General features: G+C 32.8%; 1 protein-coding gene across 1 annotated transcript; it reads left to right on the plus strand.

Moving 5' to 3' along the window:
• Positions 1-25984: 25984 nt before the first annotated feature.
• On the plus strand, positions 25985-114957 carry LOC127737263 (CD109 antigen-like). The gene is made up of 36 exons (XM_052247819.1): positions 25985-26060; positions 29987-30150; positions 30778-30803; positions 33786-33945; positions 34532-34602; positions 37324-37449; positions 41805-41844; positions 42415-42499; positions 44129-44225; positions 45385-45597; positions 47608-47871; positions 48552-48653; positions 49821-49883; positions 50595-50789; positions 53392-53541; positions 55267-55377; positions 55898-55958; positions 65303-65423; positions 75708-75825; positions 76247-76360; positions 80301-80390; positions 81436-81573; positions 82341-82479; positions 89422-89598; positions 91553-91634; positions 92707-92863; positions 94526-94615; positions 95077-95254; positions 96270-96490; positions 97272-97427; positions 110204-110266; positions 110686-110795; positions 113183-113339; positions 113956-114058; positions 114380-114471; positions 114850-114957. Exons 1-36 carry the CDS (start codon positions 26005-26007, stop codon positions 114856-114858), a joined length of 4299 nt encoding a protein of 1432 aa, XP_052103779.1. The 5' UTR covers positions 25985-26004; the 3' UTR covers positions 114859-114957.
• The last annotated feature ends 2326 nt before the right edge of the window (positions 114958-117283 follow it).

The raw sequence follows: 117283 nt of genomic DNA on the forward strand, positions 1-117283 counted from the left end.
AAAAAAGTATAATAACAAAAAATACTGAACTCCAAGGAAAATTCAAATCGAAAAGTCATTTATAAAATGGCAAAATCAAAACCTCAATCACATCAAACGCATGGAAAACAACTGTCATAATCCTGACATAAATATTGCTGATTTACTATGCGGCTAAATAGATTTACATAATAAAGTGCAAATATGGTTTATACGATTTAAAGAATTTGATATGTATTGAAATATATATTCAATGCATTGTAACAAAATACAGTGCAAATATGGTCAGTTTCGGATGATGCGGTCAAATAATTTTGTTATAGAGTCAGCCTGAGGTATCAAAACTACTGAAATTTTGTTGCGAGACAATATTTTGAATAAAAAGAGGATATGCTGGCAATCTATATTGATACGGATAAAATTTTGTATTCACATTGTGTTCCAATATTTGTATTATACAATACATGCTGACATAAAGTATTACTGAATTATTATGCGGCTTTGTAGATTTACAAAATAAAGTGCAAATATGGTCAGTTTCGGTTGATGCGGTCAAAAAATTTTGCTATACGAGTCAGCCTAAGGTATCAAAACTACTTTAATTTTGTTACGTATCAATATATTGAACAAAAGGAGGACATAATGGCACTCAAATTTATGCGGACAAAATTGTGTAGTCATTGTGTTCCAATATTGCTGTCATTTTTATTATACATTATATCCTGACATAAAAATATTGCTGATTTACTATGCGGCTATATAGATATACACAATAAAGTGCAAATATGGTTTATACGATTTAAAGAATTTGATATGTATTGGAATATATATTCAATCCCCGATAAGTTTTATGCGTACTTTATTTAAAAATACATTTATTTAATCGTGTTTATATCACGGATGTATTAAATTGACTTTATTTTTCTGTGTTTATACAAAGAAACAAAAATATTAAAAAATATTTAAAAAAAATCGATGTAGAGCGGTCCTGGTTACAAGTTAACTTAGTGTTGAGCAGACCAGCCAAACGTTAACTTGAGATCAGGTCTGGTTCAATCGGAGTTGTCAAAAGCAAAGTAAACTTATGTTAACTTATGGCAGGACTGGTTTCGAAGTTAACTTATATCAGTAGCGGACCTGTTTCCAAGTTAACGTTTTCGGCAGACATAAAAACAGTCCAAGGACCAAGTCCGCTTTTCAAGTTAACTAGATTGTGATCATAGGACTGGTTAGAGCAGTCCTAAATCCTGTCACAGGTTAACTTTGACCAGTCCAAATGACTGGTTATCAAGTTAACTTGCTGAACAGGCTAGGACTGCACCCATCTGTAGCTAGCTAAACCTCTCACTTGTATGATAGTCGCATAAAAATTCCATTATATTGTCAACAGACCAACAAACCAACAAACCAACAGATGTAAATATAGCGATTCGATATACATGTAGAAAATCATTATCACTGAACTAGTATATATATTTGTTTAGGGGCCAGCTGAAAGACGCCTCCGGGTGCGGGAATTTCTCGCTGCATTGAAGACCTGTTGGTGACCTTCTGCTGTCGTCTGTTCTATGGTCGGGTTGTTGTCCCTTTGACACATTCCCCATTTCCATTCTCAATTTTATAAAGATAACCAAAATTCATTGAAATCGTAATATTTTAAACAATTCCAGTTAATCCTCATTATAAAAAAAAAGAATTGTAAGACAAACTATCCAATAATCAAAATAAAAAACAGCAAATTGAAAGTTTGAATTTTGGCATTTTTTTGTCATGCATTTATTAGGACAGTTCAACATGTTCAATAATATGAATAGGCCAACGAATTTGCATTCATCTACAATGTTTCATAAATGTCCAAGATGAAAACGCCAAAGGACAACCAGCATATGTTCTCAAAATGGCAATTGGGCTACCAACTCCAAGTGGGATAAAGTCAGCTAAATGCTAGTAAACATCGTTAGATAGCATCGCCAAACAAAATTTATCAATCCATTACAAAACATTTATCACACAAAACAAATTCTAAAACTAAATAGGTTTTCAACTCAACCATATCAGTTCAACGGAGTTTATCATCTATACTAAACATCAGTACAACTACGAACAACGTGTACAAGTCAACATTTATTCAACTATCCATTTACAACTCAACAATTAATTTGTTCTATATTCAACAGAATTTTTCACCTAAATGCACGTGTTTAACAATTAAATAACTTACAATATCAGCTAAAATTACAACTAATGAATTCAACGTTATGAGCTTAGAGTAACCAAGTTTATCCAGACCCAGATCAAAAGTTGCCCTAGTTTATGTGTGTTCAGATGCCTTTTGTACGAAAGATGAACCAATAATCCAAATATCCGTTTTTTGCTGAAACCTAAATTAAATATTAGGAATTCAAATGTACCTCTAGAATGAGCACGACAAACAGCTACCCATGGTTTTGGACGATGCCACTGCTGGTGTACGTTTCACCCCCGAGGGTATCACCAGCCAATAGTCAGCACTTCGGTGTTGACATGAATATCAATTATATGGTCATTTTATATACATTAACTGTTTGCAACATTTCTTTTTGAATTTTGAATCATCAATGCTCTTCAACTTTATACTTGTTTGGCTTTTTAACTTTTTTGATCGGAGCGTCACTGATGAGTCTTATGTAGACGAAACGCGCGTCTGGCGTATCAAAATTATAAACCTGGTACCTTTGATCACAAATTTACACCACTGGGTCGATGCCACTGCTGGTGGACGTTTCGTTCCCGAGGGTATCACCAGCCCAGTAGTCATCACTTCGGTGTTGACATGAATATCAATTATATGGTCATTTTATATAAATTAACTGTTTGCAAAAGTAAAAATTATTCGAAATACTAAGGATTTTTTTATCCCAGGCATAGATTACCTTAGCCGTATTTGGCACAACTTTTTTTTGGAATTTTTGATCCTCAATGCTCTTCAACTTTATACTTGTTTGGCTTTTTAACTGTTTTGATCGGAGCGTCACTTATGAGTCTTATGCAGACGAAAGACGCGTCTGGCGTATCAAAATTACAAGCCTTGTACCTTTGATAACTATTTGATCTGATTTTCAGATTTACTACACTTAAAGGCTGATGTCACTGCTACTGTTCGAAACGAGTGCGTATTAGATTTTGATACGTTTAAACTCAAAAACTGGAGTCCCTTGTTTAAAACAGTCCGAAACTGATATATTGTAAATGGTTTTCCATTAATATGGCATAAAAAAAGACAATCATGTTCAGGGCAAATTTGTAAAAAAAGCTTTCGAACTATGTAGAGGAAAAATCTCATTTGATACCTTTTTCCTATGTAAATCATGCTCGTGTATAACATTTGATGTAATAGCAAGTTCACTTACACGTATAAATGCAGCAAAAGCTAAGTTAAATGATGTTTGAAACATTACAGTTCCATATCGAGAAGAGCACATGTGCTTCAAAGCCGCATTTAGTCTGAATAAAATATCAATAGAAATTAGTTCCCTAAGATCTTTACACTTGTTAAGTCTATCACAACCACCTAAAAAATAAAAGATTCTGAACGATTAAAGATTTAGTTAAATCTTCATTCCCTTGAAGTTTTATCTAAAAGCTTATCCCAGATATGATCCAATTGTTGATAGTAAATAACGATTAAGTGACAAAAAAACACAATAGCGAATAATGTGTGGCCAAATAAGGGGAATAGATAAAGGCAACAGTAGTATACCGCTATTCGAAATTCAAAAATCGATTTAGAAAAAAAAAAAACAAAACAAATCCGGGTTACAAACTAAAACTGAGGGAAACATGTCATATATAAGAGGAGAACAACGACACAACAGAAACTCAACTCTAAAATGCAACACACACAGACACGAACTGTAATAGAACAATGGCCATTTTCCTGACTTGCTACAGGACATTTTAAGAAAAAATGGTGGGTTGAACCTGGTTTTGTGGCTAGTCAAACCTCCCGCTTTTATCGCAATGTTAAATATAACATTAAAATGACAAGATTACATGACAGGACTACAATACAAATAAATGGGAGAACATACAGGACAGAGACACACACACAAAATAGCTATCAAAAGGTACCAGGCTTATGATTTAATACGATAGACGCGCGTTTCGTCTACATAAGACCCATCAGTGACGCTCAGATAAAAAAAGTTCGAAAGCCAAAATATGTACAAAGTTGAAGAGCATTGAGGACGAAAAGTTCCAAAATGTTGTGCCAAATACGGCTAAGGTTATATGCCTGGAATAAGAAAATCCTTAGTATTTAGAATAATTCATACTTATGCAAACAGTAAATTTATAAAAAATGACTATATAATAGATATACATGTTAACTCCGATGTGGTCACTAACTACATAATAAAAACAAATACATAAAACAACCTAAATCAGCTTATAAGAAAGGCACAGCCGAATAGTCCATTCTGAACTTATTGAACAAATGCACTACCTTTCCATGAACGTTCTTCGAGAAATTGAATAATTTAACAATGTTGAAGCTGTTACATCAACAGATCTAATAATTCTTGTGGAGTAGTCTCTGGCTTTGGGTCGGCATTGCTTGTTACTTCTCTGAATTTTTTCATCTGTCCACGATATAAAGCATCAGTAATAAAATGGTCTTTTTAAAGAATGCAACGCTTTTAATAATTGAATATTAACGTCTACAGAACTATTTTTCTCAACGAAAAGATAACCCTGTAATTAATGAGGATTTTGTATTTAGAATCGTAACAACAGCCATATTGTCACAATGAAAAATCATCTCCTTATTTGTAATTGTTTATCTTTCCATAAATAAATAGCCAAAACAATGGGTATTATTTTCAAATAAGAAATGCAACTAAAAGAAACTTTTACTAATTATACGACCATTGTAGAATTGCCCATGATCCGTTTAAATAAGCTGCACAACTCAATGAATGACCTCATGCACTGTCAATATATAAATGTAATTTCAGAACTTGAAACCCAGTCTACATCTTGCATATATGTATAGCCATTAAATTCTTCAAGAAAATACTGCCAACATTCAAGTTTGCAGATCATCTCGAATATCTTTGGTCAATCTTATAAAATGGTGAGGTTTTTTAGCATATTTAAAAGAGCCATATAGACGCCACATAAAAGCTCTGCCTGTAGGAAGAACCCTTACAAAAAAAGCCAATGAACCTGTTCAAGATTGCATTTTTAAGAGTAACTTCTCATTTTTCCAATACCCCATTTATTTTAGTTTTTTCAATTTTATCATCTGGTATTTTAACCAACATCTCATCTGAATCAATTATCAAACCTAAATATCAAGTTTTGTGCGAGGACCCCTCTGTATTTTCATTTGCTATAGGAACCCCAAGCGTGAGAAAACATTTGAAAATGCACTCATAGCAAAGAGACAGTCATTTTTATGAGCTTCTCCAACAAATAGAAAATCATCCAGAAAATGGTCTAAATATTCAAAATGCGTTTTATATTTAACTGACCAATGCAGAAAGATTGAAAATTTCTCAAACGTAGTACAACTTATAGAACATCCAATGGGCATTGATTTTTGTATATGGTAATTGCCAATCAGCTTGAAGACAAGAAAATCAAAAATTACCCGGGTAACATTTTGATAAAGGAAATGCTGATTTTATATCCATTTTGCCATTTAAGCTGATTTTCACCATCAGTCGGCGAAAAGAGTTGGATGCATATCATTAAAATCAACATGCTTGATTTCCTTGCCCCCAATTTTGTGTATGTAAAATCTAAACCCAATTAAAATGGGTTCTAGACCATTCTATTGCCTTTTTATTCATTGCATTCCTCCAAACTAGCTTTTGCAAAATGAAGGACCAAATAAATGTTGTATTTGGTAACGTTGACATCAAATAATGTAAAGTGTCCTTTATATTGAATAAAAATTCGCCATTTTGTATGTTACACAAATCATTACCATCGCAATGAATAAGAATACTTGAAGGTTGTCCTCTCAAATAATGTGGAAATAATTGAAAGAACCATATGCCATAAGAGTCCTGAATGACCTATCCAAACAATAGCGTATCCAAGTTTATTCAGACCCAGATCAATAGTTGCTCTAGTTTATGTGTTTTCAGATGCCTATTTTGCAAAAGATGAACCAAGAATTCAAATATCAGGTTTTTGCTGAAACCAGCTTGACGACAAGTAAACCGAAATCCATTCAGTAACATTTTAGTAAATGTTTATATCTATTTTGCCATTAACGCTGACTTTCACTTTTTTTCCTAACAATTTTGACTGCATTGTCAAATGATGAATAAGACACCTTGGTAAACTGAGTATCAATGAAATCATTGATAAAATTGAAAATGTAAATTGGGAATGTGTCAAAAAGACATCAACCCAACCAAAGAGCAGAAAAAAGTCGAAGGCCACCAACACAGCGAGAAAATCCCACACCCGGAGGTGAACTCAAGCTGGCCCTTAAACAAAAATTCTTTCATTCGGAGGGTAAGATAAGTTAGTTATCAATCTGAGTCCATCAGTTTTCTAAGGAACTAAATCAATAGTTGAGCACTGAAGATTTGAAATAGGCTTATGTTTGAATGGGCCTGCCATTCGACCTAATTTTGAATTTTTATAGGGGTTTGTAAAACAGACAGCAAATTCTTATATTTAAATAAACGTCTAGAACCCTCATAATGAATTTTATGTTGTACTGTTGCACCACTGTCCCAGGTTCGGGGAGGGTTGGAATCCCGCTGGCATGTTTAACCTTGCCACATTATGTATGTATGTGCCTGTCCCAAGTCAGGAGCCTGTAATTCAGTGGTTGTCGTTTGTTTATGCGTTACATATTTGTTTTTTTTTGTTTATTTTTTGTACATAAATTAGGCCGTTAGTTTTCTCGTTTGAATTGTTTTACATTGTCATTTCGGGGCCTTTTATAGCTGACTGTGCGGTATGGGCTTTACTAATTGTTGAAGGTCGTACGGTAACCTATAGTTATTAAAGTCTGTGTCATTTGGTATCTTGTGGAGAGGTGTCTCATTGGCAATCATACCACATCTTCTTTTTTATATTTAATACCATATTTCAATCCATTCGAAAGTTCCACAACACTTTGATTATCAGGATATAATTCCAGAAGCTTCGGGAGTTCGTTTACATTAAGACGAGTCCTTCTTAGAGCCCAATTAAACTGGTGTGGATATAGGTCTGAAAATATGTAAATTATTTTCTGTTCAAACCTCCTTTTTGGGTTTGTCTTTTAGCAGAGTTATATATCACAGTTGCAGTGTTTTTCCTCTTAAACCTAAATGTTCCCGTATTAACTTCATTGTCCATAAATCTTCGAAATTTTAGAGCAGAGAATGATAAAAACTACATTTAAGACATTCATGTCTGTATTGGCCAAAGCGCTTATTACAAAAACCATTGAAATCAAAATCGTAACCTTAGATTGTTGTTTTTGAGTTTTTTATTGGTTAAAATACGTAACCACAAAAAAAAACCGTCTATGGATGACCATTTCTTTGTATGATTCATTGATACCCTCAAACAAAATTGTTGGTCATAAGTTTACTATTTCAACAGTTTGACCAGTCGCTGCATCCCTTTTTATGGACATATATACAAAAAGTCTCACGTACCTTACCAGGGTACCTTTCAATAAGAACTTGGACATAAGTAACAACAGAAATAGCCGAATAAGCAACAGAATTTATAGTACGAGTTTTTTTTAACTTTGTTTTGTATAACCAACTAACATTCATTAATGCAATGCCAATTGTGTTTTCATTATTTGTTTGACTGATAGAATTGTTACTATGAGACAATAAATATACTCAAAATTTCAAATTGTATCCTTAAGCTTTTGACTAAAAATTTCATTAACCTACCTAAGTTAGCTTATTGTGGCTCATTCACGTCAACGTTAACGTCAGGGTGCAGGACAGCTAATTGTGGTTCATCCATCTGATTGTTAAATTCTGGGCTCTGGAATTCATGGTCAACCCGCCATCTCCTTTCTAAAGGTGCTTTATCTACATCGATAAGAGGACGCCTTTTCAAATTTCTTGAAACTGGTGGTGGTTGTTGTGCTGCTTCCCGAAAAGCCTTCCTAATAACCCGTTGTGTTAATTGTTCCAGACTTCATACCTGGTCCTATGGGCGACGCCTTCCTCTACCTTTTGGTATATTATAAACAAAAAACAGATTAGATAAATACAACAAAGCTTTAAAGCCGGTTCATATTCAAAATATAAATTCAACTTAAGTAAATTGAAATACCAATATATTTTACACACAACGTACTGTATAAATAACGTTAACACTTAATAATGCATTAAAACAATTGAAATTGAATATAAAAACATAACTAAATCCGCTAAACTGTATGCATTTCATTCAAAATCAAACATGATTTTAACGATTTACTCTCTTCTATTACCCAACTTAAAGATATAAAGTGTAATTAAATTGATTGTATCCGCGCATGTAAAAGGTTAAACAACAAAAATACCAAACTCCAAGGAAAATTCAAGAAAAGTCACAAATGGCAAAATCTAAAGCTCAAACACATCAAACGATTTGAAAACAACTATCATATTCCTGACTTGGTAAAGACATTTCCTTATGTAGAAAATGGCGGATTATACCTGGTTTTAAAGCTAGTTAAACGTCTCACTTGTATGACAGTCGCATAAAATTCCATTATATTGACAACAATGTTTGAACAAAACAAACAGACATACTAGATAAAAATGCCAAAATTAAGGGTACAGCAGTCAACATTGTGTTATAATCTCAATCACTATAAAAACAAACAAACATGTCAACAAGGGAAAACAAAACTGCATATAGACAAAACGCACACGCAAAAATGAATCACAAGAATATAAAAATGACCACAGCACAACAACACAATGGCGGGATGTACATGTACCGAGCCACGCCTAAAGGATGTTACGGTAAACGATAATAAATCATACACTACGTACATTGTTATAACCTGTTAAAAATGTATAATTTCACCTGTAGTAAAGCATTTAATTTGATACTAATCAAAGATTAATATATGTCTGCACAATGTGACTTGATTATTAAATTATAGTTTGTTCAATACAATATGTTATACAAGTGAACAATCATATTGCATTAAAGATTCGAACCATTTGCAAATAGCCTTTCATTAAAATTAAATCTGTTTTCTTTTACAAACTACAAAAATAAAATCGTCCAGAGAATATGACTGCAGTAAATATATTTAACTTGTACTTATCTTATGTCTGAATCAGCCTGTCATTTTGTGTTCCTTAAGTTCAAAGCACGCTTTAAACAAATCACAAAAAGCATGAAATTTTATATCAAATAAAAATGGGAAGCCGCTTATGAATATATGTTAATAAAATTAAGACGCTCATGTCTTTAAAAATTTAAGAAAAGTTACCTCTTGTTTAGCAGACGGTACGCTCAATCTATAAATTCGATTTAATGCTTTTTGATTTAATCTAATTAACTACCTTTAAAGGAGTAAAGCCACTTGGAAATAAAACAAAATATACAGAAAAGTGCATTGTGAGCGCTCTCAAACCATTTTTTTGTATATTTTTTTCGAGATCGGAAATCATAGCTGATCAATTATATTTACTGAATGCATGTCCCTGGAAATGTAGCTTCTTAGGAAACTGTTTTTGAAGAACCTTCAATCTTACATTTGTTGTCAGTTATGTATTAAAGATATATAGCAGCAAGGTCTTAGATAATCGGCGCCGATCAATTATTTTTAACGGAGAAAGGGCCCTTGGAAGTAGAAAATGTATGTAAAATAATGTTGTTAGCGATATCATGCCTACATTTCTAGTGGAAAATTTTAAAGAACCACACAACTAATGGGTATGTTTTGCCCCTGCAGATCTGTGGATCGGGCGGGAACATTTGAAAATGTTAACATATTTTCTACAATTATCATAATTTTGTGTAGGTGCACATATTTACAGACTCATTTGACAGTATATAATTACCTTTATCAATGACTAATGAAATTGATTATTACTACACATCATAATCTTGTAAAGTCAGACTAACAACACTGTATACTGTTGAAGTATAAAGAATTCAACCTGCAGGTTATTTGATTTTGTTCAATATTGATATATAGTTTATGGATTTGTTACTAAATATGTACCAATTTCACTATCAGCACGGCAAGGCTTTCCAATAGCACCTCTGCTTTAGGTTATTCAAGTTGAGACAATGGCTTGTGCAATAAGGACTAATAAAGACATTGAAGGCATTAAGCTATCTTCTAATACATACACTTATGAATCAAAAACCAGTCTCTTTGCAGATGACACTCAATTATTGATTAAAAACGAAAAATCTGACCTTCACCGGCAAAACTCTTATTGTAAAAAGTATGATCTTGTCCTTAATAGGGTTTTAAATTGACAGTCGTGTGATTCCAAACCAATATTTAAACGGAATAAACAAACTCATTACGGCGTTTATTTGGAATGATAAAGTTAACCAAATAGATAGGAATGTTTGTTGCTTAGACACCAAAAAGGGAGGGATTGGTATGATTAACATTATTTCTTTTGTAAAGAGTAGACGATGTTTATACAAGATCATTCATTCAGATGAAGAAACTTGGAATATTTTGGGTAAAAATTGGTTAAAAAAATTTCATGTAATATTTGATGAAGAGTATTTATTATGTGGAAGCACAGATCTATCTAATTTTAGTCTATCACCAATCCCACCGTTCTATATAAATACCCTTAACTCTTTATCAGAATTAAGAAAAATATATGCACCTTATACGAAGAAAGAAATACTGAAAACTCGACTTTTTTGTAACTATGATATTAAATTCAAAAGAAAATCTCTATATCTTAAATCGTTTATCAAGAGTAAAATAACAACTATTAGTAACATATGGAATCTTGAAACGAATACTTTCCAGAACTGTAATTCTATATATAATCGACTTATTGATAAAAGAAATTGCATAGCCGAATAGTCAAAAATAAAAAAAAAATTATAAACCTAAAATGTACATAAACATACTAAGGGGTATACACGTTTTACCGAATCAGCAAGTCAATTTGTTAATTAAATGAGACAACTTAGATCTGTACACAATTTCAGGTATTAAAAAAACTCCCAAAATTTTAAAACCGAAATATATTCAACACGTACTTAATAAAAATACCATACCTAAGGCACAATTAAAATGGGAAACTGAGTTTGCTATAAGTATCGACTGGAAATCGGTTTTGGGAAATTTAAGAAATCTCTGTATAAAAAATAAAATTTGAGAATTCCATTGGAAGTCCATTGATAACATTACTTACACCGAATCTAGACTACATCGATTACAGCATTCTTTGGTTCAAGGTAACTGCCATTTTTGCAAACATCCCATTGAAACACAAAATCATCTTTTTTATAATTGTAAAAAGATCTACCCTTTGATATTAGAATTAAAAACTATATTCACAAAAGTACGCTTGACACATGAATTAATTCTTCAAGAGAGAAATATGATCCTAGGTATTTATGACAGGCCTTTAAAGGAATTTTATTTGGCAATAATCCTTATATGCATAGCAACATAGACAATATTAAAACTTCGAAATCTAATAAAGTTTCAAAACATCACTTGCAATAATAATAGAATTATTAGACAATTTTATTGTGAACAAAAAGAAAATATAGTTTTACGTTTAAATCATTTACAAAATAAAGAACCAGATATCAATAATGATCTGGTACACTTATTAGACAAGATATGTAATAATTAGGTCAAGTATGTACTTTTACTTTTTTAAGTTAACGTAACGATACATTCAATTGAAAAAAAGGTGATTATGTCTACCTTCTTACTACTTTTACATGGTTTATATAATAAATAACAGAGCAATGTATATAAACTGATTAAAAACTTTCCTTGTTGTAGACAGGTATCACTGTTTATAGATCTGGTGTGATCGATTTAATGTTTTATGTTGGGTGTGTTTGACTTTGTGTTAATTTCATACAAGAAAACTGCAATATGTAACTTTATAAGTAAAGTGGACATTTATCTAGACAGAAGTGAGAATGTAATACAGGGACCATAAGTATGCTCTCCTGGGCTACTAAGGTAATTGTAACAGGATATTGGAAATACATTGTAATTGAATTTAGAAAAAAAAAAGAAAAACAAAAACATTGATATATTTTTTAAAACAAAACTTAAGATGTACTGTATATAGTATATAAATACTAATGGTCATGCATGCTGTCAATACTTATATTTTGGTATTGTACATGGTCATGTTTATGGTGTCTTAACAATAAATCTATTAATGTGTACTGATTAATATTTCAGACTTGTGAAAAATAATTTCTTCATAAGTTCAGTTGGTTTCTGTCCCGGGTTGGGGAACGATGCGCGTATGGAACTTTTGACCAAGCCATATTATGTATGTGCCCGTTTTAAGTCAGGAGCCTGTGATTCGTTGGGTCTTGTGTATCATATTTGTTTTTCGTTAATAGTTTCGTACACACATCAGATCGTTGATTTTTTAATTTTAAATGTTTTGCATTTTGTCATGGTGGGACTATTTATAGCATACTGAACGGCATTGTTTTTGCTCTTTGTTTAGTCCGTACTGTGAGCTTTGGTCACTAATCCCTACGTCATTTGGTCTCGTGTGGAAAGCTGTCTCATACCATCATACCATAATGTTTTATTGTTATTTCGATCTTACTTTCAGTAACTGCTTATTTTAGTATTTTGGGCATTTTTGATTTTTGTTCTTTCGTTTGTGCTTTATCTTAATTGATTTTGTACTGGTAGTTAGTCAAGCTGGGCAGAATATGTTTCCGGATTTTCATCCTGAATATGAATATCGCTTCTAGCCAATCGTACTTTTGGTATTTTGGTGATATGAATAATATTGCCTTGAAGTAAAGTTTTATAAATATGAAGGTTCAAATAATCTTAAATTCATCTTTCTCAAGTGTGCAGTCCAAAGAAGTTTGTAAGGCCAATTTTTTTTTAATGTTCTAGGAATTGATTAATTTTAAACCTGATCGAAGTCTGTCACAGATATATGGTTCTTGCATACGCATTAAATTCTGTATTTACATATTTATTATATTCTGATTATCCCTTTTAAAGGTAAGTGCACATGAATGATTAAGATGAACACCTTTCAAAATTACATTATTTTGAATCTCGGATACAATCATATTTTAATTGTTAATGTAAATTGATAAAATGATTACAAATACAACAGTGCAGATAATAATATACCATATGTTTATATCAATACAAAATTATCCTGGAAAAGTACATTTAAAGTAGAATATACATAAATCGTTTTCAACAGTAAAGCAATGTCGCATTTTTGTCACCGACAGATTTTCAGTTACTTCAATCATTTTTAATCAACATTTTTAATCATGTGTAGTTTCATTAGGCCGAAAAAATATTATATGGAGCTTTACGAATAAGACATAAGGTAAAAGCAATCATAATGTTGACAAAAAGCAAATAATTCATCAATATTGACACGTATTACCTACATTTTATTAACACATGATTGGCCAATATCTTCCAAATAGACTGATAATATTTAGAGTATATGATTCGTCTTAAAATGTATGGAGGATTGAAATGATCCATTTCTGCAATGAGATATTTCAATTGGAAAATCAAATTATTTCCAATCTATACAGTAACATTTCTGATACTTTCATGACACATTAGTCTTTCAGACATTTCAGTATTTATGATTTTAAAATTTGTCTAACATATTTTGAATTAGGGTTTCGAACTTCTTGCATTTGGTGAAAACTACCACAACAGCCTCATTTTGAGAATTAGGTCATTAATATTTAGATAGGAGATAAGAACTTTTTTTGCTAGAAGATGTGTTTCACAACTCCGTTAAAAATATATCCAGAAAAGCGTTTCGAACTCACGAAATTTATAAAGTGTTATTATCATTTAATTTCTTTTAAAGAAGAAAAATTACAAACAAAGCTTGGTGAAACTTAAAAGGTCTGTAGATGAAACGTCTTCAACAAATCAATGATTATGTTGAAGAATTTGACTGTAAGAAATGGTATATGAATGGAACTTTGAACATGCCAGGGTATTCCCAGACACAACAGAATATCTACTTAACTTATTTCAAATACTGTTGAAGATGGGTCTAATTTTTTTTCATTTTATGATATTATTTTTACACATACTCTCTCGTTTAGTGAATATTTTCTAACATTCAGGGTATATTTTTTTTTAAATAGGTAGCCCGTTTCAACTGATTTTTATAGTTTGTTCTTATGTTATACTGTAACACCACAGTCCCAAGTTAGGGTGACTGTTTTGCGTTAACAAACTAGTTTAACCCCGCCATATTCTGTATGTGCCTGTCCCAAATCAGGAACCTGCATATTAATAGTTGTCGTTTGTTGCTGTATATCATATTTGCTTTTCGTTCATTGTTTTGTACATAAACCAGGCCGTTAGTTTTCTCGTTTGAATTGTTATAGATTTTTCATTTCGGGGCCTATTAGTTGACTATGCGGTATGGGTTTTGTTCATTGTTGAAGGTCATACGGTGACCTATAGTTTTAAACTTCTTTGTAATTTAGTCTCTGGTAGAGAGTTGTCTCATTGGCAATCATATCACATCTCCCTTTTTTTTTTATATAGTAAATCATTGTTAATACCGAAATACTTTCGTGTTTAAGAGACACATAATGTAGGCAACTCCGTCTAGTTATGCGTCCCGATATTAATTCATTTTTTCTTTTATGAAAATTGAAAATTACTTTTGAATATGCAACAGTAGTATCTATAAAGTCCTGGGTACCTTTCTATCCCAAATTCATGTATTTAATTTTGATGTTATATTTGTTGTTCTCGTCGGATTTTGTCAAATGTCTTAACGTATTTTCTGTTATATTCGTGTGTTATGGTATAGATAATTAATCACCCCCTTCATTTATTACATTTTAGTTTGGTTCAACGAAATTTATACGATATATTTGGTTTACAGTTTGATTCAGAAGAAACACCGACATAGCTAGATAATACAATTAATTATCTAATTACTACCACAATTTGATATTAATAAGTATTGTAATTTTCATTGTTATTAATAAATGTAATGGCAGTATTACAAATCTATCTTGAATCAATCCTAATCCTATCTTATTTTTTGGAAATATGTTTACAAATTCATTTGTGACGTCACTTTGTGTGTTTTTTTAGAATTTCAAATGTGACGTCACTTTGTGCGTTGAGGCTTTAGCTAACTCGGCTGTGTATTTTTATATGTTGGATTAAGTTGTTTTATGTAATGTATCCGTTTTTATTCTGTAGTTAGTCCCCACTATGGTTTTATCATGTATATCTATTATATAGTCATTTTATAATATTTACTGTTTGCAAAATTATAAATTATTCTAAATAATAAGGATGTTCTTGTCCCAGGCAGACAATCCTGGCCGTGTTAGGCGCAACTTTTTGGAAGTTTTGGTCCTCGGTGCTCTTCAGCTATGTACTTGTTTTGGCTTTCAAACTTTTTTTATCTGAGCGTCACTGGTTAGTCTTGTGTGGACGAGACGCACGTCTGGCGTATTGAATTTTAAGCCTAGTACCTTCTGCTAGCTATTATTCGTGTGTTTCTTTGTCCTATATGTTCTCCCATTTATTTGTATTGTGGTCCTGTCATGTGATGTTGTCGTTTTGGTGATGTGTTAGACGTTGCCATAAAAGCGGGAGGTTTGGCATGCCACAAAACCAGGTTCAACCCACCATTTTTTTCTTAAAATGTCCTGTACCAAGTCAGGAAAATGGCCATTGTTATATTATAGTTCGTTTCTGTGTGTGTTACATTTTAATGTTGTGTTTTTGTTGTGTCGTTGTTCTCCTCTTATATTTGATGCATTTCCCTCAGTTTTAGTTTGTAACCCGGATTTGTTTTTATCTCTATCGATTTATGAGTTTCGAACAGCGGTATACTACTGTTGCCTTTATTCATTCATAAATTACCTTGTCAATTATCTTACCTATGCAGTCTGGTTATGCAGTCAAAATATTTATGCACGCGCTAGATAAAAGCCACAGTTATTTTTTTTTAATACAGCGAACGATTTAGAAAGTTAAAAGAAAAAAAAAAAACGGGTTTGAATGGAATGGTTTTAACATTTTTCGTTTTACATAAAAGATATTATCATAAAAGGGAACATTGATGCAGCAAACAACACTCACATTAAAGACCAAAGAAAATTATTATGTATCCTTTTGTTTTGTATTGTCTTAAATTAGGAGGGTTAATTAACTCTAACATTATTTTAATTCAACATATCAATGAACCTGTTCACGAAAAGAACCTCGGCCTTGGTTGTTTTTGATTTAATTAACATTAGATTTAATTAACTGTTGTCCTTTTGCCTTTTTATTTATGTAAATTATGTTGCCGATCTGATAAGATAAGCCCTTCTAACTGATTTGTCCAGTTTGTCTTTATTATGTAGTGCTGTAACACCACTATACAAGGTAACGATAGGATTGAGCGCTCGCAAACGTGTTTTTGACCAGTCTCAATTCAGGTTAACCAGTGGTAGTCGTTTGTTGCTGTCTATCTTATTTGTTTTTTGTTTATTGTTTTATTATAAATCATACCTCATTTTTTCACGAACAGTTTTGTATTTGTGGGGGCATTTTATTGCTAGCGATATAGTATGGATTTTGCTCATTGTTGAAGAGCTGTACGGTGACCAACAATTGCTCACTTTCACTTCTTTGTTCTCTGGTGAAAAGTAGTCTTGTATGTAATCAAACCACATATCTTTATTTTTTATGTAATGCATTTGACTGGATTTTCTTCTGTTTGATGCGGGTAACTTTGGAATATTATACTTGCTTATCATAATTTTGTATTATAAAAGTAGTCCGTACGAAAAGAAATACGCACGATACCATTAAGTATTTATAATTTGTTCACCTGAGATCACCCCCAGTTTTTGGTGGGGTTCGTGTTGCTTAGTCTTTAGTTTTCTATGTTGTGTCATCTGTACTATTATTTGTCTGTTTGTCTTTATATTTTTGGCCATGGCGTTGTCAGTTTGTTTTCGATCTATGAGTTTGACTGTCCCTCTGGTATCTTTCGTCCCTCTTTCACGCATCGTTGTCAATATAATGCAATTTGATGCGACTGTCATACAAGTGAGAGGTATAGCTAGCTATAAAACCAGGTTTAATCCACCATTTTCTACATAAGAAAATGCCTGTACCAAGTCAGAAATATGACAGTTGTTATCCATTTGTTTGATGTGTTTGAGCTTTTGATTTTGCCATTTGATTAGGGACTTTCCTTTTTGAATTTTCCTCGGAGTTCAGTATTTTTGTGATTTTACTTTTTACTACAGTATACTACTGTTTGCATTATATATTATACTACAGTTAACTATCTTTCACATGTATCTTTATTCGTTGGTCGATTGTTTTTATCTGGCTTTTGAATATTAAAAAGAAGATGATTCAATTTTTTTGTGGTGAACAAAGGGGGGAGGGGGGACGTTGCACTCTCTACCACTTTGATCAATTCATATATCCGTTTCCAACCCCTTGAAATAACAAAATAACAGTTTCTCATTCAAACTATCTTGACCCAGGTGTCGCATTTATTAGGATTTGAGGAGGAGGTTTTCTGTTCTTAATTCTTGAATTACAGTCTTTGTGAGAAAAAAATACCTGTCCCCATGTTAGCATACAAAAAAACTGTTCTCTTTCATATCTATCCCGTGCGTGTTCACGTCTACGAAGAGTGTGTGCTTGTTCTTCCTAGTGACCGACTGTCGACTATCCAACAGACCAAAATTACCTTTAAGTTAACAACTATAGCAAACAGTAAAAGTTTCATAATGTGACAACTGTCTTCTACTTCAAATATAAATCTCTAACTTCGAATACCAAAATTGGAATGAACAATATGGCATGTGGTCTTTTGTAAAATTATATGCTGCTACATACTTGAAATATACTTTAATAGGCCATAATTAGGCGATATTTTTGTCAAAGAAGAACTCTAACTGTGTCATCTGCCAGGTAAAACATTTCGATGAAGACCTTAGGTAAAGCATAATATATATAAGTCTAATATTTTTACGACGCAGTTAGTAATGTTTTCGGTTTGTGACCTTTTTATAAAGGACGCTTCACTATGGAACGGCATGCATGATGTCACAAATCTTTCAGGAAATAACGGAATTGAACAAAAACCAACAAAAAAGGTATATGCTACAATAAAATGATAACATTACGGACATAAATCAAACTTAAAAATGAAATTATCCAGATAAATGAAAATAAATTCAGGTAAAGAATCTGTCATTATCGCCACTGTCCAATTGTCTGGATTTGCAGACTTATCCTTTAAAACATGAGTAGGTAAATATCATTGACAGATTCATTAGATCTTTCAGATCAATTATGCTATCAATAGCTCGTGTGCTATCGAAAGCTCTTGCAAATGCCATAGCTAGATATATCAATATTTTGGACTTAAAGAAAAAGACAAATTTATGTCGAGATGTCCTTTAGTGAAAATATAGCTAGATATATCAATATTTAAATATATCTAATCGACTAAAACTTCCAAGGCGTGATAATAATCTAAAAGAGTACAACATATTATACTTGAAATAAAGAATGTCAAAATACATATATCGCAGATGTAATTACTTGTCAAAAGTTGTATTATATAGAAAAAAGAAAAAATAACAAAAAATACCAAACTCGATGGAAAATTCAAAACGAAAAGTCCCTTATCAAATGGCAAAATCAAAACCTCAAACACGCAAGATCATCTCCCTTTGGCGTCCGTCCATCCACGATATACACACCGAAATAGGTTGTATCTATAATTGTTATAGTTGTTCTTGACATATAATTTCTTCGTGGATCTAAACTGTTTCAAGTTTGTAATTCATTACAGATGGTAACATACTAATATCTTATGTTTATGTTTATAGCACAGCTATAGATACTTCTTTATATATTCTTTTAGTTAAGAACCATGCAGTATATATTCTAATTCTTTAGAGAAAGCACATATACTCAACTTTCAGAATCGACAGCCTTTTGCCGTCAAATGCTGTGCAATTTGTTTTATTTTAACTATGATGAAAAAACCTGATAAAGATTCACGGTTTGTTTTAAACTCTATGCTCACATCTGAATGCGTCAGATATCTTTTTTTAAGATAATACTTGTTGAATTTAAATCGTATGATTTTGTAAAAGCTTCAGTTTTTCAACAAACGGACTGAACGGTATAGAATCCATTTCCTTGTTTTGTAAACGTAGATATGTCTTTTTCAGTCAAAATTTTGTTCAAAATGATTTTGTTTTTACTATTACCAATATGTCTTAATATATGAAACATACATGATGTTGTATGAAATGAGTATGTAATTTATAAAAGTGAAATAACAAAAATACCGAACTCCAAGCAAAATTATAAATGGATAGTCCTTTATCAAAAGGCAAAATCAAAAGCTCGAACAAATCAAAGGAATAGAAAACAACTGTCATATTCCTAACTTGGTGCAAACATTGTAAATATCTTTATAAAGTTTAATATATTGTACTGCAAACTATTTTATAATTAAGTAAAGCAATAATTTTGCTCATATTAACAGTCAGGATTCTACTTTGTCAAAATTATCTCCCCATTACGCCACCTAATTTTTATAATCGTAAAAATGGAAGCAACATCATTACGATCATTATATGCCAGGTGTATTTTAAAAGAAAACAATATATCTACTAGCTATTGAGCATCATATAATGTACTTTTATGCATTTAGTCAACTTAAAACGATTGTCTGATCGGTTGTCGGGGAATTTTCGAAAGTTCAAAAATATTTAAATAAATCTTTTATGGAAGGGCAGATTCAAAATTATCAGAGGTTGAGGACTACTTACCATATAGGGATCTCAATATCATCTAAAACAGAGAGGTTATAAACTTTCTGAAAAAGGACCAAAATATCGTTCATCGTCAAAAATAAATTGGGAAGAGTGTCGTCAGGTTATTTAAGATGCTCTTTCAGCCTATTGTAAAAAAAAGTCACTTGATTTCTATTTGAATAAATGTCTGAATATTGTTGATATTCGCATATCACATTTCGAAAATAATTTAGAAATAATTAAAAGAATAAGTAATACGCCCATTTCTAGGATTAAAAAACAAAATTCAATTACTCGCAAAGCGTTTTGTGTTCGTACCGGCCGACAAAGCAGCCAAAATATGGTGGTGGTATGACGTAGATACTACAGGGAAGTCCTTAAAAATGAAATTATACAATCAACTACATTCCAGGCAGTACGCTCCACAGAGAGTCATATAGTAAATAATTATGTCATAACCACAGCTCAGCTTAAGGCCTCTTCTAAACATTTGAAGGACCCCACTATGAATTGGTTACCTAATCTACACAAAAACTGTAAAATATCGTTTCATCTCGGCCTCTAGTAAGTGTTCTACTACTAGAATTTCAGTGCTTTTAACGAGTTCCTTAACTTCTATCGAAGAACTAATAATTAATTTTTGTAATAAAACATGAAAATTGTGGAATCAACCATTTTTGGAGTTAAAAAATTCTTTGGATGTTTTAGATAAATTACGTGCTTGTTATGGTCCTTTTAATTCGGTTGACAGTTTTGACTTTTTCACTCTTTACACTAAACTTCCTCGCAATTTTATCAAACAACAGTTTTCGTATTTATTTAAATGGTCGTTCGATAAATTTGATTGCAAATTTATTTGCTGCAACTCATATAAAGCCTTTTTCTCAAACGAGAAAGGTAAATATGCTAGATATAATTACTGAAGTTGTGATGAGATGAATACAGCCATAAATTTTCTCCTTGACAACATTTATGTACGTTTCGGCAATAAAGATTGTAGGTATTCCTATGGGCACCAAATGTGCCCCTTTAATAGCAGACTTGTTCCTGTACTGTTATGAATCACAGTTTATGGCCAAAATCAGCAAAGACCCGTCTAAATTCCATTTAATTGATAAATTCAACAATACTTACCGTTATCTTGATGATATTTTTTCCATTCAATAATCAAGAATTGTCTAAATATGTTGCCGAAATTTACCCACAGCAACTTACTTGAAATAAATCAAATATTAACAGCAATAAGTGTCCTTTTATTATACTTAGATATTTCAGTTTTACACCAGAAACTCTACATAAAACGTTACGACAAAAGGGATGATTTTTCTCTCCCTATTGATAATTTTCCTTTTTTTGGACCGTGATGTTCCTCTTGCACCATCTTACGGTGTTAATACCGTCGTTACATTAAATCCATTGGATGTTGGATGTGTACTGATTAATATTTTAGTCTTAGATACATGATTTATTTATTAATTGTTATTGGCTTTGAACTAGCTGTCGGTATCAGCGAGTACTCTCAGATCTGTACATCGTGTTCTTTTTGTTGTTAGGGATGAGGGATGGATAATTCCCTACCACGTCCGGTCTGTGTTTATGTTTTATGTTTCTCGTCTTTGTATCGATCTGATGAGTTAAGCCTTTTTCAACTGATTTTTATAGTTTGTTCTTATGTTGTGCTGTTACACCACTGTCCCAGGTTAGGGAAGGGTTGAGCGCTCACAAACATGTTTAACCCACCACATTTTGTATGTGCCTGTCCCTAGTCAGGAGCCTGTAATTCAGAGGTTGTCTTTGGTTCATGTCTGTCATATTTGTTTTGTTATAAATTAGGCCGTAAGTTTTCTCAATTGAATTGTTTCATTATTTTCATGTCGAGGCCCTTTATAGCCGACTACACGGTATGGGTTTCTCATTGTTGAAGGCTATACGGTTGCCTATAATTGCTTACATCCACTTTATTTGAACTTTGGTGGATAGTTGTCTCATTTGCAATCATAACTCATCTCCCTATTTTTATCTAGATAACACACACAAAAAATGAAGTTTTATTGATGTTATGCATTTTTAAGATCCACTTGTAAAGTCTATCGTCAAGCACTTTTAGGAAAAATTTATTATTCGAACACATCTACTCTGTTGTTATGACTTATTAGAAAGGTATTTCACTTGACCCATATATTTCATTTTTTTTACTACTGTAAATGTTTAATGTTATTATATCAACCTGTATCCTAAATTTATAAAAATAATAGAATCTGAAGCGAGATGATGTATCAAATATGTTTCTTTTTTACGTTTTCAAGACAGAATAGTCAACTCAAACACGCCTGAACATAAAAGGTGTACTCGACTTTCCTTTTTCGATGAAATTATTGCCCATTTCTGGGATTTTTTCTCAAAAATCTCTCGCCGGGGGCAGAGATGCAAATTAATGCTTTAAAAAGACCAATCTATTACCTTTCTTTGGAAATGATTTTGCGGAATTTGTGCTTATGCACAAAAAAGATCCACATGTTCTTGCACCTACCACAATCGACTGTTTCGTGAAAATTTGTTTATAATTTAAAAGTTTACAAATATCTCGAAGCTCCATGCCATAATTTAAGTAAAAACACATAAATATAAGATGCATAAAATCCTAAATTATGCATATTCATTAAACTTTTAAAGTTCGCGTAATGTTTAAATGTAAGGAGCTATAGATCACGTATCGATGCAACTTCATCAGCGAGTATATCTTGGACATAAAAAGAATCAACAATTTTGAAAGTACAATGACATATTGAGAAAAGTTTATTGTTACAAGTTTTACTGGTTCTATATCACTGGTATATCCACCGTACAGTTGATTTCGGACGTTGCTGTGTCGCGACGCGAAGTTGGTAGATAGAACGTTCAAATATTTTTTCTTCAAAGTCTTATGGCCGTAACATTAGGTATAACATGATTAGGAAAACAAAGTTTACTGCTTCCTGACAGCATTGTTTATTTTCTATAAAACATGAACACCCATTATTAATTTAAACAACAACAATAATCACTTAACACACAGTCACATTTAGTTTCCGAATCAACATACCATGCTTTTATTTATAGTTAATTCAAGTTTGTGTTACACAGAATCTTTGTATCGCGATTTTTAAAAGTAATCTATACACACGTCTATTTAAAATAGTCACAATGATTGAGAAACCGCTGTTATATTTCATTTATACATGTTTTAAGACCAAACTCCGAATTTCGTCATGTTTCGTTGTGTTTTTGTTTACTACAGTTCATTACAAAGCCTTGTAATGTTTGTTGTGCATTTTGACAACTCAAAGCCGATCAATATGGTAAAAATATGTATATTACCTAATAATTCTGCTTGACAACTTTTAAAAGCTTGTTTAATAAAGTACTACAACTTTTCAGGAAAATACGCCGTAAAAATACGTTGAACTCATGGGTTTTCAACTCCCTAAAATTTTCGAATCCCTGACACACTAGTAGCAAACTCTTGACGATGTGTCGCATATCATCATGACCTTCGTGTGACCTTTACCTCAAAATCAAAATACTAGATGTTTTGAGTGACTTTTGCGAAAGGAGTAGGTCCGGTAAGGGCCCATTTTGGCCTCAAAATTCAGGTTCATCTGATGAAATATTTTGGACACTTTTTAAACATTTAAGTGTCTACTTAAGTCGATTTAATTAGTTTATGTGAAAGATTTGAACTGATTTAGTCATTAAAGACGCTCAAATTCAAGCTTAAATATAAAAAATCTATCAAATATGTCATAATATGTCACTTTTCAGATGATTTTTGTCAAAACTGAAAGTGGCCGCATCCGTGTTCATTCTCAACCTTTATATAGGCTATGTATTATCATAAAATACAACTTACATTTAAATATTTAGAATGAACACAAATGCAGCCACTTCCATTTCAGACGGAAACCGTCTAAAAACTAACCAAAATGCTAAAATTTCGAAGATTTCAGTAATTTAGCATAACTTAATGATGCTAGTACCCGATACATGTGCATTGTATTGTCAAAAACAACCCATAATTATGTAACAGAAGTATTCTTCTTTCCAATAAATGGCTAAAAATTTACATTTTAATTATTTTTGTAAAACTGCTATATTTTGGGGCCAAAAAGGGGTCTTACTGGGTCTACTTCTTTGTCAAAAACTGGATTGCAATCAGGTGCTCCCGATGAGTGGGCTCCTCTTGGTCCCACATGAAACATTAAATAAATTCAGCGCAGATGCTTTAATTTACAATATGAAATGTTAGAAATGTCCAATAGTTAAGTCGTTACAAAAAATATAAGATAGGTATTTCAAAAGAGACAACATATTTTCTTCTAGATATTTTTAGCAACGAAGGATACTGTTACGAAAACGCGCATCGAACGGTACCGAATAAACAATTTTATAAACTGATGATTTTGTTTAGAAAATCAAATTAATTACAATGAATCAGGTATGTGGGGTATATTCTGTAGGAGAACACGCTAACTAATCTGTACATATATCAGTTGTTATTTAAAGTTATTTAATGTTTGCATTTTTGAGGCATTTTTAAGCGAGTTTTTGTTACCAAGGTTTGTAAACATACGTGCGTTTATCATTCAGTAATTTCAGTTCGCGTAAAAATTCGAATTCTTTAATTAATATTGATGACTTAACATGCATACGACGTGTATACTATATTTTTGTATACAAACTATGTACATAACTCAAATATTTTTGATTTCATATATCGGCTTCTCTCAGCTTGTTCTTAATCGCGTAAAAAATCCACAACATCTACTATTAATTGTACGGTGGTTAAGCATGTACGATAAGTTTAGATTTTTAAATTGTAAATATCATCAATATTTAATTCATCAAATGAATATTGTCAGTTTCTGCATGTCAAATTACCACATAAAAACACAATGAAAATCCATCGCACCTAAAAAAAATCCTCATCAGAAATATCGCACTTACAGTGATAATGCATTGCACCAAATGTCAAAATGAATCGCTTTCAATAACTTTTTTCTAGATTCTGTTGGTTTAATAATATATTTTCGGACTTTAATCATATTATTGTACATTGTAAAGTCCTATTCTAATGAAATTGCATTCGTTTTCTGGTAAAACTATTTAAATCAAGTCATGGTTTCTTTTAATAAAGCTGTATTATTACCATAATACAAACAATAATGTCCGAATGACATTGTTATATTAGGATTATATAGCTTGTGAATACAAGCACAAAGAGATTAGTTATACAGCATTGCACCACAGAATTGCATTCTTACCACAAATACTATTACAACTTAATCGCATTACAGGATGCACTTTAGTCACGTATGAAATGATGTATTTCCGGCATTGCTTATTTTACGGGACTTTTTTTTGCGTTTTATAAATGATTATTTTTGTCCTGGACGAAAGCGGGTTTTCCTTACGATATATAAAACATGTTACCAAAATACAATATAATCACTGAATTTGAATATAAAATTAGGTGAAAAGATATATAAAATACAATATGTTGTTAATATAATCATTCTTTAGATTGTTTAATAAATAATATTTATTAACGATTAAGAAGATCTTTGATTGAGTTAAAGCTTAACATATGCAACCAGTGTCAAAGGTCTTTACATATAACGTATGTATAGATATTTGTTCCACACAGTTCTTTGATTAAATAAAACTGTTTCTCCTCTACATAAGACGGCATTTTGACAACAAAGAAAAAAAAGTGAAACTTTATTGGATATTTTAACAACATACCCCAAAAATTTAAAAGGTAAGCTTTATTAGATTTGTTTTATTTCCGTTGTTAAATTTTTCCTTAACTCTTCTATTTTCCACCAAAAAAAATCGTCAAGTTTCGCTTTCATAAGTCTGTATTAGTCCTTATGATAACTGTAACATTGGCAATACTTTCAGAAACTGTCTAAACTATAAGCGCACATTAACCTATTTTTTTTATAAAAAAAACAATGTGCTGTATTTTTTCTGTTATAGTTCCTAGATACACAAGGAGTAACCATGAGACTTGTGTTTAGTCTGCTATTGTCATTCTTTGGGCTCGTATTGACCAAAAAGTAAGTAGCAACACATTTTTGTCTTCAAAACCCTAATCAATACCCGTAATTTTACGATACCTAAAAATAAGATAAAATTGTGCAATACAAGGCCTTATAGGGGCCAGTATATGGGAATGGAAGTAGTTAAGTGAGATATAAAACCAGGTTTAACGCATCATTTTCTTTAGTAAATGTCCGTACCAAGTCAGGATGATGAGAGTTGTTTTCTGTTTGTTCCGTTGGTTGGTTTTATCTGGTTTTATGAACTTCTACCTTTTTGAATTTACCTTAGAGTTCGTTATTTTTTTTTTAATACTTTTTCCATTATATTAAACATACTGTTAATCTTTTTAAAATTATATTGATAAAAAAGTACATATGAAACTATTACTATTACAAAACGTAAACTATTAATATTACAAAACGTAAGTGAACGCGGAGTATGCATTTTCTGCATCGCTTATGTAACCCGCCATGTTGTTTATGATACGAACACAATCGGTTGGAATTACATTTATGTGATAAACGCCAAAGTATGATGGCAATGTGGTAACTAACGACAAATGAAACATATCCCTCGTCATCTGTGATACAGATATTCCAGATATTACATTGATGATAATGTGGTAACTAACGACAAATGAAACATATCCCTCGTCATCTGTGATACAGATATTCCAGATATTACATTAACTGTAATGTGGTAACGACAAATGAAACATATCCCTAGTCATCTATGATACAGATATTCCAGATATTGCATTGATGGTAATGTAGTATCGACAAATGAAATATATCCCTCGTCATATTTGATACAGATATTACAGATATTACATTGATAGTAATGTGGAAACGACAAATGAAACATATCCCTCATCATCTTTGATACAGATATTCCAGATATTATATAACGACCAACCAAACAATGAAGGCCTCCGTAAACCTTTGGAAGGAATGTCACTAACTTTACTATTTAGAACCCTTGGTTAATAGCTTCTTTGAACGCAGTAACCATCTCTCAAGGACACCCTGAAGAGATCACATCTGTAAAATATCATTTGACAAGGATGAGATTTTGGCAAATCATAAATCCTTCAATGGCTTCAATAAACATTACATTGAACAGCAAATCTGAGGACTTATCTTGTTTGTATTGGATACCTAAGCTTCACAAAGTTCCATTCAAACAACGGTACATTGCCGGCTCATCTGCATGTTCTACAAATGAATTGTCCATTGGATTGACAAAAAAATCTGGCCGCAGTGAAAGAGGGTCTTCAGAAATACTGTGAAACTGTTTACTCGCGTAGTGGTATTAACCATATGTGGATTCTAAAAATCTCTAAAAAACTTCTTGATAATTTCGGATCTCGATCTTTCTCTGAGACTGATTCTATCAAAACTTTTGATTTTTCAACCCTGTATACCACCATTCCCAATGTGAAATTAAAAAATCGTCTATAAGAAATAATCCACAATGCTTGTTAAGAAATGGAGGCATACGCTATAAATTTATTGCTTTGGGATACCGTGCGGCATATTTTGTTAATAGTGAACCAGTTGCATTCAGATATATTGATGATGCTCTTTCCATTAACAATCCAAACTTATCTGATTGGGTTCCATTAATATATCCTCCAGAACTAGAAATTAAAGAAACAACAGACACGGCTTCCTCCGCCTTATTCTTAGACTTATACCTCGAATTTGACATAAGTGGTAATCTCAATACCAGAATCGATGACAAGCGAGACGATTTTTATTTTTCCAACCTTAGCAGCAGTATACCAACTTCACCTGCATATGGGATATACATTTCCCAACTCATTCGGTATTCAAGAGCTTGCAGCTGCTGTTAATCACTTTATAAAACGTTTAATGTGTCTGAGCAGAAAGTTGATGAGCCAAGGTTATGTCAAAAACGTCTCGTCCTGTTTCTAAAAAAGTTCATTGGAAGATACCAAGACCTTGTTGATTAATATTCCGTATCAACTTGACGGTCATGAAGTATGGATTCTAGGTACTGACGTTGTATATTATCTTAATTACGTGTTAAAGGTCCCCTTTGTTGTCCTTGTATATTTTTAACCTTTACTGTTTATACATACATCTTCTTATATCTGTATTATGACGTGGATCGGTACTTATACAACCCGCCATTGTGCTATGGTCAATTTTGAGTTCTCGTCTTTCATTTTTGTCGAGCCTGCAACTTTTGTCGCTAAAGCGAGACATAGCGATCCTACATTCCGTCGTCGTCGTAGTCGTCGTCGGCGGCGTCCACAAATATTCACTCTGTGGTTAAAGTTGTTGAAATTTGAAAATTTTCTTAAACTATCCTGGATTTCTACCAAACTTGGACAGAACCTTGTTTAAGATCATAAGATGGTATCCAGAAGCAAATTTTGAAAAAAAAAAAAATCTTGTTTATCCGTATTTTACTTATAAATGGACTTAGTTTTTTTGTCAGTTAACATGAGATTCACTCTGTGGTTAAAGTTTTTAAAATTTTAATTACTTTCTTAAAATATCCTTGATTTGTACCAAACTTGGACAGAAGCTTGTTTATGATCATAAGATAGTATCCAGAAGTAAATTTTGTAAAAAAAAGAAAAATCCCGTTTATCCGTATTTTACTTATAAATGGACATAGTTTTTTCTGTCAGTTAATATTACATTCACTTTGGTTAACGTTTTAAAAATTTTAATAACTTTCTTAAACTATCCTTGATTTGTACCAAACTTGGACAGAAGCTTATGATCAAAAGCTAGTATCTAGAAGGACATTTTGTAAAAATGTATTTCCTGTTTTCCCGTATATTACTTATAAATGGACTGATTTTTTCTTCCAGTTAACATTACATACAGTTTGCAGTTAAAGTTTTTAAAACATTTATTAGATTCATAAACCATCCTTGATTTTTACCAAACTTGGACAGATGCTTCTTACAATCAAAACATAGTATCTAGAAGAAAATTTAAAAATTTTCTTCTTTATCATTTGTTCATTCAATGAATTTATGTTTCAACTCTTTTAAAAATCTATAGATTTGATTACATACTGCATTCATTTTTTACAAGCATAACTTTTTGCATACATTTCAAACGTTATGTTTCATTAACTGTAAATCTAATATGTGCATTCCCCTATGAATAATAGATTTTGGAATTATGTTTGTTATTATTTATAAAATAACGTTACAAACAACGAAGATATTCTATTTTCCTGCGCATTTGCAGACAATTAATAACTGTCAATCATCACCCAAGCTTCTGTTCTTCTTACACTTTTTAATGTGAAATTTCTGAGAGAAATAAAAGATGAGCGCAATCAACTCCACTTAAAATGAAGAACATTTTTGAATTGAAAAAGATATGTATTGGTATATTGATTTCATAACTTCAACCGGAATGTTGTTCGTATATCCTATTTGAGCCGATCAGCATTAAGTACATTGTACCAGCTTAAAACTATAACTGCTAAATCAGACCAATTAACCTTACAGAAAATGTCAAATAACTAAAATACCGAACTCCAAAGAAAATTTAAAACGGAAAGTCCTCTATCAAATGACAAAATCAAAAGCTCAAACACATCAAGTGCATGTATATGGTGTTGGAAACGATATGGTTTGGACCTCAAATTTTAATTTTTCCATTAGGTTTAATGAAAAATAAAACAACAAAAATACCGAACTCCAAGGAAAATTCAAAACTAATAGGCCCTTAAAAGTTGGCAAAATCAAAAGCTCTAATACATCAAATGAATGGAAAACAACTGTCATATTCCTGACTTGGTACAGGCATTTCGTTATGAAGAAAAGGAATCGTATTGAAATCATGATTAAAAATGAATAAGGATTTAGAAAATCAGAAGATCTAAATTAATGAAATTTGTAATGAATAATGTCCTTTTTGATTATTGCATTGTACTTTTGTTTCAGTACATACATTGCAACTGTACCAAAGCAGATTAGAGCTGGATCATCGGCTAGAATTTGTTTATCAGCTTTAAAAAGAGGCGACAGACAAGTAACAATCTTTGTAACAATACTAGACAAACAAAACGGTACAATAGCTACAGCCCAGGCACAACGAAATTTACGTCGTGAGTTAAAATATATATAACATTGTTGTTCATGAAATATATTATGATCAAATTGATAAAATGGACCAAGCGAGACAAATTTTGAATAAATTATGACTATAATTTAATAAGCAGAATAACAAAGTTATCTTTAACACAAGGAACTGTTGGAATCACGTCATGGTAGAATGAATAAATTATTCTTTACACAAAGAACTGTTAGATATAAGTCATGGCAAAATTTAACAAATTGACCACAAAGAGGTTTGAAGCCGATAACTTAGCACTCCGACAAAAAAAATGGGAAAAAAAGGAAACGACAAATATAGCGCAGCATGTGGTCTCTAGCAAAAAAAATACAGCAATGTTAGTTTAATTATTTTTAAATTACGTAAATAAATAAAAGAGAGATACATCAAGACAACGAACAAAAGCTGGGTGAATCGTATGAACCTCAGAAGTATAAAAGTGATCATGCATAATGTCAAAATCAGTTGAAAATCTTTGATATTATCATAGATGACCAATCATACTTTAAATTTAAATATTGTAACTGTACAGGACAATTCTAGTTTTACCAGTTATATATTTCATACATTAATGTACTTGTCGCTCTACAATTAAATGTATTATTTCTTTTTCTTTAAGGGGGATATGGAGTTGTTAATATAAGAGTAAGTATTTGAATTGAAGGATATGTAGGGAGAAATTGGTAAAATTAAAATAAGTTAAACATACAAGTATACCAAAACAATGTAGACATACAGGGGTAATGAAATAAAACTTAGTTACACATGCATGTTTCAAAATAATATAGACACAAAGAGGTGATGAACTAAATTAATGCGACAGTAGTTTCCCTATGTTCAAACCTCTTGAATCGTTTAAAAGATACAAATCAAGGTAACAAACAGAATGGCATGAACTTCAAGGAGAGAGGATGGACAGGGGAGGTGCGGGAACCCAAGAGTAAGGGGGATGATCAGAAGATAAAAACCAAGGATACAAACAGAATGGCATGAACTCCAAGGAGAGAGGATAGACAAGGGGCGGAAACCCGGAAGTATGGGGACGATTAGAAGATACAAACCAAGGTAACACACAGAATGACATGAACTCCAAGGAGAGGGGATGGACAAGGGGTGTTCGGGAACCCGGGAGTAAGGGGGACGATTAGAAGATACAAACCAAGGTAACAAACAAAATGGCATGAACTCCATGGAGGGGGGATGGACAGGGGAGACGGGGGCGAAAATCCCGGTAGTAAGGGGGACTATTAGAAGATACAAACCAAGGTAACAAACAGAATGACATTAACTCCAAGGAGAGGGGATGGACAGGAGGGTGGGAACCCGGGAGTAAGGGGGACGATTAGAAGATACAAACCAAGGTAACAAACAGAATGGCAAGAAGTCCAGGGAAAGGGGATGGATAGTGGGGCAGGATCGGGGAGGGGGGGGGAGGGGTGGTGGCAAAAAACCCGGTAGTAAGGGGGACGATTAGAAGATGCAAACCAAGGAAACAAATAGAATGGCATAAACTCTAAGGAGAGGGGATTGACAGGGGGTACGGGAAGCCAGGAGTAAGAGGGACGATTAGAAGATACAAACCAAGGTAACAAACAGAATGGCATTAACTCGAATGAAAGGGGATGGATAGGGGGCGGGATCGAGGGTGGGGAAACCCGGTAGTAACGGGGATGATTAGAAGATACAAACCAAGGTAACACACAGAATGGCATTAACTCCAAGGAGAGGGAATGAACAGGAGGGCGGGAACCCGGGAGTTAGGGGGACGATTAGAAATACAAACCAGGGTAACAAACAAAATGGCATTTACTCAAAGGAGAGGGGATGGACAGGGTTGAGGGGGCGGGAACCCGGGAGTAAGGGGGACTATTAGAAGTTACAAACCAAGGTAACAAACAGAATGTCATTAATTTCAAGGAGAGGGGATCGACAGGGGGGAACCCGAGAGAAAGTGGGACGATAAGAAGATACAAACCAAGGTAACAAACAGAATGGCATTAATTCCAAGGAGAGGGGATTGTCAGGGAAAGGAGGGGGGGGGGGGGGGGGCGGAAACCCGGAATGAGGGGGGCGATAAGAAGATACAAAACGAAGGTAACAAACAGAATGGCATGATCTCCAAGGAGAGGGGATGGACGGGAGCGGAAACCCGGGAGTAAGGAGGACGATTAGAAGATACAAATCAAGGTAACAAACAAAATGGCATGAGCTCCAAGGAAAGAGGATGGACAGGGGGGAACCCGGTAGTAAGGGGGACGATTAGCAGATAAAAACCAAGGTAACTAACAGAATGGCATTTACTCCAAGGCGAGGGGATGGTGAGGGGGTGGGCGGGAACCCAGGAATAAGAGGGACGATTAGAAGATACTAACCAAGCTAACCAACAGAATGGCATTAACTCCAAGGAAAGGGGAAGTACAGGGGGCAGGAACCGGAGGGGGTGGGGTGGGGGTTTTGAGGGGGACGATAGAAGATACAAACCAGGTAACAAACAGAATGGCATTTACTCCAAGGAGAGGGGAAGGACAGGAGTAGGCGGTAACCCGGGAGTAAGGGGGACGATTAGAAGATACAAACCAAGGTAACAAACAGAATGGCATTAATTCTAAGGAGAGGGGATAGACAGGGGGTGGCAACCGGACGGGAAGGGGAGGATAAGAAGAAAGAAACCAAAGTAACAAACAGAATGGCATTAACTCCAAGGACAGGGGATGGACAATGGGTGGGGGAACCCAGGAATAAGGGGGACGATGAGAAGATACAAACCAATGTAACAAACAGAATGGCATTAACTCCAAAGAGAGGGGATGGACCAGGGGGGGGGGGGGGGTAACCCGGGAGTAAGGGGGAGATGAGAAGATACAAACCAATGTAACAAACAAAATGGCATTAACTCTAAGGAGAGGGGATGGACAGGGGGGGGGGCGGGAACCCGGGAGTAAGGGGGACGATTAGAAGATACAAACAAAGGTAACAAACAGAATGAACTTTAAGGAGCGATATAGGGTGCAATTGTAAAACCTAGTCACATATTCAATTAACTCATTATAGATACAAGTGTAACAAAACAATGTAGACAAACAGCGGTGATAAAATAAAACCTCGTAACACATTCAAGTGTATCAAAATAATGTAGACTTACAATGGTGATAATGAAACGAATGCAAATGAACAAAACAATATACGCAAAGAAAGGAGATAAAATAAATCCTAGTGACCCAAAACGACGTAGACTTACAGGGTTGATGAAACAAAACCTAGTAACATATGCAAGTGCACCAAAAAGAATGCAGATATACATGGGTCATATAATGAATAAAAACCTCTGACATAAATCTTTTTTTCAGTTACAATAACAGCTTCTCGAAAGTACCCGATTAAAATGATTCTAAAACGATTTTACTATAGTGTTCACTATCATTGGTACGATGCTACCCGTCTAGTTATTGATATTAAAGAAATATGGCCCAAATGACAATAAATGCTTAAACAGAACTAACAATAAACTCATCATAGATACGGCAAAGTGTTTTTATAAGAAAAATAAATAAAACAAATTTGATATTCTTTATATTCAATATGTTTTTAAAATGTTGAATTTAAATATCTGTATGTTATTCCTTTTAGGTACCAGGAAATACCCCTGCAGGATATGAATACAAGATGAGAGTGAGCGTTATCGGTGATTTTACATTTGACAAAACTGCTATAAGAATCCAAGTCACAAGCAAAGCGTCATCCATTTTTATTCAAACTGACAAAGCCGTTTACAAACCAGGAGATTTAGGTAAATATGACGTTCTACTTTAAGTAGTTACAACAGTAATAAGTAACAATGGAACGGGCAGCTAATGAGTATAAAGTAAAAGCATGGTATAATTATATTGTTTTTTACTTTGTCATAAGTGTTGCAGAATTTTTAAACTATATTATGGCATGGACTTTTGGATAATTTTTTTTAACAATCAAAAGTAAATGACAGAATTTCGTTCGATATAAAACATGAATTAGTCCAGTAATAACAGAAAGGTTGGTTAACTTATAGCAAAAACACTTTGTACAAACTATCCGTTGCAGATCTCTCAGTGAATTGACACCTGTATCGGAAAATATTGAATTACTATGGATAAAGATTGACATATTGTTTCTACATAACTGTCATGTTAGGAATCAACTTTAAAAATTTGTTGCTTTAAAGGAAATTGGCAAAAAATCAGCATTTTAATATCCGTTTGACGGCAAATATATGAAATCTTTTTAGTTGTTTTTGAGAAGCATTGATGACTAGGTTAGTTTATTGTAACATGTTTTAAACTGACAACTGAAATCGTTAAATTCTATAAAATGCATCAACTGTATTTATTCTTCAACAGTTCAGTTTAGAGTGGTTGGTACTAATTCAAGATTAAAAGTTCTCAGAGATCCTTTGACAATTTATATACAGGTCAGTTCATTCGTGTATTTTTCGTTAAGATAACTTTTTGTATAGGATGTATTCAACTTGATTAGCAAAATTTACAGCTGAAATTAATAAAAAAAGAGTCGTTTATTGGAAACCGAAAAACAGAATAGAAAAACATTATTGATAACGGGAGATTTGACGAAACGACTAGATAAAAACATTACTGACTTAATACAAAAAGTGCAGACATTTTTAAGAAAAAAATTAAATGAAGTCGATATAATTTGTAATGTTCAAGTTTGAGTCAAATTCTTGAAGAACGAAAAGAACATATCATTAATTTTGTGCGACCGAAGTGCTTTTCTTGATTTGAATTAAAATCAGGATAGACAAAACCCCAATATATGAAAGTCAAAGATGTACTAATACCTGACACCATGGGGAGCTATATGACAAAAGAGGACATGAAAGTCAAGGATGTATAAATACCTAATACAATGAGAACCTACATAACAAATGTGGATCTGATAAGAATAGCCACGGTCATCTTGGTATGAAGGAGTTAGAATCAGTATTTTGAATAATTTCTAAATTCATCAATGGGGAGTTTAAGAAAATTATATTATAAATCATGTCGTCAGTACCGAAGCACTAACTATTAAGCTAATGATACCATCGGATACTCACAGTTTAAATGTAGTAGTATCGACAAAGTACAAGAAAATTTTATAAAAAATATTTAAAAAATTTCGTGCGTGCTAATCGTTTTTGCTGGATTTGCCTTCTCTAGGAACACTCAAACCCTAAAATATAAAATTTAAGTATCTGTAAATACATAAAACCCCATTGAGCATTTTGACTTAAAAGGACATACAAAGAAAAGTAAAGTTCAGCTACGGTCAATTTTATCTGAGGGAATTGGAACATTAGTTAAAAAAAATCAACTAAAAAAAGTGTGTTATAAATCATGTTAGTACCGAAGCACTGACTACGGAGCAGTGGATACCCTCGTTGATTAAGAGTCCACCAGCAGTGGTTTTGATCCTGTGATAGTTAACTAAAATATCACTTTATATATAAAGGAAACAGTAGTATACCGCTGTTCAAAAGTCATAAATCGATTAAGAGAAAACAAATCCGGGTTACAAACCAAAACCGAGAGAAACACATCAACTATAAGAGGAAATCAACGGAACAATAGAAACACGGAACTGCAACAAAACAAACGCCAACATACATAGAAACGGACTATTTGATAACAACTGCCATATTCCTGACTTGGTATAGAACATTTTAAGAATAAATGGTGGGTTGAACCTGGTTTTATAGCTAGCCAAACCTCCCGCTCATATGGCAATGTTAAAAAATATCGCTAAAATGACAACACTTCGTGACAGGAATACAGTACAAACAAACGCAAGAACACTCAGCACAGAGAAATGAATGAATAAATAATATAATAGTACATTATAACATGTAAACCGCAGAATAACAACGGACATCTCGCATTAAGGACAGCACAGGACACCACAAACTGTATGTCACATGAATGGATCAACGCCAAAAAAAGTGACGTATTTTTGTGACGTATATATAATCTTGAAATTTATACAATTATATGGAACGAGATCTAAAAATGAAAAAATTATTTTCACAAAACTAGTCCAAATAATTATCATGATTATGATGGGCTTGAAAGGCTTTTTTAAATTAATGCTGTGACGACGTCATAACTATTTGGACTAACACAATACTCTATCCATGGAAAATGGAAATTAACTCGACTATACTGACAAATAAGACATATGTGAAATTTACCATAAACGATAAAACATAACATAATATCCAACAGTACTTTTAAAGAAACGTCATAACTAAATACATGAATGTTGGATGTATAAATACCGAGACACGTCGCATAGCAATGCAAATTCACACTCGGCAAAACAGTCATATTCGGGATTAGGTCACGTTTGGTACTTAGCAGACAGACGACGTAGATGGTAAACCACAATCTAGGACGTGGTAAAAATGTCGTTAGGTATTGATGTATCTGCAGCAAGTGGTATCCATTGACAGGTAAGAACAAAGGAGAGATAAACAGTAAATATTGGTCCGTCTATTTACATTAAAAAACAGTAGTCTCAAATAACAAATTTGCTGAAATAAAACACTTGTGATTCTTATTTAAAACAAAATCAATAGACAATACTCAGATTAGGTCCAATTTAACCAATCATTTTAGAAATATTTGAGAAAACAAAATGAAAACAACACGTCAGGAGCGCTTTTCAGGATTAACCGTCATTAGGAAAGCTCAAATCCGAACATTTGAAAGCCAAGGATGTATACCCACACAGTTTGAAGAGCTATATGACTAAAAAGGACATAACAAAATAACCTAATCCATCTAAGTTCAACTTTGCCTGAGGGAGTTGAAATATTCGTTTCTTTATGATTTCAAAATCTACTGACGTGGAATTTTAGAAAGGTTTGTTATAAATCAGATCAGTACGAAAGTACTGACTACTAAGCTGATGATACCCTCGGGGACTGATAGTCTATCAGCAGAGGTATTGACCCAGTTCTGTAATATTGAAAACAACACGTTGAAATATATAATCAGTTTCAATCTGATTGACGAGCATTTAAACTACTGAGGATAATTTTTTCATCATTCAATGGATAGTCAAACATTCTTAACCTACATTATCTTATAATTAAGACCATTAAGCGTAATATCAGTTCAAGTGTTTATTTCAGGATCCCAAAAATAATAGAGTAAAACAATTTCTGAATGTTCGCCCAGCGTTTGGTGTATTTGCCGGGACATTCCAGTTATCGACCTTGACAAATCTGGGAGGCTGGACAATCAGAGTGGAGCAAAAGGTCAGTTGCTTTTATAAGATCTTGCAATTATCAAATCTCAAAAATAAATCAGACTTTTGTTTAATAAAATTGAGAATGGAAATGGTGAATGTGTCAAAAAGACAACAACCCGACCAAAGAGCAGAAAACAGCCCAAGGCCACCAAAGGGTCTTACAGCGAGAAAATTCCGCACCCGAAGGCGGGCTTCAACTGGCCACTAAAAAAAATGTGTACTAGTTCAGTGAAAATGGACGTCACACTCAACTCCGAAACATATAATAAAACTAAAATTAAAAAAAAACATACAAGACTAACAAAGGCTAAAGGCTCCTCACTTGGGACAGGCGCAAAAATGCCTCCCCTATATCTCTAGCCAATGTAGAATAAACAAACACACAGCAATATGCACAGTAAAACTCAGTTAAAAAGAAGTCCGAGTCCGATGTCAGAATAGGTAACAAAAGTAACTAAGCAAAATGACAATGATACATAAATTAACAAAGGACTACTAGCAATTACTGACATGCCAGCTCCAGACCTCAATTAAACCGATTGAAAGATTATGTCTTCATCATATGAAAATAAAACACAATCCCTCCTGTTAGGGGTTTAATATCATACCATCATAAAATATATGAGAAGAACATAACCCGTATCATGCCACCAACTGGTTTTAGAATAAATGTGTTTATTTCCAATGCAAAGACACTATGAGTGAATCAATATTAATTCCAAAATATGCCATATTTAATGACCTTACAACAGTATCGTAACTATATCCCTTCTGAATAAGTCTGTTTAAAGGTTTGGTTAGCTTTTGAGGTGAATGACGACATTTTTGTGCTTTGTATAGAATATTACCATAAAAGATTGGATGTGAAATACCCGAACGTATAAGATGTCTGCATGCTGATTTATATTTACGAATGATGTCCTTTGTACCGATGATAACATTTAGTAAATGTATTGACTAGTTTGTGATATCGAAAACCTTGGTGTAATAATTCTTCAGTAATACAGAGATTTATTTCGTTAAAATCAAATACATTGTTACATACACGAGTGATTCGAACACAGTTGAGTTATATGAACACCATAAGATGGTGACAAGGGAACGTCACCATCTACAAATGGATAATTAACAATAGGAAATGAAAAATCATCTCTTTTATCGTAAATTTTAAGGCAATTTAGATTCAGATATCATTCATGAGAATCTATATTATCATGACTTTAAGAATAACAGAAATATAAACAAGAAAAAACAAATATACTTCTATTTTATCAAAATTGTTTTTGGTTCGGAATTTTAACTCAAAAGGTTGATATTTGAGTAACGTGGATGAATGACAGGGGAAGTTATTATCAAATTATCTAAAGTTAGAAAATGTATGGTACACTGGCAGGGGTCTAAACAGTTTTTGACCTAATCAAATTATTGCTTAAAGGGAAAAAGTAAGAAATAACTGCAGAAAATATGTATGTTTCTGTCAAATGGTAGATAGACAAATATATATATGTTTAAGAGTGAGTATTTAAAAAGTAGAATCACAAAAATACTGAATTCCGAGGAAAATTCAAAAGGAAAGTCCCTAATCAAATGGCAAAATCAAATGATAAAACACATCAAACGAATGGATAACAACTGTCATATTCCTGACTTGGTACAGGCATTTTCAAATGTAGAAAATGGTGGATTGGACCTGGTTTTATAGCGCTAAACCTCTCACTCGTATGACAGTCGCATCAAATTCCATTATATTTACAACGATGCATGAACAAAACAGACATAATAGGTAACATTGTTAAAATACAGCAGTCATCACTGTGTCACAATCTCAAAACACATTTTCCAAAAATAAAAAAAAAATGGCAAGTATAAAAAGTGAGGGTATATTCAACTCATAAGTGGATGATAAACTAACAAAGCCATAACAAAAAAGCGTAAAACGACTTAAAGACAAAGAATAGTATACAATCCAAAAGAAATAATCCAATCTTATCAAATTTCACTTCAAAACAATATCTGAACTAGAAATCGTCACTCAAAAATTATATCTAGTAAAAATCGTTACTTAAAACTTGGATTGATAAGTTACACTTTTCTATTAGAAAGCACGAGTCCAAGTACTGGTCTAGAAGTATTTGTCATATTCAGTAGACATCGTCATTCAAAATTCAATTTCAGTATAGATCGTAATAAAAAACTCCCGTCCAGCAGTCAATGCATTTCAAAACTTGTTTCCAATAATAACTTTCACACCAAATTTGTGTCAAGTAGAAATTAGCATTGCAAACATATGTCCAGTAGAAATAATTGTCATTTCAAACTAAAACCCATTTTAAATTGTCTTTCCTAACGTATGTTTTTATCTATTTGTAATCTTCACTCTAAATTGATGAAAAAGAGTAATGGTCACTTACAACTGGTGTCCAGTAATAATGGTAAAACCGAATTCAGGTCCATTAAAAATCGTCATTTCAAACTAGTGTTCCGAAGTAATTGTCATACCAAACTCATGTAAAAGAAAAATTATTTTTCCATCTTTCAAAGATACAATTACAACGCCATGGCTAAAAACTTTAAAGGATCAAAATTCAAACAAAAGTCTACAAAACACAACAAAAACGGACGTCATTACGAGTAGGTTGACCGTTATTGAAAATCTGTTTCATAGATGAAGACGGATATGTTTCAATTGTCGTAACCATAATTCCGCTCTCTTTTCCTCGAACATGACTAACCGATTTAGACTTATCACTGAGTTTGTACTGACACTAACAACACGACGGGTGCCACATGTGGATCAGGAGCACCTTAGATAATACCCAGTTTTTGGTAGGGCTTGTGGTGCTCAGTCTTTTAGTTTTTCTATTTTATGTTTTGTATAATGTTTGTCTTTTGGTTTGTTTTTTTCCATGGCATTATCAATTTGTTTTCGCCTTATGAATATAAATCACCCTTTGCATCGTTTATGTCCAATGAATAAATAAGTTATCAAAATTATGTCAAAGTAGTATTTTTCATTCCAAACTCATGTCGATTAGTAATTATATACCCAGACTTATAACTACTAGAAAATAACATTCGAAACACATGAAAAAATCTGCACGGAAGGAAGTCTTCAATTGAAAAAGATTTCAGGCTTAAAACTGAAATACACCACGCGCTGCTTTCGCCTACTCAAGACTCATCAGTGCCGTTCGAATCAAACAGTTGTAAGGATAAATCAATTACAAATTTAACGTTGGAAAGATGATTAAAAGTTAAAAATTATCAAGCGGAGGCCATCAATGTGTTTGTACAGAAAAACTTTTATGTCAAATATTTGTTTATCCGAACCATAAGTTAATATTATGGTTGAAATATTTAACGGCCATACAAGTTCATTGTTAAAAATGAAAACAACACGTTATAAATTTCATGCGCCTGACGCGCTTTTCTGGATTTAGCTTCATCAGGAACGATCAAAGCCGAATATTTAACAGCCAAGGATGTTTAAGAACCGGAACAGTTGAAGAGCTATATGACCACAAATGACCTCGTCCCAAATTCCTTCCCCCATAAAAAAACAAAACAAAATTCAGCTTTGCCTGAGGGAGTTAAATTTAAAATTTATAAACGAAAAATTTAGAAAGGTTTGTTATAGATGATGTCAGTACTGACTACTAAACTAATGATACCATAGGTGACTGATAGTCAAGCAGCAGAAGTATTAACCCAGTGCTCTAAAAATATCACGTTATAAATTTGATTCATCCAAAGCACTTTTCTTAATTTCAAAGTTAAATATCTGAAAGCAAAGAATGCATTAGAAACGAAAAAAGTTGAAAAAACTATATGACTTAAAGGGACCTGAAGGTCCACTTTGCCTGAGGGAGCTGAAACCTTAGTTTTTTTATATTTCACAATTAAATGAACAATTATAGAAAAAACAATGCTATAGATCACGTCAGTACAAGAGTAATGGCTACTGAGCTGATGATACTGAGCTGATGATATTGAGCTAATGCAAGAGAGCAACAGATCCATTACTTATTGCTTACCCTTCCGGAGCACCTGAGATCACCCCCAGTTTTTGGTGGGGTTCGTGTTGCTTAGTCTTTAGTTTTCTATGTTGTATTTTGTGTCCCTCTGATATCTTCCGCCCCTCTTTTATAAATGCCTCATGGAAACTTAAAAAATAGTATAAATACTGAGCTTATTTTGTAAATGTCATTTAGCTACAAGTCGATATCAAGTAATATAAAAATTGCGCCTAGTGTCAGAACCTAAAAATTTGTTATACAAATATAAAGTCAAAATATATATATGAAGCAGGTTTCACTTATTTTGGTCAGTTTTGTAATGTTACTTACTGTGTATTTGCTTTAGAGAGAAAAGAACTATAAAGGTTTTGATGTTGAACGGGTTGGTGAGTATTTGTTAAGTGTTTGTAAGACCTCATTTCCCACTGATAAAACTTAAACAAACAAAAATGTATACCAGGTCAAGCCTATATGGGAATTTCGTCATTGACATTATAAAAAACACTATCAATCTTACATTTGATATTAACTTGTATTAATAATCAGATGTGTTTTAAAAATGTATTTAATTACCCCCCCCCCCCTCTCTCTCTCTCTCTCTCTCTCTCTCTCTCTCTCTCTCTCTCTCTCTCTCTCTCTCTCTCAATGTCCGTAAAGTTTCCTGAATAATGTCATTATGACAATACAATAATTATTGTATCCAACTAATACTCAGTGCTGTGTCCGTACATTCAATAGACATCAGTTAATTATCTTTTCCTTATACATTGGTAGATGGATAACTAGTTTAATAACTGATAGGTAACTTATATGACAATTTGACGATGAATATGCAAATTGATATCGATTCGTTAAGCTGATTGTCAGCAGTTATATTCAAACTTCTTTTTAACATGCATTCCTGTTTTAAAATTACAAATTTAAATACAACTGATTTCTTATGTTTTTATACGTAGTTCTACCTAAATTTGAAGTGAACGTTGTATTGCCTTCATTTGAACTGAAAACAGACAGATTTTTCAAAGTTACTATCAATGCACTGTAAGTATGCAGCACGAGCTGAGTATTAAATAGTATGTACTCTTGTGATAGAGATCATTCCAAATATGTAATAACTGTCAAAGATGAGAAAAATATGGACGATTTCACACTCAATACTCGAAATTTAATATCTCAAGTGAAATACCTGATTCGAAATTTCATATCCGAAACTCAGAAGAAATCTTTATAGTGCACTTTGTTTTTTTAAAAGTAAAATAACAAAAATACCGAACTCCAAGGAAAATTAAAAACGGAAAGTCCCTTATCAAATGGCAAAATAAAAAGCTCAAACACATGAAACGAATGGTAAACAACTGCCATGTTTCTGACATATTTTTGTGCACCAGCTGTAGGCATCGGGGGCAGTAAGTGTTACCCTTGTCCGTCCAAATTTCGTTTCCGCACTCTAACATAAGTTAGACTCATGCAAATTTTATGAACTCATACACAATGATAAGAACCAAAACTTGCACACAAAGCTCGAATTTGTGCAGTGAATCACTTACCGTTCTAGAGCTATGCTCCTTTATAACTTGAAAAATTTCAAATTGTTTCGTTTCCGCACTCTAACTTAAGTTTTCCCCATCCAAATTTTATGAAACTCATACACAATGCTAAGAACCTCAACACGCAGACAGAGTTTGAATTTGATTGGTAGATTGTAAAGCTTGAATGGGGACATTCGTGTCTATAGACACATTCTTCTTTTATTATAGAAAGACATGTTCTAATTAATCATCAAGTAATAGATGATAAAGACACATCATTGCATCAAATCTCGGTTGTTTTTCACTTGGTCCGTTGATTGATAGGTCTTGATTTTATCAGTTTTTATGGACTTTCCCTTTTTGCCTGGAGCTCGATATTTTTGTACACTTTATTCCAAAAGTGATTGTTATGTCAGGAAACCAGATTTTTACTAATATCAGAAGTTTTCCAGGTATTTGTCCGCTTCAGAATGGATTCAGTTTCACCAAAATAATATAGTCAGGTTAAATATTTGAAAAAAAGTTTTAACGAAAAACCTAACTTCAAGGTAAATTCAAAACGAGGACGTCCATATAACTGACAAAATCAAACGTTAGACTTGATAAACCAACGGAACCAATGGAAAACAACTGTCACTTGGGGAAATGTGACATTGGAAAGTTATTATTGACCTTAAAAAACGCCAATGGAAATGTCGCAATTTTATGTCTCTTCATGCTGAAAATACATAATAGGTCTCAAGATGATCTAATTTATCGTTGACGGTAATTATAAAATAAAGTAAGAGCGTGTTTATTAACACTTTTGAATTTCTAAAAACAACAAGGATGTTCTAATTATGCAATTCAACATATGTCAGCACCATTTGCTTTCCAAACTTATCCATATAGTCATGATCCAATCTGTTAAAGAACATTCCAGGCAAATATGCTGTACGAACAGAAATCATTTCAAACATGTATGTTTCACATTTTAGTTTTTTGTTACATCCGTTTTACCATTGATTTGATAATGTTTACAAGACCTGGTAGAAAACCAGGTCTTGTAAAAATTATCAAATTAATTGCCAAAACTTCTCCTAAACTGTATAAAATTACATGAAATATAGCAGTAACTCTGACTCGTATCAATGATCTTCAGGTACACTTTTGGAAAGCCAGTACAAGGTGAAGCAGAATTGACTATTAAACGTCGATGGACAAGAAATACTGAAGATCAGATTGTAAAGAAATTCAAGGTATATCTGAGAACATATGATAGAATTATTAAAATATTTTTACTTCCAGACATTTTATTGTTATACATATGTTCCTACACAATGTAAGGACAATTTATGTTGGGTCATCATTATGTTCCTAAAATGCATTTTGTGGACAATTTTCGTATTCATATGCAGTAAAGTTCAAATATGAAAGCTGTTTTGGAAGTTGCAACTATAGTCTATACAAATGATACAAAAGTGTATGGCAAACATTTTGTCAAAAGGTTTATCAAAGGAACTAATACCATTGCCTACTGAATAGTAAATGCAATTAAATCACTTGAGAGGTGTTATGATTCTTGGTATAAAGATGGCATATAACTTATGTGAAAAAGTTTGTATGTAATAATAAAAACTATTAGTTGACAGCTCTCTCATAAGCAAAAAACCCATAACTGTAAAATATAATGGTATACACTACAAGCACGGGAACATATTCTACAGCATCCCCACAGCACGAGTAACAAGCCCTGCAATCAATAAAAAATAACTAGTATGTTTTAATGGTTAAGTTTTAAAATCACCATTAGTTTGAAAGGTTCCCTTAACAAAACTTAATTTTGATGTTATTACTTATACCAAAACGTCTGTTTTCTACTACAGTAATATTGCACCAATAAAAAGAAATATAGTCCCGATCAAAATATCGTAAAGCACCTGTTGCATTTACCGAATGTCATACAAGTGAGAGGTTTAGCTACCTATAAAACCAGGTTTAATCTACCATTTTCTTCCTAAGAAAATGCCTGTGCCAAGTCAGGAATATGACAGTTGTTTTCCATTCGTTTGATGTGTTTGAGCTGTTTGATTTTGCCATTTGATAAGGGACTTTCCGTTTTGAATTTTCCTTGGAGTTCGGTATTTTTGTTGTTGTAATTTTTAAAGTATAGTACCAAAAATTTAATACGATACTTAAACATTATAATTTGATTGAATAACAAGCATAGCTGATTTGCACAATTTTTATATTGCTTTGCATAAACAGCGATTTTAGAATTACTTTTACTAGATCATGCCTTTCAGTCATTAAGATACCCATGCTATATTGATGCTAATGGACAACATTTTATTTTTTAGAAGATGATACATCGTAGATATTTTCATGTTGACTTTAATTATGTATTATATAATATAGATAAATGGAAAAGCTACAATTCGAGTTTTGATGAGTGAAATTGTACCAAAACTAGGAACTTACATAGAGGTTATAGCTAAAGTAACAGAAGCAATTACAGGCATCTCAGCGAATGATACGGGAAATGTTATAATTTATGACACACCAGAAACACTTACGTTTTCCTCAAGTATGCCAAGCGTATTCAAACCTGGATTGGACTATACAATAATAGTGAGTACATGATTAACCGTCACCATCAACAATTGATTGTACATGAGAAAATGCCTGTACCAAGTCAGGAATATGACAGTTGTTATCCCTTCGTTTGATGTGTTTGAACTTTTGATTTTGCCATTTGATTAGGGACTTTCCTTTTTGAATTTTCCTCGGAGTTTAGTATTTTTGTGATTTTACTTTTGACTGATACAATGTGTCGGTGTCTCAACTCACTAGTGGCATGTTTTCACGGTCTAAGATTATTAGATACCAGTAAGTTGACTGGTATGTTACTTTATCGAAGGTCTCCTTTTCGTATTTGTGACATTTTATCTCGGTCAGGTTTTGTATTGCGTGTGATGCATACATAGCAGGTAACGCTTACCATGTCGAAGCACCCTGTCGCGCTCCATGTAGAGTCGTAGCACCCTGTCGCGCTCCATGTAGAGTCGAAGCACCCTGTCGCGCTCCGTGTAGAGTCGTAGCACCCTGTCGCGCTCCGTGGAGAGTCGTAGCACCCTGTCTCGCTCCATGTAGAGTCGTAGCACCCTGTCGCGCTCCGTGTAGAGTCGTAGCACCCTGTCGCGCTCCGTTTAGAGTCGTAGCACCCTATCGCGCTCTGTGTAGAGTCGAAGCACCCTGTCGTGCTCCATGTAGAGTTGTAGCGATTCCCGATGTTTTGTTTTCGACCTTGATTTGTCTCTTCCTAATCCACTTGCGAGATTTAAACTACTGTCGTCAAAATTTAGATAAATTTAGTAACAGTATTAACATGCTTCACCACATGTCGCTATTAACGGTTCACATAATGTTCATCTAACATACAATAATGACCAGGCGACATATAGAATTATAGTACATAACATTTGATAAGAATCGGTTAAAGAAAGGTCGGAAAGCAAAAGACTTTAGAAAATACCGTTGTCTTAGGGAATTGGAATATTTTAATATCTAATCAAGCAAACGTATTAAGTGGAAAACACTTTAAAAAGTAATAAATCATGCTCATCAGTGATGGAAGAACTAATAAGCACATACAATAACAACTGCATTCGAGAACAGTTTGAGTATTAAAAAGAAGTTTGACCTATTGATAATATAGGCACTCGACAATCGTTGACCTAAATATATCGACTATTTTGTTTTCCGATTTGCAGCCGCATTGACGTATAACTGCATGTGCGTTCATGCCTATGAAGTAACTTGTTAAAAACCAAACGTTTTATAACGCAAATAATATGAACGAAACGATAAAAACAAAAGAAAATATGTAAGGAATAATACATACCTCAAAAGTTAACTAACGGTTTGTACTTACATGAGCAAAACGATAGATGACACATGTTCAGCAGGATCTACTATCTCTTCTGAAACAACTAAGATAACCCCTTGTTTTTGGTCAGGTTCTTGTTGAGTTTTCTGTGTTGTGTTTTGTAGACTGTTGTTTGTCTTTTGGTTTTTATTTTTTTATTATGTCCATTTGTTTTCGACTTTTGAGTTTGACTATCCCTTTGGTATCGTCAGTATCACTTTTTTTCAAGACTTTGATTGACAGAGATGGAGCTGATATGTTATAATTATAATCAAGGAATGTAAGGTATAACCATTAGAATATTGACGGCACGAAAAAAAATGAGTTATGCAAATTTGTTTCAGCTTTTTTGTTACCAATATAGATTTGCACAGTAGTCTTCTCATTTCAAAGTTGATAGTGTTCTTAAAGGATTGCCATAAAGGCTTGATGATACAAGGAATAAATTTTAAAAACATTATTCACTCAATACGTTAATATTTAATGATATAAATTGACTTGTAACTGGCCTGTAGATATTTACATCCACACAATTTGGTCACTGGTGGAGAGTTGTCAAATTGACAATCATTCTGCATATCCTTACTTGTCATTGTTATTTGAGGGGTAGTCAATTCCAATACAGGGTGTTTTCATTGAAAAGTATAACCATTTTACCTTTAAATGTTTAAGCAGTCATATATACATTTTTGTCTATCAATGGTACATTTTAGTTGAGAGCTACACAGCGAGATGATAGTCCTTTAAACCCACCATTGGGCTTTGTAAACATTACGGTAACGTATACAGTGCCTGGTGAAAAGAAACCACAAATTGGGCCACCTGATGGTGATCAGATTATGCCTTTTCGGCCATTTCCACAACCAGTCAACAGAGACACAAAGGTTTTGTGGACACGTTTGGAACAGATCCCTAAATCAGGAATAATTAATCTTTCAGCTAGATTCCCTAAAGCAGCACAGTCTGGTAGCATAGAGGTATCTAAAAAAATATAAAAATGAACGATGATATTTTTTGATCAAATAATCACCAACATACTTAGTCTAGTTATAGAAAATTCGTAAGGGGTTACGCAGAACTTTATGTCTAACCTGCTATTACTGCTGTCAGTATAAAATTGTAATGTTGACTGTAAAAAGTGAATTCATTTATCAGTAAAATACAGAATTTAATAAAAAATCAAACATTTTATTTTGGATGCTATCTATTGATTTTGAAGATTAGCTTCGGTCCAAGAAGTAAAATACTGTATCTAAAATAAATATATTTTGAAAATTTTGTAACTGTGAAAAAAAAACTATGTCTATTTATCAATAAAATACGGAAAGAAAAAACAAAACATATTTTTAAAATTTTACTTCCAGACAGTATCTCATTATCATAAACAAACTCCTGCCAAAATTTCATAAAATGGTATGAAAGTTTGACAAAGTAATTGATTTGAAAACATTAACCCTAGACTTGTATCTACTTGTTGACTGTTAAAACAAATTCAGTCCATTTACCAGTAAAGTACAAAAAAAAAAAAAAAAGAATTTGGTCATATACAATCATCGACCTCAAGTATAAAGAATATTTTTTTTTCATAATCTAAGTTGAAATATTAGGTGTTCATGTACTACTATACATGTAATACTATTTTCATTTTTACCTACAGGCTTTTTATCGCAATTCGAGAGTATCCAAATTTTTGTCCCGAGCAGAATCCCCAAGCAGAAACTACATACAAGTGGAAGTTAAAAATAACAGAAAAGCTCAGGTATAGTTCAAAAAGAGCAAGCATTATCTATAGCCAAGTCAGCCCTGAATATTGAAATGAGCCTTAAAACACAATTCAGCACAAGAAATCTTATATATTAAATAAAAGGGGGACGAAAGATACCAGAGGGACAGTCAAACTTATAGATCGAAAACAAACTGACAATGCCATGGCCAAAGATAAAAAGACAAACAGACAAATAATAGTACAGATGACACAACATAGAAAACTAAAGACTAAGCAATACGAACCCCACCAAAAACTGGGGGTGATCTCAGGTGCTCCGGAAGGGAAAGCAGATCCTGCTCCACATGTGGCACCCGTCGTGTTGCTTATGTTATTACAAATCCGGCAAATAGTCTAATTCGGTAAGTCACATTCGTGAAAAAGGAAGGGTATTGTAGTTACGACATAAGGAACATATCCGATATCATCTGTGAAACGGTTATTCCATAACGGTCAACCAATTCGTGATGGCGTCCGTAAAATTTACGAAGGGATGATTTCAACTTCACCATTTGGAACTCTTGGCTTAATAGCTTCCTTTTGAGCAGCAATCCTCTATCAAGGAAATCATGATAGGAAACACAAGCCCGGGAATATCGTATCAATTGGGAGATATATACTCCGTATGCAGGCGCTGCTGGAATGTTGCTACATAGAAATGGAAGGTCCACAATTGGGAAGCTGAAATCATCTTTTTTTGTCGTCAACCGACCCTCATTTTCAATCTCTAGATGTAAGTCAAGATATGAGGCAGACTTAACTGTATCTGTAGTATCCTTTATCTCTAGTTCGATGGGATAGATTCGTTCAACATAGTCACCAAATTTTGTATTATTTAGTGAGAGAACATCATCTATATAGCGGAACGTAGAGTTAAAGGATATTGCTAACTTCTTATCTTTCTTCCTAAGAAGTTCCAGTATGAAGTCAGCCTCATAATAATAAAGAAACAAGTCGGCAAAATTAAATAAATTCATCATAGATACCAGGATTGAAATTTTGTACTTGCGCCAGACGCGCGTTTCGTCTACAAAAGACTCATCAGTGACGCTCGAATCAAAAAAATTAAAATAAAGTAGGAAAATGGAAAAAATGTTATCTCAGTATCAATCACATTGTATTTATTTGTAATAAGAATATTTGTTTTCTATTTATGTTTAGCCTGGTCAAAGATTAGCATTGGTTATAAAAGTTACAGAAATGATTCGTTTCTGCAATTACAAAGTATGTTATTGTTCTTGTCACTTTGCGAACGCTTAAAAATAATTATCAGAAATAATAAAATAGAGAGATGGGCATGCGTCAACTACTAAAATTCTGTCAAATCATAATTATTTTTTAGATGTTTTTTATAAAGGGTATACTCGGTTTTATCCTTATGTTGAACCAAACGAAATACTGATAAACTTCAGAGTGATAAATTATACGCATACGCATATTATAACAAGTAGTTTCTACACCTCCGTGAAATCTGCAATACTAGGACATATAATTGGCTTTTTAAATGATTACAAGGGGTAGGTATTTTACCTAAATAAAAAAGGCAACCTCATGTCTTTATAGCTATTTAATTATGAAAGTTACGAGATTTCAATTTAATACCAGGGGATTCTCTAAGAAAATGGAATATACAATATAATCATTTTCCGATAGAGAGACAAACATATTCGTGCACGCCCTAAAAGAAATAACACTTTTGGGGTTATTGTTAAAAGTTTAATCCCAGCGAACATTCTCCAGGTTACCAGACATCAATACTCAACTTTCGTTTGTGCGTGCGTTTTTTTTACCACACATATTGTTTACCAGATATGCTATTCATCATGATACAAAAAAAAAGGGAGATCACATAAAATGTTAATATTCGTTTATTCTTCGTGACAACTTATATCAATATCTTTTATGCAAATTAAAAAATCCCCATATCACTCATAGGTTTTTTCAAAAGGATCACTTATAACACAAGGACGATTTAGAATGAGAAATAGAAAACAGCAAGACCAGAATCTAAGTATCACATATGCAATGATTCCTCAAGCAAAGTTACTGATTTACTATGTTAGACGACAAAACGGTGAGGTTTTAGCTGATGCCATTACATTTCCTATTGAGGACATATTTAATAATAAAGTAAGCATTTATTATAGTGGATTAATAATCATTTATTGCATACAATGCTTTCAAAAGTAATTATAATGAAGTAAAAACAGCAGAATTCAAATTTACTGCAGAATCTTATATTTTATAAAATAGATTAATTCCTACGATTGTTATTGTGATTGGTGAATTTGTCCTGTCAAAACTCAGTTGTATTGATTTCTGGCAAGTCTTTTTAATTCTCACAGATGGAAGTTGTTGCGATACAAAATGTCAAAATAATATATCTCCGTGTCGTTTCAGTTTCAATATTAATGTACACAAAGTTTGTCGATACTGAAATTCAAATAGATGTTTAATCAAAACACAGATATGAACTTTAACACAATACCAAGCTAACAGTGTGCAGCAGTTCAATTTCTATTAATCAAATTCCTATAAAAAAAATCAGGAAACTTTATGATAGAAGCTTAACATTATTAATTACATCCGAGTAATCGTCAAATTAGAGTAATACTGATTAAAACATGTAATTGGTTTTGATTGTATTGTTGCTGACACTAACCAATTGAGGGACTAAATTTAATACAAATAGAGTTAAACACTACATCTTTACATGATTTCCTTGATAGAGGGTTGCTGCTCACAAGGAAGCTATTAAACCAAGAGTTCTAAATGGTGAAGTTGCTATCATCCCTTCGTAAATTTTACGGACGCTTTCACGAGTTGGTTAACCGTTATGGAATAACCGTTTCACAGAGGATATCGGATATGTTCCTTATGTCGTAACTACAATACCCTTCCCTTTTCACGATTGTCACCTACCGAATTAGACTATTTACCGGATTTGTAATAACATAAGTAACACGACGGGTGCCACATGTGGAACAGGATCTGCTTACCCTTCCGGAGCACCTGAGATCACCCCCGGTTTTTGGTGGGGTTCGTGTTGCTTAGTCTTTAGTTTTCTATGTTGTGTCTTGTGTACTATTATTTTTCTGTTTGTGGTTTTATTTTTTAGCCATGGCGTTGTCAGTTTATTTTCAATCTATGAGTTTGACTGTCCCTCTGGTATCTTTCGTCCCTCTTAAAGGAAATGTTTGAAGCAGATTCAGTGTCACTTTGGAAAGAATCATCCGTATTCGTATGGATAATGTAAATTGTTGCATTAGAAAGTTTACATCTAATGAAAAAATAAATGTTCAGTTTCCTTACAAGCATTCAACGGCTAAATGTGTCTGTTATAAATTTTTGTTTTGTTGAAAGCACTTTGGTATACAACATTAAAAAATAAAACTGTACGTGTAATTTATATTATACGTTTAATGTTAAATAAGCATTAAGATGAAAACAAAGAAAAAAGCTCCCATAATCAAACTGACTTAGATACTTATTACTCCTACTCGTTTAAAAGGGGAATCACAGTTGTCTCTATATTACTGAATGACCAATTTTTACACAAAGACGTTGAGGAGACATTAGTGTCAAAATTTGGGCCTCAACAGTCAGATCTCAGACAAAGGTCGACAAACAGCTAAATGGTTTCGTATGCAGATGAAAATTCTTCTCTTATATACCGTTGTGTAGTTTGCAAGTTGCATATTTTCAGGTCCATGTATTTTGAAATTGTTACATATAAATCAAGATTAAATCATATTAACTGATGCTAGATTGCCGCAGTGTTAACGTCTCCTTAACAAGTCACTGTCTTCCATCTCGATTCTCATTCGTTTGTTTTAAGTTTGAAACATATCAATTCAATATATTTTAATCTTTGCTAATGCATTGTTCAACTAAAGAAAAAGGTATTTTATAGTGTGTCTTTCTATGTTGTGATGTTACACTATTGTTTTAGAAAAAGGGTGAAGGTTTGGTACCATTCAAACGTTTAAACCCGCTGCATTTGTTTGCATTTGTCCTAAGTCAGGAATCTGATGTTCAGTAGTTGTCGTTTGTTGATGTGGTTCATAAGTGTTTCTCGTTTCTCGTTTTTTATATAGATTGGACCGTTGGTTTTCCCGTTTGAATGGTTTTACACTAGTAATTTTTGGTGCCCTTTATAGCTTACTGTTCGGTGTGAGCCAAGGCTCCGTGTTGAAGACCGTACTGTGACCTATAATGGTTTACTTTTATAAATTTTGACTTGGATGGAGAGTTGTCTCATTGGCACTCATACCAATTCTTCTTATATCTATGACAATATTTGGAATTCATTGATATATCATGGGTTTGAATAAGTGGCAATATGTAATGTATTAAAATGAGATTTGGGCAGGTTTATGAGCAAACAGATTAGGTGGTTGGGGTTTGGGGAAAAAGGAGCCTGTTGATATAACCAACTCAAATACCGTTAAGTAAGCTATTAAAAAAACACTGTATGACAAAAGAAATATTAAAAAGTAAAAAATTTCAGTAATTAAATAAGGAAGATCATTATCACCACTGATTAGCAGGCTTGTGGCTTGGGGCAGGAACAATAAAAGTATGCAGGGATTAGATATGTTGGGACATTTTTTTATATTTGAGTATAGTATAGTATAACTGGGATTTTTTTGGTTATAATTCAAAATGTGATATATTCTATAATGATAATGTGATGTGAAATTGCATAAAGTAATGATTTTGTTACATGTAGGTGTCTATTAACTTCAACACAAAACGAGCTAAGCCAGGTGATGAAGTTCAAGTTGAATTGACTGCTGATCCAAACTCATTTGTCAATGTTCTGGCAGTCGATAAAAGTGTCCTATTACTGAAATCAGGAAATGATATAACTACACAAAATGTAAGTTGTCTCACTTTCTTCCTCTCTCTATTATTCTTAATTCTCTACAGACACAACCATGAAGAGACTAAAAATTAGACAACCTTTTCTGATAAAGCTTCTCAGTCTGACGTTGATAGGCACACAATAGGACCGAATAGAACCAGGAATGCCAACTGGACTTGTTTTGTCATCGTTTCAATTGTAATCATGTTTGCATTGATTTGTTTATCTGTAAATGTTGATCGACTGTAAAAAATCAGGACCATAACATAGTGTCTCAGTTAAAAAAAACCATTTGTTTTCTTTACTCTATTTTTTAAATTAAAGAACAATTGTACTGCAGTGATTAAGCTACATTAAAGATATAATCAAATTCAACATCTCAACATAATGTATAAAATATCATAACAGAGCAAATACTTTTAATAGATTTATGATTTGATGCAGCTGAGGAAACACGATGCATTGATGAAATTCCTTTATGGCTGATGTTTGTACGAAATATAATTGAAAAAGGAAACGCTAAATGTTTCAAAGAGACAACAACCCGGGCAAAGAACAGAAAACAGCCCAAGGCCACCAATGGGTCTTCAACACTGCGAGAAAATCCCGCAGCCAGAGGCGGTCTTCAGCTGACCCCTAAACCATAAAGTATACTAGTTCGGCGCAAATGGATGCCACATTAAACTAATTAACATATAAATGAACCAAAATTAAAGACAAGTTGGGACATTACATTTTTTGAATTTCTCACTTCCAAGTTGACATTTTTCACTTCCAGTTTTTGGTAGGGTTCGTGTTGCTCAGTCTTAAGTTTTCTTTGTTGTGTTTTGTGTACTTTTGTTTGTCTGTTGGTCTTTTCTTTTTTAACCATGGCGTTGTCAGTTTATTTCGACTTGTGAGTTTGAATGTCCCTTTGATATCTTCCGCCTCTCTTTTCCAAGTTGAAATTTCTGTGTTCCAATATAAGCATAAGAAGATGTGGTATGATTGCCAAGAGACAACTCCCCACTATAAACCAAATGACGTAGAAGCTAGCAACTATAGGTCACCGTACGACCCAAACATATGCAAGGCATATGGTACATTTAAAGTCAAGTTGTGTTATAGTAATATATACTTGTTAACACGTCTTGTTGACATATTAAGTTTGCTTTCCATGTTGTTTCCATTTTTGTTCACTTCTTTTTCTTACTTTCGGACCGGATTTGAATATATTCATATCCAGTGATACTTCAACTTGTATATTTCTTGATGTGGAAGTTGGCTTAGTTTGGAACAACGTTGCCGTGTCGAGGTTTAATTTGGCAACCATGAGCAAAATCCATACCGCATATCAAGCTATAAAATATCCCGAAATGACAGAGTTTAAGCAAAATTCCAAGTTGACTTTATCAGTTGAAAGTTTAAATTTCTGTGTTTTATATTGACATTTCTTCCTTCAAAACTGACATTTCCAATTTCCAAGTTTATACCTTCTACTTCCAAGTTGGAACTGAAGTATGTCAACATGGAAGTGAAAAATGTCAAATTTAGACAGAAAATTTCAAATTTTATAACTGAAAAATTTAACTTGGACCTGAGCAATGTCAAGTTTTAAATGAAAAAATAATGGTCTTTCTTATGTTTACTCTGTTTATATGATCTAAAGCTCTCACCCTTCCAACAACAATGCGATTGAAACTATAAATGATTGACTCATTATATTGTATTTAAACAGTAAACTGTCTTCAATATTTAAAGGTATTGAATGAACTTCAAAGATATGATAATTCGGGATTTTTTTCAACAAGTAATTGGGATTTTTGGTTGCCAAGACCTGTTTACGGCAGGGATGCATACTCGATTTTTGATGTAAGTACAAAAGCACAGATTATTTAAAACTCGATTAAAGCTATATTTCTGAACAATGTCAAGTATTTAAAAGATAAAATAAAAAGTGGGGATATTTAATTAAGATGAAAAGCGAGGCGGAAAATACCAAAGGGATATTCAAACTCATTAGTCGAAAACAAACTGTCAAGGCCATTTCGAAAAATTGCATAGTGAAAATAAATAAGATATGGGATAAATGTTAAAGTTTTGTTATTGCTTCATGTTTATAAATCATTTTTGATAAAAAAGAAAAAAAAAACATATTACATTTATAAGGCTTAAACACTTAGGAAATATGACTTCGAAAATACAAGTAATATACTACTTTGAAAAAATATTCAATTAAATCAATTAAAAGGCATCCCGTTATCAACAGTTAACAAAATTTATACATCAATCATGCATTATCAAAATGGACAAGTTTTTTTCAAGAATAATTTCAAACTGTCGAATTGTTTTCTATTTTTTTTTACTAAAAATTCGTTTATTTTGTTGACAGGGAGTTGGTGTTTATGTTTTGACTGATGCTTTGCTTTATCAATACATTCCTCCACAAAGACGTAAGTATTTAACACTTAAAATCTAGGGAAACATTTCAATATGACATCCCAAAGAATAAACTATAAGGTGTAATGATTTTTATTACTTAGAGGTGGGTGCCTAATGGAACTGTTACCAAACTACGGAAGTCATTTAAAAAATAACAACAGATATCAACATATTGAATTTAACTCTTAACCTTTCTATTCAGTTTGTTCTTGTCTTAAAAATAACTGCAATATATGTCACGGAGTTCAATTGAGAATCAGTCGATCAATAAAATAGCAAAAAAAAAAAAAAAAAAAAAAAGTAGAGAGGCAAACAATAGTTGCCAAACAAGATAGGACTCAACTAGGAACATGAAGCTAATCCTGCGCTCAGACTTTTCGAAAAAATTCGTCGTCCTCTCGTGACATCTGTCGTGTTAATTATTATATAATTCGATAATAGATCATAACGTTGATAACGTATCACACAGTAGCGGATTGTCTTTTTTTCCATGTCGGACAATAAGACATTCATGACATCTTAAATCGCCAACCCTATATTACATGACCTTAGATTCATGTTCGAATCCTGTTGAAAACATGCAATTCCGTTATTTGCATTGCAATATTTTTCTGTGTCATATCCAAACTCATACCTCATCTCCTTATATTTATTATGAAATATTTACTTAAAAGTGGTATACTTCCACAATTTATTATAATTATGTTTAGTTTTGACTTTTACTTTCTTTAATCTTTTATTTCCAAATCAATAATTGTATATGGTTTACTTTTATAAATTTTGACTTGGATGGAGAGTTGTCTCATTACCACATCTTCTTATATCTATATATGGGCATTTTAGTGCACAAATGTTCCCCATTATATCATAAACAAGATAATAAGAATCAAGGTAAAGAAAAATAGTATAAATAAACAAAACGGAAAAAAAAAATTATAAGCTTAAAGATAGAAAGTAGAAGACTACAGATTCAGATATATTATTCATGCATGTTGTTCCTAAAATTAAATGAAATTATGAATGTTATATGGCAGTTGTTATCTAATAGTCCGTTTCTATGGCGTTTGTTTTTGTTGCAGTTCACTGTTTCTGTTGTTCTGTTGTTCCGTTGTTTTACTCTTATAGTTGATGTGTTTCCCTCGGTTTTAGTTTGTAACCCGGATTTGTTTTTTTCTTAATCGCTTTATGACTTTTGAACAGCGGAATACTACTGTTGCCTTTATTTAAAGCCCTACTCCAAAAAAATATTAAAATCTACCTTTTTTTGAAATAACACTTCCACCTCCAACAAAACACCAACATACCATACTTGACTAGACAGTTGCTTTTTGTTGAATTTGTTCGCAGCTGTGTAGTCAGCACTTCTGTGTTTACATGACTATTGATAGAATCTTTGTTTGTCATTTGAAGACGAAACGGTATTTATGATGAGTGTATTTACAGGGGGTGAAAAGTAAGCAGTTGTGAGATATCCTACAATTTTTTCCATTAATTTACACTGCTTAATATCAGCAGCAAATATTTGAAAAAAAAATTCTATATATAAATAATTAAAAATGTTATGCCTTGGTATCATTTGAATGGTGTTATTATAACACTCATAACATTCAAAACGTTTCGAATTCGGGAAACCATGGCAATCGACTTCAAAGAGTATTCTTCTTCAAACAAGTTTGTATTTTAAGGTTATTTTTTCTTCATCTGCAAAGGGCATACATGTCACATTTTACCACCCCTACAAGAATAAAACGAATAACTACATGACTAGATAAGATGTTCTAATCCGTCCGTCTTTCTTAAACGAAGGGGTCTAATGAGGCGGAAATCCAGTGAAAAATGGATATATTTATTATTGAACGAACATATACCAAAATTGTTTCTTTGGCCAGACACAGATATAATTTAATGGAACTGTAAAATTGAGAATGGAAATGGGGAATGTGTCAAAGAGACAACAACCCGACCATAGAACAGACAACAGCAGAAGGTCACCAACAGGTCTTCAATGCAGCGAGAAATTCCCGCACCCGGAGGCGTCCTTCAGCTGGCCCCAAAACAAATATATATACTAGTTCAGTGATAATGAACGCCATACTAAACTCCAAATTGTACACTAGAAACTAAAATTAAAAATAATACAAGACTAACAAAGGCTAGAGGCTCCTGACTTGGGACAGGCGCAAAAATGCGGAGGGGTTATACATGTTTATGAGATCTCAACCCCCCCTATACCTCTAGCCAATGTAGAAAAGTAAACGCATAACAATACGCACATTAAAATTCAGTTCAAGAGAAGTCCGAGTCTGATGTCAGAAGATGTAACCAAAGAAAATAAACAAAATGACAATAATACATAAATAACAACAGACTACTAGCAGTTAACTGACATGCCAACTCCAGACTTCAATTAAACTGATTGAAAGATTATGTCTTCATCATATGAATATCAGGCACAATCCTTCCCGTTAGGGGTTTAGTATCATACCATCATAACATATATGAGAAGAACATAACCCGTGTCATGCCAACAACTGGTTTATAAATAAATGTGTTTAGTGCCGATGCAAAGACCCTATAAGTGAATCAATATTAACGCCAAAATATGCAATCTTTAATGACCTGACAACAGTATCGTAACTATATCCCTTCTTAATAAGTCTATTTAAAGGTTTTGTTAGCTTCAGAGGTGAATACTGACATTTTTGTGCTTTACAAAGAATATTTCCATAAAAAATTGGATGTGAAATACCTGAACGTATAAGAAGTCTGCATGTTGAGCTATATTTACGAATGATGTCCTCATACCGATGATAAACTTTAGTAAATGTTTTGACTAGTTTGTAATATCGAAAACCCTGGTGTAATAATTTTTCAGTAATACATAAATTTCTCTCGTTAAAATCTAAAACATTGTTACATACACGAGCGAATCGTTCAAGTTGAGATATATAAACACCGTAAGATGGTGACAAGGGAACGTCACCATCTAAAAATGGATAATTAACGATAGGAAATGAAAAATCATCTATTTTATCATATATTTTAGTATTAAGCTTTCCATTAATGATATAGATATCAAGATCGAGGAAAGGGCAGTGGTCATTGTTAGTATTAGCTTTATTTAAAGTAAGTTCAACAGGATAAATTTCTTTAGTATACATACTGAAGTCGTCATTATTGAGAGCCAAAATATCATCCAAATATCTAAAGTATTATTAAATTTGTGTATCAGATGTTGTTTCGATGGGTCTTTGTTGATTTTTGTCATAAATTGTAACTCATAGCAATACAAAAAAAGGTCCGCAATAAGTGGTGCACAGTTAGTCCCCATTGGAATTCCGATAACCTGACGATATACGGAATCTCCAAAGCGAACAAAAATGTTATCTAGTAAAAATTCAAGGGCATATATAGTATCAAAGCATGTCCAATTGACATAGTTTTTTTGTTTATTTATACTAAAAAATGACCTAAAAGAGTTTGAACATATATATTCACATTCTGACTTTTTAAATGCCCATTTAATTAGGTGTGTGAATTTTTTCTTAATGAGAATGTGAGGCAATGTGGTATATAGGGTAGAAAAATCAAAACTTTGAACAGATTCAAAATCACCAATATATGCATGTAATTTATCAAGTACTTCCAACGAGTTCTTGACACTCCAAAAGTAATTAATTCCACTATTTTCGAAGGCCTTATTTGAACAATTTATTATCAGGTTTTTGATTGTACCAAGTGTACTGGTAAGAAGAATAGACAATTTAGTAGTGGAACAATGGCTTGAAGACGAAATGAATCTATATTTGTAAGGTGTTTTGTGTAGCTTCGGAAGCCAATACATAGTTGGGACTTTCATTGTATTTGGTTCTGCTTGTAAAGCGGTAGCTAAAAGTTTATGTTTGTTACAGATGTCGTTTTCTGAAAATGGAGTCAGTTGGAATGTTGGTGAATTGGTGATTTCTTTTTTCAGAACCTCAATGTAAAATTTACGTCAAACAATAATAATATTATTAGCAACTTTATCGGCCGTGACAAAAACAAATTCCTTGGCTAGATCTTTTAGTTTATGTTTGATACGAGAAATAGGTTTATTGTGGTTATTGTTAAGAGTAAAATGTTCTTTAAAATGTTGAATACGTATATCAACTATGTTCATTACTGAATTAAAAAAAGAGTCCACAGATTTTTTGTCAGCTTTTTCCCGTTTTATCCATTTCAAACAGTAAGTATGGAGTGAGTCGTGGATGATATTGCGACACTCATTCCAATTAATAATTGACGGGGGACGATATTTAGGTCCTTTACTGAGGAATGATTTTAACTCTCGGTCTTGAACGATGTTAAGATCTCCTGTTATAACATGGGAAATGGGTCCATAAATGTATTCGGAATTACTGCAATTACATGAAGTAGGTGTATTTTCACTGATATTAACATCTTTACACAATTGGCTATAATTAAACACAAATTTCCGGGTAGATTTCTTGTAAATATAACAAATAAGAGGGAGCTCAGTATTATCAAAATATCCCGGAATTTGTTCTTTAATAGAATGGTCGTTAAAAATACCAGCAATATTTACAAAATCAAAACCTTTATTGACATACTTTATTTTAATAACTGTTTTTTATGATCTTCAGGGCGATCAATTTTGGGAAACAGTTTAGAATAACAATATGCCATTATAATTTGAACGATTTCATACTTAGGACTGCTATATGAAATTATGTTGCAATCCTCTAAAATTTTATTTAACTTATTAACCGGTAATGAACAGAGCTATGTTAACAGATAATGTTTGCCGTTGTTTTTTGAAATAGAAATTAGGTCCGAAATATTGGTATGATTGGTCCGAAATTTTCTTTGATTGCGATTTTTTTCTACGACCATGAGAACGGTTTTTACGAACAGTTTTAGAAACTATATCCAAAATGTTAACAGAATCGGTTCTTGATATATTACCAATTCCCATGATATTATCATTAAGACCGAGAGGGTAGACTGTCTGTAATTTTTTAATCCAATTTAATTCAATTATTTTCCGTGATCGTACAAACTTTGAATGAGATTCACCAGGCTGCTTATTTACTACTTCTAAAGGTTGAACTGCTAAATATTTAATAGGATGATTGTGCTTCTTAAGGTGTTGATAAATGATACTTTTGAATTTATTGGGTCTTTTAAAACGATACAGATGTTCTTCAGTACATTTTTAGAGTGTCGGTCATATTAGGCCACTGGTGGACTTTTTAATATTCATAAGTTATCGATTATCTGATACTTGCAAAAACAACACGAGTATCTATTTCCAATTTTGAACATTCAACGTATGCTGTCTAATATCGGACAATGTCAAGAACGCTTACTCTTGTTAAAAAACCGTGTACTGATTAGAACAATTTGTCATTCATTAATAACTTTTAAGCAAGGAATGTATACTGATGCAAGGTGCAAAGATCGCAGTTTTCGAGAGATGTCAGCTAATAATGTTTTTGATTGAAAAAATTAATACGTTTAATGCTGAAAAAATTCTGGGGAAATTCTAGTTGTAAAATATATGGAGTTTTACCATTTTTAAAATCATATAATGATTTATGCGGGCGTAACGTTTTTCTTAAAATATACTGAACTTTCTATTAGTTAATAATAGTAATATTAATAATCATAATAATAATAATAATTAAAAACCAATTGTTCAGAGAACAATTGAAGGTCTTTCCACCAAAAACCATGAATTTTAATATGAAAGTTGTAAAATTAGGTTAAAAATGTCATTTCATTGGTCAAATGATAGCTTATTGTACGCTGATTCCAAAAATATATGGTTTGTATACAATATTTTTTTAAAAAGGGAGATAATTTGTTACTTCCGGTTTGAAAAATGATACTTCCGATACTATTTGAATATTTAATTGACACTGATTCCCAAAATATCTGGTTGTATATACTTTTATATTAAGAAAGTACAAAATATAGCTACTTCCTTTTTACACAAGGTCACTTCCGGTTGTTTTTTCAAGGTTAAATGGTTTGATACCTATTGCCAAAAGTCTCATGGCTTTATCATGTATACATATGAGGTAGAAGCAAAGGTCAAAATCTAGAACGTCAAATTAAGCTATGACCTTGAGATCAATTTCCAGGTCATAAACCAAGGACCTCAATTCAAAAGACCATAGGTCTTAATTATATTTAGTTAATGAGTTATATCACCATATGCGTATTTGTAAATACAAGAGGGGAGAAAACTCCCTTTTACGTTCAACGTATTCTTGCAATCAAAATTTACGTGTTACGACATGTCGCAAATAACAATTTAGTAAAAATAATTTGTCGATATCTTATACGGTTTTTGGAAATAAGTGAAAAAAAGCCAAATTTAAAATTAAGAATATGACCTTGACATTTGACCTCGGCCTAATTTTTATTTTTTTGGACCAAGGACCTCAAATCAAAAGATCCTAGGTCTCTATCACTTATGGTTTACAAGATAGAAATGCATATCACTTATATCAAATGCATAAGGGGAAATAACTCTCATATGGAGCGTTCATATTGCTTCGGTCAAAATAGGACAAATCATGCGAAGGATATAACGATCAATGTTATAAAATAAATATGTCGCTTTCTTTTACGGTTATGGAGGAGAGGCATGCACAAGGAAAACAGTGGTCGGGGAGATAACTCCTACAAAGAAAATTATTTGGTTACGCAGGGTAAATTTCAAAGGCGCATAAACTGTTCGATATCATATACCAAATATCTAAGCGACATATTGCGAAACAAATATTTATCGCAAGAACAAAATTAGGCGGAAAAAAAAAAAAAAAAAAATAATCAGAAGAAAACCAATAGGTCTTTCCACAGAAAAGTGGAAAGACCTAATAATAATAATAATAATAATCATAAATAATAAAAATAATATTCTTTATTAATTACAAACACGTGTTGCAAGATCTCAATATTGACGATTTCAAGTCTAAACCTCATGAATGCAGCTGTGCTAGTTCCCCATTCATTTATAATCCGGCTGGCCACGTTATTACTGGTGATTCAAACATTGTCAATTTAGTTCTCTGCGAAATGTGTTATCCAAATGCCCCAAATATTGTGAGCCTAAATCCATCAATTGGAAACACAACTTCAAAATACTGATGGATTCAGTCGAGGATTATGCAAGGCAATGGGTTAAACGCAAGAAAGAAGACGAATATACTCTTTCCGAATAGATTAAGGCTGTGAGGTCGTTAATACCAATCAAAATTAAGAAACTGAATTGGTCTATGAATACCCATGCTACATCAATCTTTAAAGACCCAAAATGTTGCAAAACACTTGTCCTACCTCAATGACAAATATGTTGTGACAACCGCAGATAAAGCCCCAAACAACATCGTTTTTGGTTTTTGAATGGAAATCACATTACATAAGATGCTTGTAAAATGAATTAGGTATTAACAATTCACATGGAAACTCAACATTTACTCCCACGACACTTACCAAAGAGGAAATCTTGGATAATCATAGGTCTGTTCTATGTTCTTTTGGAATTTCAACCAAAGATGAAGGACTGGATCTTCCATTACTGTATTTTATACCTAAACTACATAAGTGTCCTTTCAAAAAACGGTTATATTGTTGGGTCTTCAAATTGCTCCACGAAACCTTTTTTTGAATTATAAACATCAGTTTTATATTCCCTCAGTTTTAGTCTGTAACCCGAATTTGTTTTTTTCTCAATCGATTTATGAATCTCGAATAGCGGTATACTACTGTTGTCTTTATTTATCAGCAATCAAAGCCGGGCTTCAACGTTATTGTGAAACTACATATTTTAGAGGTGGCGTGAGTCAGATGTGGATACTAAACAATTCCAAAGATCTTTTAGAGTTCATACAATCTAAGACTCTTTCATCTTGCAATAGTATTAAAACATTTGACTTTTCTACGTTTTACACAAGTATTCCCAATTACAAACTAAAAGACAAATTGAAAGAATTTGTCCTGCTTTGTTTCATAAAAAAAGAATAGTCAATGTAGATACAAGTATCTTGTCTTACGGAGGGAAAAATACTACTTTGTAAAAAATAACTCTGATTCAAACAAAAATTTTTCTGAAACTGAGATTATCAAGATGCTTGATTTCTTGATTGACTACATATTTGTTACGTTTGGTGGACGTGTTTATCAGCCAACAATCGGCATTCACATGGGAACCACCTGTGCCCCTCTTCTTGCCGACTTTTTCCATTACTCATATGAGGCTGACTTCATACAGGAACTTCTTAGGAAGAAAGAAAAGAAGTTAGCCTTATCCTTAAACTTTACTTTCCGCTATATAGATCAGGTTCTCTCACTATATAATTCAAAATATGGTGACTATGTTGAACGCATCTATCCCATCGAACTTGAGATAAAGGATACAACAGATAAAGTTAAGTCTGCCTCATATCTTGACTTAAATCTAGATATTGACAATGAGGGTCGGTTGAAAACAAAATTTTACGACAAAAGTGATGATTTCATCTTCCAAATTATGAACTTTCCATTTCTATGTAGCAACATTCCAGCAGCTCCTGCATACGGAGTATATATCTCCCAGTAATTACGATATTCGAGGGCTTGTATTTTCTATCATAATTTCCTTGATAGAGGGTTGCTGCTTACAAGGAACTAATTAAGCCAAGAGTTCCAAGTGGTGAAGTTGAAATCATCCCTTGTTTTAGCGGAATGGGCACGTTGGGCATTATCTAGCAGGGAAAACATTTCATACAGGTTCTAGGTATTTCATGTCAGAAAACATGCACATAGGATAAGCTGACAAAAATTAAAGTCTTGCTTTCAAATTCTTTAAAAATATTAATCCGGGGTTGGTATCAAATGTACTGTAAAAGAAAAGTTAGAGTGCATGCAGTGATTTCTTTTAGGCTATGATTCTGATAAAAAGGAATTTTTGTAAGAAAAGGTGTTTTTCAGGATATTCTATATGAATAAGTGTTAGTATTTAAAGTTTACTATGCAGCATGAGTTTTGCTCATTGTTGAAGGCCGCACGGTGATCTGTAGTTATTAACCTCTATATCATTTGGTTTCTGGTGGAGATTAATTTCATTGGCAATCATACCACATCTTCTTCTCTTTTTTATTTACAAAATCTGAGCAAACAAGGAAAATAAAATAAATACTATTACAAGGTGAGAATGAATTTAATTTCAGCCGGAACTTTTTTTAGGGACACTAGAAGCACCAAGACAAGATGATCTGAGGAAACAAGCAAAATCAACTCGAAACAAGATGATAAATACTATTACAAGGCGAGAATGAATTTAATTTCAGCCAAAGTGTTTTTTTAGGGCCACTAGGAGCAATAGCACAAGATAATTTTAAGTTTGGCGCAGCCGGACCCCTTGCAGTTCCAACACGAACACGAAAGAACTTTCCAGAAACGTGGTTATGGGTAAACAGCACAACAGGGTGAGAATGAATCATTTGGCACTAATTGCTGTCTGTTTAGTTTAAAAAGTTCAGGATTTGATTATAATCTTGAATTTGAATCACCGCCTGTGTTTGTGGCTTCTACGAAACGCAGCGCTTTGCATTTCCATTTCGATTAAGAAAGGTGTTCCCTAATGCATGTCTATGGGTGAATAGAACATGATGATAGTACTTTACTATATTATTTACTATCATCATGATGAATTTGTAACATTAGGTTTGGCATTCATAATTTAGCCTTTGAATATACTAAAAAAGCTATCCTCCCGCTTTCTGTTATTTAATCCTTATTGTTAATACATTGCGGCATTACTAGGGTAACTTGTTTCAGCGGAATGGGCACGTTGGGCATTATCTAGCAGGAAAGCGGCAGGATCTGCTCAATTGGCATCTGTTGGGAGAACACGAAAGAAATTTCCGGAAACATGGATATGGGTCAGTAATACAACAAGGTAAGGAATGAAGATATATTAAACAATATCTGTTCTGATGACTTTATAGTAAAAAATTATATTGTCTGTTTATACAAGAGATAAGAATGGACTGAGCAGACACAGTGTCTACATTTACATCAGAAAGTGCGAGCATATTTTTAATTCATATTTGGACTTGCGTTTTTGTTTATTTTACCGTTACGTTGTTGATATGCAATGGATAATGATTAGCACGTTCAAAAGATACCTTGACCAAGGAGGGCGAATGGTATCTTTTTAATGTCATTGTGTCATATACTTAAACTATTGTTTTTACAACTTTTCCAAATTACAATTAATTAGTTCAAATAAAATAATTTACACTATTTTCTTTAGATCTATAAGTCAAGTTGACGATTTTACTACCAGGCAAAAACAATTATATTAACATTACTTATTAAAATAAATGAAGTAGTATACATAATGTGTGAAAACAAAATCATTCTTACCTCGTTAATTAAGACTTCTTTAACACTTTAGTCGTGTTAACAAAACAAAAAAGTTTAAAATTAGCTATCGCCGGCAAAAATCAACTGATGAAGAGTCATGCTTTAGGTGGCACGGTAGTATTTCCTGGCCCATAGGGATAATGATAGCCCTTTGAGAATTTTCACCACTTTCTAACACTGCCCAAAATTCTATATACACAGTTAACTGAAGTACTTTCATTATAATATTCAAAATTTAACTTGAATATGTATGATGACCGTTTTCTTTTTTTGCTATCTTTATAAACCTAAGGCCACTAGTGCATTTAGGTCTTTTATCTTGCAGTGAATACAAAATTTTCACCTGTATGTAAAATTATTTCATATTTATCTGCATTCGAATCATCCTTCAGTTTGAGAAAGTATGTTCAGTAGATACTGCATTTTTTTTGTCCAATCACACTGTTCATATACATTGACTTAAGTAGGGAACACAAAAGAGCAACCTAAATTCCGGAATGTAAATACTACCGCCCCACCTTAACAAAGACATCACAAACTTGAAACCAGTCATGACACCTATGATGCATAGACTTCTTACTAGGAAACATATTACAATAAAGAAAACTTGTCTACACTTATTTCTTACAAAAAAAAATAAAAATAAAAATAAAAGATTACACTCCTACCCCAGCTGGCAGATTTACACTTTTTTTCATCTTACTTCTTTTACTTAAGGAGTGAACAAAAACCAAATATATAATGTTTAAAATCAGCACAGAAGTAAAACATGGTAATTCAGGAGGAATAATGGATTGTTAACTTTATTTCTAGTTAATCTGACTGAAAGAGACAGTATAAGAAACAAATCATGAAAAAGATAGTAAAGTCCATTCCACATTAAACAGCAAGCCGTAGATTCCATTAAGCATTCTCAGATTATGTAGGCAACATAAGAAGATTCTTGAGATGGCAGTAAATTATTATTGTAAAATCTTTTTGACAATACATGTACTAGAATACATCTCTAAGTTGGCTGTTTGTCTCTTTCTCATGTATGCATAGAGTTGAATTATGTCCCCTTACATAATCAATTTACCTTTTTTGTGCTTTTCAGGGTCAGAAAATCAAAACAAAACATAATGACATTTGCATAGAAAATAAATAAACTCTCTAATCTTTCTGACATACAATGATAATCACTTTCTTTGTCTAAATAATTATCTTATCAATGTAAAGAAACCCCTAATACTAACTCAATTTCAGCTAAATATAGGGGCTAATTGAATTAGTAAGGACACATTAACCACTAACCGGTCCCAAAAAACTCATAATGGTGTCATGTTACCACAGAACTACAAATTAAACCTTAAGAATGACCGTTTTTTTTTTGCTATCTTTATAAACTTAGGCCACTAGTGCTTTTGTAATCCGGATTTGTTTTCTCTTTGAACAGCGGTATACTACTATTGCCTTTATGTAGGTCTTTTGTCAGGTGGTGAATACAAAATTTAAAAAAAATATCAAAAATTCATTTTCACCTGTATGTAAAATTATTTCATATTTTCTATACCTGATTCATCCCTTAGTTTGAGAGAGTATGTTCAGTAGATACTGCATTTTTTGTCCAATCACATTGTTTAGAAGGGTACACAAAAGAGCAACCTAAATTCCGGAATGTAAATATTACCGTGCCACCTCCAAAGATCCTCATCATTTTCGCAGTTCAGTGAAGCTTTAATAATATCCTATACAATATAGGTGAAGAAACGTACCTTATTTCGGTAAACATTTGATTATGTAAAATTGTTCTATTGTATAAATATTTCTAACTTCATAGATCTAATTTATTGAATATTTTCTCTAGACATTCAATAACTAATATACAGGAATAATTAATTGAAGCTATATATTAAGTAAATTGTGCAAAAAATTTATTATTTGGGTTAAAGAAAGTGAAAAGAAATATAAAATCGTATGAATTTACAGTAGAGGGAACATGTTTCAGTAAAATATCCATTTTCGACAAAAAAAAGCACAATCGAACTTATTTACCAGTAAAGATCGATAGTTATCAAAACAAAATATATACTTATTGCTAAAATAGCAATGATAATAGTAAAACAAGAAGAAAGAAAAAATAGAAGCAGCGACTAAGTCTACAATTTATACTCTCAGCGTCAACTCAACAAATCATCCTTTGTCAATGTGTTTATGAATAATCTCACAAAATTTGCTTTAAGAAGAGTTTGAACCCCAGTCACGGCAATTAATAATTAGCAAAAATCAAAGGTTAGATTTAAAACTAATTCAGTTTGTGAACTGAAATTAGTTACATATAATAGTAGTTAGCCCTTTCAAGCTTAATTAAATTAAACAAACAAAGAGCACCATCGAATATAACATGTGATATTCATTCAACTGCCGATTTAACCAGAGTTGTCTCTAGAAAAAGAAATCACGGTTAATTGACAGGCTGATGATAAATGCGGTATTCTGATTTTTATTGTACGTTATTACATGTACCTCTTCACCTCGAAAGGAAAAAAAGGAAGGATTGAGATATAAGAAAACTAGTTTCACCTTTGCAGAATAATTATATGACTTCCCGAAATCAGGACCCTCGTCAGTGGTTATATCTCTGGAAATATTTCGTCATTTAGGGAATGTTTGTGGCAGATCGTTGATAGTCATTATCATTGATTGAATACTTTCACAGTAGGTAAATATTTGAATAGAATACATAGATCTTTGATATTCTCAACTCATTATCATTGATTGAATATTTTCACAGTATGTAAATATTTGTATAGAATACATAGATCTTTGATAGTCTCAACTCATTATAATTGATTGAATTCTTTCACAGTAGGTAAATATTTGTATAGAATACATATAGAATCGGCGAAAAAATATCCAATTTCAAATCTTTAGAATGTAAAAAAAAATAAATTTGTTGATGATACATAAATTACCGTTTTAATGATGTAAAATAATCATATGTTCACCGACCAGCGCTAAATAAGTCTATTAAAGACAATGTTAAAATTTTATGGTCGAAGTATATGGACTTTGTCACAGATCTTACATAAATTCCGTTTTAATGATTTGAAATGATAATATGGTCATTGACTACCTTCCTGTCCTGTACCAAGTCAGGAATATGGCAAATATTCTTTGAAAAGAAAAGTCTGGATATGAAATTGGAATTGGACGATTTTTTGACAAATTTGAGAACGTTCATTTTATGTGCTCTCTTTACAAATGTTTACCTATTATAAAAGTATTCAATCAGTAATATCGCAAAGAATAAAAGATATAAATGCATTCTTTTTTTCGATTGTTAGTTATAATTCAACGAGCAAAAGTTGTATACAAAATGTTACCAATATCTGTGAAGTAGCCCATTTATTGTACCTTGACCTTAAAATGTTTGTGTAAAGCTAAGAACATCTTGAACCAAAACTTGTATGTGCCGATTAGTCGAGTCTCATTTTTTCAAAACAATATTCTAGGTAAAGACTTTAATTTACCCACCTAATATATGGCTATACTATTCGATTAATACTTTTGGTTTTGCCTAGCAGTAAAAAAAAAAAGTCGTATAGTGCAATGTTCATATATTTACATGTAAGACAGAATATTGAGAATGAGCATTCCAAATTTTTGCCACAATTAACCGAAATGACCTTTTACTTGTTTTTGTAAAATAGAATGTTCCCAAAACACATGTAACTTATGATCATAATCAAAATAAACTTTAGATACCGCAAATTTTCCCAATCCCAAAACCTTTAGTTTTTCAATAATCTTTCAACGTTAAAGACCTTTTTTGCTTCTAGTATTTCATTCTAATAAATGGTGGAAAGAATTGTGCCTAATCCCTTTGAAGAATATCAAACAGAATATAGTCCTGTAAATATCTAATTAGAACAACAAGCGAATACTTTCTAACGAATGTTTTAACAAACTGTAGTATGCATTTCTAATCATAATAAATAATGACCTTACACAGATCATTATTGTATGTCTTTAAGCACATTTCAATGAAACTTGGATGTTTCTTCAAAATAAGTACCTATCGTTCAGGCAGGAAATAACTTCATATAGGTACTGTAAACCAGCTAATTGTTTTCGTGAGCGATTTATTTTTGCGACTTTCGCGAGTAGAAGAATAACGCAAATATGTAAAACTTGGATTTTTCCTTATTGATCTACATGAAGTAAATTTGAAAATTGCGAAATTAAGTCGCCGCGAAATGGGCTAGAAAGAGCTAAACGCGAAATAAAGTATCCGCGAAAATAAGTTGGTTTACGGTATATAAATATATACTAAGCTAGCTACTAGAATACATTTTAGTTCTCATGCTATTGTTCTGTCATAAATATATACTTCCAAGTATGCTACAACGTTAAGACTTTCTCCATCTGATAACCACACTCAATATATACTTCGGCTGGAATTCAGCCAAACCACGTTAGACCTGCTTCCTTGGCGAGGTTCGAACACCTACTTCTTTGGCATCGTTGTAACATCGCCTGTAGTGTGTTCAGAGTCACAGACCACTCGACCAAATCGGCTATATATTATATAGCTTTCGTTAGTCAATGAATGACTTTCCTCCTCATCTTAATCTAGGGTTGTACAATGTACACGATAAAGGCAAAGGGATTGTTTACTACAGATCAGCTTTTTTTGTCTGTCGTGAAGGATGTTAATTTTACTTAACATGCAGATATTTCACTATCTAAATATGCAACAAAAGGCAGAGTTTCTCCATCGTGAAGGATGTTAATTTTACTTAACATGCAGATATTTCACTATCTAAATATGCAACAAGGCAGAGTTTCTCCATCGCATAACCCCATGTTATACAGGGCTTACACCACAATAAATATATACTTTGTATGAAATTTAAGCCAATAATGTAGACCTGCAAAATTCCGTTAACCAATTTTGCCTTCAGCGAGATACGAACCCCTGCTTCTGTTGCATAGTTGCAACATCGCCCGCGCTATGGGTAGCGACCTAGACCACTCGACTTAATAAGCTATGTAATAATATTGCATTCGATACTCAAGTAATGCTTTTCCTCTCCGGCTTCATCTGAGGTTGTTTTTGAATAGAAAAAGTTAAAAAGAAATATATAGACAAATATCCAATTTCTGTGGCACAAGTATACGTGCTTTCGTTACCACAAATTACTTAAAACCTTTACTAAATTCTTCAATAGAAACACATATTTGGATTTGAAGTTTAGTTCTACCTTTAGAAAACTTATTTCATTCGGGATAACACATCCCTATTTTTAAGGATAAGTTGTTAATCGAGCCCAGAAATTTAGATACAATCCGGGGAAAACTTATCAATCCCTTCAATAAACTTCTTCTATTCAACACTGTAACTAAATATTTTGTTATCAGCAAATTAAAATCAAACGAGATATTATTTTTATATCCATATGCACACCCATGGCTATACGATCTGTCGATAACTGTAGCTTGACATTGCAGAAGATCATGTTTTTCTCTGACTGTTAATGACATCTTTACAATAAATCCATTGGAAGTTGGATGTGTACTGATTGATATTCTAATGTTATATTAAATTTTTGAATTGTTTTACATTTGTCTTTTTGTGGTGTTTTATAGCTGACTATGCGGAATGTGTTTTGCACATTGTTGAAGGCCGTACGGTGACTTATAGTTGTAAACGTCTATGTCATTTGGTCTCTGGTGAAGAGTTGTTTCATTGGCAATTATACCACATTATCATATTTCTATATTTACAATATTAATTTATATACCCGACTTCACTGCACATATGGAATGTCGCTGTGTAGCAAAAGTCGCAAAAGAATGAATCCTCCCAAAAGCTGTTTATGAACAAATTGCAGCAAAATAGAACTGTATATGTCTTGAATAAAATACACACTTCGTTGACTGGTTTTGAAATAGTTAATAATTAATTTGGATATGATAGAGAAGACTTTTACCAACTTCGGTGATTTTTATTTTGTTTGGTTTGGAGTAACTGTGTGTTTATACAAAAATACGTTGAATGTGTAGTGAGGATTGGAGAACTTATTTGTTTGGTGGTATGGTTTGAAGTAACTTTGTGAACTCTAAGATCGTTACTTTCTGTCTTTTGTCTTGATGTTAGTTGTTTTTGTGCTTCGTGCAGATCGGATGAAATAAGCCTATTTCATAAATATTTACATTTTTTTCTCATGTTGTTTTTTTACATCACTGTCCCAAGCTAGCAAATGGTTGATTGCTCACAATAGATATAAGAAGATGTGGTATAAGTGCCAATGAGACAACTCTCCATCCAAGTCAAAATTTATAAAAGTAAACCATTATAGGTCAAAGTACGGTCTTCAACACGGAGCCTTAGCTCACACCGAGCAGCAAGCTATAAAGGGCCCCAAACATTACTAGTGTAAAACCATTCAAACGGGAAAACCTACGGTCTAATCTATATAAAAAACGAGAAACGAGAAACACTTATAAACCACATCAACAAACGGCAACTACTGAACATCAGATTCCCGACTGATTCCTAACAAATATGTTAAAGTCCGCCAAATTCTTAACTCCTCTCCTGTCTTAAATCTGGAGCCTGTTATTCAGTGATTGTTAACGGGTTTTCTATCTGATTGACATACAGATCAAAGTCCCCACTTCCCTTTCAAGGGTCTGATAACTCTCTGCTCTACTTTATGTTCTGGTAATATGTATATCAGCTTATCAAACTTCGGCATTTTTGATTTAGCCATGCTGGATCTATGTTATCACTCCGGATTTTGAGAGGGAGCAGGATTCTAAGTTGAAGACGTGTTGAAGGTCTAATTGAGACTTTGAGGTGAAGAATAGCAATAAAAGCGCCGTTCCTTTGCTTTTTGTGTGTTTTTGCTGTGTATCTACTGATTTTTTTGTCATGGCCATATGGATACCCCTTATCCTTTGTTTTTCTTGTATATCATGAAACTAATTATGTGTTTTATGACCTGCAGAAAAAACTTTATACACCATTTCAATCATCAACTGTCAACTTTGGCATGCTATTTACCCTTAAATTGAAAAAAATATCGGTCGAACAGCTACGTTATTTTAGATATACATTTGCATATAGTGCCTTTGTAAATCAAAATGTACAAACGATACTTTTCATGAATTAATGTGAAAAAATTATATATCAAATTCAATCAGTTGATAAGGATTTTGAAAGTTTTTCATCAGTATTTTATGCGTGTTTAAGTTATTGAATAAAATTTGGTTCAAGATTATCGAAGTTGATTCCCACACTTTTTTGAAATGCTATTCCAATCAGTCTTTCCTTAAGCAATAAAAAGTACTGATACAATACAATATGATAGATATGGTTCGACATAGAAATACTCCCAAAAGAAACAATTTCCAAGATAATTAAGGGAGACAAGCTTGTTTTATCAACTGAAAAAAAAACCACAATAATCTTTCTGACTTTGATTCAAGAGTGATATATCAATTATATTTTGTTGCCCACGATACCTGAGAATATGATTTGAAGTTATGCACACAACTCTTCCAGTCTTTCCATCGGTGATTTCGATTCCATTGAATGTCAGAAGTACTTTAGAAGAAGTACATTTGTTGCTGAGAATTTCATGAGCTAAAAGGTTGATTTAAACAGAAAAATTTACACCGGTAATTTTTTATTGAAATAATAACGAAAATGATGACGTTCTACATTTCAATCCTTGTGTTGTCTGATGTTTTCAGTTCCTTGGTTTCTTCTTTCTTAAAAGTGTTTAGCTCTGTGTTGAAGGCTTTGACCTATAATTGTTTACTTTTTACACATTGTGACTTGGATGGAGAGTTGTCTCATTGGCACTAATACCACATCTTCTTATTTATATTAAACACAAGTTAAAGTTAATAAGTTTGTTAAAATAACTTATCCAAAGTTGTTATGGTTGTCGTCTCTAAACAAATGTCTTACAGAAGCTTGTATGAAGAAAAATATATTGAAAAAGAGAAGAAACAATATTCCACTACCTGTAGCTAAAAAATGCCTTGATCACAGCACCGATGATGTTTTAATTTTGAATTTTGTTATAACGAAAAAACCAGAGGATATCTAAAGGTCTTTTAATCAGAAAATAGAACGAGGTGTTGTCAAATCCTTGTAAAAGAGGGACGAAAGATACCAGAGGGACAGTCAAACTCATAGATCAAAAACAAACTGACAACGCCATGGCCAAAAAAAAAAGACAAACAGACAAATAATAGTACAGTTGACACAACATAGAAAACTATAGACTAAGCAACACGAACCCCACCAAAAACTGGGGGTGATCTCAGGTGCTCCGGAAGGGTAAGCAGATCCTGCTCCACATGTGGCACCCGTCGTGTTGCTTATGTTATTACAAATCCGGTAAATAGTCTAATTCGGTAGGTCACATTCGTGAAAAGGGAAGGGTATTGTAGTTACGACATAAGGAACATATCCGATATCATCTGTGAAACGGTTATTCCATAACAGTCAACCAACTCGTGATGACGTCCGTAAAATTTACGAAGGGATGATTTCAACTTCACCATTTGGAACTCTTGGTTTAATAGCTTCCTTGTAAGCGAAGTATATTTCACTTTCCTCGTTACCATTTTCTATTCTATTCAATCAGATTGTTGGTTTTTGTCTTTCATATTTGTTTCTTGTTTATTGTTCTCATTTGTATTGTTTCATGTTGTGCCATGTCGCAGCTTTTATAGCTCAACAACGATATGGATTTTGATCATTGTTGAAGGTATTACAGTGACCTATAGTTGTTAACGTTAACGTCGTTGGGACTGTAGGATAGTAACTTAATTAGCAATCATACATCATCTCCTTTTTTATATTAATGTAAGTTAAGTATGACATTACCAAAAACGAATTACATTTTCGAGTAACAAGAATATAATATAAACTTAGCATACGTACACAACAATATTTACCCTGTTTTATTTTAGCTACAATGTATTGACTTCCAGATGCCTTTGTTTTGATTTAAGTCGCCGTAGTGCTGTTTAATTGATGTTATCAACACTTCGCCGTTGATTCAAATGAAATTTACGTACATGTATTTTTTTTTAGCAATAGAAATGCATGCCGATCTGTTCTTTTGTTTCTTACCGAGTACAGACATGCAATATACGTTGAGATATACGAAGGTTGTTCATTTTGGGAGTGCAATTAAGAATCGTTCTTATCATAATAATATGGTTTGCCAAAGTGTTATTTTAATCAAATTTGGAATAAAAACTAAATGATTTTAGAATTATGCTATAACTATATATTTCATTATATCAGAGTAATAATATCAATTAAATTTCAGTTCTGATGGAACCGCAACAATAAGAGCGACAGCTCCCGACTCTATAACAGAATGGATTGCATCAGCTTTTGCTGTTAATCCCAGATCGGGTCTCGGAGTTGCTGCAAATACTGCTAATGTAATCATTATATTTTATAACAGTATGATGAAGAAGAGTTTACAATCAAAATGAATTCTGATTTTAAAGACAAATTTATGTTTATGAATCGTTGTAATTGTTTGGTTGTCATGTAGATCTTGCATAAATTGAGCACGAACCTGGAAGACAGAACGTTTGTTCTTCTAGTTAAAAGATAGAATAAAGTATAAGGAAACATTATGTTTAATCAAATCGTAGAAGGAAAACGTTTTCAATGCCATTAACAAATTCTTACAGTATTTGTTCAGTATCTTATGTTATGTCATCTTTTCATTTTTTAAAGCAGCACAATTTATTTACATTATGCAAAAATAATTGTTGGAAGTTTTCATTTGTATCCATTCATGAGCAATACTTATAACAGACATACAACTAGTAATGATAACACATTCTATTTCAGTTAACAACTTTCCAAAGGTTTTTCATGCGTTTTGAACTTCCATTTTCCGCCATACGAGGTGAAATTATTATAGTCCAAGTCACAGTTTTCAATTACTTAGACCAAGATCAACAGGTGAAATCTGATTAGCTTTGCTACAAAATATCAAATTTATAGATTAATGTAAAAAGTTTTATCACAAAAATATTGAACTCCGAGGAAAATTCAAAACGGAAAGTCCCTAATCAAATGGCAAAATCAAAAAGTTAAATCCATCAAACGAATGGACAACAACTGTCATATTCCTGACTTGGTACAGGCATTTTTATATGTAGAAAATGGTGGATTGAACCTGGTTTTATAGCGCTAAACCTCTCACTTATATGACAGTCGCATCAAATTCCATTATATTGACAACGATGCATGAATAAAACAAACGGACATAATAGGTAAAAATGTCAAAATAGGGGTACAGTCAACACCGTGTCACAATCTTAATCACAACAAAAACAAACAAGTATTTAACAAAGAAGCACAAAAAAGCATTTATCACATTTAACAACCTCGTTCATTGCTTACTTATTTTTGTATTTTATTTATGTATGCCAAATCAACCCATGAAGGAATGAGGGATTTTAAGCACTGGGACCGAATCGTAATTTTAACAATAACTCTGGCGTAGAATCGCGTGTTTGACGTCAGAATGTATACGTCACACAGGTAGAGATATAAATAATTTTGTCGTTCAAAGTGTGCAAAAATTATAATAGAACAATAACACAATGGCAGGATGTTTAAAGTGCAGAGACACGTCATATGTATCAAAGAAACATAAAAAGTCACACGGACAATGCACACAAGTAAAAATGAAAAATAATACAAACAACACAATGACGGGATGCATAAGTACAGACCCACGTCAATGTATATCACCATAACAGACCAAACAGTAAAAGTAATATTAATAAAGACAAATAAATGAACACTTTAACACGTTATTAAAATGATAAACAGCGCCAGTACGCAGAATCTATACTTCAAGACCATCATGTGTTATTTGTGAAGTTGATACGGAATATTTATCAACAAGGTCTTGGTACCTTCCGATGAACTTTTTTAAGAAAAAGGACGAGACGTTCTTTGACATACCCCTGGTTCATCAACTTTCTGCTCAGACACTGGTGACGTTTTATAAAATCTGAGTGGAAGCTGCAAGCTCCTGCATACCGAATAAGTTGAGAAATGCATATCCCATATGTAGTGAAGTTGGTATATTGCTACTAAGGTGGGGGAAATTGATAATTTTAAAATTAAAATCGTCTCGTTTGTCATAGATTCTGGTACTGAGATGACTATGTATGTCAAATTCGAGGTTAAAGTAAATCTAACCTTTATTTTTAATTTAGATGTGACCAATATTTTAATATCATAAATGCACTTGTTTCATTGATTTAATCTAAATGATTTAAGTTGTATATTTAGTTATACTCACACACACACACAAATACATAGATATAAGAAGATGTGGTATGAGTGCCAATGATACAACTCTCCATCCAAGGCACAATTTGTAAAATGACACCATTATAAGTCAAAGTACGGCCTTCAACACCGAGCCTTGGCTCACACCGAAGAGCAAGCTGTAAAGGGCCCCAAAAATTACTAGTGCAAAACCATTTAAACAGGAAAACCAACGGTCTAATCTATATGAAAAAAAAAACGAGAAACGAAAAACACTAATGAACCACATCAACAAAAGACAACCACTGAACATCAGGTTCCTGACTTAGGACAGGTGCAAACAAATGCAGCGGGTTTAAACATTTAAATAGGCGCCAACCTTCATTCTACCTGAAACAATAGTGTAACATCACAACATTGAAAGACACACTTTAAAATATCAATTGAAATATACGTATTATATGTTTGATCTTGGTCAAGTAAACACAACGGACGTAAAGCAATCAGTAATCAATTAACTAACCAATCAATTCATAAATCAATCAATCAAACATTCATATAATATATATATATATATATATATATATATAAGTGCCTATAAATAGCAGCACATGACATACAAATCTATGGGAAATAGCAGCACATGACATACAAATCTATGTATTATTTTCAAGGCAGCTAAATTCAAGTGCAACATATACATTGAGCTGCAAAAGTTTCTTATCATCTACATCCGATTTCACCTGGATAGATGCACGCTTGATAAAGCTAGTTAGTCTAGCGAAATATTGCGTTTATTTTCATCATTTTGTAAATATTTTAAACATTCTTATATTTACATACTAAATAGTGTGTTAAAATTACATTGTTAGGCAATCTATATATATATATATATATATATATATATGTAGGACTCTAAAGTGCGATGGTACTCTAAAGTGCGATGGTCACGCTAAAGTGCGATGGTCTACGCTAAAGTGCGATGGTTTCAGACGCTAAAGTGCGATGGTTGTTTGTTTTTTTAAGTGCGATCAGATGACACGCTAAAATGCGATGGTATACATGACACGCTAAATAGCGTTGGTTTAACACGCTTTTAAAAGTGCGATGGTGTAACGAGAATGGGGTTCAGGCAATGGTTTATGTTTTTTGCTGTGTTCATATTAGTTTTTCGTCTATTGTATTGTTTATAAATCATGCTGTTGTCTTTCTCTTTTGAATTGTTTTACATTAGTCGTTTCGTGGTCCTATATAGCTTCTATGCGATGTAAGCCATGCCTCCACGTTGAAGTTCATAATGTTGCTAAGTGCTTATGGTCTTTGGTGGATAGTTGTTTCGTTGACAATTACACCACAACTTCTTGTTTGTTTTTTGTTTATTGTTTTCTATCTCTTTCACAGACATGACGAACCATATTGTAAAAAATTGTTTTATAAAATATTTCAATTAGAAAATTAAAAAGTAGCTTTTATTTCACGCAAGTAAATAACACGGGATTAAAAACATAGAAGGAGTTTCTAAATCAAATTTGGACGAATTAAATACTTTGACACTTGGTGTATTTTGCCGTTTTCGCTCTCTTTTACGGTATACACCTTCCAATTACTAGCGTCAGTTTCTAAATTTATGAGAAGTATTCTTTTCCAGTATCCTGTCAGAAACCCGTGTGTCCCCGCCGACACAGCGGGATCAAAGGTTTGCATTTCTGTTACTGTCGATGATTTTTTGGGAAATAACTCCTCCGCATACAAACTTTTCTAGCACCAACCAAAATTGGAATCATTTGTTTTCGTGTCTAGTAAAAAAAACTTCATCTACACAAACATTCTCGTTTACCCATGTCCATTTTTGTTTGTACAAACGGCGTGTAGCGTCATAATGCTATGTATGGTTGCAAACGTCCATACTTTCGAGAACAAACGCATTTTCGCGGAAAAACGCACTTTAGCGTATCGCAGCATCGGACTTTAGCGTGTTCCGTCGCACTTTAGCGTGACCATCGCGTTTTAGCGTCCCCATCGCACTTTAGAGTCCTACATATATATATATATATATATATATATCAATATATACAGCTGCTGTTGTCAAGGGTGAAAAAAGTAAAAGGATGCATGGAGATTATGCACTGGTACAGAAACCTAGCTACAAAAAGCCAGCTAGACGGAAGATGTCATCAAACGTTATTCATCATTAAATTTTGGAACTTAACCCAAAAGATATAAATCACATAAATTGAGAGGTGGTCACACCTTTTTTGAGTGCAGATGTACCATATTTCAATTTCGATAAAATCTTTCTTTTCAATTACTGATGATCTAGGTAACCTTTTCTTTTCCAATTACTCGGTTTTTTTTTGTTATCCATATACTCGAAAAGGTACAACTAGGCAGAAATATGTATCTTTGTGGTTTTAACCAGGTGTCTTCAATATATGTTGTTGCATTATTCTCCAGAATGGGAAAATACAAATCAGCTACCTTTTCAAAGTCTAGATAAGTGAAAAATGATAACAATTGCGGATTTTGAAAATTTATCATTTGGAGATTGTTACACTATATGGACTTTAAGGTTATTTCTATATTTTTGAAAATTTAGTATGAAATTTACTTCCAGGTTTCTGTGAAACTTGCTAACAATGTAAACTTTACCTTTGTTGATGTAAACGGAAACGACTTCAATCCAGGCCCAGACGGTTGGACAAAGGTAACTGTGTTATGATTGTAACCCTATGCTGTTGCATAAATCATTTGGTAGTTTAAAAACCCTTTATTACGAATAGCGTATAGTATCAATGAATATGTTTACTATGTACCAAAATACTCAAGTAAGAATGATCCTTTACGGCTTACTGAAAGTATACGGTATCGATTTTGCTCATTGTTATGTACAGTAAGTGAGTCATTCTATCTATGGCAGATAGTTGTTTCATCAGAAATTATACAATATTTCCATATTTTGTATTTATTTTGTTTGTTCATAGTTTGTTTTTTATTTCCATACCACAAAATCTTTTTTACTATCGTTTTATATATAAATTCCTTGAATATAAGATATAAAGAGAGAAAGATGTGGTATGATTGCCAATGGAACCACTATCCACTAGAGAACAACCAACCATCCCCTTAACAGTTGTGTTATAGCATTAGAACAAATTGTAGAAATCAGTTGTTAATGATGAACTCGAAAGATCAGTTTGGAGAAAAACAATTAACATAAAATCAATAGACATAAATAACCAATATTACTGAAAGCTGGTTCAAATTCGTTTACAACTTATCAAAACATTATTTCCTCCCAGAGAAACTGTATCAATCAGTGCACATCAATGTTAAGACGTCCTAAACACCACGAGAAACTCATGACCTTGTATAATGCCGTTATATATAGTTATGTTTTAATTTTTATAAAAAGGAGTTAAAACATACGTTCATTCAAAGGATCATTCAATGTTTATGGATCGTATATAAATGTACGGACTCTATAAACAATATCAATGTTAAAATAATACGTAATAGGCGTTTTTAATAAGGATTCTACAGATAAAGCCAAAATTTCAAATATGTGTATCTATGATAGATTTTGTATGAGTTTTATGTAATTTGGTTACGAAATCCCTAACTTAATAATTTACAAGTTATAATAGATAACGTTAATTGAAATTTCAAACGTCCCTTCAGACACGGGCATAGCGAACATGTTTCTTCCTATTTATCAAGAAGAATTGATTATCGTTTTTAAATGATTGCAGTCTGTATTTGTGAAGAAAAACAGTGTGGATTCTGTGTATTTTCCTCTTAAACCAACAGCTCTTGGTAAAATACTTTTGGACGGAACTGCAAGATCTACTAAAGGTGCCGATGCTGTTCAGCGTGAATTCCTGATAGAGGTAATTTTATCATTTATATAAGCAGAACGATCATTTAAATTCACCACTTTTTGTTGCTTTATGTGTAACACCACTAATTCGGGCCCGGTTAGAAAGAATAAACCAGAAAGTAATACTTTCAAAAACAAAATAGTTCTTACGCGTAAATTTAATTTCAGTATGAAGAATATTTTGGCTATTTTTGGTTCACACGAAAGCCGATGAATGACCGGTTAACATTGTAGAATATATTTAACTCTTAAATTTGCATAATAAAAACATTGCATTAAATCTAAAAAGAAGGGTTTATTTTGACTAGTTCTCAGATCTGATGTACCAATTTTGGTACACTTCCTATGCTCCATGAACCAGTACGCTCTTATATACTATTACAGATATGTTGCATTTTTCAGCACAATTAAGGTAGTGCATAGCCATGAAATGGCCTTCACTTTATTTGAACTAAAGACAAAAGGGCTATGAATGCTTGAAATCAAAGAATGGTGTGCCTCCTATTAAATTGTTTGACATCTACATTCTCGATTTTTTTTACTTTACGTCTGGTACGAAATCTTGGATTATGAAAAAAATGCTGGAACGTTATAAGTATTTATTTGATTTGTGAAATGAATACATTTTGTGACTTGTTTTCGTGTATAATAAAACTTTACTTCAAATCTGATAGAGATCGTTTTTCCATGTAGCTAAACATAATCGGTTACAACCACAGTAAATTGAGTAAATGTAAAATAATGCCTTGAATTAGATATAGGTAATTAATATTGTAGGCAGAAGGTATAAAACAAAACTACAATGTTCCATTACTTATTGACCTCCGACAAGGAGGAAGGTTTACAGAGACCATCCCTTTGTCTTTCCCGCCTATTCTTGTTGAAGATTCAGAATTTATCAAAATTCAAGTGATAGGTGAGTATGAAATCATATTAACTACAAGTATTCATTTAAACAGCATATTTTTCTTCTATTAACAGTTTCAATTATAGATTTAACTTCGAGTATTCTTTACAAGTCATTTGATAATGAAATAATAAAGTAACAAGAAAATTGGTATACTGGTATACGTTAAAACTAGGTAATCTTACAAAATCAAAAGATTGTTCCATTGCTGTTTTTACAATATACCAAATACATGGTAAAACGTTAAAAAAACCACTAAAGAGAAATAAATAGTAAAAACATTATGTTACTTGAAAATTACTAGAATATTTTACATGCAATGCTTAGCACCAATTCAGAAATTCACATTTCTATTCCATAAGGTACGTTGCACATGCGTAAGTGACGCATAAACCCATTGTAAAGTCGAAAACATTGCCGTTCACTTGATACAACACAATTTCTGAATGTTTTCATTCTGTTAATTTCTCGTATTATCATCTGTAAATCAATTAAGTATATTTTTTGAGATATCCACCCCCCGGTGGATCGCTATCCTTGCCGTGGTCGGGGGGCTTGCGTGTCTCAGTGACCACAAGAGCTATACCAGCTGGAGCCTCATCTCCTGGTAGGGTTACCCATGCTGGACAGGTCGAAGGGTAGAGACCAGACTAAAGTGATCCGACCATCGTACGAGTTGCCCGATGTTTTGAATAAAATAGGCTCTCCAACCCGTTGGCCGTGGGTTGCTACCCGTGTCGGTGGTTGACGAGATCCATCTATTACTTTAGGTTGCTTCGGAATCAGAGTTGACAGGTTTATCCCTAAACCAATTCGATGCTTCACTTGTCAAAAGTTTGGTCATGGAAGCAAACAATGTCGTGGTACGCAGAGATGCTTCAAGTGTTCTGACGAAGGACACGAGGGAACAACCTGTCACTCTGAATCTTCTAAATGCGTAAACTGTGGTAAATCCCATTTTTCATCATCTAGGGACTGTCCTGTTTACCTTAAAGAAAAAAATATTATCAAAATTAAAACAGAAAGAAACATCAGTTACCCAGAAGCTAAACAGATAGCTTCTGTTTCGAATGATCTCCTCGTTTTGAACAGACCATCGTACGCCAGCAAAGTTGTCCGTTCATTCAGTCACGAGCATACACAAACTCGCATGACCTGGCCAATTGATGCTGAGACATTTAAAATGCTGCCTGTTGAAAAAGAACCTAACGATAAAATATTTAATTCCAAGAAAACCAACACCTTCTAAAACCAGTACTCAGTCAACTCAATCTTCCTTACAGAGCTCACTATCATCATCTAAAAAAAAATGAAAAAAAGAAATCAAATGAAAAAGATGCAATTAAATCAGACAGTTGGGGCGGTGAATCTGTCTTGGATCTTCCCAGTGACATAGATGATTCTTCCATCTCCAATAGTCTTCCTTCATCTGCTTCTAAAAAGTTATCTTCTACATCCAGTACAAAGTCTACTAGAGCCCCGTCTCCTTTTCGTTCTCCAGAAAAGAAGGATGTCCAAAAGAAACCAGTAAATACATCCTCTCAGAAGTCTTCTGATTCGAGGTCGCGGGGTAGGGGTCGAGGCGGAGTAAAAGCAGCCGCGTGTGGTCCTGGAGATCGACGACTCTCCTCACATAACATATTTTCAACACTAATCGACGAAACTGAAATGCAAATCGAAAGTGTTCCGCCACCCGAAAGATCACAATCTCAGGGTGAACGAAACAAGAATGCTGGCAAGCTCGACAGCATTCGCCTTTCTATTATCAAATCATGACTAATATCATCCAATGGAATTGCCGAGGTCTTAAAATAAATCTTCTCGAATTAACGCTTCTAGTTCAGTCATTTTTACCTACTGCATTTTGTCTTCAAGAAACTCATTCAAAAGAAAGTGACAATGTATCTTTAAAGGGATACAACATGTATAGCACATTTTCTAAGGTAGATGAACGTGCTGCAGGCGGATCATCCATTTTTGTGAAGGACAACGTCATTCATAGCACAGTCCAACTCACCACGGATCTGCAGGCAGTTGCAATTCGTTTATCATTAGATAAAACAATTACATTATGTTATATATATATTCCACCCAATTCAATTATAGATAAAGCTCAACTCAAAAACCTCACTGATCAATTACCCTCACCATTTATACTTATGGGCGACTTCAATGCACACAACCCCTTGTGGGGAAGCAAGTCTCATAATATCAAAGGTAAGATCATTGAGGACTTTGTCTCTCAAGAAGGATTATGCATTTTTGATGATGGATCTAATACTTATCTTCATCCTGGAAACGGGTCTCATTCTGCTATTGATATCACTATTTGCGATCCCTCTCTTCTTCTGGATTATTCATGGCGTGTTCATGATGATCTATGTGGAAGTGATCACTTTCCAATAGTACTTGAACATCTTTTTACTTCTGCCCAACAGAGAGTACCACGTTGGAAACTTGACAAGGCGGACTGGTCCTTGTTTGAGAATCTCTGTCAAGCGGAACTTCAGTCAAAGATGTTTGAGACTGTACAAGATCCAATTTTAACTTTTAATACAGTTTTAACGTCAATTGCTGACAGAACTATTCCTAAGACCTCGGCAAATCCGAAACATCCCAGCAAACAATGGTTTGATGATGCTTGTGATCAAGCAATAGGTGACCGTAAAAAATCGGAAAGACGGTTCAATCAACAACCAACGACGGAAAACTTGAGTAATTTCCGTGTTTTTCGCGCTAAGGCACGGCGGACTTGCAGGCAAGCACGACGAACGTCTTGGAAGAAATTTGTCTCGGAGATAACATCTCGCACTCCGATGACAAAAGTATGGAACATGATACAAAAGATAAAAGGTAAAAATTCTAAAGCCACAGTTGAACATTTAAAAAATGGCAATGATTTATTAACATCTGAAAAGGATATTGCCAACAAGCTTGGTGAAAATTTTCCGAAATCTTCTTCTTCTAACAACTACAGATAAGATTTTAAAAAAGTTAAAAAACAAAAAGAAAAAATTAAATTAAACTTTAAATCAAAAAATGGTGAAAATTATAATAAACTCTTTTCTCTTGAAGAAATTAAAACATCTCTGTCAAAAGCCCATGATACAGCTTGTGGGCCTGATAATATTCACTACCAACTGGTAAAACACTTGCCAGATTCCTCGCTGGAAGCTCTTTTGCAGCTTATGAATAACATCTGGGAATCTGGTGATTTACCATCAATCTGGAAGCTTGCAACCGTCGTGCCTATTCCAAAACCAAGTAAAGATCACACAGATCCTATTAATTATCGGCCAATTGCTCTTACCAGTTGTGTCTATAAAACACTAGAACGGATGGTCAATGATCGCCTTGTTTGGTTCATGGAATCCAATGGGCTTTTAGCCAATATCCAGTGTGGATTTCGCCAAGGTCGCAGTACTCCTGACCATCTTGTTCGATTCGAATCATTTGTCCGTAATGGTTTTGCGAAAAATGAACATGTAGTGTCGGTCTTTTTCGATCTAGAAAAAGCATATGATACTGCATGGAAGTATGGTATTTTAAAAGATCTCTTTGATATGGGGTTGAAAGGCAATATGCCAAATTCTATTTCGAATTTTCTATCTAAAAGACAATTTAATGTAAATTCAACCATGTCTGATCTGTATGATCAAGAGATGGGTGTCCCTCAGGGCAGTATTTTATCTGTTACATTATTTAGTCTTAAAATCAAAAGTTGAAGTTTTAAAAAGTAATATTGAAGGTTCATTGTATGTTGATGCCTTTTATATATGTTATAGAGGCAAAAATATGAATAACATAGAAAGACAATTACAGTTATGTCTTGGAAGAATTGAAAAATGGGCCTCGGAAAATGGGTTTAAATTTTCTACTTCAAAAACGGTCGGGATGCATTTTTGTAACAAAAGGAAATTGCATCTTGATCCAGAACTCACTTTGTACGGCAACCCAATTAAAATGGTTGATGAAACCAAATTTCTTGGGTTAATTTTCGATAAAAAGTTAACCTTTCTACCCCATATCAAAATGTTAAAATCGAAATGTTTAAAAGCTTTAGATATTTTAAAAGTTGTCGGCAGCACCGACTGGGGTGCTGATCGCAACATTTTACTTAATTTATATAGATCTCTAGTTAGATCTAAACTAGATTATGGCTCTATAGTGTATGGCTCTGCAAGGAAGTCCTACATACAGATTCTCGATGCTGTGCATCATCAGGGTTTGCGTCTCTGTCTTGGCGCATTTAAAACCTCACCAGTTGAGAGTCTGTATGTAGAGGCTGATGAGCACTCACTCTCTAACAGACGTTTGAAGCTTGGACTTCAATATGCTGTCAAACTAAAAGCCTACTCAGATAATCCTGCCTACAGCTGTGTTTTTAATCCAATTTATGAAGATATTTTTGCAAAACATGAAAATAAAATTCCTCCGTTAGGTATACGTTTAAAACCACATTTAGCTTCTTTTGATTTAAAATCTGTTGCTCAAGTTGAAACTTGCAAATGTCCTCCATGGGAACTTCCCAAACCAAAAATGATATTTGATCTCCGTGAACACAATAAAAATAAAACAAATCCTCTTTTAATTCAGCAACACTATGCTGAAATCAAAGCCAATTATTCAGATTTTTCAACTGTCTATACTGATGGATCAAAAGATGGTGACCGAGTTGCATCTGCTGCTGTCTTCAGGGACAGAGCTGCAACTCTCCGTTTGCCATCTGATGCATCGATCTTTACTGCTGAAGCAGAAGCAATAATTTTGGCTTAGAAATTTATTGCTTCTTCAGATAAATCCAAATTTATCATATGTTCTGATTCACTTTCATGCTTACAAGCTATACAAAATACTAAAATTAAAAACCCAACAATTCTCAAAATTTTATATGTAATGAGGAATTTAAAAATTCTTCTTAAAGAAATAATATTTCTATGGGTGCCGAGTCATGTTGGAATCTTTGGAAACACAGCTGTAGACCTTGAGGCAAAGAATGCCCTGGGTGACCCTTTATCTAACTGTGATATACCATATACCGATTTTAAATCTAATATTAGAGAATATGTTTTTAATATATTGAAAATTGAATGGAGTAAAAAAGCTGATAATAAATTACATGAAATTAAACCTAATTTAGGTAAACCTTTCAATAATTTTATGTGCAGAAAAGATCATTGTGTTATTTCTAGATGTCGTATTGGTCATACTAGAATAACACACGAATATCTTTAAAAAAATGAAGTAGAACCACAATGTATACCTAGTAACTGCAAGTATACTATTAAACATGTTTTAATCAATTGTATTGACTTTGCTGATATTCGTAAGAAGCATTTCAATGTCAATAATATGTATGATTTTTTTAATAATGTTCCATTTACAAATATTGTTTCATTCTTAAAAGAAGTTGGAATATATTCTAAAATATAAAAATGTTATTATATTTAAAACGATTTTAAATTTTATCACGTTATCTTAATGTTCATTTTTATTTGTAAATAATCAATTTGCTTTAATCTAGAATTTTAGTTTATTGAAGGGCCTTTTGTCTGATTTTAAGAATATGCTTTAAATTGTAAAAAATATTTGAATTAGCTCTCGCCGCGATATAGCCTTGTTGTGCTAATGCGACGTAAAGCAACCAACAATCAATCAATCAATCATGAGATATCCATTTTACGTGACTCTGTACTTATGTATCCCGTTACACTTTGAACGACAAAATTATTTTTATGTCTACCTGTGCGAATTTCAAACGCGCCATTTTACGCCAGTACTTAAAACCTTCCATCCTTTATGGGTGGATTTTACATAGATAAATAAAATCGTATAATTAAAAAAGCAAAATGAGGATGTTAAATTTGATGTATGCCTTTTTGTGCCTCTTCGTTACATTTGTTTGTTTTTATAGTTATTAAGATGATAACACAATGTTGACTGCTGTACCCCTATTTATGACATTTTTACTTATTGTGTCTGTTTGTTTTGCTCACGCATCGTTGTCAATATAATGGAATTTGATGCGACTGTCATACAAGTGAGAGGTTTAGCTAGCTATAAAACCAGGTTCAATCCACCATTTTCTACATAAGAAAATGCCTGTACCAAGTCAGGAATATGACAGTTGTTATCCATTCGTTTGATGTGTTTGAGCTTTTGATTTTGCCATTTGATTAGGGACTTTCCGTTTTACAGTTAAGTCTGCCTCATATCTTGACTTACATCTAGAAATTGACAATGAGGGTCGGTTGAAAACAAAACTTTGAGACTAAAGAGATGATTTCAGCTTCCCAATTGTGACCTTTCCATTGTTATTTCCAAATGGTGAAGTTGAAATCATCACTTTTTAAATTTTACGGACGCCCTGACGAGTTGGTTGACCGTTATGGAATATCCGTTTCACATATGATATCGGATATGTTCCTTATGTCGTAAATACAATCCCGTTCCCTTTTCACGAATATGACCTACCGAATTAGACTATTTACCGACTTTGTAATAACATGAGCATCACGACGGGTGCCACATGTTGAGCAGGATCTGCTTACCCTTCCGGAGCACCTGAGATCACCCCCAGTTTTTGGTGGGGTTCGTGTTGCTGTTGTACCCCTATTTGTGACATTTTTACCTATTGTGTTTGTTTTGTTCACACATCGTTGTCTATATAATGGAATTTGATGCGACTGTCATACAGTGAGAGGTTCAGCTAGCTTTAAAACCAGGATTAATCCACCATTTTCTACATAAGGAAATGCCTGTACCAAGTCAGGAATATGACAGTTGTTATCCATTCGTTTGATGTGTTTGAGCATTTGATTTTGCCATTTAATTAGGAACTTTCCTTCTTGAATTGTCCTCGGAGTTCAGTATTTTTTGTGATTTTACTTTCCAATATAACATTAATCTTAAAGAACAAAATTAACCATAAGTGTAACACATTTTTCACAGGCGACCTGTTAGGAGCAACACTAGCGGGACTGGAGGATCTTCTTCAGATTTCATACGGTTGTGGAGAACAGAACATGATCAGATTCGCTCCAAACGTTTACGTCAGCACATACCTGAGAACAACAAACAGACTTACAAATGATGTACTAAATAGAGTGAAAAACATTTTAGAGGGAGGTAAAGCAAATATATCTATAGAAGATCAAACGTACAAGGATAGGAGGGCGTTATTTGCCTAGATGGAGAAAAAAAAAATACTGTAATTTCATTTTACGACTTATGCCAGAAACAGACACTTCCATCTTCCAAAAAGGGTGGGTGGATGTACGCCCTCTACGCCTGTTGAATCAGCCACTTGGAAATACATTCATAATCAATTAAAACTTGTGCCAAATTAGGGCTAAAAGTAGAACGTTAACCTAGCATGCTTGTTTTCATTTAACATTGAACGGTTTGCGATATCATTATCATTTTAAAAATATTGTTTTTGAATAAAAAGTTGAACGCTATATAACTAGGAACGAATGTTAAAGACATATATATTTCACAAACAATTAATATCGGAATGTTCTATAGGTCAAAACGTTTTAGCAACCTAAACTTAAGTTCTTTTTTTGACTTGTATATAACAGCGAATAAAATTAAATTTTTGACCGATATTAAAAAACTTAGCTGGCCTCTTGGAATTACTACACATTAAACAGATTTGTTTAAAAGATATTTAGGGATGTTTCGATGTAACTAAAAAAAAAGAACGACATATAAAAAAAAGTATGGTATTGTTGTTCTCTCACCATTGGAAGGTTTTCTACAATGATATGAAATGCTGTTATCATTGCAAAAGATCAAACCTCTTAGTGTTAACTTCAGCAGTACTTCCGTAATATTAATCATGATTATTTTGGAATTCGGCATTTTGAAAATTTGATCGTTTATATTTTGTACATTTTTCATGAAAAAGTTGATTCTAAGAATAATTTGACAAATTTTCTACATAAGGAAATGCCTGTACCAAATCATGAATATGACAGTTGTTTTCCATTCGTTTGATGTGTTTGAGCTTTTGAATTTGCCATATGATAAGGGACTTTCCGTTTTGAATTTTCCTTGGAGTTTATTTTTGTTATTTTACTTTTTGACATGTGACTCACAACAGTCATTGGCGTCTTGTGTCTACGAGGTGTCGTATAAAGCATAGATTGCTAAACAAAATGTTACTTTACGTAATTACATAATTGATTCAGTGGTTGCCGTGTGTTGCTGTATATCGTATTTGTTTTCCGTTTATTCTTTTGGACATAATCAATCCGTTAGTTTTCTCGTATAACATTTTTCATTTCAGAGCCATTATATAGCTTACTATGGTGTATTCGTTTTGCTCATTGCTGAAGGCCATTTGATGAACTAGAGTTGCTGACTTCTACGCCAAATGGTTCTGGCGGAGAGTTGCATTATTGCCAATAATAGCTCATCTTCTTATTTTTACATGACTAGCGCCTTTACAGATCAGTCTTCATAAAAAATGAAAACAACACGTATAAATTTAATGCGTCCGAAGCGCTTTTATGGCTTTACCTACATCAGGAACGCTCAAAGCCGAATATTTGAAAGCCAAAGATGTATAAGGACCGAAAACGTTGAAGAGCTATAAACAAAAAAGGACCTAAAATATAGCCAAATCCATCTAAGGCCAACTTTGCCTGTGGGAGTTGAAACCATAGTTTCTGTGTATTTTCAAAATTTATAAACGGACTATTTTAGAATAGTTTGTTATAAATCATGTCAGCACCAAAGAACTGACTACTGAGCTGATGATACCCTCGGGGACTAACAGTCCACCAGCAGATGTATCGACTCAGTGCTGTAAAAAATGGAAACAACACGTTATACATTTCATGCTTCCGAAGCGCTTTTCTTTATTTACCTTCACCAGGAACGCTGAAAGCCGAATATTTGAAAGCCAAGGATGTATAAGGACCGAAAACCAAAAAGGACCTAAAAGTATAACCATATCCATCTAAGGCTTGATGTTTGGCAGATATTAATTAGCTATAAACAAGTTGCACTTTTTATTTCTTATAATGATCTCTTAAAAAATGCATGTAATTCATTAACATTCTTTTTTAATCAGGTTACCAACGAGAACTTTCATATGTTCATAACGATGGATCTTTCAGCGCTTTTGGAAATAATGATAAAAGTGGAACTACGTGGTAAGATTTATTCAATATAATGCCTGAGAATCCCACCAATGTGCACATTATCTGTATGTTTGGAAATCTTTTAACACATCGTATACTAATATTAGAGGTAGCATTAATGGAGAAACACACATCGTATACTAATATTAGAGGTAGCATTAATGGAGAAACACACATCGTATACTAATATTAGAGGTAGCATTAATGGAGAAACACACATCGTATACTAATATTAGAGGTAGCATTAATGGAGAAACACACATCGTATACTAATATTAGAACTAGCATTAATGGAGAAACACACATCGTATACTAATATTAGAGGTAGCATTAATGGAGAAACACACATCGTATACTAATATTAGAGGTAGCATTAATGGAGAAATACACATCGTATACTAATATTAGAGGTAGCATTAATACAGAAACACACATCGTATACTAATATTAGAACTAGTATTAATGGAGAAACACACATCGTATACTAATATTAGAACTAGTATTAATGGAGAAACACACATCGTATACTAATATTAGAGGTAGCATTAATGGAGAAACACACATCGTATACTAATATTAGAGGTAGTATTAATGGAGAAACACACATCGTATACTAATATTAGAGGTAGTATTAATGGAGAAACACACACCAATAAAAGAAAATGATAACGATAAAGGCAACAACAATGAAAGATGATGATGATGATGATGATGATGATGATGATGATGATGATGATGATGATGATGATGATGATGATGTAAATACGAACCCTGTTTTAGACTAGATTGACACGCTGAGGGAATTAGTTAACGTGCGTGTTATATGGATATGTCAGAAATATACTTTCTGTTTTCCGATACTTTGAAATACGAATGGGGTATGTTACGTACGGTAACCGTGTATTTTTGTTCAGATTTTTTTTTGTTACTCATAATGATATTTAATGTTGACGCTCGGAAAATAACAAAAAATGTATGAAAAAAAATTGGTCTCTGGTGGAGGGTTGTTTCGTCGACAATCATACCACATCTTCTCATTTTTACATTGTTATTTTTTAATGTTTATAAACTTTCTATTTCATAGGTTGACTGCTTTTGTGATCAAATTATTTTCACAAGCTGTAAGTTTTACCTATATTGACATCAACATCATAACAAATGCTGTTCGATGGATTATAAAGCAACAAGAAACATCCGGGGCTTTTAATGAAACAGGAATTGTTCTCCATAAGGAAATGCAGGTACAATAAAATTTGTTGGTTAGATTATTTATGATAGCCATAAATCTATATTTATTATTTACTACACTTTCATTGTCATGGTAAATGAGTAGTTATTACAACACTTTAGGTATCCTTAGTTACCCTTTATGCATTACTTGCACGTGTAATTGAAATAATATATAACCACATTAATTACTATTTTATTTGCGCCAAAAAACTGATATATTTAAAAAGCTGTTACTATTATTGTTTTGTTTTCAAATTTATTGATAGTCATCGTGTCCCTTTTGAAAAACACATTAACACTTTTCTAATACACATGTACGATTCAATTCGCATGACAATTGCATCTAAACCGATAAGGACATTTATGTTTATCTACATGCTATTAGCTATTTGTTTTCTAGAAATAGAGCTTTTGTGTTTTATAACTTTCATCTTCTTATATCCAGGCTATGAGATCAGCAGATTTGACCTAGAATAGTAAATGTCATATTGTTAAAAATGTTAAAAGTCTATCTATGTAAAAATAAACAACACATTTATATTGTTTTATACAGCTTTAAGTTAAAATGTTACTTTGACTTAAATAACACACACAGTCATTTCAGGTGTATTCCTTTGATAGATATGAAGCCCAAGTGTTTAGAATTAGCAAATTTGGCTCTCGTAATCTGTCCTTACTGATACTTATTCTGCATTTACAATAAAATATCAACTGTTCTTTATGAATTTTATACTATTTTATGTTTTCTGCTCTTTGGTCGGGTTGTTGTGTCTTTGACATATTCCCTATTTCCATTCTCAATTTTCTTTTTATATTCATTCATTATTCATATCTTCAGCAAAAGAATCGAGAACGTCGTTATCTGTATATGTCTTAACGGAAATAATAGTCATAAAAAGTAAAGAATAAACATGATTTACTCCTGAGAGTCAACATACCCATACGTAATGGGTTTTTCTCATTGTTGAAGGCCGTACGGTTGCCCATAATTGCTTACATTCACTTCATTTGAAATTTTGTGGATAGTTGTCTCATTGGCAATCACAACATCTCCTTATTTTTATAATGATCAGCGTTTGTTCGGTGTTGACAAATTGGACCAAGTTAGGATTGAATCTATTTTGACAAAATTGATTACAATTAATCTAATAAGTACAACTCATGTAGAACTTGAATACGGACATCGTAGAAACCTATTCATTATTTTCTTACTCTATCAGGGAGAAATACCTTTTATTTGAAATCTTGTCATCAGTCTTTGGTTTCCGCTTTTTTTTTTTCATTTTTGCTGAGAGGTCACTTGTGATGTCACTATGATGAAATATACATATTGAAAGCGACAAATCTTAGTGAAAATGACCTTTTGCACATAGGATGTGGACGAAATAAAAAAGACTTACCCGAAAAGATACTTTACACACATTAACATATTGATTTCTAAAAGACTTATGTCTTTTAAAAATCTGAAGGACATTATTTTGTAGATTTATGATACTAAGTCTTTTTGATATTCGAAATCCAGGGGCCAAAAAGTAGCCTTGTCATACCTTTTCACAATCTTGATTATACAATAAATTGTGATTGATTTACATTTAGTTGTAGTTGTAGTTATGGCATTACAGTTTTACTATAATACACAGATTATACTGATTGTAAATTTTTCCGTTTTGAAGGGAGGATCTGTGTCTAGTAAAAGGAGTCTGACAGCATTTGTTCTCATTGCACTTCTTGAAGCACGAGATAATAAACAAGTGTCCACAGAGGTAAGTAATCGTTAAGATAATTGTTGTGATTCAAGCTAATCTCTCTCCTCAAACTATGTTTGCACTTGGTGCATCGATCGGTTGTATTTTGAATTTTAAATATCCGAAAAAAAAAATCTTTTTTATTTTTGATACCGTACAATAAATTATATCTACTGTCAATTGCTGAATGATATAACACGTTAATTCACCGATTATTATAATTTCATTTCTGATGTAATAACCAACCACCAAAATTGCCAAATAGTAAACAAAAACAGCAAAAACAAATCACAATAAAAAACCAAACAGAACTTTTATAATACAAAAAAGGGAGATTGTATGATTGCCAATGAGACAACTATTCATCCGAATGTATAAAATGTTTAACCTTGCTATTATTATTGAAGTATGCATAATATCTATACAATTTAAATTACGAAGAATATATTGCCAACAAATGATTAATATCTATCTTTCAGGTACAGGCGAATGTAACCCTAGCTATAAATAATGCAGTAGGGTTTGTAGCAAATGATGCACCTGCGTCAATTGCTAATTTATATGAACTTGCTATATCATTCTATGCATTGTCGTTGGCAAAACATCCGTTGGCAGGTGTAATTTTGACTGAACTTGAGAAAAAGGCAAAAGTCAATGGTATTTATCGCATTTTTAAAATATTTTTTGCTGTTGGAAGAAATTAACTTTCTTTATAAAAATACAACATACAAACAAGGAAGGATTTCAATGTATCAGAACACCAAATTTTCAACAGCCTGTGTTGATCATTACATTGCCAAACACATTTGTTTTATCAGTTTCATATTTGCATTTGACATTATCTTTTCTCTCTATTGGTAGTTATTTGATATCATAGTAAACTTAGCTAGCGTCATTAAGAAACGAACACATTTTGATTGTTCTTTCCAAATTATTTGGTATCATTCATTTCTTCGTTCAAGTTAGAGTTCAGTTTGTTGGCCATTAGTCTGTGGACGTTTTTTTCCTGTTTTTTTAAATGTTTGCATAAATGACATGTACATGAATATAAGCAAATAAAAGTTCTCTTTGAATTTTCGGCTTTTATGATTTTTGCTCTTTAACTTCGTATTTAAATTGGCTGTCCAAGTTCTTTGACTGTAGTATCATTGATTAGTCTTAGTTAGACGAAACGCACTGATGTACCATATTATAAGCCTGTGATGTTTGATTAGTTTTCCCAACTGCTTGGTCAATGCAACTGCCGATTGATGATTCGATCCGAGGGTATCACCAACCTAATAGTGCGCACGTGAAATATCATTGATACGGTCAATTTATTAAAATGACTTTCTATTGAATATTAAATTACAAGAATTTCTATGATTTTTCTACCTTAAGATATGGAGTCTAAGTCGTATTTGGCACAAATATTTGTTAATTTTGAGTTTTCAATTAAATGTATGCTGTTTCATTCCGTATTGGATAAATATGTGCATGTCTCTATAATTTTCTTTCACTTAGATATAAAGATGAACAGTATTTTGTGTTCAAATCAATTCTTCAAATAATGCTAGTATTTAAAGGATGAAAACAACTTTTATTTGAGGGGCGAAGATACAACTAATTATATAAACTAAGAATGATGATATGATATAATATTATTTAAAAAAATCGTTTTTTACCTTTTAAGGCGGTGAAAAATACTGGACATTACCTGAAACTGAAGCAGACAAATTACAACCTTGGAAATCCTGGAGACCACCACAAACTAAAGTCAGAGCTATAGATGTCGAAATGACCTCTTATATCCTGTTAGGATACAATCTCAAAGACGATACAGACAACGGCATTCGGATAATGAAATGGTTAGGTAAACAGAGAAATCCACGTGGGGGATTCATTTCTACACAGGTATAATACTCTTACTACGGAATTTACCTTATACACTAATTTTAAAAACAATAACCTTTCTATAGAAAATTTAGATTTCTTTCAATTCATTTTGTATCTTAATTGATAAAATTATAATTCAGAATTGGGCATAGTTTCAATGTTAAAATAATAGACCATGGTTTATTGCATACATTTTAGATTGATTGATTGGTGTTTTACGCCACTTTCAGCACTTTGGTGCTATTTCGTGGCGATCAGTTTTTATTTCTGGAGGAGGCTGGAGTGCCCGGACAGAACCATTGACCTTCGGTTGGAAAACTGGCAATCCTAGTCATTTAAGAATGGAGTCAAGCGCACCTGCCACGTGTGTAATTCGAACATACAACCTCAGTGTTGACAGGCTAGTGTTACAGTAGTTCGACTACTAACACCACTTGGCCACTGAGGCTCCTCATTCATTGTAAAACAGTCTCAGCTGATTAAAAACTTAATAAAACTTACTCTGAACCTCCTGTTGGCAATGTTGATAACACATCAAAATTAAATTACTTTTGCATTTCTCTATTTTTCAACTTTAACCTTTGGCGATCCTGATGAATGGTTACTTTATTGATCAAACATAACTGCATGACGACTGTTATGTTGAATTATTTTTTTTCCATTGCATTACCTTCTAAAAGTACTATCAATGCAATTCTTTCTAGTCGTTCTAAAAAATCAACATGACTAAAGCAGCATAATGTATTTCAAATGCATAATATTTCGATTAATTAATAAGATATAAACATGATTTATTCAGGACACAGTGATAGCAATTCAAGCTCTGTCAGGATTGGGAGAAAAGATTTACGTATCAAATTTTCAAATGACTGTGAATACTGTTGGTGACACATGGCCTCAAGGAAAAACGTTCGACGTGAACAACAGGAATGCTCTTGTACTGCAAATAGAAGATGTAAGTTAAAACAAATATTCATAACAAAGATGGAAGAGAAAAGAATGATCCGAAAAAATTATGTCAGTACTTATTTATGATCCGAAAAAAGTCTGTCATTTTCTTGTTTTTCTATAATTTCGGTGAAACATTTATTGCTTTTGTGCAATGAGAACCGTTTGCCTATGGTTCTTTTGCCCGATTTGTTTTCTGGTTTGTGCACATACATGAGATATATAGAAAATCTTGTCATTGATACAAATGTATCGTTAATTTATAAAATCTGTGGAATATTGTATACTTCATTTTTCACACGAAAAAGGATATACAAGGATCAAAATATGACAATCCTCATCTTTAATTTCCGTTTAACATGTACAGGCTATAGAAAGAAGTTACATTTTTCTTTCAAATTAAAGTATGATGATTTGATTCGCATCAAACACCATGATAATAGCAAAAAATAGAAAAAAGAAAAACCAATATTCATTTAATATCTTCAGATCCACTTCTTAAAAAAACAAAATAGGAAAGGGCACAGTTGTCAGGGTGGGTATATCCTGCTGTGGATGTCTCGATTGTCACACGATTTCAAAATCATATTCCTTTGAAAATGTAAAAGCGTTGAACATGATGAAATGGGTAATACATTTGATTTGAATACGTGTACATCTTTGTCTATGGGATAGTTAGAATGTTACAAAGACCTTCAGTTCCACCATAACGAATATTGATAACAACAAAAAGCTATGGTAAGTTTTAGTTGCATATCATTGTTTCATTGCTGCATTAAAAGAAACAAAATTAAATTTCCCCATTTCAAAAAGATTTAATTTCTTTGTTGTTCATCATCATCATTTTTAAAAATGTTATTTAATAACAAATGGATCTTCATGTCTCTAAAGTATCCTATATTTCTAGTTCATTGTAATAATATGAGATGTTAGGGGTCCAATAAGGGTCAGCAATTTCCGTTCAATCCCTTCTGTGTTATCCCCCTTATGAAACATAACTAAAGACAACCACTGACAAGGGTCATGAGTAGGAACTGAAACATCCATATCAGGTCGGTTGTGACCATTTTAGATTTTATTGAATTTTGATGGTGCTTACAGATCTTTGTAAGTGTCTGTCATATTCCTTTACAACTCTTCTAGACTTAGTACGATTCAGTGATTGACTCACGTATAGACACTTGTTAACTCCTATCAATCATTCACACTTGGCCATTGTTGACAAAAAAACATATGTTGATGGTTTACATCCGGCATTTGGAGAAAGGACAAGGTACGATAAGCCCCTGTTTTGGCCCCCCTATTTTCTCATTTTTCAAATTTTGTTTTGGAAAGCTACTTATCATGTTAAAATATCCCCTGATGTTTGAAGTTTGTTTGGATGAACTTCAAAACCATTAATTTCAGCAACAGGCTGAGGTGAGGGGGGTAAAAGGGCATCAAAAACGCCAAAAGTAGGAAAAATTACGATTTTAGGCCTGTGTTTCTTAAAATTTAATAGTGTGCGCCTACGTGACCCGGAGAAAATTATGGCAATTTAGACAGCAAAAACAGTGATAATGACATTGGAATAAAAAAAAATCCTGGGTCACGTTGGCGCAGGCACTTAAAAACTAAAAATTCGTTGTACGGAACACCTCCAGAAGTGAATAATAATTACAATATCTGAATAATAACGGAAAGAGACGGAAAACGTTCCGTGATTATTTTCAACATGAAGAACAGACGACGATTAGTTATGGTGCTGGAAATCATGAGCTGGAAATAATTTTACGTCAATACAGGTAATAGTTAGTTGTTTTTATTCACACTTAATTTCCCTAATTTATATCTGTTCGTAATGGCATTCCAGTCGTGTATTAAAGTCAAATAGTAATGCAGTACCATCGTTACCGACCCCTATTTTCCTGAACAGGCTATGCAATTTCCATCATAGACGATAGCAATAATTCGAATTCGGATGATCATATTGAGTTAAAAAATAAAAATGTAGTGACAAACTATTTCAAAAATCACCTCTAACATAATACAACATAATGATAAAAAATGGCAGACGATATGCGACGAAAAGAAAAAAATACGAAGTATGAATTTTGAGAGGATTTCACTGCACGACTTTGGTATAAAAATGAAAACTTTTACAGTAATAAACCCTTAAAATCATACAAGTAAAACATTTTAAACATATAATAATACAATCTTTTTTGTGACTTTTGCAAGGAAGATTTATATATTAAATATAAACACGGTTAAATTGTGGTGATTTCGTGGTGCAGTATATGCGTGCTGGAAATGCATGCGAAATTTTTTAAGTTCAAATCTCAACCTTTTTTTCTTTTCTTTTTTTCTTTATTAGCATTATTATATATTTCTTAATTTGCTTTCTTTCTTTGAAAACAAATCTTTTTATTATAATCTGTACTTAAGTAACATTGTATATATATATGTGGTATGTTGAATAACGGCATTTTTTTCTTTTAGCGAATTGTTTAGTTATACTTAGTTTCTTATTACTACATGGTTTAACAATGCAAAATAAGTTGATTTTGTGGCGTAGGCTAGCAGTAGCATGTTCGATTTTCGTGTAAATTTTTAACTTCCGCAAATCTCACACGAACATTTTTTTTCTTTTGCATGTGAACAACGTTATAATAATTGGGTAATTGCTAAGTCAATCTAGTATAAAAATACCCGCAGCAAAGTAAAAAGTATAATTTGTTCCATTCTATAACTTAATTATTTTCTTAAAAGTTATATCAACATTACATGTTGGAGAGGGGCTTGACGGGGATAAGGTGAGATCATGCGAATAAGGGAGGCAAAATCTGATTAAAATTCAGACCAATCAAACTTTAATTGTACCTCATTGGAAGTGAAATCATAAATCTATTTTTCAATCAGATTGAGGGAGTCGAGAACCGGAAGAAGTGATGAGGGAGGCAAACCTAAGGAGAAGTGATTACAATCTAATTAAAATAAAATCATCTAATTGCTCCCGTTGTTTTATCTCTATATGTTTTGTCTGTGTCCTTTGAAATCAGACTAATATATTTGAATTCATAACTGACATACGGATGAATTATATGGAAAACATGTAGAAAACTATCGCATTGGTTCAGATACGTATTTTCCAGTTGAAGCCGTTATCAAATTTTTAATATTGATTTTTCATGTAGATGATTACCGGTCTCACAAAATTGAAAAGGCAGTAACCAATAAATATAATAATAGAAAAAGGTCTGCACGCAAATGACTTCTAAGTAGAATGGACTAAACCCTTCTGCGATACTGCCGTTCCATGTATGCTGGTAATCCATATAAAAAATTCCGTCATTACAATATTTTCATACATGTATAAAAACTGTAAATGCATATGTGATGTTCATTTTAAATTACCTGGACCAAAGGGTCATAAGAGGGTTTTGCCAGTAATCACTTTGCGTCTGTCAAATTCAAATTCGGCGGCGGCGGTTTCTGTAAATTTTTTTTACATTTTATTCTTTCTCGAAAAGGTTTTGAGTTTTGGGTGCTTATCGGAAATTCAACATGGCTGCCATGGCCAAAAATGCGTTCTGATTGGGTGAATTTTCATACATCTTCTCAGAAACCGCTTAGTAGATTGAAACATGTTCCTGATCTTATTTTGAGTTTTTGATGCGGATCATTAATTAAAGATGACCGCCATAGAGGAACATAGTATAACACAATACCCATGGCAACATAAACACATAAATCATGTATCAAACCAATAAAGAAAACTATATATTTTTCTCATTTATCTTTTTTAGATTGCCAAGAAATGGTTGGATTGGCCAAAAAATCAGATGCAAAGAATACGAAGCTATAGTTGTGTCATATGCTTAAAAACACATGTAAAAGAAAATAATAGACGACCAGTCATTAACACACAACTACAAAACTACATTGAGTCTTTGATCAAAAGGAATGTATATGGTCATGATATAATATGCTCCAAGTGTCGATCGCGAACCCGAAGAGAACTCCAATCACAAACATTAGTAGATGTTGCAACATATGATGACGAAAATTGTGCACAGGGATTGCCGGGTCCTGCTGAAGTTATTAGTCCGAAAACAATACAACTCAGCATTTCATCTACATCGAAATCTCATCGGAGGTGTATTATCTGCAAGAAGGAAAACACTAGGAGACATCGACTAGTGGTTGTTCCAAAAGAAGCAGCAACTCAGGCGCTTATTGATAAGGGCATTTTTATATCGACAAATAGCAGATGTTGTCCAGACCATCTTATTGGCAAATATTTTAAACAAAATGCATTAAAAACTGTACAATAATATTCATCATCATCATATTTTAACCGTACGGACATATCAGAGCTGTTGGAAAGAACTCGGGCAGTCATAAAAGGTACTGGCAAGCTTAATTTTGATATTTCGTCCTCACTTTCAAATGATGACTACATTAATTTGACTGGTCTAACGCGAGAAAAATTTGATGCAGTCGCTTTGTACGTAAAGGACCTACGAAACTCTGAGGTGCGTTCAGTAAGGACATGTCTTGCTATTCTTCTCGTAAAGCTTCGCACAGGCTTATCAAATTCTATTTTAAGCACTCTCTTCTCCTTAAAATCTCACCAAATACGACGTGCTGTTCATTCAACAAGAGAATCATTGATGCAGAGCTTCGTGCCCTCTTTTTTAGGCTTTAATCACATTACTCATCAAGAATTTTCTCAAAAGCATACAACACCAACAGCCAAAACCTTATTTGCAAATGACAACGATGATATAGCTATCCTTGTTCTAGATGGTACTTTCTTGTATATACAAAAAAGCTCGTTTCACCAATTTCAAAAGATGACATATAGCATGCATAAAGGAAGACCTTTAGTCAAACCTATGTTAATTGTTGGAGCAGATGGCTACATCTTGAATGTCATGGGTCCTTACTTTGCTGATTATCATAATAATGATGCTTCAATTACAAAACATTTATTTGAGATAAATGCTGAGGACATTAAAAATTGGGTTCAGGAGAATGATGTTTTTGTGGTGGATAGAGGATTCAGAGACGCTCAAAAATTCTTAGAAAATTTGAATTTAAAAGTAGAGATGCCGTTTAATATGAAGAAAGGAATGAAACAACACCCCACAGAGGAGGCAAACGCATCTCGGCTGATAACTAAAGTAAGGTGGGTGGTAGAAAGCGCGAACGGCCGTATCAAGCAATGGCGTTTTTTCGATAAGGTTATTTCAAACCACTATGTACCACACATTGGATATTTTGTGAGGATAGTGAGTGCCCTCATCAATTGTTTTCGTGCTCCCTTGATAAACGATTTTGGAAATGACGAGATCGGTGAACAAATGCTTCAAAGATCAAGACAAGTCAATCAATGAAAGATAACAATCTAATTCGAAAGAAAGCAGTGTATACCGTAGTAAATGGTATTGATAACGTGTTAGAATTTCCAAAGTTGACCTTACAAGAAATCAGAGACATTAATATAGGTGTGTATCAGCTGAAGCTTGCTCCACGTTATACGGAGAGTCACATAAACGATGACAATTACACACTTCAAATATGCAAGGACCGACCAAACTTACTCCGTGTTACGTTATCATCAAGACACTCGTCATCGAAAGCCTACAGTCTATGGATTGAGTACAACAATGATGACATTACAGGTTGGTACTGTACATGTAAAGCTGGTGCCCGTGTAGTCGGATGCTGTGCCCACATCGCATCAACGATATGGTACCTTGGACATAGTCGTTGGCAATCAGAAACAATTGGCACTTGTAGATATACTGAACATATCCTAAATGCTAAAGATATTCCTTTGGAAACAGATTCTGGTTCTGACATTAACAATGTTATTGAGGAAGAGTGACTCTGTTGTTGTTTGTTCTATCAAGTTATAACACATTTTTTTATATTCTTGCCATATGTCGACTGTTTATTTGAATATCTTATCTAACTACATTATACATAATGAATAAGTATGAGTTTCCCTGAATATATAAATTAGTTTAACGTTCAGTATTTTAAAAAATTACTTGCAGTTACTGATTCATATGTAAACTGACATTCACAATGAAGGATAACACTTTATAAACAATTACATGTTACAAGTAACACTTGTTTGTAACACAAACAGAAAACTAGTGTATCAAATATGGAATGTTCAATAGTATTTTTAAACGCTTTGTGTTTTTTACATCTGCTAATTTATTCATTGTGTAAATTGTACCACCATGAGTGCCATTTAAAGACTTTCCTTTGCAACATAATAAATTGTTGAAGTTGTTAATGTAAAGAAAAAAACATGACTAATTCTATTAGATGGAATATTAAAAGTTTACATGAAAGTGAATGTATGAGAATGTTCATGACATAGATAAATACCAATGCTTTTATGTACCATTGTATGAATGAAATCGGAAGTAAACAAAATGAACACTTTTAATCAAAATTCATATTTCAAATAAAAGAAAGCCCATTTGAACCGCTCCTCATCACTAGTTCTCTTGCTAAGTTGTTGTATTCATGCAATCTATTTTTCCGAGTAATGTCATTTGTAATTGTCTTTAATTTAAACATGTTGGCAGTTACTAAGCACCATATGTGTTGTTATGCTTGATTAACTTTGTAAAAAAAAAGAGGTATTCAAAATATGACAAATTTTATATTTTTTAAATTGCGAAATTGAAAATTGAGATAATAAAAAGCCCCTTATTCAACCGTTGCTAAGCACTATTTTTGTTGCTAAGCAGATGAGAAATATGAACAACTAAAATATGAATTGCTTTCATTTCTCACTGATAGTTAATATCATCATACACCACTCTTATTTGCTTTTATTCTTATCTGTACAATAAAATAACAAAAACATTCATTTTTGTAGTTGTCTTTAATTTAATTATATTTGGTTGTTGCTCGTCATCATTTGTGTTGCTAAGCTCAATACGAACTTCATAAAAGAAAAATGATGACGACAATATCATGCAAGACTGAAATACCATTTATGGAAGCTTAATCTTCAAACATTTGCTGTATGCATATCTCAGATGGCAAAAATAAAAAAAATTATGAACCGTTGCTATGCAATAATTGTGTTGCTAGGTCGTCGCTAGGTTGTTGCTAAGCATTTAGTAAACTGAAATTAAAGTGACTTCTCATTCTTAACTTCAAGTTATACTTACACAATCAATTCAGTAAGGAATTGTGTTAAATTAAATTTGAACAGTTTAAGCCATTTACAAGTGATAAAATAGCTATTTTATGAATCCGTTGCTAGGCAACCATCCATTCACCGGAACATAAAAAAAATATTATTTTTTCAAGTTTCTATTCAAAGGCTACCAATAATATATTTGGAGAGGGGGCCAAAAATGCCCCTTATCGTACCTTGTCCTTTGTATTGTTCCATCTATAGTGTTTGTGGAAAGTCTCACTTCGTTTTCTTTTAGTCAATGGTGTTGTATTTTTTTTACTGCAGATCTGTATTTTGATAATAATAATGATAATAATAATAATAATGACTTTATCTTAAGAGGGTGACTCAATTAGCATTCACTAATCTACCCTGAGGCCCTAACAAAAAACATACAGAACAATACAATTTTTGAACATATAATTTAACTTCATGCTAGATGATTGTCTTTAGAACAAGAAAAACAAAATAATACTTTATACACAAACTGCATTTGTTTGCACCTGTCCTTAGTCAGGAACCTGTTCAGTGGTTGTCGTTTGTTGATGTGGTTCATAAGTGTTTCTCGTTTCTTGTTTTTATATAGATTAGACCGTTGGTTTTCCTGTTTGAATGGTTTCACACTATTCATTTTTGGGGCCCTTTATAGCTTGCTGTTCGTAGTGAGCCAAGGCCGTGTTGAAGGCCTCACTTTGGCCTATGATGGTTTACTTTTAGAAATTGTGACTTGAATGGAGAGTTGTCTCATTGGCACTCATACCATATCTTCTTATATCTATATATGATAGAGTTAGAGAGTGGTTACATATCATTTATAGTTAAAATATCTACACATTTATTTTTAAAAGTACCAAGATTTTCACATAGTTTTATTTCATGTGGTAGTTTATTCCAAAGTATTGAGAAGCTATATGTTAATGATTTTTTATTGAATTTGTATTTGGCCTTATTACAGCTAGATTATTATTTGCAGAAGATCTTAAATTTCTGCTGTGTAGGTTTATAAATGGACAACATTGTTCTTTAAGGTAATTCGATGCTTTATTTTTGAGAATTTTATGAACAAGAATTTATGATAAGAAATCCTAGATTTGAAATTTAACCATTTTAGCTCTTTAAATAAATTTACAGAAGTGTTTAATATTGGTGCATCCAGTATAATTCCGGTAGCTCTTTTCTGGATCTTACCAATTCTTTGAATTCCATCTGCATTACAATTTCCCCATATTGAGCAACACAAATCAAATATGGGCAGAATATAAGCATTATAAAATAATTTTCTACTACTTATATATATCTAGATATTTCTTAATTCTGGATAACAGTGCAATACGAGAACTTATGCTTTCACATACATGATCAATTTGAAATTTCCAGTCTAAATGTGTGTCAGTATATATGTAGGACTCTGAACCGCGATGGTACTCCGAACCGCGATGGTCACGCTGAAGTGCGATGGTCCACGCTGAAGTACATTGGATAACACGCTGAAGTGCGATGGTAACATTGTGACGTTAACTTGTTCTTAGCTACGCTGAAGTGCGTTGAAGTGCGATGGTCTAACTGTGACGTTGTGTATACTAGCTAAATGCGATGGTCTAAAGTTAGAACCCCTTTTAAAGACTATGTGGCGGTGTAGTGGTTAGCGTGAAAGCCTCGCATTTGGAAGATCGGGTTTTATTTGTGATCAGGTCAAACCAAAGACTTTAATTTCGGATACTACCCACTTAGCAAACAGCAGTATGAAGTCAGAAAATATACTGGATGACTCAGATTAAGTATAATAGATTCGAGTTGGAGGACATGTCTATATATTGAATGTCCAAATGCAATAAATAAAAATGGGTTCAGCGCGGCGGTCTATAGTACTAACACAGCAGGATCTATCTAATTTTATCAAATTTACTGGTACATGTAAATTGTTCTTGTCATGTCATAGCTAATAAATTGCTCACAACACTCATTTATCAATTTATCTGATATCATAGCAGTTTTTAAGAAATAAAACACCAAGTACATTTCTGCTTGATTCATAGTGAGACGTTACGCGTGTTCTGTCAAAAGCTTTTCAGAAGAAATTGAGAAGAACACCAAGTTGGGACTATTCGGGTATATTTTGTCCTAACCCGTTGCAGAAGATTAATACTGTAAGCACAATAAAATTACTAAGATTGTGTGTTTTCGTACAAAGCAGGATTCGTCTCAAGAATAAATCAAAATTAACGTTTGTAATTATCACTACTTGATGTAACGAAAACATTGCAATAATGTGAAGTATACTTGAAAAGAAGTCAAAATAGATATTAAGATCAAGACATTTTATTTGTCGTACAAAATTAAACGTTTGCGGCATATATTTTGTACTTCCGAACACTGGTTAACCCATCTGCATACCAAGATCATCTTTTAGCTGCTTTGTTCCCCATGATTTGCTGCCTGGCTTAGTTTTACATATTTTTGTAACCTCCACCTTCAATGCTCAAAACTGTTCGGGACTTGAATAGTTATTTTTATTCTGTTTCCTTTCCTTGAGCTTTGTACGCATGAAACCTTCATCTACAAATCTTATTCTCCTGCTCTTTTTTTAATCCATTTTGATTAATAACGCTGTATTTGAAAACGTCACGATTTCCAAACGTCATGCAAAACCATCGCACTCCAGATAAAAACGCCACAACGTCTCAAAACTCTTAGCGCCAATATAACTCCGTGAAGTCAAAAACGTTTACAGCAATTCAATGGCGTGGGATACGATAAGAGACGTCAGGTTCGGTTGAATTCTTAAAAAATTAAAGTAGCTACCCAAAGAAATCTGGAGGAAAGTTTAGTAAGCCGTATAGACACATGTTCAAGACATGCTACACTGTGCACAGTGACTTCTGCTTTCAAAAAAAAAAGACACCAGGTTAAAAAAGAATCCCACAATAAAAATTTACTTGAAGTATAATTGCAAGCTAAAAATTAACTATTGAATGTTGATTGCTTAATGTGGCAAATATGTCATGCGTATTTAAAAAAAAACCATAAACATTGCAATTTATTAGTTTTGTACAGTTAAAATAATTGTTTAGTAAGTGGATTCTATTGTACTAATATTCTTTGATGATACCTAAATGTCTATATAATGTATGAGGGTATTGTACGACCTGCTTCATGCAGAAGTGGTTTCTGTGCTTTTAAAATTGAGACTTTACGATTTCATATTTAAACCGGACACGTTTGGCCTTTTTGAAATTAAATGGACACAATTGGCCGCTTATAAAGGTATAAAACCACTAATTCATAGCCCCATTGCTTTCTATGTTAAATTCTGCAATTTCAAGCATAAATGGCTACTTTGTCTTAAGTTCAAATAAAGTGGCAGTTATTTCATGTCAAAACTGTACCTTATGCTGACTTGTGCTGAAAAAATCAACATACCTTTAATTGCATATTAGAGCGTACTGGCTCCCGGAAGTTTGATAGTACAAAAACAGGAACTTCTGATCTGAACAACAGGCCAAATGTGCCCTCCTATTAAAATTTCATATACTTCTTTATTATTCAAATAAAACTTTCAACAAGGGTTCTACAGTGATCCCAAGTCCCCAAGCTTTCATTTGATACTAAAACTAGCCAAATATTCCCACTATTGACAAAGATACAGCTATGCGTAGGAACTATTTTGTTTAAAATATGTACTACTTTCTTGTATGTTCTTTCCGACCGGGCCTGAATTAGTGGTACTATACCTATAACAGCACCAAACTTGTTATATTGACTTCTGCTTGACTTAATTTCCTTCTATGATCTGTTTCTAGCATAGAAAAACACATAAAGCTTTTGTCAAAACACTATATCACTGAATTCAAGCTCAAATTGGACTGGTAGTAAGATATGCGTTAAACAAAGAAAACTACATATGGATACTAATAGTGACAGATATGACACTTTTTCAATTTTTACCAGTTCTGATTTGTTAATATCTACTCAAATAACAGTGTTCTTACCTATATGTCTTATTTTTATCAGAGATTCTTCCTTGAATATAAATACAGTGGTCCAAACATAAAATATAATTGATAATTTTATCCCCCCTTTTTTCTACATGTTGGAAAAGGAGAGTGATTTGGTAAAAAAAACATACTTTTATGTATAAACATGGATCAACAAGAGCAATGTATGTATCTCCAGGCTAGACAACTTGCTAAAATGGTTATAAAATGCATTTCAAGTGAGATTTTGGAATTCCTATATAAGTATATACACCAATTTTCCTTGAAATAAATAATTCACCAAGAAACACAATAAAACATGAACACTCACTAGATAATTTGACCAAAAACAATATTTATACTATAAACTAGTCATAACATACAAGTTCCATTGGTTTCAGTGTTAGATAATCCAAAAATTTAAATTTCAGGTAAAATCTTAACTGTGTGCATGCTAAATGACCAAAAAAGGCTAAAATACCTTTTTGTAGCAATTTGAGGGCTGTAATTTGACACTAACATAATTGTTACATGAAAAAAATTATGTAACATGATTTCTGACAACAATGTGACCAATTTTCACTGTAAAGGGTATGATTTCTAAAAATAGAATTTCACATGCCTGTCAGTAATAGGTATAAAACCACTAATTCATAGCCCCGTTGCTTTCTATGTTAAATTCTGCAATTTCAAGCATAAATGGCTACTTTGTCTTAAGTTCAAATAAAGTGGCAGTTATTTCATGTCAAAACTGTACCTTATGCTGACTTGTGCTGAAAAAATCAACATACCTTTAATTGCATATTAGAGCGTACTGGCTCCCGGAAGTTTGATAGTACAAAAACAGGAACTTCTGATCTGAACAACAGGCCAAATGAGCCCTCCTATTAAAATTTCATATACTTCTTTATTATTCAAATAAAACTTTCAACAAGGGTTCTACAGTGATCCCAAGTCCCCAAGCTTTCATTTGATACTAAAACTAGCCAAATATTCCCACTATTGACAAAGATACAGCTATGCGTAGGAACTATTTTGTTTAAAATATGTACTACTTTCTTGTATGTTCTTTCCGACCGGGCCTGAATTAGTGGTTCTATACCTAAACAGAACACGTTTTGGCGTCCTTTAGCAACTAGACATGTTTTGCAGTTCAGCGACGTCATATGGACACGTTTGGGGGATGGACACGTGTCTGAGTGTTACATATATACCATGGATATGAAGTGTTGTATCATCAGCATACATGCCAATGATTGAATTTGATGTCTACTTGATAGGTTCTTTTGAGTCTAATTGTGTGTTTTGTTTTCACTCTTGTATTTTGGAATTACACTCTCATTTACTCTTATATTCAATTTTGTATTCGACATATGATTCTTTATCCTTTTCACCAAATATCTTTTCTGTTTTTTCTTTTGGTTGCATAACAACATATAGATTTAATCGCTGGTCAAAATATGAATTAACCCTTTTCAACAGATATATCGACGGCAACTAGTAAATTTTGAATCAGTGAAATCTTGAATATTCCAGTATTTAAAAAGCCTCAATATAGATTTATAACATAATAAATATATATATATTAATGTTTTTGTTGGTATCATTTAGATTCCAAATACAGTACGAAGTGTATCGGTGAATGCTAATGGAAGAGGACTTTGCTTGATGGAGGTAATAAAACATTTTCGTATATAACAAAACAACATAATATCGTTCAAATGATCTGATTTCCATTGCCTCTATTGAAATTGAAATTTCAAATTTTTTATTTATATTTAGAACCTTGATAATCTTCATAGATTTGAGATAATAACACATTACATGTAAAAATAACAACATTTTAAAATAAAAACAGGAAAGAAATGTTACTATATGAATTTGTTTTTAATGTAGTACGTTCAAGCGTATATTTCTTTTCTTTTTTTCGTATATCACTGAGTAATAGTTATTACATTAACACAGATATATTATGTTCAGGTTGCAGTTTATTTCTTTTTTTCTTCATATCTCACTGAGGACTAGTTATTATATTAACACATATATATTACTGAGGAATAGTTATCATATTAACACATATATATCATATTCAGGTAGCAGTATATTTTAATGTCAATAATGACTTACGAGAGCCAGCGTTCGATCTGATAACAACAGTACTTGATGATTCAACTAAAGGATTCAGACTAAGAGTTTGCTTCAGGTAAATAAAAACACACTGATTTAGGTAAATAAATTCAAGCTGATTTAAGTAATTTAATACAAGCTTCCTTAGGTAAATAACTTCAAGCCTCTTAAGGTAAATAAATACAAGCTGCTCCAGGTAAATAAATACAAGCTGCTTCAGGTTAATAAATACAAGCTGCTTCAGGTAAAGACTTACAAGCTGCTTCAGGAGAATAAAAACAAACTCGGACTTGATTGACTTTGGTATATCTCGGTAAGCTGTATAGCTAGGTTAATCGCCAATAAATACCAGGGTAAATGCAGAAACACCAAATTCATAATGTAACAGATTTATGAAATGATGAGAATTTATAGAAACAAAGAAATTAACCGTTATCCACGTACAAAAATGATATAAGAATTTTGTCATTATCAACGGAATGGAAAAATATGTTTAGATCAAGTCACAGTATTTTGCTTTCTGGTAGTGGATAAAGTGTAATATGGCGATGTATTGTAAGGTTTATGTCCCGCTAGACACAACATGCAATTTAGTGACCAGTGATATTTTGTTAGGACAACGCCACATTTTGTAGGCAGCGTTTTGCCTCAAGGACCACGGCGATTAACACTATTTTGTTTTATATCATTATGCAGATGAGGCTCAAAATGAAAGTCCTGTATCGGACGTATTAGAGTAAATTTTGCCTCTCGTCAATCAGTAGGATAATTATTCAGTAAAATCAATGACAAATCATTAGCTTCCCCATGTTTTTGCATAAATGAGAAGATGAGAAGCAATACGGTTTTTGTAGCATTATATATTGCTTGGTTGAAATAAGTAACATGTACAGCAACATTATCAAGGAGAGCAATTTTATAATTGTGGACGTCAGAATATCGATTTGTCTTCATTATACTCATCAGTGACTCACAAATCATAAGACTCATCAATGACTCACAAATCATAAGACTCATCAGTGACTCACAAATCACAAACTCATCAGTGACTCACAAATCATAAGACTCATCAGTGACTCACAAATCATAAGACTCATCAGTGACTTACAAATCATAAGACTCATCAGTGACTCTCAAATCAAAACAGTTGGAAGACTAAGAAGAGCATTTAAAACCGAAAATTCCAAAACAATGGGCCAAATAAGGCAATCTGTAGCAGGGGGTAGACTAAGAAGAGCATTTAAAACCAAAAATTCAAATACAATGGGCGAAATAAGGTACTCTATATCAGGGGTAAACTAAGAAGAACATTTAAAACCAAAAATTCCAAAACAATGGGCCAAATAAGGCAATATGTATCAGGTGGTAGACTAAGAAGAGCATTTAAAACCAAAAATTCCAAAACAATGGGCCAAATAAGGCAATCTATATCAGGTGGTAGACTAAGAAGAGCATTTAAAACCAAAAATTCCAAAACAATCGGCCAAATAAGGCAATCTGTATCAAGGGGTAGACTAAGGAGAGCATTTAAAACCAAAAATTCCAAAACAATGGGCCAAATAAGGCAATCTGTATCAAGGGGTAGACTAAGAAGAACATTTAAAACCAAAAATTCCAAAACAATGGGCCAAATAAGGCAATCTGTATCAAGGGGTAGACTAAGAAGAACATTTAAAACCAAAAATTCCAAAACAATTGGCCAAATAAGGCAATCTGTATCAAGGGGTAGACTAAGAAGAACATTTAAAACTAAAAATTCCAAAACAATGGGCCAAATAAGGCAATCTGTATCAAGGGGTAGACTAAGAAGAACATTTAAAACCAAAAAATCCAAAACAATGGGCCAAATAAGGCAATCTATATCAAGGGGTAGACTAAGAAGAACATTTGAAACCAAAAATTCCAAAACAATGGGCCAAATAAGGCAATCTATATCAAGGGGTAGACTAAGAAGAATATTTAAAACCAAAAATTCCAAAACAATGGGCCAAATAAGGCAATCTATATCAAGGGGTAGACTAAGAAGAACATTTAAAACCAAAAATTCCAAAACAATGGGCCAAATAAGGCTTAGGCAATATTTATCAGGGGAAGACTAAGAAGTTCAAAAACATTTAAAACCGAAAATTTCAAAACCATTGGCCAAATAAGGCTTAGGTAATCTATATCAGGGGGTAGAAAAACCTTAAAATTTCGAAAAATTCAACGATATATTTAACAAAAAAAGCAAATATCATTTCATACAATAAGCAGATTTCGAAGATCTCATGCAACACTCGTTGGGTTTATTGATTCAATGTCTTTCAGTTTATCATGTTGTTCATTACTAACAGCATGAATTTCAAGCATATTAATAAAGCAGTTGTACATAATTTAATGCGCCATCTCAAATATTTAAGTAAACTGGTGTTCAATACTTTGTATATGTTATTTATATGTTATACAATACTATTCATTATACAGTTGGTTAAGGGGAGGACAGAGTACAATGGGAATGCTTGAAATATCTTTACCATCTGGGATGGAAGCTGACTTAGAGTCAATCGATACTACCAATACTGGAGGACAATACAAAAAAGTGGAGAAGGCTTTCCGTCAAATTAATTTATATTTTGATGCGGTAACGATTTAGTCATTATATGTTTCTTTAATTTGTCTCCGGATACAATAGAGTAATAAAACTAAACAGTTAATACATACAAAATGTTGACAAGTCGTCTGAATACCACTTAATTGCATCACAATTATATTTTTCAGTTATATATTTTTGGAGTTTCTAATTTGTGCTTGTTTTATAACTAAATCATTCGATTGTGGTTAATTTTATATGCAGTCAACAGAAAAATAATGCACCGGACAAGAATTTTTCTGTTATTTAATTGTCTTGTTGCTTAGTAATTTGAAAAAAGAGATATACAAAACCCCTATTCATAGCAGGATGTTCACTATAATAACTTTTTATCTTCTGACCTTCTCTCCTTCACACATTTTTGTTGGCAACACATTCATAGTATAGAGGTAGTTGATAGTTTATACCTGTCGTCAAATTAATAGGCGCCATCGTGTGACACAAAGCATTGGCATTGTATAGATCACCATATTGAATTTAATTATAATACCTTACGATCATTGAGAGTCGACGATCGATAGTTGTGTAAACCATTTTCAGTCGGTATTATGATAGTCTTACTACATTGTTTGGTAAAAGAAATCATTTTTTTTTCTATCTTCTATAGGTTCTGTCAGAGCAAATGTGTATTGAAGTAGACATAAAAAGAGTTGCCCTGGTTGCTCGACATAAACCTGTATGGGTCAAATTGAGGGAGTACTATGAGCCAAGTAAGTTATATTACGATAGAACATAACAAAACTTTCGATAAACAAACTCCAGGCGGGTTACACATGAAGCAATGTCAGATTAAAAAAATTATAATTTATGAACCTCTTATATATTCATTTGAATATAAAGACGTATTATCTTGCGGTATAGAAAAAAAATATAGTAAGATATATCAATATTTTTGACTTAAAGAAAAAGACAAATTTATTTCGAGATGTCCTTTAGTGAAATTAAAGTGCATACACCACGAGATAAAAAATTATATGCACACCAGATTAGTTGTGAAACAAAAAAAGTAATTGCTGTATATTTCTTGTTAGGTAATGAAGTAGTTAAGTTTTACCAATCGAAAGCTCTTGCCAATGCTACCATCATAGAAGTATGTGGTCCGAACAATTGTGAAGAAGTAAAGGTAAGTTAGGTGTTATTTTGTCTTGGTTGACGTTTGTGTGTGATTTTAGTTGTTTTTTTGTCTGACATATCTTTGTTTTAATTATAAACTGGAAAAAGCAAAAAAAAAAAAAAGTTTTCAGACATAAGATTGAAACGGACAAGTCTAAAATTTGTGTTCAGATGTATTGAACAAGCTTTTACTGTCTCTTTTCAGAATAAATTATTTGTAAACAAGGAGTCAATTATGTCTTGTACTTAAATATATTTAATTTAATGATAAAGCTCTGTAACTATAATAATACGATAAGCTTGATGCAAATAAGAATTATTTATATGTACATATATATCATACTTGAATAAAATTTTATAAAATATGTCATTTTTCTTATTTTTTCAGAGACGGTAATGCTGCAATACGAGAAAAGGAAATGGTTTCCAAACGATCGATAGATAAATAACTATTTTTATCATATATAAATAAACACTGGGTTTAACAAGATTTAATGATGCCACGCATTATTTTCACACATACAAGTTTACCGGTTGTCCTTGCGGTCTTGTAAACGTTATAACACATGCAATTCCTGCCAGATTTTGTATGAAATGTATTTGAATGGTTTATATCAGTAAGTTTTCGGACAAGGTAAATTATCAGTGCCAACAATTAAATATTTGAAAGAAAAAAGTAACATAACAAAAATACTGAACTCCAAGGAAAATTCAAATCGGAAAGTCCTTTATAAAATGGCAAAATCAAAAGCTCAATCACATCAAACGCATTGAAAACAACTGTCATATTCCTAACTTGGTACAGTCATTTCCTTATGTAAAAAATGATGGATCAAACCTGGTATTATAGCTAGCTATACCTCTCACGTGTTTGACAGTCGCATAAAATTCCATTTTATTGTCAACATACCAACAAACCGACAGATGTAAACTTAAGCAATTCGATATACATGCATAAAAGATAACCCAAATTCATTGAAATCAGTCGTAATATTTTTAACGATTCCAGTTAACCGTCATTATAAAAAAGAATTGTAAGATGAACTATCCAATAATCGAAACAAAAAACAACAAATAGTAAGTTTGAATTTTGGCAATTTTTTGTCATGCATTTATTAGGACAGTTCAACATGTTCAACTATATATGAATCGGCCAACAAATTTGCATGTATCTACAATGTTTCATTAATGTCCAAGATCAAAACATTGAAGGACAACCATCATATGTTCTCAAAATGGCAACTGGGCTACCAGACGCCAACTGTGCTAAATTCAGCCAAATGCTAGTAAACATCGTTTGATAGCATCGCCAAACAAAATTTATCAATCCATTACAAAACATTTATCACACAAAACAAATTCTAAAACTAAATAGGTTTTCAACTCAACCATATCAGTTCAACGGAGTATATCATCTATACTAAACATCAGTACAACTACGAACAACGTGCACAAGTCAACATTTATTCAACTATACATTTACAACTCAACAATTAATTTGTTCTATATTCAACAGAATGTTTCACCTAAATGCACGTGTTGTACAATTGAATAACTTATTCAACTGAAATTACAACTAATGATTTCAACTTCATGAGCTAATACATGATGGCGTAGCGTAACCAAGTTTATCCAGACCGAGATCAATAGTTGTTCTAGTTTATGTGTGTTCAGATGCCTTTTTTCTTTTTACAAAAGATGAACCAAGAATCCAAATATCAGGTTTTTGTTGAAACCAGCTTAATGCCAAGTTAACCGAAATCCATTGGGTAACATTTAATAAAGGAAATGCTAATTTTATATACATTTTGCCATTAAAGCTTCACCCTTTCTAACAATTTTGACTGCATTGTCAAATGATGAATAAGACACCTTGGTAAACTGAGTACAAATGAAATCATTGATAAAATTAAGAATGGAAATGGGGAATGTGTCAAAGAGACAACAACCCGACCAAAGAGCAGAAAACAGTCGAAGGCCACCAACACAACGAGAAAATCCCACACCCGGAGGTGGGCTTCAAAACTAAATCAATAGTTGAGCACTGAAGATTTGAAATAGGCTTATTTTAACGAACGTAATCAATGCATCACTGGTAAATTATTAAGTCAGGGATTTCGTTACCATAAATTACGTAAAACTTTTACTAATTTCTTTCATAGATACAAAGATTTGATTAGTAAATTTAGCTGTACCTGTAGAAAACTGATTAAAAACGGTATTTCACATCCTAAATTTTACGGTAATATTGTACTTAAAGCGCGGAAATCACTATGTGATCCGTGTAAACTCATCGAACCTTTAAACAAACTTATTAGTAAAGGTTATCTTACAAATGTTGTAATGAGTTCTTTGAATGTAGTTTATATTGGCACTTATATCGATTTTGTCATCAGCAAGTTAAAACATAACTAAATTTGTATTCTTTTCAAACGGGATGTATAAAGACACACCCACGTTCATTTTGATCTATAAAGAGGTTAAACTCCTAACTATCCTACTGCCTATCGATACATTTATTTTTGGCATTGCACAAGTCATGTCTTCTTTGACTGTCCATGACCTTAAAATACTAAATCCCTGTGATGTGTTTTAGTTGATTTTAGTCTCTGATGCATGATTTTTTATTATTAATTGTTTTTGGCTTTTTACTAGCTATCAGTAACTGCGAGTACTCTCAAATCGTACTTTCTTGTTTATTTGACCTGTTGATACTAATTGTAATGCTTTTCTGTTATTTAATGTTATTCAGGGTTATATCTGGTCTATATACCAGCTTTGATAAGTGTTTGGTATTATTATAAATTTTCACTTCGTACTAT

This window comes from Mytilus californianus, unplaced genomic scaffold, assembly GCF_021869535.1.
Source record: "Mytilus californianus isolate M0D057914Y unplaced genomic scaffold, xbMytCali1.0.p SCAF_4, whole genome shotgun sequence".
NCBI classification, from domain to species: domain Eukaryota; kingdom Metazoa; phylum Mollusca; class Bivalvia; order Mytilida; family Mytilidae; genus Mytilus; species Mytilus californianus.

What these genes read in the sequence shown, in the direction of transcription:
- LOC127737263 (XM_052247819.1), top strand. Translation starts at nt 26,005, where the DNA reads ATGAGACTTGTGTTTAGTCTGCTATTGTCATTCTTTGGGCTCGTATTG. An exon ending in TTCGTTTCTGCAATTACAAA is followed by an intron (nt 49,884 to 50,594) that starts GTATGTTATTGT and finishes TATCACTCATAG; the next exon opens with GTTTTTTCAAAAGGATCACT. An exon ending in ATGCATACTCGATTTTTGAT is followed by an intron (nt 55,378 to 55,897) that starts GTAAGTACAAAA and finishes TTTTGTTGACAG; the next exon opens with GGAGTTGGTGTTTATGTTTT.